Source organism: Chroicocephalus ridibundus, chromosome 3 (assembly GCF_963924245.1).
Source record: "Chroicocephalus ridibundus chromosome 3, bChrRid1.1, whole genome shotgun sequence".
In the NCBI taxonomy this organism is placed as follows: domain Eukaryota; kingdom Metazoa; phylum Chordata; class Aves; order Charadriiformes; family Laridae; genus Chroicocephalus; species Chroicocephalus ridibundus.
This window is the reverse complement of record NC_086286.1, coordinates 70,878,804-71,021,688: the sequence shown is the minus strand read 5'-3', so window position 1 is coordinate 71,021,688 and position 142,885 is coordinate 70,878,804. Positions and strand designations below refer to the sequence as shown.

The 142,885-nt window shown below is 43.2% G+C and overlaps 2 protein-coding genes and 1 non-coding gene across 6 annotated transcripts; 2 read left to right on the top strand and 1 right to left on the bottom strand.

Moving 5' to 3' along the window:
• Nucleotides 1-15,413: 15,413 nt before the first annotated feature.
• HEY2 (hes related family bHLH transcription factor with YRPW motif 2) lies at nt 15,414-26,894 on the top strand. Of its 2 annotated transcripts, XM_063329677.1 has the most exons (5): nt 15,414-15,551; nt 16,748-16,826; nt 16,935-17,018; nt 19,703-19,784; nt 24,716-26,894. In XM_063329677.1, exons 1-5 carry the CDS (start codon nt 15,469-15,471, stop codon nt 25,396-25,398), a joined length of 1,011 nt encoding a protein of 336 aa, XP_063185747.1. In that variant the 5' UTR covers nt 15,414-15,468; the 3' UTR covers nt 25,399-26,894. The 2 variants fall into 2 exon arrangements, with proteins under 2 accessions (XP_063185747.1, XP_063185749.1); XM_063329679.1 differs by lacking the exon at nt 16,935-17,018.
• Nucleotides 26,895-41,437: 14,543 nt separating this feature from the next.
• Nucleotides 41,438-41,509, bottom strand: TRNAE-CUC (transfer RNA glutamic acid (anticodon CUC)). Its single transcript has one exon. It is a non-coding gene; the product is annotated as a tRNA-Glu (tRNA).
• A 471-nt stretch (nt 41,510-41,980) lies between these two features.
• Nucleotides 41,981-141,351, top strand: NCOA7 (nuclear receptor coactivator 7). Of its 3 annotated transcripts, XM_063329675.1 has the most exons (17): nt 41,981-42,313; nt 44,022-44,212; nt 67,542-67,673; nt 92,482-92,735; nt 114,222-114,301; nt 115,155-115,262; nt 116,654-116,755; nt 117,798-117,923; nt 120,114-120,298; nt 121,687-122,753; nt 124,157-124,325; nt 132,042-132,189; nt 136,613-136,738; nt 137,219-137,371; nt 137,919-138,014; nt 138,560-138,633; nt 139,533-141,351. In XM_063329675.1, the coding sequence occupies exons 3-17, from the start codon at nt 67,624-67,626 to the stop codon at nt 139,666-139,668; spliced, it is 2,874 nt and encodes a 957-aa protein (XP_063185745.1). In that variant the 5' UTR covers nt 41,981-42,313; nt 44,022-44,212; nt 67,542-67,623; the 3' UTR covers nt 139,669-141,351. The 3 variants fall into 3 exon arrangements, with proteins under 3 accessions (XP_063185745.1, XP_063185744.1, XP_063185746.1); XM_063329674.1 differs by lacking the exons at nt 41,981-42,313; nt 44,022-44,212 and adding an exon at nt 48,519-48,656; XM_063329676.1 differs by lacking the exons at nt 41,981-42,313; nt 44,022-44,212; nt 67,542-67,673; ... (7 more) ...; nt 124,157-124,325; nt 132,042-132,189 and adding an exon at nt 132,210-133,753.
• Nucleotides 141,352-142,885: the final 1,534 nt, after the last annotated feature.

The window sequence follows — 142,885 nt, the reverse complement described above, 5'->3', positions numbered from 1 at the left end:
TAAACAGATCCCCGCACCACAGGGAGCAAAGATGGGCATCTCTCGTTCTCCATTGTTCTGAAGCAGGAAATGGCTGCAGAAAAGTCTCTTCTCAGCGCGCCCAAGCTGATGACATGGGACTGGTGGGATCCCTTCTGATCAGAACATAACCCTCACTGGAACAATCAGCAATTTGGACATCCGAAAATTATTTTATTAAACAGCAGTTGTTAATCAGTAGGAGGTCTTTTTCCACAGCCATTCTGTAAAGCCCAAACATTTCCATGTTTCCTGTAATACTTGTGCTTAGTCACACATTGACAAATACAAGGAAAAAAACTCAGATCTGTGTGACAGATTTTTGGAACCGCCAAAATAATCTCTTTGAATTTTGCAGTCAGTTAACAGCAGGAGTCCAGGAGGAGAGTGTTGAAAACAAAAACTTGTATTTATTCGCTGGAGTTTTTACCGCATTTCTCTCCCAGAAAAGGATACCTATCGTATTCTGCTAAAAATACATTATCAAATAAACAGACCACAGACCCCATTAAAGTTTGAAAGTTGCCAAGTCCACTTTTTGCTACCCGGCCTGTAAGTCTGACAGAGAGAGAAGGGATGGTCCTTTGCAGTTCAGCCAGAACTTAACACATTCAGGTATGGAGACCAAAGGCTCTGCCAGAGGACACCTTCTGCATCTTGCAGCTCACACACTCGTATGAGCAAAAAGCCTCCAGCTGAGTCTGGCGTGCTCTGCTGTAATATATCACAAGAAAAGAGATCCCTAGGTCAAAATGCCCACAAATCCAAATACTTGAAAAGTATTAAGTACTATAATTGAGACTTATTAGTATTACTCTCTAAATACATAGAAAAGAACGGTTGTGCTGGTTGGGCACAAGGCCATGTGTCACTCAACCACGAAACTTTCCTCCTCCACATCAGGCTGCCAGGAGGCTGGTAGCGGGTCTTCTTCAGAGTACTGACCATGCAAAGAGCAGGTCTGCGCATTCTTTTTTTTTGATGGTCATCCCAAAAGTCCATGCCTTTGACTGAAGCGAAGGTGAATATCCCCTCTCTCATCCATCAATTGTGAGGCATGGATGGAGCAAGCACTGCATCTCTAAGTAGATTTTGAAAGAAAGAGATAAGCCTGGCTGGTTTTCAAAGGGCTGGCTTAGCACAGAGCTGGGACTGGGCGTAGGCAGCTGAGGAGAGCCATAGCCTGCTGAGGGTAGCAGCCCTGTGGTCTGCTCTGCTGGTGGCACAGGCCTGAGAAACTGGGTTTGCTGCTTGACCTTGCATGACCAGCTCCTGCTGGTGGGATACTCCCTCCTCCTTTCACCAGGCATGCACCCGTGAGCAGGAGCAGCAGGCTGGGTTCTCCCCCAGCTCCCTGCCTCAGATTTGCCCTTTCCTTCTACCCCTTCTCTTTCCAGGGCAAGTCCAGTCTTTCCATCCTTCACCTCAGACCAGGCTGGCTGTGTTGCTGAGAACCTTGAGCATTAGATGCTTCAGGGTCTACCTCCAGGGGAGAGCTTCAGGCTGTGTCCCACAGCAGCCCTGCATCAGTATCAGCGATCCAGAAAGGCCTGGGGCTTGGGCATACCCATAGCATCGGGCTCAGGCATACCCATACCATACTAGCCTGCTAAGCAACATGTAAACATCATTTATGACTGTTTCACATGCCACCACACATCCCAGAGTGTCACTGCTGTTGAGGGGTACTTCACTCTCCCCATGACATGCCTGCATGTCTTTGGGAGCCCAACTCAAAGGCATGGGTTTCGCCAGCCAATGCTGAGAGTCAAAACTTCAGTGTTCTGTTGCAAATCTATTCCTCAGCCCATCCGATGCCCATTTGCATAATATGAATAATATTTTTTACCAGATAAAACATTTCTGCAGCTTGGAGGAGTGCTGTGAATCTAAAGCACATCAAAGTCCATGAGGTGCTTAATTCTTTGGGGTCATTTTGCTATGATGGAGTTAGAGGTGCTATAGGGAAATGAGGACCCCTGCTCGTCACCTTCACAGCATACTCTGAGGTGACCTGACTAAACTTAACGAAAAATAAGACTCTCCAACAAATATGGACTGAGAATTGAGACTTTGTAAAATCACAAATATTCCCTCACAGTAAAGAGAGAATTTATGCTAAAGACTGTGTTTTAAATTAATTTTGGCCAGGTAAACATAGCGCTGGCCATGATGGGGTAAAGCCATGGGGATAAGTCTCCTGGAGAAGCAAATAACGGTAGCCGGATGTGCATCATGGGTGCAGCTGGGCACCACTAAGCCCTCATGGTGACCACAGCAGGATGAGTAAGTAGACCCAGCATTTTCCACGCAGCAGAGAGCTATTTTTCTCACTTTGCAGCTTTCTCCTGAGGCTCCCAAGAGAGCAATTCTTCTTTTATCCAGAATGTTTCCAACTGCCATACAGCTTCACCCCCAATCCCTGTAACTCCTGCCTTTATCAATACCAGAAAGGAAGGAAACATAAAATGTTCAGAGTGACAGGTTCAACTGTTTTTCTTCTTAACTAAAAATGTGGGAAATCTGTGGTGCTGGGAGAAAGAGGTGGAAACACATCAGCACAGAGAGGTGACGTGTCTTTGCAAGCCTCCTGCCTCTTGATCCCTTTCCACAGACACAACCGGCCGTGAACACGGATGCAATAGAAGCGGCTGTCACAGATTCCCCAGTTTGCCCCATTATGCCTTCCAGCAGTTCCTCTCAGCACAGACCCCTTTGATCAGCGATACAGGGAAGATTAGATCTGAGCTGATATAATGGCTCAGAGCGGGCAAGGCTCGTTTCGCTCCTGCCTGTCAGTGCGACGTGCCATGTCCGTGGGGCTCCTGCATCTGCGTAAGAGCGGCCACACCGAGCCCTCATGATGCACAAAACTCATGTGCTGAATTTTGCCTCTTTGCCTCCAGCCGTCCCTGCTCTGCTTCTTGCTAAGTCAATTAATATCTACCATACTAGCAGTAAAGGGCCCTTGGGAAAAAGGAAACCAGGGAGTAGGCTGGTTGTTCCCGATCTAGGCTCGCCCTGTGCCAATACAGCATATTTTCTAGAGTGTTTTTTACAATTCAGTTTAAATGACTCAGCTGAGGGGTTTTGTATAGCTTCTGACCACAGCCTAACAGTTCTCACAGGAGGTAATATTTCCTAGTGTTTGGCATGAGCTTTCCTCCTTTTCATCCTAGCACTTGTGCTCCTTCAGCAATCCTTACCCACGTCTTTCGTTTCCTCGTGCTTACAGCCTACAACTTTGTAAGTGGTTACGGGATCCCTTGGCTTCCACCGAGCCCTTCACCACGCAGCGTAATATATCACATTCATTACTGTTATGCAAGTACCTAGACAGACAGACTTTATCTAGCTGTTTTAATCTTTCCCATAAACCAGGACCTTAAAGTCCAACAGACATTTGAGTTATTTTATGTGAATTCCCTCCAGTTTGCCAACATCAATCGGCAATGCCCTGATCTTCGAACAACTGGATTGTCGCTGTTGTGTTGACAAGGTGTGACCATTTTCTTTTTGATAAGCAACCAACTACTCATTTGTCACATTTTTACTAATTGCACTTAATTCTACCTCTGCTTTTTCCCAGTTCCGTTATACTCTCCGTACTACACTTTTTGTGGTAGGCAGCACCAAACACAATTGGATTTCTTCATCTGTCAACAGCAAAGGTAATCACCATAAATATTTAAAACGCAGCAAACTGTGATATACGAAACAATTAAAACCCTTTTAAAACCATCCTCTCTCTAAACCCATCTCCTGGTAAACGGAATTTAAGCGACTGAATCAAAACATTGCCTTTCATTTCTGCCAATGTGAAATATTCCCCCTCTCTGCTCGATGTTCTTGCTCCTCACAGAGTGAGTAGATATTTGATTAGGTACAGATTTAAACACAAAAAGATTTTCCAGGCCTCGGTTCCAAGTTCCAAGCAATTACCCATTTGCTGGGTGTAACTCACTGCAGGGTCGCCCAACTGGAGAGCAGAACAGAGGAGGCTCTTTACAAAGAACAAGAAAAATATATTCCAAGTGTTTCACCTCACAAGGAATTCTTGAAAAATGTGCTTCCCCCCAGAGCCCTGGAATTGTTTGTCTCGGTCGAGGGCTGAGTATTTTCCTCTCGCTAGCAGACTGGCAAAGAGGTGGAGGGCTCGTGCTGCAGAGTGAGAGAAGAGCTTGTCCCAAGCTGACACCAGATTTGCACAGGAGCTCCTGAGGGCTCCACTTGTGTCACCTAATAGTGCTGTCTGTCACACACTGGACCCTTGCACTTGATCTCGGGTACAGCAAGCAGGATGTATTCGCCTCGTCTGCTCTCCAGCAGCACTGGCGGCAAAACAACTTTGCAATCAGGGCAAAAAGTCTCAGTCGCATGCCTAGGTCTGCCCCTAAAGCAGCTTTGCTACGAGGAAATACAGTTGTTAAGGTCTTGTGGTGACCCTGCAACGCTGTCTCTGAGGAGCTCCCCTGGAGAGAATAAGAGCTAGTATTGGTCCCCCAGGTCTCGGATAATCAAGATTAACTGTGATTTTTCTAATGCTAAAACCAAGTCTAGAACAAGAAGCTAACTAACTAGCTCTGACTAGATGACACCAAGTGGTCACAGCAAAATTTACATTTATTATTACTGGAACAGTTTGCAAAACTTTCACCCTTTGAACTGGAGTTTTGCAGCTTTGCCATTTGAACAATTTTATTTTTTATGTGGGAGCCACTATGTCTGCGTATTTAACAGCTGAAACTGTTAAAAAATACAGGGAAAATATTTCAACATAAATTGCTACCATACTCAAAACCTGACTTATTGTGCATTAACAAGATACAGATTTTTAAGCACTAGTTATTAATCTAATTAATTAATTAATGATTTGTGAAGCAATTAATAACTAGGCTATGCAGTAGTGCTAATATAGGAGTCAATGAAAAAGTTCCTATCACTAAAACATCAGAGGTCTTTGGATAAGGCATTGCATGGACTACACAAACCTACTAAAATATAAAATAGCAGCAGATCAGTTACACCATTATTTCAGAACAAGTGGTTATCTCTCCCTATGCTCCTAGGTTTATAATATCTTTTACAAGAGATAGCTGAACATATCTTTACTGAACGAGGTACTTAAACTGATGTAGGAAAAGAGACGTCAGTGCTTCATGCTCTCATCTGTTACGATTTTGCGTATGTCGTAGAGTTATATGAGCAAATATAAAAACTTATTTTTAAAAGTTAGTCATCTTCTGCAATGTGTCTTGTTAGGATGTTTTCTTTTCTCCCTTAGATGACTCTGAAATACTTCCCCGGTTGTTTTGCCAGCAACCCTGGAACCCCAGCAAAACATCAGAAGTCCAGCCAACCCAAGACTGCAAAACCGGCTACACTGAAAATTAACTCAACAGGTTCCTCCATTGTTTTGAAGGGCTTAAATTCTCCCCCACTAAAGAATGTGAGCCTGTGTGGGCACACATGAAAAAGGAGAGGGGTGGTGGTGGTATGACAGCAAATGCTCTCTACGCCCACAAGAAAGGGAAAGGTGAAGAACAGGTGTGTGGGCAAAGATGTGTGGACACATGGTCTTTGTACTGCCACTGTCCATAGCAATGAAATTCTATTCTCGTTCTACACAGAGTTATCATCCTCCCTAAATACTTCCCGGTTTGGCTCTGATCCTTGTACAAGGCATGTTCTGAAATCAAAAACCTGTGACTTGAAGTAGAAGGCGAGAACAACACAAAACACGCAATGAAAGGCAACCTGTGATGTCTTCTTTCTTCCTGAGCTTTCAGAGCAGGCTAAATGGCCTGCTCCTGTCACTGATGTGACAACGACTGGCTGTACCATGAGCGTTTGCTCCCCGGTACCTGTGCAGGCCTGCCCCACAGGTGCACAGCCATTTGACCAGCTGAGCTACGGTGGCCACTTTATAGACTTGCTATGTTATCAATACTCTGTGCCTTTCCGTTGGCTGGAACACACCCCTGTTTCTCGTGATTCACCCTGTGTTTCTTGAGCTCTCCAGGTTGCTTTCTGTCACACCCATGTCCACAGTGCTATTGCCACGTCTTCTGAATTTTAAATAATCTTACGTGCTTTAGCGTCCCTCCAGTAGCCTGCTAACTTCCCATTTAAGATCAATACAGAAGAAATCAATGGACCAAACAACAATCCCCTCAGGCACTTCTCTCTAGACCAAAACGCATTGCTGGCATTTCCTCTTTGCATGTGGTCCATTAGCTGTCTTTCTCTTTTTATAGCAGTGGGTTTATCTGAGATTATTTCAATTAGCAGAAAGTTAAGATTTCTGGAGAAACTCTACTTGGAAGAGTGGTCCGGAAAATCTAAATACATATTACTTGTGCAATTTTGTGTTTTGCTTTATGGAACAAATGAAATACTGGTTCATTAGAAACACAAGTGATGGACTTCAGCTGAACCCATGGACTTATGGACCACAAGGACTCTGGCCTTTTTGAAACCACAGTAAAAGCCTCACCCTAGGTGAAACTGTGCCCCGAGGGTACCTGCAGGGTACCTGGCTTCGGAAACAGGGCATACGAGTGACAGGTACCCATTGCGTGGGTACTAACCTACTTCAGGTAGGCAGGTACTTAGCAGCTGCCTGCAGCGGGGCACTTGCTCTGCGTGACAGTCCCCTCTCCATACCCAGCACGAGCGAGAAGATTTTCCCTTGTCCTTCCTTACTGTCAGACTCCCTCTCAGAGCAGGAAGGTGTGCCTGGCGGGACTCTGTCTGAGGAAATGTCCTACTGTCACAGAGGAAATGTCCTACCTCCCTTTGCCCTCCCCAGCCCCACGTGCCCGCCCAGACCCCCCTCCCCACCAGCAGCTGAGGACGGGCAGCAGCAGGAAGGTTTCTGGAGCTCATCCCTCTCGCCTCCCTCCTCCCTGACAGAGCCAGCGGGCGGCAGCTCCGGCTTGGAATTCCCCTATCAGGGAAGAAAAATCCCCCCTGATTGTGGGAACCTAAATGTCCCATGGAGGTGAATGGGTGATGGAGTCCAAGAGCCACTGCTCTGATATGTCACATCACAGAAAAAATCGCGAGCATCGAAGTACCTTGGTGTGGGGCTCCCAGCCAGCAGGAGGGGTGGGGAACATCTTGGCTGCTTAGGGACATGGACATATCTAGTAGCACGGGAGGCACCCAGGGTTTACATTGCTTATACGTAGTCTCAGAAACAATATAAATGTAATACAGAAGATATACTCGCAGAGGCACAGTAATATAATAGAGCTGGAACCTAATGGAGCTAGTCTGCTCTGGGGAACATCTGCTGAGGCTGGAAAATCAGTATGGTGAGTCTGAGCAGATGACATAGATGACTGTCACAGCCCTGCACAACCACCACTAGCCCTGAGCACATCTGGAAAATCCATCAAAATGCTTCAGAAACCCTTTATGTGCACAAGGATGGGGAAGGCAGGTAAGTCTGGCTTGACCACGCTAGTGGAAGAAGGGATGAGAGAATATGGTAAGAGAAAAGGTGAGGGCAGGTTGGGGAAGGGCCAAGCTAGTGAAGGCAGGGTATTTCAGGCAGAGTAGGAATGAGCAAGCCAGAGGGAGTGACAGGAGTGATGTGGCCAGAGCTATTAACCAGAAGGATGAACTGAACAGCTTTTCTAACAGTCCAGAAGCAGACAGAGGAGATGTGCTTGGGAAGCCAGACAGAAGCCTGAACCACGTTTAGTCTATCTAGCAGAAAAGTCAGATTAGTGTCTGCTTTTGTAGGAAGACCTGATAGCTGCACTTGGAGACAACCTTCATATCTAAGCAAACAAGAGGGCAGAGGAGGCACCAGCATTATAAACCATTCTCACCAATACTGGAAGAACTGATGCCCTCTGCCATGTCCAAGGAAGCAGAGGAGACAAGAGCTTTAGGAAGGAAGAAGAGAAGTTCTGCGCTGGCTGAGTAAAGGCCAAAGATAGGAGAAGGGCGTAGGAAGAGGGAGAGCCTATCAAAAACAGACGCAATGTAAAAACCACCTCGGTGGTTGGGTAGAAGTTGCTGCCAGACATCAAAGCACTGTGAGCTGCGGTCCCTAAGACATCCGCAGGCTGTTCCCAGACATGGATTTGGGAAAAGGAAGGGAGCAAAAGTGGGCACCTGAGCATTCTTCATGAAAAGCAGTTAGAAAATAAAGGGACAACCGGAAGCAAGCAAAGAAGCTAAGGAGCAGAGCTTGCAGAAGGCCAGGGAGGGCAGCTTTCCAAGCAGGAGTGATGGCCTGAAAGAATTGGACAGAAGAGAACATTTCAGAGACCTGAGACTTGGCTCAGAAAGGGAAGCTAAAATCTTCAATTAAAAAAACATTGCATGGAGAAAAACAACGCAACAGCAACCAAGGCGGGGGCTGACGGGAAGAAATCATTAAATAAGTGTCTGTTTTATACTTAACACCAGCAGAAAAACACCCGGGGACCTCATGGTGTTCTGACAGTGGGAGTTCGCTTGCTGCGGCCCCAGAAAGGTCGCAGACCCAAGGAATTGGTGCCGGATGCCTCAGGATCTGTTATGGAGCCCAAAACAGGAACAGCATGGGTCCAAAAAATGAAACCTCTGCTCCTTGCAAAGGTGAGCACCAACATCCACGCAGAACCAGCAAGCACCAAAAGCAAAGTGCTCTCTCACAGCAATTGTAAACGCTCTTTGGTTAACATCTGCCATAAAAAATAAAACACAAGAAAACAACTTACCAAGCAAAATAAAGCATTTTGGAAAGCCTTCAGCCTGCACAGACTTTTTCATGTCTTGCACCACAAAGAACAGTGAACGCTTTTTAAGTCACTGACAATTAGTCTGACAGAGCGTCAGAGCTTTCCTCTCAAAGAGAAAGTCTTATCCCTTTTTCCTGTAACATGACATATTTATTTTCAATCGTGTATAAACAAAAAAGATACACAGAATAAAACTAAAATACTACCAAAGTAATATAATATTTTGAAGGAGAGAAAAATATTTATCACCATAAATCAAAAATACCTTGACAGTATCCTTTTCTTTTAGAAGTGAGAAGAAAACTGGAATTAGGCCCAGCTCTTACAGAGAGCACTTCAATTTCTTTATTGAAGCAAAAGCCATATTCAGTCAACACAGGTTTTCCTGATTAAGCTCAGCAGGATCAAATGCGATATTAACTAAAGAATCACAAAAGTACTTGTTTAAGCACAGGCAGCCTTAAGACACACGACTGAGCACAAGCAAGGCAGAGGCAATTTCTCTCCCTCAGAAAATGAGAGTGGTTGACAAAAGGGAACTTTCTGCAATTTAGAAAAACTATTCTCTTCCCGGACACACATTCAAGGCAGTATTTAAAACTTTCCATTTGGGGAAAACCGGTTCACCTCCTCAGCTAAGATTGTGATCCAGACTCTTCTGTGGTGGAAGACTCTGGCTCTTGACTGGATTTATGCCTGTTTAATTTGGGTACAGATTTTGCCAGTTGAGTATTCATTTTGACCCTACATGTTTTATTGCAGAGATTTGAAAGATTTTTTCATTAATAATTTTCTTTTTCCAGAGATCATAACTTCTTCTTCTGGCGAATAGATGTTTAGTGTGTCCTTTTATTTAGCTACCTCTGCAGGATCTGTAGTTCCACAGTCACTTCCAGGTGGCAACAATGACTACTGTTACCAAGCAAGTTCATTAAAATATGGATCTAGCCAGAATATATGGGGTTGCTTATTTTTATTCTGTTTATTAGTCTATATACAGGAGTATTTTTAGAGCATTAGGTGATGTGCTTTATTATTAACAACCAAGTTTGAAGACTGAGGATGATACAATCTCATAAAGAAAACTCAGCGAAGGCCACTGCTGCCTCCTTAGCACTCCCTCAGAATTGTCTCCTTCCTAAGTCTCTGGAAAGCATCTTCATTTTTATTTTAAAAGAACAACCAACAACAAGATTCAAATAATGACAATTCTCCAGTTTCTGGCAACCAAAAAGCATAAAAGAAGTCCCATTTGGAGAGAAAACATTCAAGAAAGAAAGGAAAATGCTGAAGAAAGCTGACTAGGAAGAAGGAACTAACAAAGACGAAATTCCTTTGGTCCAAAACCCACCAAGTTTTGATAAAAATATTTCAAGAAGGTCCCCATTTTTGACACGACATGTGTTTATCTAGCCTTGCCACAGTTACTAGCAGCACGAGCTAGTGAAACCATGCTTCAGCACTGTGAAAATTTATTTAAACAGAAATAAGTTTCAATGAGAAAGCTGTGCTTATGTGCTCATTTTTACAAGCACGTAGGATAATTTTATTCTTGTTACAGCTCTATGGATTTTAAAAGAGCTACCTATAAAATAGATTAAAGTTCATAATTTGTGTTGTGCAGAACACCGTGAGACTAGGTTCTGTATATTTTTGTGAGGTAATTAAGTGGCCTGATTTCCACTAATAAAGAAAGTGCCCTAGTTCCCATTAACACCATTGAAGCCGTTCATTAAGATGACCAAAGTTAGAGAGTTCTTAAATCTTGGCCCTTAGTCTTTGAAGAAAACACAGAGCCAAAGCCAAGGAGATGTTCAGTGAAAGTCTAAAATGCACAATGAGACCCTAATTCTCCACCGCTGCGTGTCTCCTGTGGCCATGTACAGCTGGGTACCGTCCTCACAAAACACTACCAGGCAAGAATTTTGCACATGTGTAGAAAATCAAGACCTGGCTTTTGCAGAACATATACGCTGAGTATCAGGCAAAATGCTGCAATTACCAAGACCCTCCGACACAAAGACTTTAGAATGTTAGCAGGCAATTACTATTTCCATTTTACTGATAGGGGACTAAAATAGAGAGACAAAGCAAGCTAGACTAGATGGAAATGACCAGGAAAACCAATAGAGTTAATTTTTAAAGTGGATTAGTTAAACCACAAACAATTCTATGTAGACATCCATTCAAAACTAAAGCTGCTTTTATTCTATTCAGTGTTATTTTATTCTGAAAGAGAATTAATTTAAATCAAATTGCAGTCAGTTCTGTTGTGAATAAGAGCGTGCAAATTGAGGTTCAATACAGTTCACAGGCACTTTTAATTTACACCTTTTGTTAATTTAATTAATTGTCCTGAGTTCCTGAGCTCACATAGGAAGCATGCCAAGGTGCAAAGAGTTAAGGATGAGGCTCTTCAGCTGCAGGGTTTGTCCTCTCCAGCAGCCCATCTTCCTTGGAGTGCTGCTCGACCACCCTCATTATCACCAGATGGCACAGCCCTGGGTCCTTGATCCTGTGGGAGCCAGAGGAGGTATTCCTGTCTTTCCCTGTCACCTACTAAGTAGTGACAGCTCTCAGGGAGAGCATTTCATGCATTTAATGGGAGGACCGGACAAACACGCAGCACCTATTGACCAGGGGCCAGGAAGAAGCACTCGACCCAGGAGAGTGCATTCATTGACCTCTGTAGGCACCAAAAGCAGGGAAGTAGTGTGACACATCACAGGGAACATGGAGTTATGTTTTCATGGTCAGCCTAAAAACATGATAGTCAGCTCCATGACTTCACGAAGATCAGATTTGAGAGGTGTAACTCAATGATAAACATTAAAAGATGTCACTGAGAAAGATCTATAAATACCCACTGCATCTTCCTTCCTTGCTTTTTTTTATTTGTTATTATATTCAGCTTGAAATTGCAGTTTCTTACAGCAAGCCTCTGTGCAATTTTTATAATTCCCAAAAACTGAAGTAAACTGAAGTAATCTACTGGACAGATCACATAGCGCAACGCAGGGCAGCACAATTCTATCACTATCTACACAGTCATTGTAATACCGCAGCAACCACCTATGGATCAGCCCCTACTTTGAGCCATTGGCAAGAGTCCTACAGTCCTACAGCCAAATACTCCCCCACGATGCAAAGATGCGTGGAATGCCGCACATCCACTTCCACCCGTGTGCAGCCACTGTCTAGGCAAAGCCACACGTTTTAAGGCCTCCCCACCTTTTTTAAGCATAATTTCCTTCAGCATCATAACACATGGTTTCCCAATTCTCTGCTCTTTCTTCAGTCTGTCCATCCTATCTCGGAATGAATTTAGACTGAAATCATCTCAACATTTTAGTTACAATTGCATAAGAGAAAAAAAAAATCCAGATGAGCTTTTCTCTCCGCTTTCAGCTTTTCCTGGCAGTTAATGATGAGTCCATCAAGAAAAAAACACAGCGTCATTGTCCATAGTCCATGAATGTGAATTGTCTTTCTCCACTGTTGTTAGAGCTGCCTAATAGAAGAAAGTAACTTAAAACTAAATGAACAGTTATCCCTAAGAGGTTGCCCACGGGGTGAAGGAAACGGGATGAAAACGTTTGTTTAGGAAGGAGAGAGCAAAGCATAAAAAAAACCAGTTCTAAGACTAGAAGTTTGAGTGCCTTCCGTGTCCAGTAAAGAAACTGGGGCCAGTCTTGAGTCTCCTTGAAGAGAGCTGCTGGGTAAAACTGCGGCTCCTTCGGGAGGCCACGCTCGTTTTTAAAAGGTTCTTTAAAACTCCTACAAACGCCTCCCAGGAGCAATCCTGAAATCTCGGGGAAACGGCAGATTTATTTTCGGGGACCGGGGTGGGGAGTGGGGGGGGGGGGGGGGGGGGGGTTGACGAGCGCCGCTTCCCTCCGGGAGCCGCCTCTATAGATGTAGCGAGGGATTATAAATGTAGCGAGAAATATCCCGCTTTCCTTCTTTCGCAAGCCAATTCTCGAAACACCCCCGCCGTCCAGCCACTGGCAGGGGCGGGGGGGGGGACGACGGGGGGGGGGGGCGACCGGCTCCACCGGCCCCGCAGCCCCGACGGCGGTGGGCGAGGGCGGGGACTGCCCCGGGAGCCCCCCACGGCTTTCGGGCGGGTCGGTCCGCGTTTTTTTTCCCCCCTTCGGAGGGAAGGGAGAAAGACGCATCTCTCCGGGCTCGAAACGCGTGCCTGTCAGCGCCGCTCGCTGCCGGCGGAGCGGGTAATCCCTCTGCGGCAGCCGCGTCGTACGGGGCCACGGGAGAAAGGGACACGCGAGGCACAGGACACATTTCCACCTAAGCAAAGCGGGAGGCCTGGCCCCGCCACGGCGGCTGCCCGGGCCGCCCCAGCCCCTGCCCGGTCCGTGGGTCGCGGTGTTGGCCTTGCCCGCGGGTGGCCGTGGGGTCCCCACGGAGATCCCCCCCCACAACTGTCGCAGCGCACCTGCCGCGGCCGGCAAGGGCCTGAGTCCCGGGAAAGCCCGTAATTCCTCCCCCAAGGAGCAGGTAGACCTAAAAAGAAAGAAAAAAAAAAAAAAAAGAAAAAGAAAAAAAGAAAGAAATTAATCTGGGCAAACTGCAAACAGTAATTGCCTGCTAACATTAGGCGCTTCCCAGAGGAGGGACTTCAGCAAAGCTGCCAGGAGGATTTAGTAGCCGGATCCACGACAAACACCGCTGACATAAGCCTTACTCGGGGAGGTAAACATAGGACAGCTCAGGTTTCTGTTGGAGAAAAGCAGGGGAGACTTGTGCCCCAAGAAAAAAAAAAAAAACAACAAAAACAAACAAAAAAAACCCCAAAAAACCAAACCAAAACAAAACAAAAAATCGTAAGGCAGCAGGAACTATTCCCAGAGTGAGCAGAAATTACAAATCCAGCGGCACCGACGCGTGGCATTAAAGATTTCCGTGCAAAACCCCGAGACAGCTCGGAAACACACCGATATCCCCAGGTTATTGAAGTATTTTAGCGGGGGTTCAAAAAAAACTAATCCACCCTTGAGCCTGTTGCCCCGTTTGGGAAGCGTTTGCCGGCGCATCCCCAGCAGCTGCAGCCCAGGCGAGGTAACACGGATTTACCAAATCTCAGACCTACCAAATCTCCCTCCGAAAGGCGATTCCCGCGGCGGGGCATCGTTTCCGCGTTGCTCCCGGGGCTTCCCGGCTCTCGAAGATCCCCCCGACTTCTGTGCGACAACGAAGGGAAGTTGGGGTGTTTTTTGGGGTTTTTTTTGTGTTTTTTTTTTTTTTTAATCTAGAAACGCAGTCAAACTGCTGACTCTGCTCCCAGGTTTCTAAAGGGCTTGTTGCTTCAAATTGAAGTCAGGCGCCGCAGGCTGCTCCTGTTATTCCATTTCTCCCGAAAGGTCCCGGAGAAAACACATACTTTTTTGTGTTTGGTTTGGTTTTTTTTGTTTTTTGGGTTTGTCTTTTTTTTCTTTTTTTTGGTTAGAACCCATCGAAGGGGCCACTGTGAGGAATGCGGTCCCCGGAGCACCGGGCGGGGAGGCGATGGGGATGCCCGACCGAGGCATCCCCATCGCCTCCCCGCCCGGCTGCAAATCCTCCGGGGTGCTGTTCCCAGGAAGGTGACAAAGGGGATGGAGGGGGAGGGGGGGGAACAGACAGAGGGAGACAGTCACCGAAAGCGAATGATGATTCAGTTGCTGCGGAGAACATACCACGGCGAATGTATTTTATTAGGCATCCGGAATTAGAAAACACAAAACAAACAAACGAGGGGGGGTGGGATCCCAAACAAAAGCAAAATAAAACCCGCCTGTTACAGATCCGCCGGTAACCCAGCCGCTAAATTTCCTCCAAGTCCTTTCCAGCCGGGATTATCGCCGTACTTGGCTCCTGTCCCTGCAAGCGCCCGCTACCCCTCGGCGCGCCCGTGGGAGCCCTGCGGGACGGGACGGACGGGGCCGCACCCCCCGGCCGCGCCGGGATATAAATCCTTCCCGGGATTTGTACCTTTCCCAGGATTTATACCTCTCCCGTGATTTATACAACCCCCAAACCTGCGCTCCTGTGCCCTACCAGACACCCCGCGGCATCCCCGGAGCGGCGGCCTCCGAGTAGCGGCCAGGAGGGGGTTTTGCAGGAGAGGGCGGGGGGGGCTAATCCGTCTCGGGGCTTTACAGGCCGGGGGCAGCGAAGCCCCCCCCCCAAATGCCAGATGGGATAGCGGGGCTGCACCCCCCCAACTTCCAGCCGGATGGGAGAGCTGGGAGCCAGATCCCGCTTCTTCCCTCGGCGGGCGAACCCCGAGGATGCCCCGGAGCCCCGCGCCCCTCCCCACCCCAGCCCAGCCTCTTGCCGGGGGCATCTGTCCCGTCCCGCTCCGCTCCGCTCCCCGCCTGCCGCGGGCCGAGGGCGGTCGGGCTCCCCGCCGCGTGGCCGCCCGCTCCTCCGCGCCGCTCCGCGCCCTTGCGGTGGGCGGCCCCCCCCCCCCGCCTCCCATGTCCCCCCTCCCCCCCCGGCGGGGCGGTCCTTGCCGGGGGCGGGCTGTCGGGCTTGAGGCTGTGCCGCGGCGTGGGAAAGCGCCTCAGAGAGGGTTTGCTCTGCTGGCGGTGCGGAGCCGAGCCGTGCTGTGCCGGAGACACCCCGCACCCCCCCCACCCCCCCCCCCGGATTTATTTATCTCTTCCCCCACCCCGGCTGTTAAGCTGCGCCGCGTCCTGTGCCCACCATGAAGCGACCTTGCGAGGAAACTACCTCAGACAGCGACATGGACGAGACGATAGACGTGGGGAGCGAGAACAACTACTCGGGGTAAGTGGGACACCCCCCCCCTGTGTGTCGTGTGTGTCCGCCCCCCCTCCGCCCCGGGGCCGCCGTCTCCGCGGGCAGCGGTGTGGGCCGGGATGCGCCCCGGGATGGGGCAGAGCGAGGGCGAAACCCGGCCGCCCCGTCGTGGGGGTGGGGGGCGGGTTTGTCCCTTTCCATGCCAACTGGCAGCTTGTCGGTAGCCCCCTCAAGAAGTTGCCCCGCGGTCCAGCAGCCCGAGCCTCGAAATAAGGCGCAGCGCTCAAGTAGCTGGTGAGGCAGCGGGCTGCAGCTCATTAGCTCCGCTTAATTTGCCGGTTTCAAATCAGACCTTTTCCAAGCTATCCCCTGAGCAGGCCGAGCGACCTAAGGGAGGCGGCGGCGGTGGTGGGAAATGAGCTGAGACAAGTGAGGAGGGGCCCGCAGTAGCGGAATGGCGACCCCGGTGCGGCGGGTGAGCGGCGGTGGGTGCCCAAGGAGGGACGGGCCCGGGATCCCCGCCGGTACCGCGGTGGGGGGCGAAGGTGGTCGTGGCAACAGAGAGGCACATGGACTGGGGCCCCGTCCCGTCCGCACCAGTGGCTAAACGACTAGCAAAAGCTACTGGATTATTTTTTTTTTTCCCCCTCGCTCATGATGAAATAAAAGCCTTTTCGCACTCGTGGGTAGTGTAGTTTTAAAAGGGGATTTTGAATTCCACTCCTGATGTGGGACAATGCAAACAGACCCTGGCTGGGCAACTGGCTTTGTACTAGAGCATCTATTGACTTTTGTAGCCCTGGTCAGGAATGCCAAAACCTGGCGGGCCAGGCAGAGCCTGTGCCATCGGATACATGTACTTAACCACTGCTGTTAGCCTATAGAGATGGTTCAGGTGGTTTTGGTCTGTGTTCTTCAGCCTGTATTTGGTAGGCAGGGTTTTATATGCAATGAAAACAAAACCCACTGAGCTGGACAGTGAACTCTCTCCAGAAAGGGACTTTATTTCCGAAAGAGTGTCCTGTCAATTCAAAATATATGCTGGGGCAACAAAAAATGAAACGTCTCTCGCTCTCTAAAAATACTGTGCCGTGCAAACCGCATCTTATAAGCATTGAAAACATCCTGAGAGGGACTATGCATACTTAACATGGTGACCTAAAGTGTCTTCAAAGAGCAGTGTCAAGTTGTGCAACACCTGACATACTTTTATTGTTTCACAGGCAAAGTAATAGCTCTGTCATTCGATCAAATTCCCCAACAACAACATCTCAGATTATGGCCAGAAAGAAAAGAAGAGGGGTATGTTGCGTTTAATTCTTTTCCCGTGTGACGGTTTGCATGTATGCTGTGATTTTACCCTTCAACATTTTTTTGTAAACTTAACGTGTTTTGTTTTTCTGGGAATAGATTATAGAGAAAAGGCGCCGTGACCGTATAAATAACAGTTTATCAGAGCTGAGGCGGCTTGTGCCAACTGCTTTTGAAAAACAAGTAAGCCCTTTTTTTTTTTTTTTTTTTTTTTAAAATTCTGTATCTCATCTGGCAATGTTAATTCTCTCGTAAAACTCATTAAAATAATATTGTATGTGTCCTGATCTGGCACAAAACAGGCATTTCAATAAAATGCTTTCTTGTGGCGAAACTATTAGAAACATAATTCATTATAAGGCTGAAAAACATTTCCATTCTTTGGCTTGTTTTTCCCTTAAGGGTGACTGTGTTCATGTTGCCTCTGTTCTTTCGATGAATTCCAGTAGTGGTTTTGTTAAAAATGTGCTTTACTCCGTATTTTAAAAAAAAAGCCAACCCAACACAACTCCCCCAAACCTGTATGTCAGTAAGCTTCTGTCTAAATCTTTAAATATAATCTCACTCGCCCCTACTTTAAGAAACATATATTTTGTAATCTATAATTTCAGTTGCAAGTTAATCAATCCAGTTTCCTGAAAAGGCAACAGACAGTCTGGATTATTCATGTTTTAAAATGACCCTTTAGAACCAAGGCATTAGGACAGGGAACAGGCCCATGTCATGTCAGCTAGTGAAGTCAGTGATACATTCAAAGAATTTCAGCGAGAAAGTATTCAATGGGAAGGCTGGGAGGATCCAGCTAACTTTAGTTCAGCTCCTTGGTTATGAAATTACAGACCAAAAGAATACCGTCTGTCCTGTAAAAAAGGGCATTTTGTTTATGCCATTCAAGTTAAATTATTTATTTGCTTTTCCATATCTTGATTTTTATTTTTGGGGCTTTGATTCAATATTTAGCCATGTTCCTGTTTTACTGGAGGTACCTGAAGATATATGGCTATGTGCAATTGACACTACATCTCAATAAAAAGGAACCAACTGAAAATAAAGAACCTGACTTCCTCGTAACAGTCAAATGAAAACCAGAAAGTAAAATTTGAGAGCAGGATTGCAAAGTGCTGAATGTCAGTGGTAACTGCGTGGCACGCACCGCACCGTGTTAGGCCTGTTACATCCCTGGTCTGAACAAAAGCTAAGAAGAAATTTTAAATATTGTCATCATGGCGAGAGCATGACTTGTGTCACCTGCAATATGTTTTTAATAACCAGTAGTTGTAACTGTGCCCTTGCGTAGGTTCTGGCAAAGCAGAGTGACGGGGTATTTTCAGCTAGATAAACAGGGGCAAGAGACAACAGTTGTTTGTCCCATTTTATTGTTTACTTCTGGAAAACCACAAACATTATAAAACAAGTCCTACAGAGCCTTTGGAAATTACCCAGCGCCATGCAGTTTTTAGCTATTAGTCACTCCCACTGAGATGGCTTGTACTGTGTCTATGGAAAAGATGAAGTCTGAGAAAAGTACAGGATGTAGTCGCATGTAAAATGGGGAATTCTGACCAAAAATTAACATGCACACCACCGTTTGTACAAGGAAAGCGCCGAAAGCAATAAGCGGATTGAAAAAAAAAATAAAATGAGTTGGCATAAAAATGAGCACGCGCTGTATTTTGTTCAGAAAGCCCCACCATTTTTCTGCAATATGCCAAGGACAAAGTCATCGGTCCTCTTCCAGCTCCTTGACATTCAGCTCACTGAAGTTTCCAAGTTGGAGGTTTAGTTTCGCTTCCGCCTCCCTTCCCTCCCTCCCTCCCTTCCTCCTTTCCCAAATCACAGCTCTGCTCTCCAGAGTCCCTGGCAGAGATTGGGGCGGGCGAAGCAGGGCTGCGGAGGAGGGCGAGAGCCTTACCTAACTTACACGCGGGCAACCTGGGCGAAGCTGGCTGGGGCTGCGGGACAGCTGGCGGCAGTGAGGCGGCCCTGAATGATAACTAGGAGAAAAATTTGGCTTGCGGGATGCCGTCCGCCGGTGGCTGAAGCTTGTGCAGTCCTGTCTTTAGCTGGTGCCAAGGGATGAACTCTCGCACTGGCGTAACATTTGCATGGTCAACTCCGTCGTCTGGGTGTGTTCCAGATATTGGAGGGAACGCTACCATGCAAAATAGTTTTATTTATAGATTAATATATTAATACTACCTTTTGAGTTGTATTTTATACTTTTCCAGTACTTCTTCATAGTTCTGTGGGCCCACCCTCAGTAGCAGAAAAGATTTTTACTGACAGAGGAGCTAACCTCTCTTTTTTCACAGTCCCTGCAACCTAGGCCTCTCGCTAACTTAAAAGACTGTGCAGTTGTTTTTTCAGTCGAGAATGAGAATAGAATATTCAGCAGCCAAATGACATGACGAAAATTAATTGGCGATTAAGAAAGAGGGATACTTCTGGGTGTGTGTCCACAGGGACACCTACTGGTAAAAGCAGAGGAGAAATGTTGCAGCAGGGTCTTCATCGATCACCGTGCAGACCTGTCCTGCCAGTTGTGTTCGTTGTTAAAAAGGAAGTCCATAAAGTTACGTATTTCTCTCATGTCATGAAGATGTTGTCTCTACACTGTCTTCAAGGCCAGAGCTGTGCTGAGCCTTAATAAAGCAAAATTGTGCTGCTGCTGCTTGTATCGCTAGAGAGGAGACGGCATTAGTCCTTAGACAAAGTCTGGGAGGCAGATGCTCACGAAAGAATCAAGCCGAGAATGTCCTAATGATAGGGGAAATTGAAACCATAACGCTGAGCTCAGTAGAAAGTATATAAAATTAAAGTTTCTAGTACTTGTAAGCCTTTATTTATACGAGTCTCTTATCTCAAAGGGATCTGCCAAATTAGAAAAAGCGGAAATACTGCAAATGACAGTGGATCATCTGAAGATGCTGCAGGCGACAGGAGGTAAAGGTAAGGAGCCGACAGTTTCTTTTCTGATATTTGGGGAAATCTCAGGAAAAAAAAAAAAAAAGTGCTTTGAGGAGCTGTGATAGGCGTTTCCAGATTAAAGGAGTGGAAATCAATGCTAATGGCAGGATTGAACTCGTGGGAAAGAACTACTGGGACAAAAGAAGCACTTGACCCTGGGCTTGTGTTTGCTTTCATAACACTGTGGCAGTAAAGGCTTCATTCACAGGCAGCCCAGTCAGAGATTTGTTTGGGGTTTCCAAAGAGCACTGAAATCTGCACAGGGAGACAAAACAAATACACAAACACCAAACATAAACAGGAGGTTTGTGGCAACAATTGTGTAGCCCAAAACCGATGCTAAACCTCATTACCCAGCAGCTATACCGAAGGAAGCGGATGGAGAGAAACATTCATTGTTGCGTTCCGCGTATTTTCTTTGTTCTGGAAAGACTTTTAAATGCCAGGTTAGACCGTCTCATTCACCAGAATAAAACCCGGTCTTGCTCTGTGCAGCTCCAGGTATCTGATAAAGCAGAGAGGCAGCCGTGCTTGCTCTCTGCGCTCATGTTCCTATGCTATATTTGTGTGTCAGAGGTCTGCGTGGCTCCCTGTCAGTGGGTGCCGGCGTGACGCAGGGGCTGCCCTGGCTGACCCACTGGCTCAGCCGGCTGCCGAGCATACCTCACTTGTGCAAGCTGACCCTCCCCAGGCCAGAGGCCAAATGATTTCAGCCACCCACGAGGTATTTCTGTGTAGTCATGATTTTGGAACTTATTTGGAGTGAAAAACTTGCTGGCTTCCTGTAAAGCACAGTCCCACGTCCCATGCCATTGACTGTGATTATGGTTCAAATTGTTGCAAGGGGAAGCAGCCGATTTTTTCATTGACCCATACTGCAATATAGACAGTAAAGGCTAGAAAAGAGGTGGCTGCTGCTCGCTCTTTTCCTACTTTGATTAAACTCAACATTTTTCAGCCCATGACTGAATTACTGCTTCTCCCTGTACCTTGCAGTGATTACAGAATTCAACTTACAATCAGTGCGTGCTTAACAACAGATGGCATGTCAAAGGCTGGTGTTCTGTTATTTGTGAAAATTAACACCAAGCTGACATAGGTATTTTCTAGGTGTGAAGAGGCTTTTGCTAGGAGTTCATTTCAGCTTAAAATTTATGGGTAGCTTGTTCTAGAAGAGGTGAACGGGATTTTGTTGTCCTTCATATAACAGACACACCTCTGGATTCCTCAGAAAATGTGCAGAATTAAATCTAAAAAAAAAAAAAAGTTAATTTTATATCTAAGACTGTCCTTTAAAAAGCCCTATTTTGCTGGTAAAGGTAGGCTCTTGAAAGTTACGAAATGCCAGAATTGATCATGCTTGTGCAAGTTGAATTCAGATCCTCTGTGTGTGTGTGTGTATGTGATGGTGCCGTCTGTAATCGCGTGGCTGCGTGCCGGCGTTCCACGAGCTCTGTCTCACTTGGGGCGACAGACGCTCAGCTGCTGGGGGAAGCCGCCGTCGTTCCGCTTCGTCCTCCCCACGCGATGTGCAGCTCGGCTGTCCCGACCTGACCTCCGCTTCATGCCGCGCATCGTTCCTCCGAAAAGCTGCAGCAGCAGCTCCCACCCCTCTGATGTTTGCCTTTTATAATTGGGCCAGGTTGGGTGGCCCAGTGAGTGGGGCAGAGGACAAAGATCCTGGGACGGGAGCTGCCGGGCAGGGAGAGGTGTCGGCAGAGCCCCAGCCTCTGGCTGCAACCAGACGAGCTGGATTTTGTTAGCAGTCCCAGGTCCTGTGGTCTCTTCTTTGGCCTGCCACTGCTGCCGTGCCTCTCCCTGCCCCGGCTGGCACCGGCGTTCCTCTGGCTGCTGGAGGATGGTGCGGGAACAGATGAAGTGTCGGGGTGCGGGGAGAGGCGATGCCAGCTTATACCCACAGCTGCCTTCCCCACCATGGTCCTTAGTGGGTGGCACATCGACATAATACCTGGTCGCTTCTCAGATACTACAACTTTATCTTCGCCTTCTGACCCGGAGATAAGAGTAATCTCACTGCACGGATTAAGAAACTTTAAGAAAAAGAGGTTTGCGAGTTAGTGCCGGGCAAAGTTTAAGCCTGCGTTTCCTGCTTGCTTAATGTTTTATTTTGCAACCCAAGTAACAGCTTTAAATATAATTTCTTAGGGTGTTTTTAAGGCAGATATTTGTTTTATTTGCAATTGTAGTTGTTCCCACTTCGTAACATCTTCCGAGCCAGAAACTTTTTTGGATCAGCGAAAAAATGAGTTCCATCACTTTTCCTGTGGACAAAAGCTATTACAGCAGCAGGGAGAAATAGGTCCTGATACCCTTATGCTCCCTTGCACTGGGGGCTAGGGAGGGATCGTCCTCTTCCTCCTCACGCAGAAATGGAGGACACCCACGATGGGGAATGCCCGGGGCTCGGAACACCGGGATGGAGGCAGACGCTGCTCAGCATGCTGAGCCCGAGGTGGGCACAGCAGAAGAAAATCCGAGGTGGCTCCTGTCCCTTCTCTGCTTTTCAGAGCTGCCCGGGCAGGCAGCCTGCCGCCTCTGAGGTCCCGCGCAGACTCCGCGTTTCCACCGCCCTGACGCAGGTGCGGGCAATGGTCTCCTCTTCACTTTGAGTTATTGTTTTGGCCTGGGGCCAGGGCTTTTCGCTGACCATGCAAGAGCAAGCACAGGGGAGGAGTAATTTGTCAGCAGCGAGTAGCTTGCTGGGACCTCAGTGTTGTTTTCTTGCAGCTTCACTGCAAATTTAGCTTGGGTGACTGACACCTGGGTCAGCAACATGGGTTAATATAGCTCAAATGACTTAGCCGGTGTCCTGTGTGCAGAGCAAGTGGGTTACCAGGATAGCTGAAGGAAAGCCAAGACTTCCCATTCCCTACGAAATGCTGGCGTGTATGCGTGTGGGTGGTGGAGGATGTTCTTGGGTTTTGGAAAGAAATGAGAAACAACAATTTTAAGTCTCTCTCAGAAGGGGGAAGCCAGCAGAGGGGAAACCTGGAAAAGATAACCATCACAATCAAAACATAATGGAGCCTGGGAGTCCCAGCTCTCATCTCCCCTCTGTTTTCATGTCTCGGCCACCATAGGAGACTGAGAGGGAGCCAGGATCACCAGGGCTTTGGGATGGCTCATCACAGAGCCAGCAGCTCAGACTCAGGGGAAGCTGGTGACAACCACATCCCCCACGTCTCCTCCGGTCCGGAGGGAGGGAGGGAGGGAGGCTGGGAAGCCCTGGCTTGAGCTGCGCGCTCTCAGGACTCCCAGGCTGGCTGACTCGTGGCCAGAGCTGGGAGGTGGCTTTGGCTGAGCGTCAGCCCCTCTGAAGCCGCCGGAGGTCCTGGAGCCTCCGGTGCGGAGGCTGTCCCCACGCCAGGCTGGCTGGCACCCGAGCAGGTACCCTGCTAGCTCCCCACCGCGGGCATGCCTGGCGTTTTGTTTCTTGGGAGTTCACTCCAGCCGCGGCATTTCCACAGATCCCTTGGTCACAGTGGACCTGGCAGGAAAAAAGCCGCGAGGAGTCAGGCCTTGCTGAGACCAGTCCTCGACCCTTCGTGCCCACCCATCCACTGGCTGAGCCGGAGTTTCTCTTGGGTTTTGTACAGCCTCAGATGAACAAGGCAGCCTGCAACAGAAGTGCCGTCGTAATTTGGGAAGAAGGGATGTATAGCAGGCAGGGGCTTTGTGGCGACATCTATAAATGTGCCCAAGTTAATTCTATAATGTGGGCGTGCAGCAGCAGAAAGGCTCCTTTCTAGCTTGAAAGCTGACAAAAGTGAAACCAGCCATCTAAGGTGGTAGGATTTTTCAGAAAGATTTTCATGCGAGAGAGTGCAATCCTAATGGAGGTACTGCTGCCAGAATCCTCCATAATAAGGGCACTTGATTGTACCTCTATACTAACACGCATCATAGTCATGCATACCTAAAAATTCTCACTGAAAGAAAGAGGAAAAAACACCATGCCAGTTTGGGAGTGGATAGGATGTTATTCACCCAAGGAGACTACATTTAAACTAAAACAGGAAAATCTGAAAAACTGGAATAGGTTTTTGTAGCTGACGAGCTGCAACTGAGGCACTAGATGTGATGCTAGACCCTTTTAGAAAGGGAATATCTTTTCATGTGCATTTAATAAGATTTTTTTTTTTTTTCAAATGCTTTTTTATCCCAGGCCTGTGGAGCTCCAGTTGCTGTTTGTTGAAATACCTCATGGGCCATATGACTGTCAGTCTTCCATCTCCAAATTAGCAATGGCATTGCATAAAACGTTTTCTCAGTAAAGCTTTTTATTGTGTGTGTGCAGAGTCATGACAAGATGTTTTTAGTTTGTAGTTAAATAACACCGTATGTCATATTGTCTTAATGACTCTGTGAAGTAGATGGGACCCCGGCAGCAGTTACAACAACTATCTCACAATGTCGAGAAATAGTTTGAGGGCGTTACCAGGAATGCCAGCGTAGGGAAGAAAAGGCAGGGCAGTACATGCAAGCTCTCTGATCTCCAGCCTCTTTCTTTGTGTGGATAAACGTCTGGTTCACACACATACACACACACACACGCGCATGCACACGTGTGCGTGTGCGTACAGGGTCAATGCCGCACCACGGCAGCTTGCTGAGGACTTCCAGGAGAGGCATCGTGTATCTTTTTTTTAAGTATCACGAGTACCCAACGGACTTAATTCGTTTCATTTGTATATTGTCTGCAAAACCAATGGCAGCCTGTTGCATTACAGGGATGGTCACACAAATCGGTTACAGATCAGACAACAAACTTCTCGCGTTGCAAATCTTAACTCGTAGCTGGGAGGTCCGGTGGCTGAGCAGGGACCGGGTCAGACATGTCACCTGGGAAGCCGGCGCGAGACTCAACCCATCTTTTTGTCCTCCCCTTGCAGGTTATTTTGACGCTCATTCCTTGGCCATGGATTTCATGAGCATTGGCTTCCGGGAGTGCTTGACAGAAGTGGCGAGGTATCTGACTTCGGTGGAAGGCCTCGACACGTCCGACCCCCTGCGCGTTAGGCTCGTGTCCCACCTGAGCACCTGCGCCTCTCAGAGGGAAGCCGCCGCCATGACCTCCTCCATGGCCCACCACCACCACCCCTTGCACCCTCACCACTGGGCAGCTGCCTTTCACCACCTCCCGGCCGCTTTGCTGCAGCCGAACGGACTACACGCCTCCGACGCCGCCCCGTGCAGACTCTCCTCGGACATGCCCCCCCACCACGGCTCTGCCCTGCTCACCGCCACCTTCGCCCACGCCGACGCCGCCCTCCGAGTCCCCTCCGCCGGCAGCGTCGCTCCCTGCGTTCCCCCCCTCTCCACCTCCCTCTTGTCCCTCTCGGCCACTGTTCACGCCGCGGCGGCGGCAGCCACAGCCGCTGCCCAGAGCTTCCCCCTCTCCTTCACCGGCGCTTTCCCCATGCTTCCCCCCAGCGCGGCCGCTGCCGCCGTGGCTGCGGCGACGGCCATCACCCCTCCCTTGGCTGTGTCGGCCACCGCCAGCCCTCAGCAGGCTGGCAGCGGGGGCAGCACTAAACCCTACCGACCCTGGGGGACTGAAGTTGGAGCTTTTTAAGTCTCCCCCTTCCCCCTTCCCGGGCCGGCTCCCTCCTCCCCCTCAGCACAGCCGCCCCCCCCACACCCCCCAACGCACACCCACATCCACACCGCGGCCAAGGGGCTGCCTTCGCCCAAAGGGCAAAAAGAGAGGTGCCGGCAAGCCCACTGAGGAACGGCACGGCTGTCCTCCTCCTTTCAGGCGTCGGAGAGGACACGGGGCAATACCACCTTTTTCTTCTTCTTCTTCTTCTTTCTGGGTTTGTTTCGCTGGAGGCACCTTGAGAGAGCGGCAGTGGCTTGCAGAAACAGCGCGGCCGTATCAGCGTGTAGAGGTGTCCTGGGAAATGCGTAGACACTAGAACTAATAATTCTCCAGCTATGCATCCTTGTTTAGCAGAGAGGCGAGGGATCGCACCTACCGGGTCTCCCCAGGCTAGAAAAAATGAGCTTGAGTTTCATAAGTGCCTGACATTGAAAAAAAATAATAATAAAAAAGTTATATATATGTGTCTTCTGCTAAAACAAATAACATTGCACAGGTATGGAAATGGTATGGGAGAGAGGGGAAATCCTGCGTTCAGCTTCAGGACTTGGGTATCTTTCCAGGGAAGAGCGTGCTCTTGGAGGGGAGAGATTTTTTTAGCCAAAAGATTGCCGAGGAAGAATGTTCAATTTGACAGCCTAGTTCTCACTTCCTTAGTTCACTTTCTTTGTACAGACTTGCCAAATTGTGACATCTAGCATAGCATTGGTAAAAGCAATTATCTTAACAGTGCTGGGATTAATGAACGTTTCAGCCCTGCCTGTGAGCCTTGAGGCACCCTGTTTTTATGGCTTAAATATGGTGCTAGCTTGTATCTGCACAAACAGTGCATTTGTCATGCACCCAGAAGCAACCACCTATTTAAGGTGTGCTGCACACTTGGATACGGCTGATTCATGCCAATACAAGAGACTCGGGGTTGTGAGAGTTCAAATTAATTTATTTAGCTGTATTTGGACATTTACTTTTATCCGATTCTGTGCAAGATCCCTCTTCTTTTCACTATCAACTACAGGGAGAACGATCACTCTGGGTATGAATGAAGTTACGGTAGGAACAATTTTTAAATTGGCTATTAACACGCCAACATTGTAATGTGGGTTTGATTCCAAACCAAAATGAATGTATTAAAGGGTATGTCAGTAAATTATTTTGTCAATACCCAGACAACTAGTGCTGCATAAAATGGTTTGCTTTCATTTTTTTTATTACAGTGACTTAAAATAACCTAAGTATTTTAATACATCCAGTCAAGAACTAGAGATTTTATGTAAAAAAAAAATAAAAAATAAAAATAAAACACAGCATGTATTATTATGCACTTGATTTCTCTGCTGTGTGGAGAAAGCAATAAGCATTGAGAATGTTAAACATTATGCAAAATATACTTTAAAATATTTGTTTTAAAAATACTGTACCTAGTCGGTCTTTTATGCATTACTTTGTTAACCTTTTTTCTATGCAAAAGTCTTTACATATCACTAATTAAACGAAGTCCTTTTTGACTGCGTTTTATGGATGATTTGTCCAGTTTTTCTTCGCTCTCAAGGAATAACTCGTGGTTGCAAAGTTAGTTTCTGACACTAGTAAGGACTGCTTTGTCCTCTTCTGCTCCCCTTGCTCAGCCAGGGGGCCCGTCTCATACGGCGTGCTCTGAAATAGGCAGAAAAAAGCAGTCAGTAAAGCAGTATTTGTTTTCAGGCTTGTAAACTGATTCTGCGTTGATGGTACCTTAATGATACAAACCCATCTGTCCACCCTGGAGAGCCCCAAAAGTCCTTGGGATTTCTACGTTCAGTTTTCCTTCAGATCCTGTGTTCAGAAGGGGAAAATTTTAACCCAATGACATCATTAAATATCTGTATTGAGAGAGGGTAGTTTTTACCTCCAGTTCTGGCTGCCTAATTTAGCAGTTCTCACAGAGGCAAGGGTTTGTTATGGTTTCAGCTGAGACCAGCAAAGCCCGTCTGTAGAAGGCGGGTAAAGCTCTGTCCGTAACGACAAGCACAAAGTCTTCCATGTCCGAAAGACACCAGAAGATTGTTATGCCCGAGTAACAGCTGACAAGACTGGGGCATGGAAACGGGGTGACCACCCTTCAACCAGGCAGAGACTTCATCCGTTGCCGAAATGCAGCCTCAGCTCAGTGGCTTGCTCTCCGTCATCCCTTTCTCCCAAATGTTACACACGTAACCCACCCCCGCCTGCCTCGGCCCGTCTCCAGCCCCTCCCCAGCAAGGAGGGATTGTGGTTTGCGTGAACAGTGTGCTGTCCCATGGAGAAAATGGACAAAAGCAGGGGAAGAAGGCTCTCTACCCCTGTGCTGTAAATCATGCTCAATCTTCTTTCAAGTTTTGTTGTTTGGAGGGGGCGGAATTAGACATTTTTTGTTTCAAGACCTAAATGCTGCACTGCTGTACTGGCATGTTTAGCAGCACCCGGTTCAGGTACCGTTCACTTTCCCTATGAGCAGTTTCAAGAATAAAGATGACATTAGTGAACTGGCAAGTAGATAAAAAGTGGACTTTATTTACATGAAAAAGAGCAGGTTGTAACCCTACTTGACTTAAAGCTGTTAACTATTAACCTGCCCTCTAAGAGCCTAGTAGGAGGTCTCCCATACATCTTATCATGTTAAAAATGGGCAGCCACTAACTTGGTTCCACCTAAGGGCTTCAATGTAATTGATGTGCCCCAAAACATTACCATTTGTTGCCCCAAATGCAACATTTTGCCTCATTCTAAAAAAACAGGGAGTTTGAAAAAATATTTCTAAAAGACTGATTAGATGAACGGAAGTTATTTTAGCATCCTGAAACACGGCACCATGGATGGATTTGTGCAGCCTGTGTGTTTGGGTTTATGCCATTTTCACTCTCGCGAAACAGGCCAAATTCACGGGTGCTGAGTTGCTGATGTCTCCTCCCCTTTCTTGTTTTTTGCTTTATTTTGTTGTGTTTTGTTTTGTTTTGTTTTTTAATCTGGATCACCTGAAGGGACCAGCACTTGAGGCAGGAGCTAAACCTTCATGCCTGTTTAATCCTGAGCTTCTGTTGGGAACGTTACCTCTGTGATAGTGGATGAAGATTTCCCAAGTGAGAAAGTAATGGAGAAGCAGCATATTTCACATGCGCTGTTGGAAAGACATCAGAGGGTAATAGCTTCTGATGGCTTTGGTTGTATCTGTGCTAACAGGTCAGAGCTGAAGGAGGCTATGCAATTTCTAAAACAGAGCAAGGGAAAGCTCTTTCCTTGGCATAACTGCGAGCCGAAAGGTAGGACTCATGCACGCAACCTTACTTCAGCCCTCTTCTGTCTTTATCTGAATTCAATGATGAATGGACCTGGAGGAAGACAAAAGTTTGTAATTGATAGAATTTAGGACTAGTGCATAGTCCTAAGAAAGTGCAAGAAAGCAAATTGGGCTGTTTGCTCAACAGTAAGCAGTTGGCTTTGACTAACTTTTCAATGGGTGGGTTTGCAACCTTAAATTACAGTTATCAAGAGGATCAAAAGAGGTTATGCAATTTCCTAGCATGTTTTTCTTAAGAGGAAAAAGCTAAAAACCAATTCTGTCAGTCAGCATTAGCAGGCTCGAAACCTTAGCCCTCAGCAGTGCAAATAAAAAACACTTAGGCTGCGGGACTAACTGTGCCACGCAGCACCAAGAGAAGATTATTACCCTCGAGAGGAGACGGGCAACTGAGAGGCGGCACTGCTGGTCCTCCCTTTGCTCTGATTGCAAGTGGACGAAATCCAGCATGAGGTATTGCCCCAGAAGAAAAACCGGCTACTGTGGCTGAGGGCTGAATGCATATATTCGAAACAGAATAAACGTATGCTGTGACTACATCTGCCTGAACAGCTGCCAGGAGGTGCCAGTTCATGCTGCTGCCTCCTCAGTGTGAGCCTTCAAAGTGTTTGTTTGCAGCTATTCTGAAAGATGATACTTCAATCAGGATGTCATAAGTAAAGGGCATTTACCCAAGCCTGGGATGTGGATGTTGGCAAATTCTTAGGGCTATTGTAAATGAGAAACTTCTCCATAATAGAAAAGGTCACAAGCGTCTTTTCATCACAAGATACTACATGAGAAAATACTACTGAAGTGTGGACTGTTACCAGCTCTGTAGCCACCAAGCTCATTAGTCATCTGCTTCTATAGGCACAGATAGCCTGAGGGCACAAAATGAGGTCCAACCTCGAGAAAAAATGAAGAAATTGGTATAGCTTTTTTTGCAAGCTTCACGTGCCCAGCCTCATTTGTGCGAGGGTACTGCCTGAACCTCAGTGTAATTTTACTTGATGCTGAAATTTTTACTTGTGCTCTGTTCCTCTGCTTCACCGTTTTACACAGCCAAGGCTTGTGCGTTGGAAGATAACGCGTAAAGGTGTCGAAAGGGATGACCACAGCAACACATCTGACCATCCTCAGAAATGATAAGCAGGGGAGCACAAGGCAGGTGCTAGAAATGCTGGGATCTCAACTTGAGGGTAAACCCAAGCTTTCCTGATTTACAAATGCAACAAAATTTTGACAGGTAATTACCTGAAAAGAGGTGTTTTGTTTGGGGATTTGTTTGTTGCGGGTTTTTTTTGCCTCTAGTAATTGCTATTGGAAGTTGTAATGTGTTATTAATGTGTAAATACAATCACTTAGTCGGCATTCAGTTGCCTAAATATTTGCCTTGTTCTAAGATGAGGTCCAGCTATCACTCTGGAAGGTGCAGGTCTCCCCTGTGTCCTGTGTCACCTCTGCCAGCCCTGTGCAAACACCTGGGAGACCCAAGGTTACTTAAGTGGCACTAAATGCGTATGGCCAGGCAACGGAATTTCTCCTCTATCTTGCATCATCTGTGGAGAGACAGGATTTGAAGCTCAAGAATCTTTTCACATGTGATTTAATTTTTTCAAAGAATCAGTCTCTGTCTCACCTGAAGAAACCACAGACCATTATCAGAATCATTTGATGATAATGTGTTATCATCCATTGATCTTGTAAAACTAAGGCCAGTCAACAGCTCATTCAATACTAAGTTCAGAATTTCTCTTAATGGTCTGGCTGCAGCAGTGATCGTGATTATAAAATGACATCAATATAATTTCTTTTTAGGGATTTTTTTCTGTATTCAAGGTTGGAGTGCAAAGCTGGGACACATGAATTAGTGTTGTACCCTAGAAATTCAAAAATCAGAAGCAAAAGGAAATTAATATTGGAAATAAAAGGAAATGTGTCTCTCAATTACTTTCATGGTCTGGAGAGGCAGACTACTCTTTTTACAGCTACAGCTGCTGATACTGCATTCAGGCAAAGCTAAATGTTTTAGATGATGCTTATCTGAACGCTGCTATTACTTATTTTACAGGAAAGTCCTTCTAAGGTGTTGACTTAATTTTGCTTTCTACACAGTCCATATTCAGCATTTTTCTCTTCTACAATGGAAAGTCTTCAGGATGAAAAAATACCTTGATGCAACAATGAAATTGTGATTGCAATCTCCTAACAGTTGGGAAATTTTTAACTCTGCCCATGTCTTCATATATGTTAGACTGTAAGACCTCCTCCTATGGAATCAGCACACTGCTCCTGCAAATAGTATATTACTGGAAGACATAAACAAAAGTGTTTTACCTGTAAAGAATACCCAAAAAGAGTATTCTGTATTACTGTGTGGTAGGTAACAATCTAATAAATTACTACAAGGTAATCCATAAACCTAACGAGACAAAATTATGATTACTTAAAGGCCTACGCTATTTTTCACCCTTAGTTTTGATTTAACTCCGAGTGCTGTATTGTTTTTTCATGTACCAGAGAGCCAAGTAACCTTATTTTTCTTTAGGACAAGGCAAGGACTCTCCTTTGGGGAGTTTAAAACAAAGTGTTATGCATTTAAGGTACACTTTTGCAACTAGATTAACAAGATGAGGTCTGTTGTGTGTGGATCGCTCAAATAATTTTTAATGACGCTTCCCAGCACAACACTTGGGTTTAATATACAAGCCTTAAAATAAAATAACATTGTTTCTCTCCCCATCCCCTCTCCCTCTGCTGCTTTCTAGATGTGTTTTGGTGGAGAAGGGAGTTTATTTTGTTTGGGTTTTCTAGGGTTTGTTTTTCTGAAGAGGCACCGGGGTGGCAAGGGGGAGCGGTGCGGGGGGGCACACTGGCTCCTTGGGGGCGAGGAGCATCTCTTTTCCTCTGGACAGGCGAAGACGCTTCCTCGCCTTTTCCCTCCCCTGCCCTCTTTTTGGGCAGCCGTCCCACCAGGCAGCCCCCTCCCCGCTTTCCCGACAGAAAGGAAAGGGAAACGGGTTGCAACCACAGCAAGACTGTGGTTTCACCAGGCTCTCCCTGTCTCTTTCTCTGTGTTCTTTTCTTTTTGTCAATCACAAAGGCCGAAGTGTGTGGTTTTTGATAATTACCTCAGGTCTTCTGTTGTGATCTGCCATCCCATCAGCGGTGTCTGTCTGCTTCCTTCCCTCCCTCCCCTGTTATCACAGGTCTGACGCCTGCCCAGCTACGACTTTGTCCTTCCAATTTATTATTGCAGTTAGTGGATAAAAATGCTGCAAACAGGAATCTCAAAACAAAACAAAAACGTTTCTCGATACTGCTGAAAACTGACCTTCATGTGCCGCCCCGTCCTCCTTCAAGGCCTGCTAAACCCATAAGAAAGATTCCCATTAGTAAATCACTATTGGATCATTAAACCTTTTTAAGGCAGTATGTGCCTTACCAAGAGAATGAGGATTACGACACAGCAGTGGCTGCTGCCCACTGACAATCATGGGAACCGACCTCAGTAATAAATCCATGAATTATCTTGCTCACTTTGACCGGTTCTCACGCCAGAGCAGCTCCTTTGATGTGACCGTCAAAACCCAAGGATGCCCTATAGCAGTAGCCACCAACAAAACAATAGAGAAGTAATAATTCAATATAAATATGTAAAACCTGCTTGCCTGTATGCCCAGCTTTTGCAGTGGGGTATTTCTGGGCCTGTGGCTGAAATTGGAGGCAAAAAAGAGAAATAAAGACTTTTTTTTTTCCTGTGCATTACCCTTTAAGGGAAGAAATGCTGCACATGTTAGAGAGATATTTTTTGGCTACCATTGATGTGCATGACTTTTTCAGCTATGGGAGGGCTCCCTGTTGCTTTTCAAAAGCAGTCTGATAGTTCAGGAACAATATGCGCTTAAGGACTGCCCTGCAGAGGGACTAAGGATGTCAGGCATAGTCAGAGGAACTATTTCACGTCAGTGGGACTATTCATAAAAATGAAGTTATTCGTGCTTTCAAGCACCTGCAGGACCAAAACTTCAGAGGATGCATTCTCATCTGCCTGATTCGTAAAAATATTAAGTGTCAAGCTCCTTTTGAACATCAGAAACACAACTGTTCACTACTGTGCTTCTTGGCTACCCACCTGTAAAGTGGGAATAGGGTTATTTAGCTTCTTGATCTTGATCTTGTCTAATTAGACCTCAAATTCCAGTGTAAAGATTGTCTCCAAACTCATGTTCATCTTGTGAGCATCCCTAACTAGAGATCCCTAACCACAAGCCTCCAATTAACAGAAGATCGTAGTTGTCCTGGAGCCCAGATGCTAGTGAGGGAGGCAAATTTCTGATGGCATAAGGGGTGGCATAAGAAAAACCCCCTTCAAGTTGTATGACCAGAGGAGAAGCAGAATTTATTAAATTACTTTTAACCACTCATTTTTTTTACTCTTAAAGCAAGATCAGCAAACTGATAGACAGTAGGTCCAAAAAATTTAAGATAATACCTGATTTTCAAAAGGGCTGGAGTACCTGTAAGTAGACCAACATGATGGGAATGAATAAGCAGAGGACGCTACTTCTGGATTTTGCTGTGCTGAGCTGTCACAGGGGAACCGCTGCTGTGCTTGGGGTGAGGTGACTCTTGCTCGTGTGTTTCACACTCAGCTTCAGCCTGTTTGCTTAAGGGGAGATGAGTGCGGTATGGCTGGAGGGATGAAAGCCACCCAGCAGGCTACAGCAAGATGCTCCATGTCAATTGCCCCAAGGCCATAGTCCAAACAAATCTGACGCTGAGACTTTCTACCCAGCTTAGGGTAGAGAACGAACAAACTGAAGAGTATACGCCACAAAACTTCATCCTGATAGAATTATACAGGTGGTCTCTTATCTGAAGAGAGGGGAAGACCATTCCTGTTTCTTTCATTTATTTTCTTACATCTCTTGAGCCGAACTGCGTGTACACAATACCAATTATGCCATTTATGGAATACAGAGTTGTCATTTATGTCAAAATAATGCCTTGCAAAGGATGCGGGGCCAGTTTGAGCGTGTAGCCGCTCGGCAGCAGAGCTGCAGAAGGCTCCCTGCCGTGGCCACGCTCCATCAGCCGCCTTGGTCTCGCCTGGGTCACTGCTATTCCCTGTTACACGCAGCGGGCAGCACCACCAGCCCGAGCATGTGTTGTAATATCAATTTATAGCCTGTTATTATTTTCCTGCTTTTGGGGGAAACTGGCACCTCCCAGCTCCATTTTCCTGCCAGCAAGATTAGGCACAGCATAATAACGTTGTCAATATAGTTTACTAAAATGTGATTAATCAAAAGAGTACATGGGAAACAAAGCATGGAAAAGCAGAAGGTAATGATTGACTGTAGCCACAAGGCAGTAATAAAAGGGGTCTAGAAAACAGATTTTCAGCGTGTAAGTGAAAAAGTTCAGGCATTTAAAAGGATCAGAGCTTTCATAATTTCATGATCAGAGCACTCCTTAATAAGACATGGCAATTGCTGCTGTAAAAGGACTCTTTAGAAAATGGTCCTTGGATAGTTTTATCTAGATCTGTGTGTGGTAATTAAATCTGCATTGGACTTTCATTATCATCACCTTAAATAAAATGTCTTGGTTTGGATAAAACAATTTCTCTTTAAACATGATTCAGAGTAAATTTTCCAACTGTAGTTCTGAAGGCACAGTCCTAGCAGGATTTGAAATGAGGCTGTTACATTTTTTTAGTTTATCTTACTGTCCAGGAGGTGTTCCATATTGAATCTGTACCTAGGAAAAAGATCTACAGTTATCTTTTAAGACAGCAGTGCTTTACAGAAAGGACCTCGGGGAGAGATAATAGGAGGGGGAGGGGAAAGTCTGGAGATGGATTGTGTGCCTGAAAGCATCTTTTTTTTTTTCCTTCCATCTCCAGCAGTTTAATAAACACTTTGCCTTGTTTGTGTCCTTTGACTGCCATGGTGACAACAGCACTAATGTCACAGCACAGACTGCTCCCATGCTCCACCAGCATTGTGAATAAGTGCAGAAAGGAACAAAACCAGACCCTTCCTGTCTCCCCAGCCAGCTGATCATGGTGCCCTGGGATCCTGACCCAGGATGGAGAAATTCCAGTTCCCTCCTTTGCCTTGGCACAGACTTTCTGCTTGATCTTCAGTTCAAAATCTACAGGTGAAAAGCAGAGATGCTGCTGCTCCCCAACAAAGCGTCCGTGAGGATGAACACGTCCAGGGCCACGTGGTTCTTCGTCACTCTGGTAATGGCATGTATCGTCAGTGTATAAATGCCACAGATAGACCGAGGTGTTAAAGAATCCGAGTCATACTCCTGATTATCCTGTGCAACTTCTCTTCCTAAATGCTACATTAAGGCTGTTTCAATGACAGCTTGTAAAATTTCCATGTGCAGCCTTAGACTCAAAGAAACACGTTGCATATGATTTGGCTTAATAACAGCTTCACCTGTACATGAAGTTGGCTTTATCAGCAAATACAAAGCCTTCATTGCTCTATAGCTCATTGGAATTAAACGGGCACAACGTTAACCCATGGAATTAAACCTGAAACCCTCTAAGCAGGGACCATACTGGGAGGCTTGGGCGTGTGGTGGCAGACACGGGACCGGGCTGCCACCTTGTGGCATGTTCAAGTGATGTTTTTATCAGTAAGCAGAGGCTCGTTGCCCTGATAGCATGAAGTCGTACCTGTTTATGTCCACAATAAAAAAAAAAAAAAAAAGTGTAAGTGGCCACCAGAACGTCCTGATAACAGAATGAGTCCAATGACAGCATGACTGCATGTCCTTCAGATAGAAGTGAAATATGAGGGCAAGTAGAAAATATGCTTTTAGAAAAAAACTTAACATCTTTGTCAGCGACATGGACAGTGGCATAGAGCGCACCCTCAGCAAGTTTGCTGACGACACCAAGCTGTGTGGGGCGGCTGACATGCTGGAGGGAAGGGATGCCATCCAGAGGGACCTTGACAGGCTGGAGAGGTGGGCCCATGCCAACCTCATGAAGTTCAACAAGACCAAGTGCAAGGTCCTCCATCTGGGTCGGGGCAATCCCAAGCACCGATATAGGCTGGGCAGTGACTGGCTTGAGAGCAGCCCTGAAGAAAAGGACTTGGGGGTGCTGGTGGATGAGAGGCTCAACATGAGCCGTCAGTGTGCACTAGCGGCCCAGAAAGCCAATCGTATCCTGGGCTGCATCAGGAAAAGCGTGGCCAGCAGGTCGAGGGAGGTTATTCTCCCCCTCTACTCCACTCTCGTGAGACCCCGCCTGGAGTACTGTGTCTGATTCTGGAACCCCTACTACAAGAAAGATATGGACTTGCTGGAACGTGTCCAGAGAAGGGCCACGAGGATGATCAGAGGGCTGGAGCACCTCTCCTATGAAGACAGGCTGAGAGAGTTGGGGGGTTGTCAGTCTGGAGAAAAGAAGGCTCCGAAGAGACCTTATAGTGGCCTACCAGTATCTTAAGGGGGCCTACAAGAAAGCTGGTGAGGGACTTTCTAGGATGTCAGGTAATGGTAGGACTAGAGGAATGGATTAAAACTAGAGATGGGTCGATTCAGACTGGACGTTAGGAAGAAGTTCTTCACCATGAGGGTGGTGAGACACTGGAATATGTTGCCCAGAGAGGTGGCGGATGCCCCATCCCTGGAAGTGTTCAAGGCCAGGCTGGATGGGGCTCTGAGCAACCTGATCTAGTGGGAGATGTCCCTGCCCATGGCAGTGGCGGTTGGAACTAGATGATCTTTAAGGTCCCTTCCAATCCTAACAATTCTATGATTCTATGATAAGATTGGAAAAAACTTAAAAAGTGGAATTAATGTAGGGCTGTAACTTATAGGAGGTAGCCAGAAAGAAAAGTTAATGCCAGAGATAAAAGATCAAGTTTGGATGTGAAAGCTCCTGTTCCCAAATTTTCCAATAAAGTATAAAAAGTAAGAGTTAACATTCTTATGCAGAAACTCAGCTGCTGGTTTAAATGGATCTATAGTTAAGCTGTTGTCTTCCTCACTGTCCTTATTTCTACTGCAGTGCACTCCCATCAACCTTTGCTGTGAGATGGAAGACAATTGGTCAAGCTGTTGAGGAAGAACAGAAATGAAAGTAAAAATACTTGCGATCCAGTATCTCAGAATATATCACATTTAGAAGCAAATTCAGCTATGCAAATGATACAAACAGTAATAATAACAACAATCATCACCATCACCACTATCATCTTGATCTTATATTTGTTTGAAATACATCTGTTCTAGCCTACACAGCCAAGTGTCGGAAGGCTTTTGTAATGATTTTGATTGTACTGCCAGTCCTCTGCGAAATAGCTCACCTTTCTGGGGCTTCAGCACGCCAGTGTCATGAGTTACCTATTATTTAAAGCAAAAATATCAACAAAGATTCTAGGAAAGATGCTTCTTCCACCTGTTATAAACAAGTAACCTGTTCCTTCCCTCTATCATGTTAATCTAAGGCCCAGGAAACAGGGAGCCAGAAACTGCTGTAACTCTTCTACCCACACTGAAGATGAACACTTATCCTGGAGTCTTTTCACCCCAAACCAGGACACCTTTAATCACAGTGGGACCTGAAGTGATAGGACACCAGCAAGAGGACGGGTTCCCACTCCTTGCCAGGTGGGTGTTTTTCCTCTGCATGAGGGCAAGTTTCAGGCCTGGCATTGGACTGAGAAGGGATTGGGAAGGCCATTAGGTAGCCTCTTCAGAGACTATGCTTCCATTCCTAGCAAAATACTGGAAAGTACTCTTTCTTTGTGTGCAAGAGCTATTACAGTGACTTTTTCCAGGTTTCTAAAATCTAACATATGTTTATCCTTTCTCAGATGACTCTAGAGCTGGACTCATGGTGCTAAGAACGTACATACTACTACAAAATGAATTAAAAACAAAGGAAACGCTTCTTTTGTTCCTGTTCTGTAAAACCATACCTATTCCTTTTCTGGGAAACTAGTCAACACCTGAAATTCATTTTATCTGCTTCTAAAATGACCCGTCATTTCCTGATGTGGAAAACAACAACTTTTTCCACCACCGTGGTAAGGCATTTCCCTGAGACCAAAAAGAGAGGGGGGAATCTGAGAACCCTACACGGCTATCCCAGTGCAACTCATGTAAACTGGTAATTACAGGGAAAGTCCAAGACAAATTAATAAAATTAGGATTTCGAGGACCTTAGGAGACCCACTGAGCTACTCCCTTGGTGCAGTGTGAGACTCTTGATGAGATGCTTGCCCAGCTTGCTCTTAACAACCCCCAGCCACAGGAATTAAATAATTTCTTAGGTTACATCCTTTGGTCTTTGTATTTAACTATTATTGGGCACCTTTTCTTAACATCTAAAAGGTGACGACAGCCCTTTTAACAGTTTGCTTTCTGCCCTAAAGCAAAGGTGATCCCATCCCTTTGCACCCGCTTGCACCTTCTTTGTCATAAAAAATATAGTGGATGGACCTTGGGATTTCTCATGAGACATTGCTATCTGCGTTGGCGGGCAGCCCAGACTGCAGTATGCCTCTGGCACACCCTGGGAAAAGCAGCCAAAACCATTATTTCCAGCAGTGCTTTCACATCAGGGCAAAGTACTCCTGATAAAGCATGGCCTGCCAATATTAAGGAGCTACACGGGTGATGCAAGGGCTGTGGCTTGCTCCTGGCAGCAAGGAGGATCCCTGCTAAAGCGTAACCCACCAGGTATACTAGCCTCTGTTTTGCAGTCTGTCTAAGCTAAGTGTTATAGTTATTTATTATCAGTATTTCTTGTTTAACCTGCAGCAGTGTACTGGGTCTGGCTGGGATGGAGTTAAGTGTCCCCGCAGCAGCCCTCATAGTGCTGTGCTTTGTACTTGTAGCTAGAAGGGTGTTGATAACACACCAGTGTTTTGGCTACTGCTGAGCAGTGCTCCCACAGCATCAAGGCTCTCTCCCCGACACTCCCCTCTCCCAAGGCCAGTAGGCTTGGGGCAGGGCAGGGGTGTGTGCGCGGAGGGGAGAGTTTGGGAGGGGACCCATCCAGGAGAGCAGACCCAAACTGACCAAAGGGGATATTCCCTATGATATTCTCTATGACATGCTGTGCTCAGCAATAAAAGCTAAGAGAAGGGTGGGGGGAGGGATTAATTTTTAGGGCATTTGTCTTCCAAAGCAACTGCTACCTGTACTGGGGCTCTGTTTCCCAGAAAGTCAATGGGCATCACCTGCTGATGCAAAGTAGAGAATAAATCTTTTTTTTTTGCTTTGCTTCCACACGAGGCCTTTGCTTTCTTTCATTAAACTGCCTTGGGTTAAACCCATGAGTTTTTCATCTTATTTCCTCCCCCTGTCCTGCTGAGGCAGAGTGGTGAGAGAACGACTGGGGAGGCAACTGGTGGCCAGCCAAAGTCATCCCACCACATGCAGGCACTGCTGCAACACGAAAGAGGTCCTCCCACTGCCCTCTCTCTGACCCCACAAATCATGGGCAGGGGTGGGAGGTGGGAGAGCTACAGGCAAAGAAGAGCAGCTCTTGATGGAGGCCCACATGCGAGTTTGGATGCACAGCTGATGTGCTCTGCTACAGGACAGAGCTGGGAGGGTCTGGGACAGCAGGCACCCTGCTGCCACAGGACTGGAAGAGACTTCACCCCATTCTCCTCACCTCTCTCCTCCCCTCCTGCCAGGGCACATGCACCATTTTCAGGAACTGAGAAGGTGTGGTGAGGGCTTCATTGCAGGAGGGAGCAAGACAGATGCTAATGACAGGGAGGTATTAAAAATCCCTTTGACCTCTCCATTTATTTCTTTCCACCTCCTGAAGAATATCTGGTCTCTCTCTTGCCCCACTAACCATATAACCAAGAACCCTACATAGAATCACAGAATGGTTCGGGTTAGAAGGGACCTTAAAGATCATCTAGTTCCAACCTCCCTGCCCTGGGCAGGGACACCTCCCACTAGACCAGGCTGCTCAAAGCCCCATCCAGCCTGGCCTTGAACACTTCCAGGGATGGGGCATCCACAATTTCTCTGGGCAACCTCTTCCAGTGCCTCACCACCCTCAGAGTGAAAAATTTCTTCCTGATATCTAATCTAAATCTCCCCTCTTCCAGTTTAAAACCGTTACCCCTTGTCCTTGTACGGTGCTGCACCTGGGGAGGAATAACCCCATGCACCAGTACAGGTTGGGGGCTGACCTGCTGGAGGGCAGCTCAGCTGAAAGAGACCTGGGAGTCCTGGTGGACAACAGGATGACCATGAGCCAGCAATGTGCCCTTGTGGCCAAGAAGGCCAATGGCATCCTGGGGTGCATCAAGAAGAGTGTGGCCAGCAGGTCGAGGGAGGTCATCCTCCCCTTCTACTCTGCCCTGGTGAGGCCGCACCTGGAGTACTGTGTCCAGTTCTGGGCTCCCCGGTTCAAGAAGGGCAGGGAACTGCTGGAGAGGGTGCAGCAAAGGGCAACCAAGATGATTAGGGGACTGGAACACCTCTCTTATGAAGAAAGACTGAGGGATTTGGGTCTCTTCAGTCTGGAAAAAAGACGGCTGAGGGGGAATCTTATCAACACTTATAAATACTTAAAGGGTGGGTGTCAGGAGGATGGGGCCAGGATCTTTTCAGTGGTGCCCAGCAACAGGACAAGAGGCAATGGGCACAAACTTGAGCATAGGAAGTTCCACCTAAACATGAGGAGGAACTTCTTTACCCTGAGGGTGTCAGAGCACTGGAACAGGCTGCCCAGAGAGGTGGTGGAGTCTCCGTCCCTGGAGACATTCAAAACCCACCTGGACGTGTTCCTGTGCAACCTGCTCTAGGTGACCCTGCTCTGGCAGGGGGGTTGGACTAGATGATCTCCAGAGGTCCCTTCCAACCCTATGATTCTATGATTCTATCGCTACCCTCCCTGATAAAGCGTCCCTCCCTGTCTTTCCTGTAGGCCCCCTTTAGGTACTGGAAGGCTGCTATAAGGTCCCCTTCTCTTCTCCAGGCTGAACAGCCCTAACTCTCTCAGCCTGTCTTCTCAGCATGGTGGGGCCTGTGCAAATACACTGTAAAGAGACAGTCTGTTTGTTCCTTAGGTGAGGAAACACCATGGAGAATTGCAGTCCCCCGCATCCCTTCCTGCCAGGACAAGGGCGCAGGGGACAAACCCTTCCCACCTTCTCTGGGGGGAAACCACACTTGGGCAGAGAGGCACACGGACACCAGTGACAGCTGAGGGGGTCCCCACAATGGCACCAAACCTCCTACCTGTGGAGGGAGATGTGTGGGAACACCCTTTTCTGTCAGAACAGCCAAAAAAAAAAGGAATATATGGCATTTCTAAGGGCTGGCCAACAGCCTTGCCTGTGGCCCTCTAGGCAGACATTGCTCAGCTGTCTCCTAGAAACCCTATGGGTTGGTATGGGGTGTCCATAGGCAGTTTTCTGAAGGCAAGGCTTCTAGACAGGTGCTACACCTGGGCAGGCTTCCCCTGCCTGCCTGCCCCTGTACAGGGCGCTGAGACTTTGCACACTCCCTTCATGGATGACTCCACGCTGCCAAACGCGCCATAAAACTCGCTGCTGGGCAGCAACGCCGACGCCTCGGGCTCGCACAGCAGCTGGCCGGATGCTCCCTGAATTGAAAGAGCAGCAGAAGGCAAGCCAGAGAGCATCTAACAGGCAAAAGAGGAAGAAGCGAGAAAAGAAAGGGGGGGGGGGGGGGAAAAGCAACTTCCCTGACCGGGAATCGAACCCGGGCCGCGGCGGTGAGAGCGCCGAATCCTAACCACTAGACCACCAGGGATCTGTGTAACCGTGCTGTAAGTCCTTCCTGAAGAGCTAAATCGCACAACCACATCCCCTAACCTTAATAGTCTTTCCCTTATCTGGCCACTGCCAAGTCCCGGAGGCAGCTGTGTGTAGGGAGGGACGTTCCATTCCACCGCACGCAACGGGGGGGAGTCGCCGGCGGCGGGGCAGAGAGGAGGGGGCGCCCCTCAGGAGAGGAGAGGGGGGCGCCTCCTGGGCGGGAGGCGGGATGGCGGTGGGAGGCCGGGCGGACAGAGCCTCGGGCCCTGCCCTCAGCCCGGAGGTGCAGGAGCGGGAGCAGCTGCGCCCCACACACCGCGACAGGCAAGAGCTGCGCGGCCGCGACAGAGGGCGGGTCGTTAGGAGGACGGCGACAGAGCGCGGGTTGGGTTGAGCTTCGCCCCTCCCGCCGCCCCCGGCCGCTGGGCGGGTGGCGGCCGCCAGCGGGAGAGGGGTTATTTTTCCTCATTTCGTGCGGGCCGTTCGCTCTGTGTCGTACAGGACAGTCTTTCCGCGGGGTGTTGCTGTGGGGGCTCCGGGCAGGGCCTCCTCAGCCGAGCGCCCTGCGCCGTGCCTCCCGGCCGGCGGCTCCCGGCAGAAGCCTCTGCCGCGTCTCCATCGCGCTTCGGGCGGGCTGTGGAGAGAAAAATACCGCAGCTTCTCCGGTTTTCGGTGTTTGGCCTGCAGGGGAGAGCCGATCCGAGGGCCTACCTCAAGTGGAAGCCCGTGGCTCCACAGAGGGAAGCCAGATTGGTGGTTCGCTTGCCTTGTGCTGCCATGGCCTGCTTACACGATGCGTGTGAGTCCGTGACTTTGCTTTTTTTGGGGAGGTTTCTATAAGAGGAGTGAAAACTCTGCCATCGATGTGGATTACATCTGCATAAGCACTTTTTCCTCTGATGTGTCGATTTCATGAGCCAAGTAGATCTGTGAGCTGTGCTAGCTAAAGTGATTTTCCCTTGTTTAAGCAGCGTAATATAAGAGGGTTTGTTCTACGCAAGCAAACTTCTCTAGTTCTCAAACTCTCTGCCTCTAGAAATGCATCATATAAGAAACCTTTTCCACGTTAAGATAGATAAGCTTCAGACTATATGCTTGCAGGCTTTGCAAATATACACGAGCTTATCTTTAAAAGTTTTAGAGTCTGAAAACAAACTTACAGACACCACTTTCGTCAGGGACATACTCAGGAGGTTGGGGGCTTTGGTTTCTGTCTCACTGGAGTTGCTATTCAGCCAATGGTTTGTTTCATCCCAAACCCTTCACAGTAGCAGGTTTCAACAAAATGTGTGTCTTGGTTGACATGGAACTTTCTTTTGTCCAAACTGAGCCATTTTACTGTGTAGTGAGGTAGATAACATAAAATGTGAGGTTACAATCAGGCCCTATTAGATACAGTCTGATGTCTTATATACTGCAAGAACTGCATTTCACGTGTATATCAATAGCAGCTTCTTTGGCAAGACCAAGGCATTTCAGGCCTTGAGGAGACAAAGCTGTGGAGCACTGGAGGCAGAGCACAGCTCAAACTGAGGCACCACCACGGCCTGAGGCCACCGCAAAGAAGGGGATGTGGTTAGGTGAGAGAGGTCACTTCGTCCCAGAAGATAATCTGTGCCCCTTGTTGAAGAGGAAAGCAAAGTGGGGCCTGCAACTCCTGCAACTTAGAACCTGCAAGAAACACCGAGCAAATATTAAGGTGGTTTTATACTGCAGAAACTGAGCTAGCTTTAAATGAATTTGTATGCTTCACCAGGTTCACAGTTGTGGATAAAAGCGTAGGCTTTCCCACCGTGGGTGCTTCTCAGGTGGGTTTTGGAGGTGTACTTTTTTCTGTGCTTCCATGGCTGTGGTGGTAGCAGCACTTGAGACGCCTAGGTTAAAACTAGGGTAGGTCCACATCAGCTGCATTTGCAGTGTCGAAGACGTGTTACAGAAGGGTTGTTGCCACTGTTTGTTCTTAGAGTGCCTCTGTTGTGCAACATCTCAGAGGAAGGCAGGGGTGAGCCCCCTGATTTTTAAGCTGCCTGAGTGATAGAGACAAAATATTCCCCACGACAATCTCAGAAAAGTAGCTGAACCTATGAAAGATGGGTTCTCATGGATGATGGTAGAGCAGGCAAACGTGTTTTGTCCGTGCTTTAGGAAACTGTTAGATGTAGAAACAAATAATTCTTGCTGTTACACTTGATAATTAGCAAGTTATTTTCAATATGTGTATTATATCATACTAAATTCTGTTGAGCAGTGAAAGGTTTGTTGATTACAGCCGTAACAGTACTGAAAACTCTAATGTATGCACTAGAGAAATTTTACTGAAATACAAAATCTTGTCCTGGATGTGGACCCAGGCTGTGGGGGGCAGGGGGCTGACCACCAGACCACCAGGAAAGTAGCATTGACAGTCATATGCTGGCTAGTTATTTTTAGAAGTAGCTTTCTTTTCTGTACAAGTCATGTGCACTGACAAAAATTACGCCTCTTTTCTGGCTTCCTATATCCGATAGAGAAACGCATCAGTGAAACTGTCAGCGATTCAGCCTCCTGCCAGCGCAGAAGCAGCCAGTGCCTGTGCCTGCATCCCTGCGATGCTAGCTGGAGAAGAATGATCTTCCCAAAAGCGCCAGGGAAGGAATGTCGGAGGCCGATGTTTCTTTTCACTTAGCACAACGGAACAGCGCTGTGTCAGTAAAACCAAGTGAGTAGCGTTCAATGTTAGAGGTACCGTACCCCAACTTTTAGAGTTTGGTATGCAAAGCTGAATTTTGGAACCTGAAAAATCAGAGCAATTACTTTAAATGCAAGCTGTAAAGCATCATGCAATTAACTTGTCTGTTCCGTATGAATACATTACATATTATTATTACTTTAATTTGCCATGTTAATTGATGTGGGGCAGCAGGCTTACTATGTAAAAATGAGTAAGAATAACATCAAAGTAATGTGCTAATTCACTGAAAGTATATTATTTGGGTATGTTTACACTATATAATGGTAAGTACAAATTGTCTTTGTGCCTGGAGTACATGCTTCAGTAGTAGTGAAAATGCTTGATTTGCATGGAAGCTGTAAATGATATTTATAACTATATGTGTATTTATCACTCCTCTCTTTCCTCAACCGTGTATTTGATCTGGGAAGTATTGACATCAGCTTTTCTTCTTTAAGGTAGTAGTCTGATTTAAAATGTACATCATCCCAGTTTCAGGGAGGTGGAGAGGAAGGGGAGGGAAAAAAAGATGATGAACAGTCTTTTGCTATTTTATGTTTAATTTCCGTGTACGGTCGGAATGGTTGCTGAACTGTAAGATTATAATGATTTTCTGGGGGAAAAAATACTGTTGTAGTTTATATTTCTTATATTTATCTTCACCATAATAGTGTTTTTATGGAAATAATCTAAGGAAAATCTCAAAAGGCGTTGCCCAAATGTTACAGCAGTTCTGATACTCTTAGCTCCAAGATCATCTTCCAAGCTGTACAGTGACTTGCTCTATCTTCTTGTAGTTTAATTTAAATAGAGCTAGGGGGCAGTCTGTGAGAATTTGCAGTGTCATGTCTTAATTCTGTGCAGACTAGTCATTTATTATTTACACAAAATATTTTAAAGATCCTGAAGAAAAATGGAGGAGTAACTCGGTATTTTTATAAATACCTTTTAAAGTTCTTGTATTGTTTTAATTGGTCTTCTGTTCTTCCCCTGACACCGTATTTGATCCAGGAAAACCTGTGTCAGCTTTTTTTCTCTTAGCCTGTGTTAAAATGCACGTGATTATGGTGTTCAGGATAAGATGTGGTGGCAGGGTGCTTCATCCAGTGTCCAGTGAGCTCAAAAAAATAGCTTAGTTGAAACAAATATAACTTTTCCCATCATCTCCTCATGTATCTCAGCTAATTCCTTTTTTTTTTATATAGTCTTTCTTCTGCAAAGCACTTTGGAAGCAACTTCTGGTTTGCTGTACTAGACAGTAGAAATGGGTGCACAGAATCAGTTGTTAGGGGAGAACTTCTTATAGAAGTTTCAAGCTCTGGTTTCTTTCTCATTTTTGTGAAACTTATAGAAATTTTCAATACCTCTGTCAAATTGAGTTACATGCAGACAATCAGTTCAAAGTTACAGGGTTAGTTGGGGACACTCAAAAAATTCATCATTACATAAACCGAAGAAACCAGGCTAAAAATAGCAATGTATTGTTACAGAAGTCAACCCCCAGTGCATGGCAGGATCAAGCAGAGCCTCAATTATGCATAAAAGTCTGCCTGTATGAAACCTATTTTGCGACTACTTCATGGTGAATAATTGTAAGAGTAATTGGGGAAAAGAGGATGACTGAAAATGGAAAAAAAAAAAGATTGGTGTCACCTTTATTTTTATACCTTTTAAAAACTGGACTCTTAGGGTGTCCAAGCTCATGAGTGTAATTCCTTATAGCAGGTTATCTGTCTTAAATGAGCTGTAAGCTAACAGTTGCGGATGTTAAAAAAAAATTACATGAACCACACATGAGCAATATGGTATTTTTTTCTAACATCAGCGTAAGCTGATCTGAGTGCAGGCCATAAACATACTGTACCTGTGACAATTTTTTTTCTCTATAATGTAGTGAGCAGCTCTATTAACATACATTGAAGTGTGTATTGTGGAAGATCAAAACCCATCCAAACATTGTACTTTATCCCATGTCTGTTCTGCCTTCCGTGTGTTATTTTGCATGGGAGTTTGTTTGAGAAATCTTTTTCTCGAGTGAAAATTCACAATTTGGAAGTGATCAAAATAGCAAATTTGCATTTTACCTCCATCAAAATAGTGCAATTGGTGATAAAACAAATTTGCCCAATTCTGAAATGAATGAGCGACATGAATTTTAAGATTTTCTCAGGTAAAGATATTCTAACCATTGATATCACAAAAGCAATGAGTTGAACTATGTTAGATCATTTGTATTTAAATGAATTGCCATGTGAAGGAGCAAACCATTCAGACTGTCTTCTATCCTCTATGCTGTAGAGAGACCAAAACTAAATTTTATTTCAAAGGTTTTATTTCAAAGGTGATGTGTGTGTGTGCGTCTATCCGTCTGTCTATTCATCTATCTCATGTTCATCACTGTAACAGATGGTCAGGCATTACCTCTTAGTTCCAGGCTCAGTAAAATAAAATGGTATATTACATCCCACTCATGCAGTTTCTGACAACGGCATAAACTCTGTGGGCTGAGCTCCAGGCGATAACCCACAGTGCCGTAACCAGAACTTGTATGATGCTCCTGTTCCAAGTCCTAGCCTGCTTACTCTGCTGCTCTGACAGGAGTTTGAGTGATTTCTTCCCTATGCCAGTAGGCTAGGATATGTATTTGAAATGTTTGGGGCAATGTAAGTACTGTAGAAACGTGTAGTTTCTTTGCTGCATGGAATCTATGCATTGTCCTCATAGAGCTTTCTACACGATACAATAGAGGTGATCATTCTTGGAATGATGATAGACAGTGAACTGGTACCTTAGGACAGGGATAACTTTTCCTGGAGCTAAATAAAGTGTTAGTCAGTGTCATTCTTGTGCAAGTTCAGCTAAGACATAAGTAGGGTTTACATCGCTTTGATGGACAGGGCTGCATATCTTATGCAATTAGGCAAAAGAAATCAAGTAAATGGTACTATTTGAGGTCTGCAGTTTTCTTTCTCTTTTTCCCCCAATTTTATTATCTAAGCAGTGCCAGAGGAGTAACTGAGAGCAGAGGCCCGTTCTTCTGTGCCATGCTAGAGAACCCTTGTGCCGGTGAGGTCTTTGAGATTTTAACCAATGTAACTTTGGGTTTGCCCAACTTGTACCTGGGTAATAATATAGATACAAGATGTAGTAACTGCAGTATGCTATCAAAACATAACAAAGCAGGAGACTTGTGTCTTGTGAAATAAACTGTTTGGGAAAAAATAAATCAGATGCAGACTTCAGTTTTAGCTGGAAATACAGCAGCAAATTTAGTGAAGGAGTCAGGAAAGTCATTGTCCTGGAACTGACACTGAGTGGTAGAAAGCAAATGCCACGAGCAGGGTGAGGGTAGTGGTGGGAGCTGCGTGTCCACATTGGAGTTGCATTCGGTCCTGAAATTGACACATATGATTTTGAAATGGATCTTTAAGCAGCTGTTAGGTTAAAAAATAGGCCTCTGACAAGTACCTCTCTTACTTGAAATTAAAACTTGTTGGATTTGTTATATTATGAATATTAAAAAATAATTATTTTTATCTTGGGACATCTGTGCACCACTTGCTATTTTATTTCGCACAGTCTCTTAGCATCTGTACGTATATGTGCATGTATACACTTTGTGTTACTTTTAAGTTTTTATTTATGTGGGTATCTGTCTATCTTCAGGCTTTTGCCTTGCAGAATTTGGGATTTAAGGATGTTACAATACCGTAGTCTGTCAGAGCTGGAAACTGACTGAAGGAGGGAATAGGAAGCCAGATCTCGCTTAGACTAGCCACAAACGGCTGCAACGGTTACCTGGAGTTATCTCGGGTAAGGCAATGGCCTTTCTGGTAACTGTAGTGGGTTTAGGGGCATTGGGTGAAGAAGCCGGCAATGTGGAAACGGCAGATAAAGTTTGCAGGCTGATCGGTTTCCCATGGATCTAAAGGCTTTGGTTAACCTCAGTTTGCAAAACTGGTTGGTTTTGTACAGCCTGGTGAAATCTCCTCTCCAGATGCACAGCCCGGCGCTTGGGTTTTATGAAGAAATACGCCATACCTGGCTTCTTTTTGCCCCTCCAGACAGACAGACCGACCGACCCCTTTCCCCAGGACGGGGCTCGCCGGCACCGCGGCGGGGGGTGCCGGGCCCCGTGAAGCGGCTGAGGCGAAGCACGCCCTGCGCTCCCCTCCCTACCCGGCGCTCCGCTACGGGCTCATCCCGGAGCCGTGAGCCCACCGCAGCCCCCAGGGCCGGGCGGGGCAGAGCGGGGAGGCGGGATCGCCGGGGCGGAGCGGCGAGCTGGGCTGGGCCGGGCCCGGCCCGGGGGAGGGGGGAGAAGCGGCGGGGCTGGGGCTGCTCCAGCCGAGCGGGGAGCGCTGCAGCAGGCGCTCCCGCAGCCACTGCCCGGCCGCGGGGCCGCCATGCCGCCCTCTCGCCCGCCCTGCAGGTGCGCGCCGTCGGGAAGGGGTGGGGGGACCGGGTCGTTTTCCTGTTTACGCTCTGCCGAGGGGCGGTGGGCGAGCAGGCCGGCCCGGGCGGGGGGCGGCGGGGCCGGGCCGGGAGCTGAGCCCCGGCGGTGTGGGGTTGCCGGAGGAGCCGTTTGCCTGCCCGCTTGTTGTCAGAGCCAGCCGGGAGGTGAGGGGCGGCCCCGTCGCTGTCGTGATGTGTCTCTCCCGTCGCCGGGAGGCGCGGGGCGGCCGCCGGGACCCGGCCGCCGGCGGCTCGGCTGGGCGCGGGGCGGGCCCGGTGCCTGCTAGCCCCAGCTTTTGCCTCCGCGGTGGCGTTTAACCAGCCGTTACAGCCGAACGGGTTGCTTTGTTGGCTTTCACGGCTTCAAGCCTCATTTATTTCCTCCCTCCCCAGATCTTGGGTGATTTACTGGAACGTTCCAGGCGCTCTATAGATTAATTTACAGTCTCAGGTTATTATGATTGAGAAGTACTGCCGAGTGCCAAATGTGCGTTAGTAACTAATTTTTGTCTCTTCATCTGTGCAATGGACTTTCCTCTCTGTACCTCATCGTACACTACTTCAAAGTTGTTTTTTTGGCTGGAGGCGGTAAGCTGTGTGTTGACGATGCGTTTGCAATATTATGGTGCTAAAGGATGCAGTAACTGTTTGTCCTCTAGGTGATGAAATAAGATGATGAACGCCTAGACTCAATAACAGGCTTTTACCGTGTGTTTACTTTACACACCACAATTATTGTTCTCCCATTAAGTAGTGGTACATTTCTTGTATTAACGCATAACGATGGACTTCTGAGATGGGTAGGTGCCCATTAATCGATTATGGTTTGCCTCGAATGCTATCACCCAGACTAAGGGCCTGTGTTTGGATGATACTTAAAATGCATATTGATGAACCCTGCCAGCATATTGTATCAGCATGTATTTACATAGCGTGGAAATTGTATTTTGCTAATATAGTTTTTGAATGTGAATGTAAACACATGCAGACTTCACAAGATTAATGGAGAAGGCATTAGAAAATACCAAGAAAAGTATGTGTGCACATATACTTTCTGAATGAAAATTACTTTATCAGGAATATATGTCTTTAAGTCATGATTAAGAATATATAAGTCCTTGTGCATTTTACACCGCTTTCTCTTTCTGTCTTTCATCTTTTTACCTGGTAAATGTTCATAAATATACACAAAATATTTTAAGGGTCTAAACAAGCAAGTAATGTTGGTCCTGTGAAGAGTTTGTTGAAGCTGATGGGACTGTTTGTGGACAAAATGCTATGTGATGCACCCCCCCCCCTTTTTTTTTTTTTTTTTTAAATAATGGATCAGAATCTTGGGCTTGGAAGGGAATTCTGTACTTCAGTTAAATTCCTTACCTTTTTATCTTGTTGTGTATTATGTTATGAAAAAGGAATACTTTTAGAAAAACTGATTTGTCTAAGTCAGTTGTGAGGCACAATGTCTGACTCTCACTCCTTGCCTTTGCCCAGTGTCCTGTTTTCACTGCACCAGTGGCCACACTTCTCTGGATTTGTTAGGTCTACTGCCAAAATGATAAGTGATTCCTCACGGAGTTGAAGTGACTTAGAATTGATTGGAACAGTCCTTGTCTTCTTGTATAGGAATACACCTTTGTTGCTTTCTGTATCCAGGATTTTCAAAGAGAAGAGTAAAATTGGTTGGGATTGTTTGTAGTAAATATTTGGCTAGCTTATGGTCCTGACTTCAGTGGACAGCTTGCAAATTCCTTACAGTATTAGGGAGTAAGTCCCTCTATTCAAATAGAGGTGAATTCATTAGAGAGTGATGTGGGTTGGAGAAACATTTCTTCAAAAAGGTTATTAACAAAATTGTGAGAATCCCATAGATGGGTACTGCAGCCAGAGAGGCTCCCTGCAGTCACCCATCTGGGCAAGTGTTTCAAAGGTGGGATCTTAGCGTGAGCTTCTGCAGCATGATGTGACACAAGAAATTGCTGATCCAGGCAGCTAGAGATGTTCACAAACTATAATTATGACGGAAACGAGGGATGAAGGGACTTAATTTCCCTTTGCTTTCCAGTATGCAGTGAAGGAAAGCTGGAACATAACCCATGTTGCGAAAAGTGGTAAAACTCCCTGTCTGGCCCATGGCTTGTGCCCTCTTGTATCTCAGCAGGTGCCTGATGCAGCAGCAGGTGGTCGTGGTCCTCACCTCTGCTGGCGAGGTGAATCTAGCGTCATCGCCCAAGAAGCAGCAGACTGACAAATCTCTTCCTCCTCGTGATCAATAAGCGAAAAAAGTCTATAAGGCTTTACGGGCACAGCTCTTGTTTTAGTGAGGTATCCACTCAACTGGTATAGCTATTGGCGGTGGGGATGGCTGCCTGCCATGGAGTTGGTGGTTTCTCGCTCCCTGCTGCAAGGGAGCTGGGCCTCGGGATCTGCGCCCTCGTGGAGGAAAATGCACGAGTCATGCTGCTGCAGCTGCTGTGGGTTTGTCCTGTGGGTTAAGATTGCTTTCCCAAAAAGAGGAAACTTAACGCTACAGTTGAGGCGTGAAGTCAGCACTAAGAGCACTCAATTAGGCGGCATCCTTTGACTAGGAAGAAAAGCAGGGTAGGGGAAACAGATTTTCAGATCTCTCCCTCCTGTGTGTGTTTTTTTGTTTTAAATCTGACTGGTTTCCTTATTCCCGTGTCATTTGTCCCTGGCCTGATTTGTGAAACAGCGAGGCAGTGACAAAATTCACAGCAAGCTAGAGGATTTATATTCCACATCACCCTCCCCCCCCCCCCAACATAATGTTTCATATTGATACATTAAACACATACACGGGAGAATCCTTTTTTTTCCCCTTTTCCTTGCAAACCCTTCTGATTGAAGGCGGAAAGCTATACTTGATCAAAATGTCAGGCGGGCATGAGTGGCTATGCTGCTGCTGGAAGGTGTCTGTTATGAACTGTTTCTTTGGTTTTGGGGTGTGCAGCACACTGCGGGGGGCTGTGGTTGTGTCTGTCCTCTGTTTGCCTGCAAGGACAGGGTGCAGGCAGGCTTCATGGGGTCTCTGGGTACTTCCCGATGGGTTGCAATGCAGAAGGTAATAGTAAGTGCTAAGAAGGATGAGGTACTCCAGGTGCGATGCTTTGTTCTTACGCCTGTGCTGCTCCCAGTCTCTGGCCAAGCTTGAAGAAACAGTACCAGTATTTCAGCTCGGTACTGTATAGCACCGTAATGACATGCCTGCACTTACTTAGGCTTAATGACTTGTCATGGAACCACAGTTTATGCTTTAGGAAGACTTCTGGCTTATATTTGGAGCTTTCAATATATACAGTACTCGTCATAATCCTAATAAGCCTTCTGATTGTTATTTACCTTGTTTTAAAGGTGTGAGCTGTGCTTTCAGTTGCATGCCTCAAATTCCATGTGTTGTGCGGTCCCATGGCCTTGACAGCTAGATGAAACTGTTCCCTGCTCTCAGTGATTCTGTTCCCTGTAATTCTCATGTGTTGTAGTTAATCATTAGGCCCCCTCTTTGGTATTCTACATGTAGATCCCACTGAGGTGCCACTGTTTTTCTTCTGTTGCCTTTGTTATGACTAGTATGTATGTTTTACAGGTTGGGTTTTGTTTTTTTCAACATCCTTTTTGAAATGCAGACTCTATGACTACCCGTCATACCGAAGTAATGACAATATCAACCTCGTTTACAAGAACAGAAAACAGTCAAGCCGATCAGGGAAGTTATACTTGTTTATACAGGCAAGATTTGCATTTACCTTTTGGTTACAGTGTCAGATTAGGATTGTTTATGTTTCATTCTGTGTTCACTTAGTAGGATTTAAAAGTCTATTAACAGCTATCAATTTCTAGAAAGGAAATTTTCTTAGAGTAGTCTCACCCGTTAGTGACTGATTTTGGGATCTTCCCATAGTGTTTCTGTAGATATCTGAGAGTCGTTTTCCCCAAAATCCAAGATTCCGTCCAGACAAATAGCTGTCCCAGTACACCAGTTAGAGGAAATCACAGATTTGTTTTACAGAAGTTCAGTCAGAGCTACTGCTTCCTTGAACTCAGCCTTATCTTAAGAAAAGGTAATTTATTCACTGACTCATTTTTCAAGTAAATTTAACCTTTTCTAGCAGTGCTCTCTCTATCTGCTGCTACTCCTGTCTGTTTTTTTTTTTTTTTTGCTTTCTGTCCCACATGCCATCTGTCTTATTTTCTGGTTTGTTTTCTTTTTAAATACTCGTAGCTAAGGCAGCAGATAGAAAAGAAGTATGAATATTTATTAACCATCACTGCCACCTTCGTTTTAAGCAGAAGAGGTGTGTATGGCTTCCTGCCAGGTCAGGTGATGCTGCGATTGCAGAAACTAACTGGCATCTGCCTAGGTTGTTATCTGGGGGGGACGCTACAAGGAACAACTTGATACTGTCAGTGGCTCAGCAGTGCTTTCATGCAGCATCAGTAGTCACTGTGCACAAATAACATAGTAGGTAGTGCTAGTCTGTTGTTAACTGTCTTGTGGTCAAGTAATGCCCCAGTGTGGTGGCAACGGCATTATTTTACTGTCAACTTGCACAGCATTTCTATAATGCTTTTTAAGTAGTTATACGGAACCCAAAAACCTGGACATTTCTGATAAAACTGGATATAATATTGTATGCAGGTTTTGGTAGCTGTTACAAGCCTGGCAAAGCTTTGTAGGCCGGAGAGTGGCTTGAGTTCTTCCTTCATACTTTCTCACAAAGGTTTAGGTAATTCAGAGAAGCATTGAAGAGTATAAAAAAAGTAATTTTACCCATTAATATTATTTGTATGATATTTAAAATAGATATTAAGAAGAAATTCTTCACTTGTAATACATAAGTAATGTTAGACTTTCTGTACTCCCTTTTTTTTCCATACTGGTTGCTGATCAAACCTTTTGCAGTGAAGCTGCTGAAGACTGATGGCAAAAGGTGGCAGCTGTGATAACTCATGACATAAAACCCAGGCAGTGCCATCTGTCCCAGCTCCGAAAGCTTCTAAAATGCAGTTGTTGTCTGGTAGATGCGTGGTATGAGTGGTGACATCCTGGTGACAATGAGTGGAGAATCAAGGAGATAAAACTTTGATTCGTACTTTGCTACGGAACAGACTGCTGAAATGTGTCCAGGTGTGTGGTGAAAGATTGAATTTGCCTGCTGTAAGCCAGTCACTTGTGTAGATATGGGCCAAATGATTGACAGCTATGCATCAGCTGATGAACATGAAAGCCCCCTTGCCACCCAGATGTGCTGGGTCAAGTGGCAAGCAGTCTGAGTAGTCATCAGAGCAGTTAGGAGATGAATTGAGAACCACAAAGGAATGACAAGGGTGGCTTTCTGCCAACGCGGTGAGTTGTTCTCCAGCCCTTATGCTTAGCTGGAGAAATTTAATTTAATAAATTTAATAAAGCAATTTGGGGTTTTCTGGTTTTTGGGGTTGTTTGTTTGTTTGTTTTCCTTTCTGTGTATGATGCTGAGCTGTGTTGGTTAGATACGCCTTCTTATTAGGGGTCAGTAGATGGTGGGAGGTGGCTGGCATCATCATATCACTGTACAGAGGCTAGGCAGGAACTTGTGGTGACATCTACATTTGTGTCCTGCTACAGTCATTCTTAGAGGATGAAAAGTAAAATCTCCTGTGTTGAGCTAGTGCCCATGTAATTACTCACTGGGACGCATTTGTCTCCTTATGTACGGGAATTCTGCATTTCTTAAAATTGAGCCCTGCAGCTAACTGATTGCTCATTGGATAAATTTTCAAGTGCGTTATTTGTTTTGAAAATTGGATTTCCTGTTGTAATGTGTGATTTATGTTGGTACAAGTAACACATTGGTTGTCATCAAAAGAGATTAAGGAGCTGGAAATTAGTTTTCTTTTCTCCTGTTCTGTTGACACTGTGCACTTGATGCTATTGTGTGAGTAGTAAGTTTCAGTGTTTTGTCAACTAGTTGTGTCCTTTCCTGAGCCCTGCTCTGGTAGTTTCCAGTCCCAGGCTGAGCCTGGCAGGTAACAGACAGGTTTTATGGGAAGGGGACAAGAGACTGATCTTGAGACCAAAATTATACAGCAAGTACAATAAATCCAGAATCTTCTACAGGCAGGGTGGGAAGAGCAAGTAACATGAACCCCAGGAAAAAAACAGACCTTATGCAGTTGCGCGTGTTGGTGACTTCTGGGCTCCATGAACGTCAAGATGTGGAAAGTGGTTCCTAGCCTTTCTGCTCAGTTCTGCTCACGCTTTGGATTAAGGTGGTGAGAAGAGCAAGGAAGGTGCGTTCCCTTCCTTGTTTTCCTCCTGGGAAGGAAATGGGCACGCTGCTTCTCTCAGAAATGGGGCCCTGCTCCACTATGAGCAAGCCACGATTGCAGAATGCCGTGGGCAGTCTGCGCAAATGCCAGTGGAAAACCGAGGAGGTTTGCAAAAGGAAAGCTGACTGAGCTGAAGGGGCCACCTGTAGCACCAAACCCAATTTTAAGGTGCTTCTGAGGAAACGTGTATTTCTTTGTATTTGGTAACTGTAATGTCTTTACTTTGTCATGTGGGCAAAATTATTGTCATCCCTCAGTAAATGGTAACAAGCTTTTAAAAGCCTCTCTTCTGGTTGTGTTTTTTCATTTTGGTTGTGTTTTGTTTTTTGTTTGGTTTTTTTTTTTTTAAGTATCTGGTAACTTTGTAAACAATCAAACTTCCCATGGATGTCACTGAAATCATGACTTTATGGCAGTACTGAGTACAGTTTTCAACTCTTAATTGCTTTGCAGTCAGCATTATATTGCATTTAAAATAAAAGTTTTACTTGGTACTGTGTTTTGTAATTGTTGTTTAAGTCTTGACTTCTTCATCCCACGTAGTATTTGTCCCACGTAGTATTTGTTGTGAATTCTGTGATGAAAGAGCTGTGGATGTTTAATTTCTCACTGAAAGGCTCTAGGATGACAGCGTACTGTGTTATAAATCGGGATTTACTTTATCTGGTTGTATCTTTCTTTCTGCTTCTCTTCACTTTTTTTTTTTTTTTTAACTTCACCGAGTCCAGCAAGCAGATAGTACAGAAAACCAATTTTGACCTGTGGAAGCTAGTGCCAGGTATTACCTGTTCATTAGGTTAGCTCAGCCATGTGTTACAGGTTGGAAGTGTGCATTTTAATCCTAGGTCTTGTAATAGTTATTGATAAGAACATGAACCTAGCTCTAGTAATATACTTCCTACAGGTAATGCATCAGTCCTACAAATCACTGATGTACCCAGATGGGGTAGATGTAAGCTGCTTTTCCTATTCTTTTCAAAGATGTAGGTCTCTACCTAGTTTGGACAGCTTTTCAGAGCAACTGTGAAAAGGTCTGAATTATTGCCTGCCAAATTTTAACACCAAAAGTGGAAGCACTACGGCCCCTCAAAAAAAGAGGCTTTAACATGGACCTAAAAAACCCTTGAAACTCTTTAATATATTAACTATTCTGTCTGGCTTTAACTTGAGGAAGGGCAAGCAATTACTTCGATGTAGCTGTAAACAAGTGAAGACAAGGTGTTGTTTGAAACATGTTGGGCAGTCTGAAACACTCCCCACTACCAGCTATGTCAGGCAGAACTTGTGGGAAAGTTAGCAGATTTCATCTTAGGGCCCCAACTCTGCAAATGTGTGCTTAGGTATTACAAGCATAACTCATGTAAGTGAGTGGTCCCTCTCAATGCACTTGGTAGGTGAGTAGAGAGCTCAGCAACGTCGCGGTGCCTGGTGATGGGGCTGAGATGGCTTCTATGAAAACGCAGCAGTGGAGGAATTGAAGCTATTTGTAAAATTAGGTCAAATTTTGTGAAGTGGTTCTTCCCCCTCTCCCCCCGGCCCCGCCCCAGCAAAAAGAAATACCTATCTTCAGAAATGCTGAGTTTCTTTGTCGATACTGTCAGTGTAAGATGTTTGAATTTTAATTTCAAAATCAGCCTGTTTTGTTCAACAAGAGCACCTCAGTTCAATAATAATATTTAAAACACTTGAGTAATCTGAAAGTAAAGTACATACTGCTATTGTTTTACCAGAAAATGTCTACACTTCTGGTTTTTTATGCAACAGTACTCTAACTTAATTCAAGCATATTTTAAACTTTTTGTTGGTTTTGGGTTTTTGTTTTGTTGTGTTGTTTTTTTTTTTTTAACTAAGCCCTGAACCGTCTCAGACTGAACCTATCCAGAGTTAAGCAAATAAAGTCCAGATTAAGTACGGTGAAAAAAAGAATAGCGTATAGCTGTTTTGTATGGACCATTCTGTTCTGTCTTTTCTGTGCACATAGAAATAGGCTGCTACCTTGATTTACCAGAATAATTTCGAGCAGGCACTTAGCCACGCACAAATGGTTAGAACACAGAAAAGTAGAGAAAACTTATTTTTCTGTTTCTGGGAAGAAGCAAGCAACTACTCAGAGAGACTCTCTAATTAGGTAGGTAAATGTAACTGCGCTATGACATATAGCAAGGGGAATTCAGTTTGAGAGGGGAGTTTTTGCTTTGTATATAGCGCAAGGTGACTCTCAGTACAAGACCAGAAACTGTGTGTAATGTTGTACAGGAATCCGGAGATAGAGGAAGGAAAAATGGTAATAAAGGTTTTAAGGATGTTTCAGAAGAGCAAGAAAACTAAATCATTCTCACTTCCACAATACCTAACGGAATTTTGCAAAGAGAGCGGAAATAATTCATTGCTGCTTTTAAAACTGCCTTCAGGCTATGCACTGGGTAGAGGGTACGATTTACTGTTGATCACTGTAATTTTAAGGCACCTAACGCTGCCAGTATCTGAACACCTGCAAAGCTGGTGTAATATAAGGTCACACTCAACAGACTGTAACACAATAAATGTTGCAGATTAAGGAATTGAAAAATAAACAATAAAGGTTTCCAGTGTTAATTTTGTACATTACAAATGTACAGGATTTTCTGTTACAATTAAACTGTTCAATATGTTACTTAATGTAGAGTGTATGCAGTGTGACACAGTTAAGGTTGCTATGGAAACCTGGCATTTTGGTTCTGTTAACGGTGTTTCAGATAGGAAAACATTTGCATTGCATTACTGTGAGACTCCTTTCTACCCCCACTCCTAAGCTCCTTTGCTTTTCAGTTGGGAGGTAGGTGACAGAAAAAGCCATGGCCTGGAATTTGCATGAGTCAGGGTCGATTGAAAAAAGGGATGTTGAGCTGAAATTTGAAATTACCTTCAAGTAGCTCTTGTGTCTTGAGTTGCTTTTTGAAGTGAGGAAGTGTTCAAATGTCAGTCTTTCACAGCGTAGTGTCAGTGGGCTGTTAATTTGAGGGTCTTTTTCTAAAAACTTGAAAATGATGGGTACTTTTCTAAAGAAAAGTTTCCAGTAATTTTCATAGTGTGATTATGGATATTGTTGGAAAGGTACTTGACCTAAAAAGCAGTGACCATCTCTCATACTTCCTGTTAAATTGATGGGTTTATTCATATTTTAACACTTTCTTGTTGCATGGCCTTATTCTGTAAAGCATTGAGAACATGTTAACCAAGTTTCTTTGAGTACAAAGGTAATATTTACAAATATAAACCTAACTTTATGCTTAAGCATTTTGGGACCTAAACTAATTGTAAGTAGAAGACGATTTGTGGTACCTAGGATTTATGGTACGAGTATTTGTGCCAAGCATCAAGCCGCATCGTTGAGTTTTAAGTGACTCTTCAGATACCTGTCTCTTTCTGCTCTGTCTCTACTTTATTTACCGTTGGTATAAATGCCTTTATTGGGTTTGTGAGAAAAGAGCTGAGAAGCAAGAGAGCAAGTTTGCCATGAAGCTGAGAACGTGCATTTGTCTTCTGTAGTCTGTTTCTCATCTCATGAATGCTGGCCTTAGGTCTCAGCAGTACTCATCCTTCAAAGCATGCGGTTGCTGAGACCCACGGAATGAGGTGGCTGCTCAAGGAGTTAGGTCCGTGGTTTTCTGCCTTCTGTGGCAGTAGTAAGGATGTGCTTGCAGTTCAGCTGTGTGCAGCAAAGCCTGCTGGAAGTGGGTGTAAGCCAGCATGGGAACTGCAGGTATGGAGCTACTTCTGCTGATTGCCGCAGGTAATTTATGCGATAATTTTGGGTGGAGGAGTGGTAGCAAACAGCTGAAGTAGGTGAATGGGAGGAAGGCGAAGGGCAGTAATACTTCAAACTGGCAGCTGCTTGCTGCCTGGATGTATTTTAACAGCCTGAGAGGCATGCGTGAAAGCCCAGTTTCTTTCACTTGGCACTTTGGCTGGCCAAGGTCCCCTTGACCACCAAAGGACGTTTGCTGCGCATCTCTCTGTAGTGATGCTGCTGTTTTGGCAGTGCAAATCTCCCTCAAGCCCTGTGTAAGCTAATTCGTAGAAGCAACTCTGATGTATGGCCAAGCCTATGATACGTGACGCTGTGGATCCAATGGCCCTTAACAGCGTTCTGTGTATGGAACATAGAACAGTTATTCTGGTTGCTCACCTGGCATGAAGGTGGCACCAGACAGTTGGCTGATTACGTTTGCTACCTGACTTGCTCTCGTAACACACTGCTGCATAGAAGTGGTGAGGATGGAGTGACTTTCTGTTTGCTGCTTCTGTCCCTTTGCTTGGTTCAGAGAGGGGAATCTAAGAAGTACTTGGTCATGTCCCGTAAAAACCTAGTAAGAGATCCATAACTCATTGGCTCTGGGAGTGATGTGGTTATCTGTATGCATATGTTTTGACTTTGTCAAAACAGATGTACAGGCTTTCTTTGAAATGTTTCTAAACAGGTCATGAAACTAGCAGTTATTATGAGTGAGGAAACTGCTGCTGTCAGCTGCCAAAACAGCAAGGTGATGTGAAGGGGATTGCTTTAATGCTAGTTGATGTGTTGAATGTTCATCAATTTTTATTTTTTAAAAATTGCAAGTACTTGGTGTTTTAGTTGAATGCTGCTGAGCATATACATAGAAGTCTTTTGTGTGTATGCCTACGTGCTCCAGGGAGAGGTAAGGAAACAGTGACATCTGTCTTATTCTCTCTGGATATGGTAAACTGCATCCTCCTTGTGTTCTGTAGTAGTGGTGCTCTGATGGTGTACGTCAGTTTAGGATCTGACTCAGAAACACAACATAAGCTGTGACAGAAATGCCTTAGTATGTGGTGTAAGCACAGACTTTATTTAATTCAGCAGGTGTCCCAGGAAAGAAAGACACAGGGGTAAGCCGTTTGCTTGCAGTTACAAGATCTGTGGTTTCGTAGTAACTTTCCAGAGTGACCACAAGGTCCTTCTGGATCTCAGTCTCTCACCTGTAAAATGAAAGCAATATTCTTGACGAGGAATGTTTGAAAGGCTTAGCTTTTTAAATAAAAGTAGCTAAAATTAACTGTAATCTCAATTAACTGGAACCAGCACCCTGCAAATTCTTGGGTGTTTCTGTTGTTTACAAGTATGAGGTTTTCTGTATTTCAGTGGCTACAGAATTCATTCTGTTTATCCAAATGCTGATGTTTTTCTGCTGCCTTATACCTTTTGTTACAGTATTTGGTAGGCAGTGACAGTCCATGAAGATGCAGGATTTGGCATTTAAACTCTGCATACTGTGTATACCTGTACAATGTGAGCGTGAAAGGCTGTGGGATTCAGAAGGCTTCAGCTTGATGCTTACTTGATCCAGGGTGGGTTGAAACAGGGGATACAAGAAAATGAAGGTGTTAATTATTTTTAAACTCCTGCGGCAGTGTTCTTGTTCACTTAAAAATGAAAATCTTCCCAAGTGGCCTGGTTTCAAACAGCATTGCACTTCTATATTTGGTATGGCGTAACGCTCTACCTGTTAATAGTTTACACTGTGTTTTGTAACCAGTTTCTGTCTAGCAACTGCAGCCGATTTACACAGTAAAATACGTTGTTCCTTATAGAAAACACATCTGGTATGTTCATCTGCCAATGAGGGAAGATTAAATCTGGATGTTTTTCTTTCTTGACAACCCTTACTGGTGATGTGGAATTTCTGATAGCTCTTTTGCTTCCCCTTACGTGTGAAACATGACAGCCTGAGTTAGTGGGTAAAAGCCTCCTCCCAAGCCAGGTAGGAATAATTCGCCTGGGGAATCCATTGGAATTGAATCGCGTTTTGTTGTTATTGTTTGGTTTCTGAATCAGAAATGTTTCGATTACATTGATTCTCATTTATTTTATTTGAACTTTGTTCATGTGGACAGGCTGTTGGAGATCCAGTTGGTGAGTTGAAGGTGATTAAGCTTAGCCTGTTCTTACTGTATTAGTAGGAAATGGAAAATACTTGGACTATTAGCTTAATATACCTCTGTAGTGGGGATAGCAATCTCCTAAATATTGCACCCAGTTCCTGTGGGTTTGTTCCCTTTGCCTGTCTTATCTCCCGATCTTATTTTCTCTGTCCTTGACATTCCATAAGGTACAGTAGCCGCATTGAATCTCTCTCTCCATTTGGAGATAGAGAACTTGTGATACGTGTCTGTGTTTAATCTGAACAAGAAGTCCAGAAATCACTTCTGCATACCAATTTATTTTCAGTCTCTTAATTTTTGCATTTCAATTATTTGGGGATTTTAAGAGTGCACCCTTGTTACAAGAAACATGACAGACTTAATACTTTAAAGGTCAGTGGAGTTGTGTGCATAAATAAGGGTTATTCACCTAAGTAAGAGTTGAGTCATTAGCCCCAGCTTCACTGAGGTGGAGAACCTCTCTTAGGTTAGTTTAGCACGCTTCAGTTATGTATAATGGACTTCTTTATAGAGCTTATTAATATTTTAGAAATAACATTACACTTTACATGGTAATTATAATGTGACTGTATAATTATATTAAGGTAATTCCATATATATCTTAAGATAGCTCTAGAATAAACAATTTTTTGTCCATTCTACTTAATATAACTTACTGTAATTAGTCTGTGCTGTGTTTTCTTGGCTTGTGCTAGTGCTTTCTTCAAAGCTTCTAATCTCACTTTTAGCTAGGTCATTCTGCCTGAAGAAAAGACTAAAAAAGTTGTAGCTTACTCTCCTCTTTGCTGGCTGTGCATTTCTGTTGCCTTTCATCTTGAGATGCTGTAGTGTTTATTCTGAAACTTTTATCTTTACTATTACATCGAATGAAATTCACTAGCAGAATATAAAAGCAGTAAAACTCAACCCAGTTAGTCCAGTCATTGAGGCACTAATGAAATACTACGAAGTTCAGCATTTCTCAGTAGAAAACTTTAACATCTCCTGTTCTGTTGCCTTATGCTTAAAGGTGTTGTGCGTGACCCTATCCTGCAACCTTGTTGCTGTGTGTTTGTGTCTATTTGCATTTGCACAACGCCCTGGAAACTGCTTTGGGCTCTCCAGAGGCACAGATAGCAACTCCCGAGGGTCTGATACACTGAAAATGCTTCCCTTCTGTCTGTGATTTGTTCTATAATTTCTTATTCTGCTAGCTTGATAGACGTTTTTAATATTGCTCTTGAAGTACCACGTACATATCTTTCCTTTTTTTGGTCTTAATATTGACTGGTTGGTGTAATCCTTGTCATCTCTCATGGTGCGTTTTTTTTAGTGGTCAGAATTGGCCGCTAAAGTGTACCCAGAACACTTCTTGTTCGTAAGAAGACACTCTGCTGCAGATCTAAGCAGAATCGTTAGTAATGTTTCATGTCTGAAAATGACTGGTGGTAACATTTGAATGTTCGTATTACAGCAGATGAGAGTAAGGAAGCATGCAGTGGTGTGAGCAGACGTGTGCAGTGTTTGTCTGTAGTCTCAGGGGCAGAGTTAAAATAGAGAAGCAAAAATAAAAAACTAATGTTGTAACCACACGAGAGAGCAGGTGAGAACTACATGGTGTGTCTGGGCAGCATCCTGTTCCCTCGGCACCGTGGGGTCTCCCTGTGACATCCTTGGCATGACCATGTCCGCTTGGCTGTCTCACTGGGAGTCTTCTGCCTTAATCTGTTCCGTTGCTTAGACCTCTCACCTTCCCTGCTTGTTTTTCACAGTATGATTGCTGCCACCGTTGCTTGCCTTGTGGGGACCCTGCTAAGGTACAGGATACTACCCTTGACTTGATTTCCTTAAAGCTTTTTTACATATTTCCTGAAGGAGCCGACAGCGCCATTTAAACCTAGATCCTCAGAGGAGTTAGGCTTCTTATTTCCTTTTGTGGATCTCAACTTCAATTTCTATGCATGTTCCCGCAAAGCCAAATAAAGGTAAGACTGTGCTATCGGTCTCCAAAGTTTGTCAGTTTAAATTTTACACAGAAAATAATGACTGGCTCCTTGTCAAGGTAGTCTCCTTCCTTGTTCTCATTGTTGCTGGTTATTGAGGCTGGTTAGATTAAAGCTAGTGGGGCGATACTTGCACACATTGCTCTTCTCTCGTGTGTGTGGAGGTACTTCATGTAGTTCAGTTCCCCATTTGCAAAGTAGGGAATTACAGCATTTTCCTACCTCATGAAAGGTTGAGAGATACTGACTCTACAGAGTCATGAAAATATATCTAGCGAATTGTGTTATTTTGAACATTTATTTTTTATCTGTATGTCATTCCAGGACTTGCAGTGGGCACAGATGGCCAGAGACAAGCTATCGAGTCCATTGAATGTTCTAAAAATAATCAGACATTTCATTGGTTTCTTCATTGCTAGTGCTGTTGGATATGCTGTTGTTCCATGTGCACAGTTTTGGAAAGTAATGCTCACAATTGGAGGACTGATCGTTGATGCTTTAGAGCCAGTGAACAGGATTTCTGGGTGCTTACCCCTGAGTGCAGCAAGCAGGTCCTTCTGTTGTCTCATGAAAATGTTAACTACTTAAACTGCAAGTAGAAAGGTTTATTATTATTCATGCCTGAGAAGGGAGGGAAAAGAGAGGAAAAATAATTGAATTTGATAAATGTATAAAAGTCTTTAGAGGAATTAGGATGCTCTGTTCACATATTTTTTTTTTTAATTTTCCTCTCAAAAATACCGTTCCTTTCCCCTTTGCTTATTCTCACACTCAGAGCATGTTCCTCTTCTGCTGCTTTTAATGTACCGTGACAGGAGGCTGCTGTCCTGCAGTGCCAGGTAGCAGAGCGGGAAGCAGGAGCTGGAAGCAGCATTTCTGGCCATCTTGGGAGAGTGGTGGAAGTTGCAGAGGTGTGGGTATCCAGAATCAGGAGTTCAGTCTGTTCCTGTGGTTCTTTTTTTTTTTTTTCTTTTAAACTTTTTTTTTTGTAGCCTTGCTGGAGCATTCCTGCCCTCATTACAAACTCCCAGTGGCATCCCCAAAGCTCCCTGGCAGCAAGCCTAAACAGACAAAGCAATTATGCAAAAATATGCTAATATAAATGAAAAAAATCAAGAGCAGTAGCACTAACAGCAAAAAGTACTGTATATTTTAATGTATTTTGTTCTTTTTCTCACATAATTATTAGGTGCTGGCGTTGGCTGAATTTGGAGAGTGGCAAATTTTTAACAGGATCGTTACTTAAATGCATTTTTTGTCCATCAGGAATAACTTTCCTCTTGAAATTACCTAATAAAAGAATTAACATTGTTGTAGACACGTAATATAAGCTTTTCACTATTTCTGTTTCAGTGTAGAAAGGATTAAACTGAGCCTGAAACTTCTGTAAAATCAGTTTTGTCATCATTTGAGTTTAGACTGTACTCATGACATGCCAGATGTCTGTCTCTCAGCGTATAAAAATCCCCCAAATATGTACATTTTTAATAGTCTGCCTGATTCAGTCTTTGTCTCTAGCAGGAAACCAAGATTCATTTTAATTATATATCCTTACTAATATTTTAAGCAGTTAATAAAGAATATCTGGGATTTCTTTCTTGGGAGATATTGAAGGACAGGTTGAGGGGAAGTGCGGAGTAGGCTTGCTTTTTTTGATGTAACTTTAAAATGGCAATGACAATTTATTAAGTAAACATGGCTTGTGTACTGTTACTGCTTAAAGAACTAAAAATTGAAAAGGACCTTTCAGAAATACTAGCTTTCAGTAGCAGTTACTGCAGGTTACACTGTGATCATCCTAGCTTTCAGGCCTCTTTTTTCCTTTCCCTTAGAGCCAACTCTTACATGAAAAATCCCCAACAAAAAAATAAACTCAGAGGTGGTGACATCAGACTTCTAATCAGTTTGCTTTTCCTAGTACTAGATTTTCAAAGTATAATTTTCAGCCTTAAATATTCCTTCCAAGAACACCACCTTTATTTCTTCTAAGAAGGTAAGCTAAATCAGTTTTAAGTCGTCAGAGTGAGACCTGATGTTAAATAATTTGGTTGTGAAATTTTTCATTAATTGGTGACTGGATATGAGATCCCTGCATATTTTTATTAGCAAAAGAAAAAAAAAATCACCCAAATGTCTTTGTTACTTCTGGTCTATGGATAACATTCCAATTTTCTGAGTGCCCATCTGTTCTAAATAATTTTTTTAATTGTTTTTTTTTTTTTTTTAAGTTCTTTATTTATTCACCCTCACCGTTTGAAACGACTTGGAGTTGTATTTAGTTGATGTGGGAAGAACAGGCTCCATACCTGCATTGTCATTGCTAACTTTGTTTAGAGTTGATGAAAGCAAACAGCAAACCTTACACTTGGAGAGCTCAGCAATGCCACACTGGTCTGGTGCTGGCACCTCCTGTGGCGTCTGTGGCTAGGTCTAGGCTTAAGTCCTACTTCTTCTCCCTTTGTGCCCCTCTTTGCCAAAGCAGGGGATGGCTGCTCCAGCACTGGGACAGACAGGGCTGTGGGCAGGCGGGGTTTTCTCCTCCTAGCCCTCTGGGAACTGGTGTTCCCTTCATCTGCCTGCAGGGTGCTGGGTGGGGTTGGTAGATCATGGGAGAGGAAGACAATGAATGGAAGGAGCGTGCCACCAACTCTTGAACAAGGTGAGGCCCTGAGGACAGCTCTCACTTCCCTCCATCCGTCCCAGCTGATTATATTTCAGTGAGGTAAGAGGGGCTCTCTCCACTTCCCTCTTCTCATTCCCATGGGTCCCACTGTCCTCGTGAGTTTACTATTATCTTGGTGCTCCATGGTTATTTGGTAGTTCTTGGTGTCGAGGTTAAATGCAGCTCTGGCCCATCAGTGCCCTTGCACATGCATCTCAGAGTGTAGTGAAGGGAAAGCAGGCAAAGAGGAAAGAGTGGTTCCTCTTCCTTTGAACTCTTTGTAGTTTGCTGTAGAGGTTGTAGTTGTATGCTTTGAAAGGTTTACTGTAACTCTAAATGCAGTGCTAACAAAGCCATGGGTTTTGATCTTCTGAAGATCTGAGGACTTGGCCCAACAGGGAAGATAAAGATGCGTTGAAATTCTCAGAAAGTGTGTGTTACAGACTGGACATCAGAGCAGGACAATTTGTTTTGATGCTACTGTTACGCTACTATCACGTAGGTTTCTGTGTCAGGCTGAAGACTGTGACATGCACTAATTTGCGGAGATAAAATAGTGTTCTCTTTATAAAGCCAAAGATGTCATAGTCAAATTTGCCATTTAAAGAGTGACCATTACTGTAAGACTCTACCTGATACATGAAGAACAGAGAGACTAGATTCTTTTTGATGCACTGGATGTATTCAAAATTAATGAGTAAGAAAAAGTGCATTTTGATGGAATGGACTTTAATTGCTGTGGACTGATGCTCCATAAATATGGAGAGAAAATTATGGCAAGTGTTTCTGATAGAATCTAGTGTGATATGTTCTTGGGCTTTTCAAGTAGCTTAGTCTATTTTTGCTACACTATCTCTTGTGTTGACATTTGGCAGTTTGTAGCTTAAGATCCTTTAATGCAGGGGAAAATAGTAGGAACTGATTAGGTCGTCTTTTGCTACGAAACATAATTCATGCGTCTTCCTTTTGTTTGTTATACAGCCCATTAGACTAAAATGTTTAGTAGTAACTTCTGGTTTGAACTTTAATCTGGAATACTGATAAAGGACTCTTAAGTTTACTTATTTTGTACATGTGCACAAGCCATTGAGGTAGATGGTGTGTGTTGGAGAGGGGAAGAGGATGAAACATCTTGGTGGGATTCTTGGAAAGCAATTGTTGTGGCATATTGTTAATTGCAGTAATTGCCAAGCAGTTCTGAAACTGCCAACTTCTGGCTTTTGGGGGCCTCAGTATAGCATTCTGCAAAGAGGTGATGCATTCCATGTCATAAGCCGGTGTTACTGGTCTTCCTTTTTTTTTTTGGTTTTTTTTTTTTGTTTTTTAAGTTTTTAGGAAACCTTCCATAGTCCTGTCTATCTCAAGGTGACTGCAATTCATCTGGCGAGCAGTAGATGCATCGTGTTTCACCCTGTATACTTGTTCAAACTTGTGTGTTGTTCACAACAGTCAAACCTGTGTAAAGAATGTAGATCGCTCTTTTTTTTTCTTTACATTATTTTAAAACTTTCTTATTTCTCACTATTTTATAGAACTTTTATAAAGTGAAAATTATGGCTCTTTCTGGTTACGCTCTTTGTACTGGGTGTTTCCAAAGCTTCTCTTGGTCTTCCTGTCTATAAAACACATGAAACTGGGAAGATGTTTCGGTATAAACTATTTAACAGCTTGCAAAAGATTTTAATCCTCCCAGGGTTTTAAAACTTGCTGCTGCTCTTTGCATTACTTGCTTTGCAGTATGTCTCTTCTCCTGCTGGAGAAACTGGCCTGAGTGCATTTATTGCTTTGTCTCATTGTATACTAAATGCATATCACGTGGCAAGCGTTGACTGGTTAAAATTTTACTTTGCTTTGTCACCGGGTCAATTGCATTTCCACAACTCTGTTGGTTTTTATAGGTGTTGTTGACATGTTGATTTATGAACATCCTGTTTTTAAATGTTATATACAGGAGACTCTGCCTGGATATGAGGTACTGAGGCAAAAAAGAGCATCACGCTTGGCCACTCACCTTGTCCATTTGACTGTACATAATGGAGACCAAGGAAGATAAAAAGGAACGAAGACAAGGCTATTTTGCTCGGTAAGGTTACAGGGTTTATTTCAATATTGATTAAAACGTAGAACTCCTCATTCTGCCTTTTTCACAAGGCTTTAAAATTTTTCAAGTACATATATAAACAAAACGCATGCTGCATTATATATCCAGAAAGTGCTTTCCTTGCTGTGTCTGTGATGTTGGGGTGGTGATTTTTTTTTCTTTTGGATAGTGGAGATAAACTTAAATCAATAATTGTTGTTTGTAACATAAAGCTGTTCTTGGGTACTCAATTGCAAATTGCACTGCATTTGAGCTTCCGCTATCCAGTTCCTGAGGAGTCTTTATAAAAACAAGCACATCTAAGACATAAACATGTCTAAACGTAAAGTTTATCTCATTTCAAATAAAGCACAGACTAAGTTGTGTTATCTCGTAGGATAAGGTCAGCTAAGAAGGGGTAAGCTGCCTAGACTTTATCGTCTTTATAAATAAAAGCAATGGTTTTTTGTTCAATCATTTTTATAGTTTGTAATTCATGATTGGTGAGTTTTAAGAAATAAGTGACGTTGATTTCCTAATAACTTGTCTTTGTTAATTTAGCAAGTCTGTAATCCTCTCTGAGCTCTGATGTACAAGAAGAACCAAACCTCACTTACTCTTGAGGGCATAGGAGGGGGAGGAAATCAGTATGAAAAACATCTTTGACTCAAAGGTACTTTCTGCACCATTGAAGAGGAAAAGTGTATACTCTTTCCACTCTGTACTAAATAACTGTTATTGAAACTGGGCTAAAACACTAGCCTTAGTGCATTATAGCCATCTAGAGACATGCCTGTCGTGCCACTTAGAAGTAGTAGTGTGAGGCAAAGTTGCAGCACTTCTTTATTGCTGTTCAGGCGGTATGTAGTGGTGGCTAAAGACTTTAGGAAGTTTTGTGGTGAAGGACATCTCTTAGGAAAGCAAGTTTCTTGGCACTTTTGGAGAAATGCAATTATGTTGATGTTGACATGAAGGAATGTTGCAGTTTTAGATTTGAGAAGGGGAAATAAACAATGGGAACCTATAGCAGAGGAGGTAGCTAAAGAGATTGGACGAAGGCATAAGTAATTTCTTGTTATGGAAGGCTCAGGCTTTGAGAGATGTCTGAGTTAGATGCTTTAGAATTGAAGAGAATGTCTTGAGTCCTTTCTGAATGCTGTCTGCTAAACAAAATGGAAAATCCACAAGAGGCTTTCAGCAAAGTCCTTGATGTTTTATTTAATCTGGTTTGCGGCTTTCCTGTGTTATCTGTGGCTATTCCCTTTTAAAAATTCACGGGGGCAGTGTGTCTTGTATGGGCACAAGGCATTAGGTGGGGGTCAAAAAGTCCTGAAATCAATTCCCAGTTCTAGCACTTAACTTGCTGTGTAACTCTGGGGACATCATATGTGTCTTTCCCTCCTGGATTGCATCTTTTTTACTTATGTAGGTTGCAGGCCCTTAAATTAAGTTCCCATTCTAAGCAAATCCATGCATGATTTCTACAAGAATGTTCTTGCAGATCCTTAAGTCATGTTTGAATAGAAGCTAAAGTAGGTCAGAAGGTGATATGCCCAATTTACCTTCACGTACGTTGTCTGTGTGCAGTCAGGGACAGAAGCAGAACTGAATTTACATGTCCTTGATTTTAGTCTAGCATCTTAAGTCTAGCGTGCTTCCTCTAGTAGACAGGTGTCCCAGCATCTTGCAAGTGAATGCTTTGAATACTTTACATGATGACCCATGTAAATGTCATCCGAGTACCTGAAAATAATAGGCAGTTTATATTCCCTTTGGTACAAAGGCAGTTCTAACAATGCCCCTACCTGTTTTTTTTTAAACTTTTTAAAATTTGGCTTTTGACTTGATGTAGACAGAAGTTCCCAGCTTAGGTGCCTGATATTGGGACACTGAGATAATTTAATCAGGTGCATGGTTTGATATTGCTGTCATTTTTGGTTGTTTTGTATCTTAGGATCTGTGGATACGTGTTCTGGCCTCAAATTTAAGCACCCAAGTTTAATAGTGTTTTGGCTCTCATACTGTTTTGTGTGCTTATTCAAACACCCTGCTTTTCCTGCCAGCTTGGGCTTCTATTTATTAAGCCGAGAGCAGCCTCAGCTGATCCCCTAACACATGCACCCCTCTGCTTCCATTACTGTTTGTTTTGGTTTTTTCCCCTTACCTCTTACTACTGTTATGTTTTGTGAGTCTAAGATAATAATAGTATTTATAAAATCTAAATTTGTGTATAGTAAACATTCTTATGAAACAAGGACTCTTGCCCCTACCTTTACATGAGTCTTGTTACTTTTGCCTATGGTCAGATGTTCATGGGAGAAGACTCTACTGCTTACCAAGGAAGAGAATGGGGAAACAGCTTAGACTTTTTGCCAGCAAGAGGGAAAGCTGTGCTCTGTGTCAAGAGGGTGGAGAAAAGGGCTCTGCTCCACCCAGGGCTGAGAAGAATTATTCTGCTTATATCCTGGTTAGAAAGGAGAAAACGTATATATTCAATGCTGATGAAATAAAATGTTTTTTTAACTACCTTGCGGACTATATTAATGAAAACACACAAATTTTAATAGAAAACCTCACTCTTTAATGTGAGGTGAAAGGTTATTTTGGTATTAACAAAGACAAAGGCATTAACTGAAAAATGGGACGTGATATCTCTTTCTCTTAAGTTCCTGCTAACAAACCCAAGTTCTCTGTTGGCAGAGTAAGGCAGCGTGTGGATACGAGCAGTGGCCACGCTGCCCTGCCAGCATCCCAAAGTGTGTGACTTCCCATCAGAAGGTGGCTTTTAGCCTTCGGGCTAATGTAGTCTTGGCCCTCCTGGGTAGCTTTTGGTAGAGGTGGCGCTCAGTGTCTGACTGGTTACACTAGCAATCGTTGGAAAGGTTAGCTTGAGAACTTCAAAATATTTGAAGTGGTTAGCATGGTGGTAGTTATGTGCTGCCAAACCAGCTCCTGAACTGCTACAGAGTAAGCAAGATTAACATGAAATAACTGTCTGCATCTCTGTCCCCCAAATTTAGTGTTGTAAATAAGTTGTTTTAAACATTTGTCCTTTAAAATATTTGAAATTTCTCTATAGAAGAGAGCAACCCAGCTCAGCCATCACATCTTTCCACTACAGGTCTTCATGGTCTGAGTGCCTCAGTTTTCTGGGGTCTCTTCCCCTCCCTATGGCAAGCGAAGCTGAAATAAACCCCTCACCATCCATTTTTGCTTCTTAACAAATGCTCCTTTACTCGCTACATTTTTTGGTAAAGGGCTTATTTTTTGACTTGGTTGGCAAGAAATGAAATAATTAACTTTTCAAACAGAATTGAAATCTCTACAAAACTTTTTAAAGACCAATTTAGATTCCTTATGCAGATAAGATGTTACAGCTCGTGGGAGTGTAACAGGCAAGAGGTAAAAGTGAGAGAGTAACATGCAGGCATAAATTTATCTTATGCAATAGGTCCTTATTTAAGACTGCTACTCCTACTTAAAGACTCTTCTGTGTAGTTAAGTTTTCTTGCCTAATTTTTCAAACCTTGCTTTTAGGCTCTTGACTTCTGTGTCATTGGTTCCCAAATGGACCAATATTACTCCAGCTGTTGCAGAGAACTGTCTCCTCTTGCTGTGAAGTCTGTCCTGATATCCAGCAAGTCAAAAAATAAATGGTACAGTGTAATATAGATGTACAATGGCACATCTATGTGTATTAGGTCCTTCATGCTACTGTGACGTTTGGTGCTTTTTATTGTGATTATGTGCCCTTGAACCCTGGTACAACTTCCCATTTCCCTCTGTCTGTTCTTCCTTTATCTTCCCTCTCTCCTCTTGGTTTTCCCCTGCCTATTGCGTAGTGTCAAGTTGAGAGGTATTTCACTCATTAAATGAATAGCTATTAAAATTTTATTTTGGTAATTTATTTTTAAATTAAGTGACGTGTCACATGGAAAGAATTGCCTTGGCTATAAATTGGTTGTCTGGAATGGTGAATGTACAGCTTGAAACTGGAATTACTTTGCACGTGCTATTGGGTGATATTGGATACATTTGGACAAGAAGTTCTAGGAGATGAGAAATCATAAGGAAAGAGTTTGAGTAATTTACTGAAAGAATAACAGAAGGGTCTCTCTTAGTTTCCAAGTTTTCTGTGTCTTTTAACCTTCCTCACTTGGCATTTTCCATGCTTTGTATGATCTATCTATGATCTATGTCAAGTAGCTCTCTACTACTTTCTTAGCTGAGAACAGCAAATAAGTAGTGCTTTATTGGAAAAAATACTACTTTTCAACAAGTTGCCTGAGATGCTTACATTAATTTTATTAATAGTTATGTCTCCAATTTGTGGTGACCTTAATCTGAAGAATGCTGTGTAGAGATGAACTGTAAAACTGATACTTACATTGAATAATTTTTTTAATAGTTTCCCGGGGAATTCCAAGTTTTAGTTCTCAGTCTCTTTTTTTGGTCACCACTGAGAGCCAGATTTCTCAGGTCAAAGGTGAAGTGCTGTATTAGGGGAAAATATTCTCACTGGGATTTTGTGCTTTTGTGTTTATTGAATTTACATTGGTCTTGTCACCATCGTTCTTCTGACAAAACTACATAAATGTCTGGGACATGCTCCAAAGCCCATCTGAGTAGGCAGAGACTCCCTTTAGCTCCAGATTGCTAATACTCTGTCAGAAACTGAAGCCAGTTGTACAAGCTGATGTTCACCTTATGTTACCTTATGATAGGAATATTTAAGGGAAATAAAGGAGTTCACAGCATATTTTAATTTCATTTAGATTCTTGTCTCAGATACCTAAATTTACATTCACACAGAGTAAGATTTGTACATTAAAACCAAGATTTACAAACATACATAAGTGTTTAGTACACTTATCATTTACTAGTTACAAGGCTGTAATTTACAGCTTTTTTTCTTCTCCTAATTATTTTTTAATACCTAAAAATAAATAAACTGTACAACAAATGGTATACAGCATTCCGATTGCATTAGTTGTTTACAACCTAGCCTTAGATTTCCTTGTAAACATTCACAACCCATTACAGTAGGAATCATTAATATATAGTTGCAGAGCTGTAAACAGCTAGTCTCCGGAAAGCTTAGCTGGAGAAGGAGTCGTGTATATACTTGTCGTATTGTTATGGTCTTTCCCTGGTCCGTGCTCATGGCTGCTGTTGGAGGCGGGTTGTTGGCTTGCATGGACCCTTGGTCTGATGCACTATGGTCACTCTTTTGGTCAGTCTTTTGCATATTACAAACTAACAGGTTTATAAGCATCTCATTTGGAATTTTTCTGGTTTTACTCTGTTTTACTGCCATATTCAGTATTTATACGCTTCATATTTTTTTATTTCTGTGGCTATTAAGACATAGGAAGATGATGAAATGAGAAAAATGCAGTGAGCACAGGGGGAATGTGTGGAAAGAGAGGAAGTCAGTGGTGGCTAGGAAGGTGGGAAACCCAGATAAGGAGTATGTGTGCAAACGTACTTTCTTGAGGGCATCTCCCATACGTGAGACTTTGTCATAGGTTTTTGTGTTAAGTGCTTTTCTTGTTGGCCAGACTCCTTGTATCCTGGCAACAGGCTTCAACTGTTGGGTGCTCCTCGGATCACTACTTCTCCAGCAATCGTCTCCTTGCTATTGTTCTTGCTCTGCTGAGCCAAAGTGTTGATGTTTATTCAGGTTTCCTGTAGCACTCATAATTTATTTTTTGCTTTTAGAAGGAAAAGTTTCCACACATTGTTTTTAAAACAAACCATTGCTGAGGTTTATCTTGGGTGTGAAGAATAGTCAAGCCAAGATCCTGGAGATGCTTATATTTTTTTTAAATGACTCTAGGAAATAATACATCATTTCAGCTCATCTGTATAATGGAAGTTTCTAAGTCTGCTTCCAGACATATAAACATTACCTCATAATCCTGTTACTGAAAGTAAAAAACAGCATTGCATTTTACTCGCATTGTTTCTACCAGTAACACGTATTGCCTGAGGCATTTTATTTTCTAAGAAAAAGCTGAAGATATCCTTCTGATTTATGGGGTGCAATGGATATTATTTGCTCTGTTATTTAGGGGTGTATGTGCAGGATAGTTGATTTGCTATGTTAGGTGCTGACAGAAGCCATAAAATATTTTCTGAAACATACAGTATTGAGATTTGCCTTCCAGTTACTTAAAATGGAGAGGTTTCAATGTTTTTAGCAGAGTTTCTGCCTGCTGCTGTGTAGGTTAGTATTTCAGCTGTCCTTTGCAACCGTTGTAGTTTTCAGACATTGAAGAATGTCTAGAATTTTGCAGACAGCAGCATGAAAAGCTTTTGAGTAGAGCTTTAGGAGGGTGGTCGGGTCCTTCAGATGCTTGAGAGACACTTGCTGTTCATTGCTCATAAACTTACTGTTGTATATATAAAAAATATGAAAGTTTTCTTTTATCATAGATGCAAACCTGGAGAATGAGAGTGGGAGGAAAAATGGAACCTGCTTTTTCTGAAGTGTTGCAGTGCAGGGGAAAAGTACGTTGAACAGCTGCTTATCTTGGGCACTGTCTCCTCATCTCACGCTGCTGTTACTTTCTGACTATGAGGTTTTTATATTAGCTGTCTTGTAATTCTGTGATGCAGGATGAGAGTCAGCAGAAGAGCGTGAACTGCTGTCCTCTACTTAGCCTGTGAATAACAGAATTATTCCCAACATGAATTCCTGCCTCTGGAAAGCATAAACAAGGCAGTGGTTTCAGCAGCCTTGGTTCTTTCCAGTGCTTTCATCCTCAAGAGTAGTGAAATCATTTAGGATTGAAGAAGAATTTTGTTATTGGATAACAGACTTAGTGAAAGTAACTAGTGGGGCCCTGAGACTTTCTTTGGAGTTTTTCAAAATTTTCCAGTACCAGAAATGCTATTTATGGAGTTAGAGAGCTTGCATAAGACGGGAAGCATGGTTAATCCTCTCACCCGTTCACTTCCCTCTGCATGTGAAGTGAGACTGGGTAAGAGTGTGGGTTCTGTATAAAGAGGCTTTTTTTAGGAAAGAGAAGAAAGGCAGAGTTTCATGATGTTCTTGATTTCTTTGAGGGCTGTATCACAGAACACACCGAGAAAAGAGTTTCTGTTTATTTAATCTTCAAACATGCTGTCTCACACCAGCAATTTCAGAATTTTCACTAATCACCTTGCAAGATACGTGTAAGCCTGGCTTGTTAGGCAGTAAACATACCATGACCTTATATTTGCTTTTCCCAAAGGGACCTTTGGGTGTCTCTTATCAGCCTTTAAAAAGAAACTGAAAAAAAAAAAAAAAAAAAAAGAAACTGACTTAGCCTCCTTTTTAGAACGTAAATAGTTACACCATAGGCCTTTTGATGTAGGAGTCTGTGCAGTTTTGATAAGAGTTGCCATTAACACAGTTGTAATGTATTTTGTCTTCCTCTCTTTCCCTTCCCCCACGGCATATGCCGAGCACGAGGGGTGTGCTGGAGGCTGCTGGTGGGCCATGCTATTTAGCTTTTCACTCTTGGAGGGATTTAAAAATATTGTATCTTAAAGCTATAAAACTTAGAGGCTTCAAAAGATGGCTTTCTGGATAGACGAGTTACAGACCTTTTACTGTTGTCTGTAGGAAACTGATATAATCACCTTTTTAAATTACGCTGTGTTTTGGTAGTGTCTGCAGGTATGGTCTTGTCCCTTCAGCCTTCAGCCAGACGTATCCTCTCTTCTGCTCTTAGGACCTACTGCATAAAATTCTGCCCAATCCCAGTGAACAGTTTTAAAATTAAGCCAAGCTTGAATGCTGGTGGAAATTTAGCGTTAATACTTGGCAGACGTGTGGTTCCATGGTCAATTTAAAAGCAATGCTGTGTAACGTGCTAGTGAATGAGGTGGTCTCACTCAGCCTTCTGGTTTTGCCACATCTCTTACGGATGGCAGAGCTGCCATCAAAGAGCTGCTATGGCATGAAGGCCCCTTCCAGAAGGAGCCACAGGTTTGTTTAAGTGACATAGAGGCACACACCTAAAGAGATGCCTAATTGTACTGACTCTTTGATGGTGCTGTTAATCATCTCTTGCTCATTCTCTGAGAAATCCCAGCTGTTCTACCACCTTGCGGCAGCAGTCCTGGTCAGATCTCTACTACCATGCAGCTTTGTACTGCATGATAGTAGAGAGTGGGATGTACAGTATTTTGAAAAGAAGGGGAGTCAAATATGTTAGTGTGCGCTGAACTGAAGAGAACCTGGGTTGATAAGAAGCTAGACATACCCCTTCAGGGAAGGTTGCTGTTGTTTCTGTCCCACAGATGAAGTTGTCTGCCTTCTATCTGCTGCTGTGACTCAAGACTTTTGCCTGCTTGTTTCTGGCATGTGCTGTGCTACATTGGATTGTTGGTTTGGCTGGTGGGATGGTCTATTTCTGGTAATGGTGCTGCACGTTTAAAGGGAAAGATAGGAATGATACCTGCAGGAATGTGCTCCTGGAGAGAGGTAGTTTTTTCCCCTCTGTTGGGGGATTGGAAAGCATTATATAGGTAATGAAGGGAATTCTGTCAGTAAAGAAGAAATGCTGTGGATCCTACATGTGGATGCTGGATGACTGTCTGTTTGCCCTGTATTTGAACTATTAGTTGCATGTTGTGCCGTTTCTGCTGTGTGCCTGTGAGCATTGGGCTCCCCACTCTTGCCTCCCCAAGGAAATGAAGCTTTTTCCGTCTTCCCTGGGGCTGTGTGGATATTCCTGATGGCATTAGGTTCCCCGTGGTGCCAGGCTGGTAAACTCTCATACCCTCAGCGTTAATCCAGCTTCCAGCCTGGGTTTGGAAGGGATTTCTCCCCACCCCGTCCTATTCCTGCCAACCTGATTATGGGGAGGTGGGTTGTAAGTGTCGGTTTGTGGTGGGTTTTTTTTTTTTTTTTTTGTCCTACTCTGTAGGCTGGGTAGGGAGCATTTCCTAGGATCATCTGAAATTTAAGCACGTATGTTAGCTATGCTCCAAGGCTCTCCTGCTATTCCACTGAAGTCTGTGGGATTCGTCCTGTTGATTTATGTGAGAAGAAATCCCAAGGAGAGCGGCAGAACTAGTTAGGAATTTGGGGAGGAGGGGGAGAATGGTCCTTATGCTGGAAAACCTTTGTAGTGTAAATGAGCCATAAATCAGTTCTCTGGGTTTCTTAATGCACTGAGTATTTTCCTGTCAGGCAGCAGTCTCTGGCACAGAGAACTTGTCATGTATAGCACTTAATATATTGATAATAACTCCAGGTTTCTACCACTGTTTTTCTGGAGTGGCTGTTTTTATTTCAGTAGGCGTAAACTTAACATCTAGCCAATCGCAGGTAGACTTAGTTCAAATTATATTTTATGGTTTTGACATAACAGCGCGTTTCCGTCGGCTGCTGGATTTTTGCTTTCAGTAATGCTTCTATAAATACATGGCTTCAAGGTGTTAATCACATGCTTCAATCAGTCTTCAAAAATCAAATCTCCTTAAGCAGAAAATTTAGCTGTATGTTCAGAATCTGTGTTAAAAAGATGATGTTCTTCTTTCCACCTGGACAACAGCAGGTGCTGCATGTAGCAGTTCTGCTTGCCTGAGAAGGGTTTTTTGTTATTATAGAAGTGTTTTGTGTTACCAATGCTGTCAAAACCCCCTTAGTTTGTTTTTGGGTTGTTTTTTTTTTTTGTGTGTGCAATCCCACAGCATATGACTCTGGTCTCGTGAACATGATGAATTATACTGTTTGGGCTTAACAGAATGGTGAAAGTTGCTTGTAGGAACGTAGCTGTAGGGAGGGTGGTGGGAGCAGGTCCAGGGCACTGCTGCTGCAGGGTGAAATGCCAGGGCAGCAGAGAGGAGGGGAGGGCAGCAGCTCCCCAGCCACCTGCCTTAGAAAGGGTAGAACTTGGCAAGAAGCTTTCCTTCGCAGACCAGAAAGGAATGGGCAAGGGGGGACAGTGGCAGGCGGCAGGACAGGGTGTTGCAGAACACCTGCCTTATCTGGCTCTGGCCAGCCAGGTTTGCTAGGAGGCCCTTGTCCTTGAACACAGCAGGGGACTGAAGGTAGCTGGCCTGCTTCTCCTTGCCACCCTCCTGCTCTGCTTCTGCAGGGAGGAGGTGGCACTTAACCTCCCGAACGTGCTGCAGTCTGGGTGCGTGTGATTGCTGCCAGGAGCAAGGCCACTTTGTGTTAAGTAGAGGGGCTGCCTTATAAAGATCAAATTTAAGAGCACTGTAAATTTCTGGTTTCCTCAGCTTGTTACTCTAGTTCAGTATCTGCCTGAAGTGCAGTGAGACCTTCAGGATTTGCAGAGTCCAGAGAACATGGAGATGGAGCAGAACCTCTTGTGTCTTCCTGTTGCCCCTTCTTCAATTGTGTTGATAGAGGGCAAGATTTACTTTTTGCCTGTGTTTTTCCTGTGCAGTAATTGTTCTTCCCCTTCCAACTGTAAACATTTTGCTTGCATGTTAAAAGTTTCAGCTGAAGAGTAAATGAAAAAATCCAAACTATTTTTCAGTCAAAAATAAAACCATAAATAATATAATATTTGAATAAAAAACACCGAGAAATTTTAAGACTTGGTAATTAACACACACTTTCTCTCTTACAAGTGGGAACATAACGGAGGACCTAGTACACTAGTATAATGTAGTACAATGGTATGGCTACCGAAAAATACCAGACCATGTCAAATATTCATTTTAGCATAAGGTATATGCATATGAGAACTTGCATTGGTGCATGCCTGGCATGTGACTGTCTCGTCTAGACAAGCCCTATGCTGTCTTGTCATCTTTACACTTACGGTTAATGATCTTTTGACCATAGTATTAGAAAAGTAGTGCCATACTATTTTGTACAGAAGCACTGATGCAAACACCTCCTCTGGTGGAGGGGGGTTATCATTCTTACTTATGAAATACCCATTGTATGAGACAATATTGGTCATTATTCCAAACGCTGAAGCTACAGATTCCTCTCTTTCCTACCCATTATCAGCATTGCTGGGTGTTTTTTAGAACTCTAATCTATGTAACAGGATCTTCGTATGCTTGGGCATTTCCTCTTCTGTGCTGAGTGAGGGTCAGTTAATGGGAACTCTATTCAGGAAGCCCATTAAACTGTCAAACATGCCAAATAGGTTACAAGTTGTTTGGGGACAATGAACGCAAACATGGAACTGAGACATGTGGTGGGTTGGTTGAGATTTGTTTTTAAAAATTACTCTGAAATACTTTAAATAGAACCTTTTTCCACTTTTGTCACCATGCTGCTTGCAGTAAATTTGCTCCTGAACAGATGCATTTGCAACCTGTTTGTAAGTATGTGCACAGCATCTCTTATGCTATGAGCTCCAGCTGTGATTAACAGAATCCCTGAGAAACATATGGTGACGTTTGGATGATTCTGTCATCATTATGAAAGTAGCATTTAGCATTTAAAAAAACCAGATTGGCTTCCTTTTTAGTGCTTTTTTTTTTTTTTTAAATCCTGGTCTTCTCTATTAAGAAAAGAAGAAGTTGTATGGTTTTTTCTGTTTTTTGTTTTAAACAATTTTTGTTTACAGCTGTATTAAATCTCTGGTTTCGTACCATACAGAATGGTGCAATGATGCAGAGAGCCCTGACATTTAAACATTAATTTTCAAAGTAATTTTTGAAATAAAAGCAAAAGCTAATGCAGAGGCAGGTGCTTTACATCTCAGTCTCTTCCCTCTCTAAGATATCCCGTTTAGTGGTCATTTAGATAACGAAATAATTGAATTCTTAACTCATTTTGATCACTGACTTCTTGAGCGTGATTACTTTTGGATCCCCCTGACTTTGCCTGTCAGCAAAGTCAGACAGGTGACTTCACTTACCAAGTTGAGTCAATTTATTCAACATTAAGATCCTCTTTATGAAGAAAACAGCGATTTCTACTCTTCCCTGCTGCTGTTGGAGAAGCAGAGTCACTGTTTCCTTACTTTTTGCAGCAGGGGAAGCTGCCCGTCTCCCAGCCCTCGCAGCACAAACCTTCATGAAAATTTCCCATCGTCAGAGCACCTTTTCTGGATAAATGGGAAGAAGCTGCCACAATTGCTTCAGTGATCCTGTCCAGAGGTCTGTTGCGCATGGCGTGACCTGTGTCTGGTTTGGCTTTCTCTTTTTGCTGATCTCAGCCTAACATTACAGAGAACAAGGAAGGCTGTAGCTTTACAAGCCCTTCAGTCTGGGTAAAGTGCCTTTGAACTGTCACTGCTGCTTGGAGGAGCAGTCTTGTCTCGTCTTTTGGCCTTCTCTTTTGTGTTGATACAAGTGGTAGCACAGCCAAGTGGGATTAAATGAGGGGGTGATCCGATTTTGAAACGTTAATCTCTATATTGGCAGTTTTGCTGGATTATCTTTAGCATAGATAATTTCCCAGATCTGCTCCCTATGAAGTTGCAGCAAGCACTTGTCTGCGGTAATGGGGCCAACTCCTGGGGACAGGATCAATGGTAAGGAGAGAGAGAGGCACGTTCTTTTGCTGACAAAAGTGGCTTAAAATGCTTCTTTGAGCTACAAGCTTTGAGCCGAGTCTCCTTTTCCATGAATAGTACCGTGTTCCTGAATCCTAGGGGTTTGCTGTGCTTTTTGCCCCATTACTGCTTGTCGTGGTTTCAGTTAGGATAGAGTTAACTTTTTTACTAGCAGCTGGTATAGTGCTATGTTTTGGATTTGTGATGAGAAATACTTTTGATGGCGTACTGGTGTTTCCAGTTGTTGCTAGGCAGTCAAGGCCTTTTCTGCTCCTCATATTTCCCAGCCAGTGAGTAGGCTGGGAGGGGACAAGAAGTTGGGAGGCGGGACAGCTGACACCTGCTGACCAAAGGGATGTTCCATGCCATATGACATCATGTTCAGTGTCCCCCCGAAAGATGGGGGAAGAAGAAGGAAGGGGTGGACGTTTGGAGTGATGCTGTTTGTTTTCCCAAGCAACCATTACATGTGACGGAGCCCTGCTTTCCTGGAGATGGCTGAACACCTGCCTGCTGATGGGATGCAGTGAATAATTCCTTGTTTTGCTTTGCTTCTGTGCATGCCTTTTACCCTACCTGTTAAACTATTCCATGATTTTTTTTCTCACTTCTACTGTTTGGTTCTCTCCCCCATCCAAACTGGGGGAGTGAGTGAGCAGCTGCATGGTTCAAGTTGCCGGCTGGGGTTAAACCACAACACTGCTGTGCTCACCATGCTTTATCTCTGATAGGAGCCAGTCAAGGATGCTTAAGAATTGGGGGGGGGAATGAGTGCATGCAGGGATCCTTCACGAGTGTGGCCACAGAGGTGCAGGTTTCTAGCAGTTTGCAGTGTAGGTACCTGCTGAGCAAAAATCAAAAAAGGTCATATCCCTGTGACTGTGTCCTCCATAGGTCCTCATATGCCCTGCCATGTTGAATTTTCATAGTTGCTTTTTGTACCTGTTTACATATTTGGCAAACACAGCATGCGTAAGCTATTTGCTTTTAGCTGCTTTTCACCTTCTCTAAAAGTATTTCTTGAAAGAATTTCATGTGGTGCCCTTGGTACTTCTCATGTAAGAAATACTAAAATACCATTCCCTGAGATCTTTTCCTGGAGGTGGGTTCCAGCTGTGTCATTGCTGCACCAGGTATGGCACATTTCCCGTGGATTTTCGTCTACTGTTTTGTTGCTTCGTTGTAAATATTTATTGTTGTTTGAGTCACTGAGCACTAAACTTCCTTCCAACTGCTTTCAGTTGGTTTGATCGATACTAAAACTGGCTCTTGTAATATCAGGGAAGTTTGGTAGCAGCCTTCCAGTAGCTGAAGGGGGCCTACAGGAAAGATGGGGAGGGACTTTTTATCAGGGAGTGTAGCGACAGGACGAGGGGTAGTGGTTTTAAACTGAAAGAAGGTAGATTTAGATTAGATATTAGGAAGAAATTCTTTACTATGAGGGTGGTGAAACACTGGAACAGGTTGCCCAGGGAGGTTGTGGATGCCCCATTCCTGGGGGCGTTCAAGGCCAGGCTGGATGGGGCTTCGAGCAGCCTGGTCTGGTGGGAGGTGTCCCTCCCATGGCAGGGGCGTTGGAACTAGATGATCTTTAAGTTCCCCTCCAACCCAAATCATTCTGTGATTCTGTGATTACCTGATCTGAGAAAGTGGGTGTGCAGCGATGACTGTATAGAGGAGCACACGTCCACCACAGCTCTCCATGTACCCTGTCTTCTTCATTCTTCTTTTGGGTCTTTATCAATTCTTGCATTTTGTTTCCCTATGCTAATCAATTACTAATTTAAAAGGGCCTTCCTCTTTGTTTCATGGAAGTTGAGTTTTTCAAGAGTGTTCAACTGAGGCAGGGAGGGAGGAGTTTTATCAAAGTTTTGGGGAGAACCTGAGATGTGTTCCAGACAGCCTGGTTACCATGTGCTTATTGTCCTCGTCAAATAATCTTAATAGTTTTAATATGGTGTGACTCTCCTGTGCAGAATCCGTGCAACTTCCCTGCAACTTCCTTCTTTGCCGTGTAACTGCAGTTCCCTTTTTCTTACAGTTTCAGCCAGCTGATGTCAAGGGGAGTGGTGGCTCGGGGACCTGACACTGAGCGTGGGAGAGCAGCTGGAGCCCAGCACCAGCTGGAGATGACACGGCAAGGCTGTTCCTCCCTGTCCAGGGCTTCGATGCAGCGAGAGTGTCTTGCTGAGCCACTTTGGGAAAAATTTGTTGCATGTGTAGGAGCAGTTTGGGATGATTAATGAACACCACAGTAGGAGAAAGTGTCTGGCATTGTTAGTAGAGGAGAAGAGGAGGAGCAGGATGGGAGTGTGGTAAGAGTCCAGCTGGTATTTATGACAAGATAGATCTGTGGTGCGGGTTTAACTGACCAAGCCTGTTAAATGAGCTTCAGGCAAAGTTAAGAGAGTCATCTGAAGGGAGGGATTTCTTCATTTTGCCTTCTGCCTAAAGCTGTTATTTGAGTTACTGCAGTTACCTGTAGTAACTGAGGTTATAAAAGAAGGAATTAAATACATCTCTTAAATCAAACAAAAGAGCTTTCTAAAATCCTTTCCCTATGGGAAAGATTTTATTAAATTGTTGTCATGGTAATGGAGTGTTGAATACATCATAATCTCTTTTGCTAAGTAAACAGAAAAGATGAGGATACTTTTTGCCTTTGAAAATAGGAGGTTTATTAAGCTGTGTGGGAACACTATTCTTAAATTTAAGAAAATAAAAACTATGACAGCTGAAAGCTGTCAAGTTTTACCCTGGGAAATGGTGATTTTTATTTTTTTTTCCCTAAAATAAACATAAGAGAGCTTAAGTGGGATATTTAAAATTCCCTGATATCAATCAGAAGACTGGGGGAAACAATAACATACTTCCATTTAATCAAAAACTTCTTTCTATCAGAAGATTACAATGTCTTTAAAATTCCAGAACCGCTTCACTACAAATCCTTCCCTCCACATCACAGATGATGAAACAGAGATAGTGACTTGTTTTTATAAGCTAATGGTAGTATCAAGAAGTAAACAGACATCCTGATTATCAGTACAGCACTTTACTCTTTGAATCATGCCAATTCTTGAGCGTTGCTGAAGACTGACCATGTGTGAAACCTGGTGCTGGTATTTGTTGTAAATTAGTAACAGGAGTTCCAATAAGAGTAGAAATTTCCAGTCTTGACCTGTGCTACTAATACCAGAGCTTTCTGTAGTTGCTGTTTGTCATTTGAAATGACCAGAGTATGGACACTTTTCAGTGTCTGCAACCACGTTGCTGTCCTTGATAACTATTTCAGAGGTTTTTTTTTCCCCTGCAGTTATTTTTTTAAATCTGTCATAAAAAAAAAATAATCTGTTCCATCCCTTATTTTTGCCTTAATAGTTTGATTTAATAGTAAACATACAGCCTTGTGGCTTGCGCATTTCCAAAACAGGGTTCATACCAGCCTGAGACGGCATGTGTTTCGTGGAGTGTGCTTTCTTGTGGGGTGGATGCCATTTAGTTTTAGGAAGTTTTCTCCCTGAGGATGAACGGTTTTGTATTCATTTCTGTTGCGAAGTGAAAGTAGCCACACTAAGGAAGTCAGGAGTGAAGTCCTACAGTCTGGCAAGCACTCTCACTTCCTTTGGCTTTGCAAACAGTAATGATTTATTTTGTCTGAGATTACTTATTTGCCAGGTTTCATCAAGTGGGGTGAGAGCGCAGCCGTGCCAGGAGTTGGCCGAGTAGTGCTGGCACGGAGCTGGGCAAAGGGGAGATGGATGATCTGTGTGGGCCGGAATAGAATAGCTGGCTAGGATCAGACCAGTGGGTGCCTGGCGGGGATTTTTACTCTAAGGCTTCTGTAAATAGTTTTGGGTTTTTTTTAATGTCATGAATTTGATTTATTTAGCTGTTCTGGATGTATGGGTGGAGAAAGGCATGTAGCGTACAAAGAAATTAGTACATATTGTAGTGAGTGCAGAGACTTAAATTAAGATGAAAATGGTTAATTCTGAATGAAATAATTGGTGTGTGTGTCATTTTGTATACAAAGTAAATTAACAGGGATGGGAACAAAACAGATTAAGGTGTTTGAAGTGTTAATCTTATTGCATATATGCATAAATGGATTTAAAAAAACATCATTTGTAAAACATGATCTGTTTGTACTGTGCAGGATGTTAAGCTGACTGTATGCCAGATATCAAGGCACATTTTAGAGGATGCACATTGTGAAAAATTTCCCCAAAGGAAAACTGTGTCAGCTTCAAGATAAAATGAAGATTTCTTCTCCCTTCCCCCTTCTTTTTTTTTTTATATTTTTGGAGGGACACTTTGTTAGATGCTTTTGTTTCTAAAGCAAGTATGATTCTAAAGCTGTATGATTTTTATTAATCTAATACGTCATAAAAATCATCCCTTATTATCCTATGAACTGTTTAGAACATCCTATGATACAGACCAAGCACTCTGTGATTAATTATTCTGTATCAAATGAGGTCCTATTCAATTGTTTGTTAGGCATTTCTGTTGAATAAGTGTTAACCAAAAACCAAATGGAATTTCTAGAAAAAAGTTAATTGTCAGATTTTCATTTCTTTATTTTCTCAGCGTAAGAGTTGCACAGCTTTACTGGTTGCTTGTAGTCTTCTAGTGAAAGTTGTGCAGATAACATCACTCTTCTTTTCTCTGACCAGTTTTCTTCTTACACTAGACACCTACCTTGTTAGTGTGATGGGAAATTCAGACTTATTCTGAAAATGCAGATTTATTTCGCTTTTGTAGGCAGTCAGATACACTTGGGTCTGGAAGATGAAGTAGGCCATTTCTTGAAATCTTTCCTAGCTCTTTTCCTTGGTCAGTGCCTAAGCTATTAAGCAATCAATTGCAAATTAAATTAAGTAATCACTGCTGACCGTGTATTTTTACCTGCCTGCTCTGAAATTATGTCCATTTCAGATCGTTAGTCTTTATTAAGTGGTAAGAGAATGGTCATTGTGTTGTAGAAAGTTTCTGTTCCCCATTCTCTGTAGGGTAGATGCCCTTCAGATCTCTGCAGCCAGGTCACAGTGCCCATTAAGAGCCAGTTCCTCTGATCCTCATGGAACTCAGTGGAAGAACCCCCATGCCATCTGTTGTGCACAGTAACAGACTGAAATCTTTTACTAGAAAACTCTGTTTTTGGACACACTTGGAAAATGGCTTATCAGTTGTTGCTCAGAAAACATTTTGAGGAGCTGTAAAAGGATGCCTCTGTATAAATTCAGAATAAATGTTTTGCCTGTCAGAACCAATTAGCTTAAAAAACGTTATCTGGCATCTAAATGAAATTACAGATGTGTAAGACACTTTCCTCAGAAACTGGAGTGTTTTTGCAGATAAGCTGTTTGTTTCTCCTGCCCTCCCGTTTTCTCTCTCCCGCTTCCTTCCCCCAGCAACTTTCCTAGTGAAGAGCAACATATCCATTGACTCTGGTACTGAAAAACAAGTGTGTTCTGCAGTAGCACCTTATCCATTCACTGGAAAAGATGCGTAGTGTTTTGTCTGAAAGGCTGATATAGTTGCAAAACCTGACACAGAATCACAGAATCTTAGTGGTTGGAAGGGACCTTTGAGATCGAGTCCAACCACATTAAAAAAAAAAAACAAAAACCCACACAAAAAAAAAAGCACCCACCAACTAAACTCCACACCCACAACCCCACCACAAACCAATAATCTTGGGCACTAGAGCATGCCCTGAAGAGCCATGTCTACACGTTTCTTAAATACCTCCAGGGATGGTGACTCCACCACCTCCCTGGGCAGGTTGTTCCAGTGCCTGACCACTCTTTCAGTAAAGTAATTCTTCCTAATATCTAATCTAAATCTCCCTTGCCGCAGCTTCGTACCATTTCCTCTGGTCCTGTCGTTATTCCCTTGGGAGAAGAGGCCAACCCCTGCCTCTCTACAGTTTCCTTTCAGGTAGTTGTACAGGGCAATGAGGTCTCCCCTCAGCCTCCTCTTCTCCAAACTAAACATGCCCAGTTCCCTCAGCCTCTCCTCATAGGACTTGTTCTCCAGACCCCTCACCAGCTTGGTGGCTCTCCTCTGGACACGCTCCAGCACTTCAATGTCTTTCCTGTAGTGAGGGGCCCAGAACTGAACACAGTACTCGAGGTGAGGCCTCACCAGTGCCGAGTACAGAGGCACGATCACTTCCCTACTCCTGCTGGCCACGCTGTTCCTGATACAAGCCAGGATGCTATTGGCCTTCTTGGCCACCTGGGCACACTGCTGTCTCATGTTAAGCCGGCTGTCCACTAACACTCCCAGGTCCTTTTCTGCTGGGCAGCTTTCCAGCCACTCTTCCCCAAGCCTGTAGCGTTGCTTGGAGTTATTGTGACCAAAATGCAGGACCCGGCACTTGGCCTTATTAAACCTCATCCCATTGGCCTTGGCCCATTGATCCAACCTGTCTAGATCCCTCTGTAAAGCCTTCCGACCCTCAAGCAGATCAACACTCCCACCTAGCTTGGTGTCATCTTTAAACTTACTGAGGGTGCATTCAATCCCCTTGTCTAGATCATCAATAAAGATATTGAACAAGACTGGCCCCAAAACTGAGCCCTGAGGGACACCACTGATGACCGGCCGCCAACCAGATTTTGCTCCATTAATCACAACTCTCTGGGCATGGCCATCTGGCCAGTTTTTATCCAGCAGAGGGTACACTTGTCTATGCCATAATTCTCCAGTTTCTCCAGGAGAATGCTGTGGGGGCGGTGTCGAAGGCCTTACCAAAGTCCAGGTAGACAACATCCACAGCCTTCCCCTCATCGAGAAAGTGGGTCACATGGTCATAGAAAGAGATCAAGTTGGTCAGGCAGGACCTCCCTTTCATAAACCCATGCTGGCTGGCCCTGATCCCTTGGCTGCCCTTCCCTTGCCTTGAGAGCTCACTCAGGATGATCCTCTCCATGATCTTTCCCGGTACTGAGGTCAGGCTGACAGGCCTGTAGTTTCCGGGATCCTCCTTCCGGCCCTTCTTGTAGACGGGTGTCACATTGGCCACCCTCCAGTCATCCGGCACCTCTCCTCTTGACCAGGATTGTTGATAGATAATGGCGAGAGGCTTGGTGAGCTCTCCTGCCAGCTCCCTGAGAACCTTTGGGTGAATCCCATCCGGCCCCATAGACTTATGTGTGTCCAGGTGCATAAGTAAATCATTAACTACTTCCTCCTGGATTACAGGGGGGTTGTTCTGTTCTCCATTCTTATCTTCCAGCCCAAGAAGCTGAACACCCTGGGGATAGCTGGTCTGACTATTAAAGACAGAGGCAAAGAAGGCATTAAGTATCTCAGCCTTCTCGTCGTCCTTGGTTGCAAGGTTTCCCCCTGCATCCAGTAAGGGATGGACATTCTCTGTCACTCTCTTTTTGTTGTTGTATTTATAGAAACTTTTTTTGTTGTCCCTTATATTAATTGCCAGGTTGAGTTCCAGCTGGGCTTTTGCCTTCCTGATTTTTTCTCCGTATGACTTAACACGATCTCTGTACTCCTCCTGAGTTGCCTGTCCCCTCTTCCAAAGGTGGTAAACCTTCCTTTTTTCCTTAAGTCCCATCAAGAGCTCTTTGTTCATCCAGGCCGGCCATTTTCCCCGCCCTTTAATTGTGTGCCTCATGGGGACAGCCTGATCCTGGGCCTTTAGGATTTCCCTCTTGAAGAGCGTCCAGCCTTCCTGGGCTCCTTTGTCTCTCAGGACTACCTCCCACGGGATTCTCCGAACCAGGGTTCTGAACAGGCTAAAGTCTGTCCACCGGAAGTCCAAGATGGAGGTTTTGTTAACCCCCTTCCTTACCTCACTATGAATGGAAAACTTAACCATTTCATGGTCACTAAGCCCAAGATGTCCTCCGACCTCCACGTCCCCCACTAGCCCTTCTTTGTTTGTGAACAGTAGGTCTAGCAAGGCACCTCCCCTGGTAGGCTCACCTACCATTTGTGTCAGGAAGTTATCCTCCATACACTCGAGGAACCTCCTAGCCTGCCTGCTCTCTGCTGGTTATATTTCCAGCAGATGTCTGGTAAGTTGAAGTCCCCAACTAGAACAAGGGCTGGCGTTTGCGAGACTGCAGCCAGCCGCTTATAGAATACCTCATCAACCTGCTCATCCTGGTTGGGTGGTCTATAGCAGACTCCCAGCACAAAATCACCTCTGTTAGCCTTCCCTTTCACCCTTACCCATAAACACTCGACTTCTTCATCACTGGAGTCTATCTCTATAGAGTCAAACAACTCCCTAATGTACAGAGCCACACACCCCCCCCTCCTTCCTTGCCTATTCCTTCTGAAGAGCTTATAGCCACTCATTGCAGCATTCCAGTCATGACCATCATCCCACCACGTTTCCGTGATGGCGACTATGTCGTAGTTGTCCTGCCGCACAATGGCTTCTAGCTCATCCTGTTTGTTGCCCATGCTACGTGCATTAGCGTAGATGCACTTGACCTGGGCTACTGATTTCACCCCCATCTTTGGCCCTTGACACTCAGGTTCATTACCAGCGGGCCTGGTTTTATTCCCTTCCCCCTTAACTTTCGGCTTAAAGCTCTGTCCATGAGCTTTGTTAACTCTTAGCCTAGTACCCTTTTCCCCTTCTAGGAAAGGGTTTTCCCATTGTTCTCTAGCAGTAATTTCTAAACGTCTATCACCTTTCTCTGATGAAATGTCAGAGTGGGAGTCCTCACTAATGTGGTCTCCTTCAAACCGTGGCATGCTTTCCTCAGAGGTTTCATTCATTCATTTATTTATTTGGCCCTTTTGACACTGAGGGGTTTCATTCATTTATTTATTTATTTGTCCCTTTTGCTTTCATAACCATTAGGACAAGACTGAATGTTGGTTTTATTCAGACAAATCCTCTTTAAAACTGAACAAAACAACTCAAAATCTTCCGAAGTAGTTGAAAAAGGAAATAATCTGACAAATGGTGTTCTTAAGTCCATCTTCCGTGGCAAATCTTGGCATGAAAAGTAGCAAATACCTGAGAGCTGGGAGAAGAGCCGATAAAACCTTCAGCCTCCAACTTCTTCAGGAGGTGATGGGTTTGAAATCTGAGCAGGAGAAGGGCTGGCAGCTTGTTTGTGTGCCCAGTCTGCCTTGCTTGGATGTGCAGGTCAGTGTGAAAGGAGGGCAAGTGGAGGCTGAAGGGGGTCTCTCAAGGGTCTGGAATTTTGTTTGAGATGCAGTAAACCCTCCAGCTGTGCCCTTCACAGCCCAATCTCTGCTGCACAAAACCAGTGTGTGTTGATAATGAATTGCCTCGTGTATACAGGACTCTCTATTTGCTTTACTAAGAGGGCGCACATAATGTTAAAAAGCATAGTAGATTTGTGGTTGCTGTTATGGTTTTAAATGCTGTTTAAGGTTTGTTTTGGTTCCTTGGGATATTATAGTTGAGGTTTTTCAAGAGTGAGTAAAGTGGTGGGTTTGGGATAGTTTTGGCCAGACTTTAGAAATTTCTAAAAGTAGCATTTTCCAAGCAGAGATCCCAGGCAGAGTTGCAGTGACTCTGAGTCCTGTTATGAATGTCATGTACTCAGTCCTCATCTGATATTTTCTTCTAGCGCCAAGGTTGCTGCTCTGAGAATTGGATGGTCCTTGCCTTGAAACGGAGCAGCGGGCAGGAGGAGTAGGTTTGGCGCTGTCTGGAAATCTGATGCATGCTACAAGGACGGCATAGAAATTATGAAGTGCCCAGATTCTTTATAACTCTTACCAAAAAGTGCCTGTGGTACTGTTGATTAGCAGCAGCACAGTGTGCTGGGGATGCTGTAGGTTCTCGGTGGGCTGTAGTATATGGGAATCAGGAAAGATTAAATGCTATGGGGAGAAGCGTCAGTCAGTTATGTTGCAGTCAGTCAGTTCAGATGGTTGTTTCTGCTTTCCTCTTTTCTGTCACTAAAGGATCGTTTCTGTTTTAGCTCTTTATTTTTAAAGTTGCCTCGGGCAACTTTGAGACTTTAGTTGAAATGAGCATGTTTTAAGGAAAATACTGACAGAAGCTGTGAGCATTGTGACGAGGACTGTTGACCTCTAGAGAGGTTTTCCTCTTTAATCTTTTTTTTTTCCGCTCCAAAAAGAGGTTCTATGTTTCTATTAGCAGCTTTTTTTTGTTGTGTTGAGATACTGCATTTATACTACAGAAAGGTTACTTAACAGAGTTTGTGATCAAAAAAAATGGACTAGGAATCCGAGGACAGAAGTGTCTGATGCACCATGAGGAGAAACGGGGCTGCCAGTGGATACTTCCCTATTCTTGTCTACTGAAGGAGATGGTTTGGGTACCCTGTGATACACACACGTACAGGAAGACCATTGAGTCACTAGAGTAAAAATTCAGGAATGCATCTCATGTACAAGTTTGGAATCAAGTACAACCATAGTTAAGGGTATGCCATTTCAGTGTAGAAGGCTGCTTTGCAAAGACTTCCACCAGGGCTAAATATAGACATTGTGTATGTAATGTGACTGTAATATTTTGCGGTTGCTACAGCAGCCTTCGATCAGGACTGTGGTTTATTAGTAAAAAATAAGCTTCCTTTGCATATGCAAATTCTCATTAGTCTAAACAAAACACTTGATTTGTTATATAGATGTAGTCACTTTTGTAAATCCCCATGGGTTGTTTTCATATGTAGTCAGGACCTGATCTGTAAAGTTTCACACACAAATCTCTTTTGCTGTGTAGAGCATGAACTACTACTAGCTGTCTTACAAATCAGTTGGTTTGAGTGAATGGGTAACCACAGCATCCTCACTGAGTTGGCTGCAGAATGTGAATCTCCCACTGTCGTATTTTGGGAAGCATTTAAGAAATATGTATACATACGTGTGTGGTAGACACAGCTTTTGCAAAACAATCTTTTGAAATGTTGCACTGGAAAGTGTTGGTCACACGTGGTCTCGGAAACTGACCCTTCTCAGAGGTCTCAAGCTGGATATTCTGGATTTGGGAACGGGTTTTAATGTTTTATTTGGGGGGGTGGGCGGGATGCGTAGGGTGAAATGTCTTACTGTAATTCTCAAATGCTCTGTGTATTTATTTTTGTATTGTAGCCTGATAAAATATATTGATAGCATATAGATATAAAATGTGGAAGGAAGAATCTCTGAAATTCCTGGATTACATTAATAACTTAATGTATTAAGTTTTCCCTTAAGTAAATTACTGCTGTGAGATCACGTAACCTTTTCCCATTTGTAGTGACTCATTGATTGTCTGTGTTTTCTATGCATAATTCTTTCTATGCACGTAACAAAGTTTTTAGCATCAACAAGACTAATATACTACTTCCTCCCTTAGGTACCTTTTAACTAAGAACTTAGTGTACTAGAGAGAAGGATCATTAGATAGATTAGTTTTTCGTTTTGTGTGGTGTTTGTCAGTGATTCTTAACTGAGGACTATTTTAGTGACGCTGACCCTCAGCCTGTAAAGTCAGCCTTTGCTCTCACTAAGCAAAGTCGGTGCTAACGGTGGTGATTTAGCAGAAAATTCTGTGTTAGGATTCCTGAAGCATCTTTCTCACTTGAGCTGTGCTTTAAGGAGTCTTCTAAAAAGAAAATACTCTTGTTGCTATAGTGATAAGTTGGAATATTTATAGGCAGCTCGTTAAGATTTCTCTCAGAAGAGCTACAGCAGCTGGGAAACATTCCCGCACAAGCAGTTCGCGGCCACATCAGTCACACTGGGGAAGGAGCTGCTGGGTGACACTTGGAGTGCCAGGTGGTGTGGGTTGTGCGAGAACAGACCTGGAGTGGCATGTGTGGCCCCTGGGAGATAACCTTGGACAAAATGGAAAGAAATAACAAGTTTATGTCAAAACAAGTAGCTTTATAAAGCAGGAGCAGTTGACTGTGAAACTGTTATGTTAGGTGTTGCATTATAATACATTATGATCTGGGGCTTTATTTTATCCTAAGCTTCATCTTGAAAACATGGTTCAGTATCTTGTTTCTACATTTAGATGTATGATGGTTTAAAAAAAACACAGCTTTTTGATGTTTTTTTGTTTCTTTTTCCCTGTTTCTCCTCCTCAGTAAACAACAGTAAAAATTTTATTACCTTTTTTGTTACTCTGGAGAAGATATCCTTGAGGTGGTGATATGATGATTGAAGAGTATGCTGTAAGATAATCTTAGTTACTAAGTTAATGATGCAAAGTGTGTGGCTTTTACTGAGTTGTAGGAAATTCTTATATTAAATTCATTTTTAAAAAAATAAAGTTAGCAAGTGAGTTAACTTGTCTGTGGAGGTTGGCTGCATCTTAATGTTGTGGGTTTTTTCTTTATGCGTAGTTTGAAAAAGAAAAGGCAAGCCAAACAAAGCACCGAGACTGTCTCTGCCAATTCCCCTGGATCTCCTGTTTCCAAAACACCTTCTGAGAAAGATGATGAAAGTAAAGTTATTTTGGAGCAAATCAGTTCCTCTGAAGACGGCTGTAAATTTGCTGGGGAAAAGGAAACTGCTCCAGACAAAGAAAAGAAAAAGAAAAAATACAATCAACTGAAAGACATCAGACGCACAGAACTTAAAAGATACTATAGTACTGGTGAGTTATGTTGATGCTATAGTATTTTGAAATATGTTTGTTTTGATAGCTTGTTAATGTACTTTTCTCATATTCTGTAGGCCTTTCTTAAGAGGATAATTTGCTTTGGATATCCTTCCCCTAACATCAAACAAAATTATGTAGTTCTGCGTATCATCTGCTTCTAACTTTAACCTTGCAATTCTTAAAAAAAAAAAAAATAAAAAATAAAAAAAATACACATTTCTTGTTTCTCAGTTCTAAAACTCAGTGTCGTTATAGGCAACAGTTAAGTTTATTGCATTTTATTTTAATATGTTTTTAATATTTGTCTTCAGTGTTTTATGGCATTGGGGTTCAGGTTTTTTTTGGTGGGGTTGTTTCATAAATTGTTGTGTATAAGACTTTGGTCTTAATTAATGTGCATTTTGTCTGTTGAAGTATGAACAAGTAAGTAAATTAACTATGTATTTTTAAACAAAGGGCATGTGTGCTGGAACGCTTGTTCCCCCCAACTATATCAGTACCTCAGTTAATCATAAATATCTTTTTTAGATGTATTCTTGCAAGTAATTCAGAAAAAAATCAGTTTGTGCATAAATATGAGATGAGTCATATACACATCTGTTTGCAGTTGTGTATTGTAATTTGTTAGATACTCGTAAGTAATTTTAGATATGATTTATGAAGTACTTCTCCAGTTTTTCTCTTGGTATTTTGTAGGAATGATCTTTTAGATTGAGAGAACTCTTGTTCTATCTTAGAAGGAATCCTCTTTTAAAGAGAAGGCAGGCAGCAAAAGATTGTAGATATCCTAGAAGCAGACTTCTTTGCTGCTCACACAGTGTCATGAATGGCTGGCTCCTAAGAAGGAGTTCCCATTAGAATAAGGAAATGAATCGGCAGTAAAAATGTTAGATGTTGACTGGGGCATACAGACTAGTCCACACCTGGAGCTTCTTTTTTTGGTAAGGCCTGTGTTGCCTCATAAAAGAAGATAAACCTTGGAGTAACATTTCCTGACAAGCTCAAGAGTTTACAGTAATTTATTGACCAGTCTGTAATTTTTGGGAGGCTTAAATCTGATGAGATCAATAATGTGGGAACTAAATGAAAACTTGCAGGTCTTTGACGTTCTCACCACACTGTTCTTGAAATAAAATCCGTAGAATGAAAACTGGAGAATTGTTAATGAATGAACCTGTGAACTCTTTCTGTTTTGTTAGTATGCTAGTTTAAAAAAAAAAAAAAAAAAAAACAACACACCAAAATATAAACTTTTGTTGCATTCCTTGTAAAGTGCATCTGCTAAAAGCAGCAATTTATTGTTGGTTTGTACCTAAAGGAATTGGAAGGGGGGGGGTAGGGTTAGGTAGCTGAATTTTTGTTTCTCTAGTGTTTCAGTAGTTTTGTGAAAAATGCTGCAACAGCTGGGACTTGCGGTGGAAAGATGGGGGACAAGGGGGATCATGGTACCCCTCTCTCTCACTGAAAAGTGCTGCAGGGCTGGTGAAGGAGAACATAAAGCTCTCCAGGTCGTCTTCGACTTGTGATCCAACAGTCAATACAAACTCAGGTTTTACGGGTGTTTGTTTCGTAAGCGTTCCCATGTTTCATGTGGACTGGCATCATTACAGGAGTGACTTGAAATGCTGTCATATGGGTGTGCAAAGCCTCTGTGTTCTGCAGAAACACAGAAGTCCTGTTGAGAAATACAAGAATTTAATGCTGCTGTTGAGCTGAGCACAGACCCAGCTGACGAAATCCCTAGAGAGAGAATTCCCTTTGTTATTTAAATGCCTGCTTTTGTTTGCTCCTAAATAAGGACTTCTGCCCAGCTGGAGCATGAAAATTGTGGAAGTGAAAGTTTGAAGAGAGATGGAAAATAGTTGATTGTGAAACAAGTGCAATAGCTCCACGTTCCTTATGCAACTCTCAAAATTAAGTAATTTTAGTGGAATTGTTAGTTGTTGTAGTATTAGTCTGCATCTCTTACATCTGCCTTCATCCACAGCAGCTATAGCTGGCAGTGGTTACCTGCCTGGCTGTTTGTTACTGCTGCTCTTCTGAAAGCTGCTGCCTTCACGAAGATCCCGAGCAGTTTCCAAGAGCTCTCCCTACACCCATAGCAGCCTGTACAAATGGGACTTGTTTAAATAGTTAGCCTTCACATGCAGTAGAGGACAAAACTATCCATCTTGCTGAGCTGAGTTCTGCCAGAAGATGTGAATTCAGCAGTTCCCTGCTGGAAGACACAGTGGTGGGAAGGTACTGCCAAATCTATAAAGACTTTTATTTTTTAATAGCTGATACACTTTCATATGAAACTGGCTGATGGGGTTTATCCATACGTACACATCTGTTTTCATTATTTAACATTATAGTTGTATGTACCTCTTTTTTTTTTTTTCTTCAATGTGATATTTTTTTTCCCCGCTCTGAGTTGTCCCTTTATTGATGTTTCTGAGGTGCTCTGACTGAAATAGTCTCTCTCTCTCTCTCTTATGGTTTGGGTGTTTTGGTGGTTGGTTTTTTCTGATTACCCAGCTTTGACTTAATGTCTAGAACTTTAAGAAAATCTGATAAAGGAATTACTAATTCTTTTTCTAAATACTTTCTTCACTTTGACAAAATGCTTGGTTTTCCTACTCAAAAGAAAAATGCATTAAATCTAGCAACAGTCTTGCACATTGTCTCATCTGCATGTTGATATGGTGATGCACACAAACTTTATTTTGTGGCTTAATGGAGGTCCTGTCATAAGCTGCTTTGAGCCTGGAAGGGTCATGTCTGTCGGTCTCACAGAATGAAGACCCCTGCCTCTGAATAATCTCCCTTTCATGCTTCACAGGACCATAAATCCTTCTTTATTTATTGTTCTAAGAGAAACGAGGAAGGAACATCACATCTCGCTGTAATTTTTTCCTTGCATACCACGTCCCTTCTTTAGAAGCTTGTGAATGTATTTGCCTTTATGAATTCATAAATGCTGACAGTAACATCCTTAGTCTTTCACTTTGAATGTCATTCCTTTTAATAGATTTATGCAAGGGCTGATAAGTCTTGTCAGAAGGATTTTGTTGACTCAGTAAATCCCTCTTCTCTGGTAGAAAGACTGCCACACAGTTTCTGAAGGCTGTGGAGAACTAGGGGTGGTGGTGCTCCCTGACACACTTTATAGAAAAGAGGGTGGTTAAAAGACTTCTTATTCTTTGAAGAAGATGGAAGCGCAGCGATGGAGTGAGGAGCTCCTCGCCGGGTACCCACCAAGTGCTATGTTGCCTTGATGCCTGTAGCCGGTGGGTGGCATCACCGAGCCGAGGAGGAGGGGTTGCTGCTCCTGCACCCTGTAGAAAGGGATCCTCCAGCATCCCTCTCCCCAGCCGGGATTGCTCCCTACAGCACACCTGCTAGCACTCCGGTGGCACCGTTACAAATAACCTAATGGTATGAGGTATTGATCGTTTATCTTGAGGCACTGCTAAATGGCTGAGCAGCTCCCACTGCCAGAAGGTTTCTCCTGTGTAAGCTCATATTTTCCTTTTCTCTTAGCACTCGTGTGGTTCTTCAATGGCTCTGTAATTCTGGAATATATTTGTACCATCCAATCTCCAAATCTCTAAGACAAGAGCAGATACAGCACTTGTTTTCTTGTCTGAAAACAACAGAGGCTCCAACATTGCTTGTTTTTCTTTCCTGAGGACCAATGGAAGTCACGCTCCTTTCTTCTTATTTTTGCCTCATCTCTTGGCTTATGTGACAATCAGCTTCTTGACTTTGTCGTCTTACCCTTTCTGCTGTTGTTGCTGCAGTAATCTTCTTTCAGACTTCTAAGGATTTGTCTGTCTGGCACAGTGCAGTGGTTGCGTAGGCACCCTGGCTGCTACGCTCAGTGCCCAGGATGCTCTCCCCTTCTTCTTGGGATAACCTAGTTGACCTACTTCTGCAGCTTGGCTGTGAGGTTCAGATGCGCTTTCTGTAGGAAGCCTGTTTTGTGGAAGATGTTGACTTGGTAAGTTTCAAATTCTTTTTTCTCTTATTTTCTTCTTGTTTTCCTTTTTTTCCCCCCACATATCACGGGCTGTAAAACATTTCCACAAACACGAGGCGAGTTGCAGGAACCCAGTGCTGTAACTATAACAGCCTGGAAGCACCAGTTTATTGGCTCTAGGGCAGGATGCACATCTCTGGGACAGACTTGTTAGATGGATTCCTGCAAGACTAGGAAACCAGGATTCCTGCCAGGAATTGCTAACCTGGATGAAGTTTTGACACTGAAGATACAGAAACAGGAAAAAAGGTGACCTTATGAAAGCAGGCAGTCTAACAGTGGTGCGAATTAGAGCTGAGCACAACCCTCTGAATTTTGTCCATATATTTATTCCAGCATGATATAATGTGTCTTTCTTCCAGATGTGCAGAATATTCCCAGATTGCACTGCTTTTGCTTGAGATCATGAGCAGCATGTTAAAAATGCATCTCTGTTAAAAAATGCATCATAAAGAAAAGTTTGGTTTACATGACTTGTCCTACATCACACAATTACTTTTATCAGTAAAATAAAATCCAGTTAACTAGCTTATCATTATTCTCTGTGATCATAAAGCCATCCTTTCTCATTCACTGTACAGTGTTCAGTTTCCACAGCAAGCAAGTGGGAGGTGATTCTAACAAAACCTCCTCTTACTCTAGCTCTGACTTCTGTCCAAAACAAGCAGGAGTCCTAAACACTGAGACAAGAGTCCTGAAAGGGAAAAATGGTATGTGCCCATTTAATGAGACAGTATATTGTACGTTGAACAGGAATTGCCAGAGTATCTCCCCAGTGTCAGAAAACTGATGCCTTTTTGAGTTGTCCTCCCTGCCACCACTCGGGCAGGGGGCGATAGGAGAGCAGCATGGCACCTGTGCAGTTACCAAGCCTCTGAATGTTCTGCGTAGCTGGCCAAGAATAAATGTTAGTAAATAAAACAGAGAGAGCACAGCAATTTTGATCACCCGTAATGCGGTGAGATTTGCCCTGACTGGCACAGAATCAGCAGGGGCAGCTCCCGTAATACCAGCATACTTACTCTGTTTCAAAGTTGAAAGTTGCTTGTAATGCTGTGAAAATTTATAGAGAATTCAAATTTAATAAAAAGGTGGGGCACTTACTGAACACACTTCGCATAATAGTTTCTAATAAGTCATTTGCTAAATAGTCTTAATCTGAAATGGACTTTTCAGTATATGTTGAGTTGAAAATTCTGTTGATGAGTCCTGGTTTTGTCTTTACTACCTGGGACAGTTATTCAAAAGTAGGATGCAGTTGAGTACTTAATTTAAGGTGCTAGTCATAAAAATGTGGACTGCATTTTATAAAATAAGAAAATCCATATAAGTTCTTGCTGGTAATTAGGTAACTAATCAGCCCTAATCTCTGGGGGCTTGATTTGGTCAGCCCTACTCCTGTAGCAAAGTACTTTGTATTCTGAGTAATCCAAGTGATTTACAAACTGAACTACTCAGTGTTATGTTGCTTAATACAACAGTAAGAGGAACAGGATCTGAATTTTGTCTACTGAGTCTGTGCTTTAGCCTTTGTGTTTCAGGTTGGCTTCAGAGAGCAAAAAATTAGAGTAGATGTAAGGCAGGGTGAAAAGGGAAATAATTTTTCTTCCAAAATCAAAACCTCAAATAAAATTAAAGCAGCGTAGGAAGAATTTTATTTGCTTGTAATTGTCTCCATAGAATAACAAGGGGTTTGCAGTAAACTTACATGTAAGTGTAAACTGCATGTAGTTGGCAGTGGCTGGTTGGGAAGCTTCAGGCGCTTGTTACATTAGCATCAGTTGCTGAAACCACATGGAATGAATGACTGAAAGGCATACAGTTTCAGATCACTTGTTTTGGAATAAGAACAAATGATCTCAAATCCCAGCGGATCGGTATCAAGGCCACCAGGTTATATTCGAGCTGAGTTAATTGGTGTTTACTACAAACCGTTGCATGAAGAAGGGATGTCTTGTCCGCAGGCAGGAGAATTTGATCTGAGCAGTAAGTGCCGGAAATAATGCTGCTGGCACTTAACTTCTGAAAATTTGGATGGAAACATCTTGATGCTGTTTGAGCTCTCCATATGTGGAATCCACTTCTCATCTTGATGGATAAGCTCCTGTTTGTAAAACTAAGTAAAAGACACAAATAAGCAAAACTTGGTGTTTTGTATGTAATCCGTAGCTGTTGTCTGTCAATGGACCACGGTCCATTTAGTGCAGCATTTGTTCTCCCACAAAGGCCGCACCTGGATGTCTGGGGAACATTAAGAACACAGTGAATTTTGTAAAATTATTTGCTTTAATGTTCTCTCATCCTATGACAATTCTCAGCTGTTGGGGAACTTCTGAGCTGCTTGTAGGTTGTGGATTTAGGGATTGTTCTTCCATATACTTAGCTTGTCTCTTCCTGGGCCTGTGCAGGTTTCTACAATATTTTTTGGTAAAGATTGCACAGGTTTGCCACCATTTGCATGAAGAGCAGTCTTGCTCCTGCTGGCTTTGTTTGGTGGCCATTGGTCTTGTAGAAGAAACTGAACAGTCAATCCCTACTCACCATCTCAAGCCTCCTATGGTTTTTTTATTATTTTTTTTTATAATCTTCTCTCTGTAAAATATGCCTTTTCCATCAGGGCGAAGAACTTGGCATTCCTTACATTTAAGCTGTTTCATGGCTTTGCTTGTACTTGTTATTCTTCTCTGAACCTCTAGGACCCAGGATGCCGGGACAGGGGATGTTTTTGCTCTTAACTCAAGTTCTCTGACTTGATTTACTGTGAACTCTGTTTAGTGCAGCTCAGGGAGGAGGCAAATTTCGTGGGACTGGAGGGAGTTGTGAGAGACTCCTTCAGTTATAACTGTTCGGGGCGGGGGGAACCAGACCCTTATCCTAAATTACTTGTGAAAGTAATTGAAATATCATAGCACAGAGTTTTGGCAGGCTGAGCAGGCTAGGAGATGGAGAGAAACAAGTGGAAATTAGAAACCAGGGATACCTTTTTAACAGTGGCAGTAATTATTGAGGCAGAAAATTAAGAAGGGTAGAATTTCTGACTCTGGGGAAAAAATACCAGGATTTGATATTTTCTAAAAGTTAAGTTCTGCTATAGCAGTTATTCAAAATAAGATTTAAGATAGTGATGTCTTGTGATCTCTTCCGCAAAGGTCAGGCTAGGGCATGACATGACTGGTGTTCGATCAGTTAAAACTGGTCTCGCTGCTGAAAGAACCAGATGTGGTTCCCAGGGCTGTCTGTTTTCCCAGGGCCTGAATTTTCAGGAGAAGTGAGCGCTTACATTCTTAATTATGTTTAAATGCAGATGCACTTCACATGTCTGAAAAGCGGCCCCTGGAGGAAGGGAGGAAAGCTGTGGAGCAATTGGTCAGATCGCACACAGTGAGGCTGTGGCAGGTGTACGTGTGCAGGAGGGGAAAGGCAAGTGCATTGGGAGAATTAATAGAGAGAGTTGTCGTATTTCTGCCAGGGATAATGAAGTGAAATATGTCCGCATGGTTAGCGAGTCCTTCGCTTACAGAATCTACAGGCTCCTCATGTTTGGGGTAGTCTGAACTTTTCCAGGTCGTGCCAGCTGCCTGTTGGGTCTTGTGCTTGCTGAGCACGTGTGCCCTGTGAAGTTACTCCAAGAGCCTGCAGGGGATGTGCAGCTCGTTGGAGGTGATTTTAGTTGCGTTTCTTGTCCTGGAGGAAAGGGTTGGACTCTCTTACAGCTTCTCCCCTTCAACATTTCCTGGGAGGGCCATCGACCAGGCAGACTGGATCCTTTGCCTCTTTCCCACGCAGGTTTCCAGGACCCGTGCTCGGGGTGCCTGCGGAGCAGTCCTCTGCAGCACCCAGGTTTATCAGTGCCATAATCTCTTTCCCCTGCCCAGTGACTCCCTGTAGCTCTCTGGGGATCTCTGCCCCCAGGGAAGAGGCAGAATATCCTCTTTGTAGTTTCAGACATGAGGTTTACATTTGTAAGATTTTTATCTCTTTAAGGCAGGAATATTCATAGGCGGAATGCATAAGGAGCACGGGATAGCGCATTTGATGAAATCATATTGCAAATCGTTTGATCTCCAAGCAGAGGCATGAGGGAGTCATTCTCAGGGCGTCTGCATAACTCAAGCCTGGTATCCTCAAGGCAGGCTTTTAATTTCTCCAACAAGTTCCCGTGTAGTGCTTGAAATACACTGTTGGAAGCGAACCTAAATGCTCTGAAAGGCAGAACTTTTTTCACCTGCATTTAAATAGTAATAAAAAGTTATGCCAGATCTCTTTCAATTTGTAACACTGTTGCTGACAGCTTTCTACACTGAGGCTTCCTCATGTCTCGTCAGTCTGTCATGGTGTCTGTGATGCGACTCGTCAGGTCGCGCTTGGGATCAGTAGCGTGTATGAACTGAGTTGTTCTTTTCTATGGCTCCTGAGGATCTGTGTGATGAAGTGCTGGCATTCAGAAACACCTCAGATGCCGATGTTGTCTCCATACACAAGAACAGGGCATATGTCCCGTATCTTTAGAGTCTTTGTGATTTTCACCTATATTTTTAACCTGTGACGTCGTAATCACCAACCGATAGACAAGGCAGTGCAGCATGTTGATCTGAAGAGATGTTACATGGCATAGCTTTCCCAGGCAAGCTGCTGTGTGTTCAAGCAGCGAAATGAATGAAGGAAAACAGCACGTGTAGCGTTAAAATGTGCATGTCTTCTTTTGTGACGCCAAAGTGTTCCTTCCCTCAGCCCTGCTCTGTTGACAGGCTGCTTTTTCTCACTCTGTATTGTCTTTGATCCCTGATGCAGTGGATAGTCGGAAATTTTATGGTCGCACTTCATGATAAATTCACAGGCAATGCTGTCTGTCAGTCCACAGAAAGACCAGTGGGCAGCTTCTTGTCCAAAATGCTTCTGAGTTTACTTACGCCCAAAGTGAGTAAAAAAATCACTGAACTTTCTTTTTCTGCATCCCCTCACATCTTGAAGTAATCACGGGCCCTTTTTACCTCCACCTTTGTATAAGAAGCCTGGAACTAGCTCTGGTTGTCACCATATCCCTCCCAGGGTATACCTTCATAAACACGTCAAGCCAATCTAAGATGTCCACGCTGCTGCTAAATGCAGCTGGATGTGCTGCCCATCCTCCTCTTCAGCCCAGATGAGTGGTCCCGGTGCCGGCCTTCAGCCGTCGCCAGCCCAGACAGTCAGGAGCTGCTTTCCTTAGACTGGTATATAGTGACCTTGTCCAGTTCAGGGCTGGTGGCAGGAACACATGGAGGAAGAAGGTCGGTGTATTTGCCTGTTTTGACAACAGCGTCATCGTAGGTTGGTTTAAGCTGCTCGTAGAGCTGTGCTCAAATCCAGGGACTGCTCCAGAGCGACTAATATTGGGTCGGTTTTCAGGGGGAGCTGCACAGTCACATGCATTAAGCCTTTGTCACTGTCAAGGTAAATTTGTTGAAGAAATTAAAGTCAGATGTGTGAAAGTGTTGATTTTTTTTTTTTTTTTAAGCATTGCTTAATATGAAAAGTGTATTTGGTGTTTTTTTCCGGGGGGGTGTGTGTGTGTGTGTGTGTGTGGAAACAAACAAAACCAATGTGCAGTTTAAATTATATGTTGGGGATTTTTAGTGTTTCCTAATGGAAGTCTTTGCTTTTTCTCATTCCCACCATTTTGCTTCTTAACTTCACCTGAATGAACTCCCGTCCAGCAGAGGCCTGACAAAGGTAGTGTGAAAGCTTTGCTTCCGGTACCTGGATTTTCTTTAGTAACTGAAAACAGGATATAGAATTTGCATAAGAATTGTCCTCCTAACCACACAGTTAGATGCCAAATGTCTGAAAAGCTTGTCCGGGCAAGTGACAGAAAATAAGAACGACCTTCTCTGTCTGATCTAAGGAGACGTGTGGCTTTCTTCTTGCAGTTCCCAGTAATGCAGCATATTTCTGTAGTGTGTTCAAAGACTGACGTACTTCAGCTATGTTGTGCTCCGGTTTATGAGTTGATAGCACAAACACCTGCATGGAGTATATATCTGCAGGTGACCAACTTGGCCATAAAAGTTCTTTCACCTGCAGTGGATAAAGGGGGGGAAATGCTATCCAAGGGAGCACTTACCAGATACTTTATTACTTTCTTTATCAAAATGAAAATGTGGAGGGTTTTCCCCCTGATTTTAAAGAAAACCAGGGAAAGTAATTTGTTGTGGTTTTTTTCATTGTAATTCTTCTTGCTGTTTTTTGGTGTGTAGACTACTTCTTAGTCTGTGGTCACTATTGCAATGTGGTAGGACGGCTAAGACCACATCAGCTGATAAAACTGGCAAAGCACAAAATTCATTTTGTCTTGTAGTTCCACCTGTCTTTATCAGTGCACCCAAGAGAGCCTTTCTACCTCCACAAATGTACAAGGAGAGCAGGATATTTTAGAGGTAGACTGTCAAACACTGGGATCTTGGGGTAGGTTGAATGGTCTTGAACTAGAAACTGGAAGGAGTGACAACAGATAGTATGAGCAGCTTCTAATCTTGAGTCTGTGCATTTCTTTTACATAAATAAAGCCGAACCCTGGATGGGGAGGACGTTTCTGTATGCCGAGGCTGTGAATTGTCTTATTCAAGCTGGTATTTCTGAGGAAGGTTGACTTAACATTGTGTATTTGTGTAATGCTGATCATGCTAGTGGGGAGCTAGATCATACTGTTGCCAAACAGTCTGGAGGATATAATAATGCAGTTCTGGCGTTCCTGTTGTGTACTTACTCAGCAAGTTGGTAGCAGCCCATGCTGAAGTTTCTATTGCTGCATCTTTGCTTTGGCTGTTATTCACACTTCTTAGGTTGAAGATAGCATGTGTTACCTGTATGTTGTGTAATTACTTCCGTGATAGCTGTAGACCTCATGGATGGTAGCTGTTTAATCTGCCCTTAGGCAGTAGACATCCATTGCTTGTAGGAATTCTTTTGTGGGGCTGATAAATGTGGTTCATAAACTTTAGCTCTGAAGGAGGATAGAACACTTAACTGAGTATGCAGTATTTGGCTGCTGACAATGGTTTATCTAAGGTGCTGTTGATGTGAAGTAGGACTTTGGTCTGTTTTGTGGATAACCCGGGTGAACAACATGCTGCCAAGTCTATCTTACATAGGCTGCTGGAGATGGTGAAATAGCAGTGGGGAGAAACCGTTACTAGTGGTAAATGGAAAGTAGGTCAGGAAGAGTCCATAGTTTTGATGACACCACAAAGTAGTTATCTAGAGCATGTGAGAACAAGCTCACAGAAATGATGATCATTTCCTATTGTTACAGGTATGTCACTGCGACTATCCAGGGCCAGAATAAATATATGGTTACAAGTACTTCTACAGTAAGTATAGTTAGATCACGTGTGCAAAATGCAGGAAAGCACTTGCAAATATTTTCCCATCTGGAGTTTTCCTAATCTGAAGTGGATTTCCTTTTGAATGTCACGCTTAAAGTTCTGTGTAACAAGACCTCCTTTTGTTTCACCACTGCTTTGTCTATAAGCAGGAGCATGCAGAAGGACACCTGGCTGTGGAAGGGAAGGATAAACCTCACAAATTAATGTCATTCATGGTAAAGAGCACTCTATAAAATGTATGAAAAGGTAATAGGAGCAAGATTAACTCTGTTGTTAGGACATATAACTTGTAATTCCATGATGCTTATATTACCAATTTATTCATGGTACTAGAGGACCTGCTTGTATCTTGGATCTTGTTCTCTGCTATAGCAACAGTCATCTAATTTCTTAGAGATAATAATTGGGTATAATTCCTTATAGAGACTGAACTGCTCAAACTTCATTTGAAAACTCTTGAGGCCTCCCTTCCCTCTTACATGTTACCTCCTCCTTGCTGCTCTCTTGTCAACCATCTTATTTGTTGCTAAAACTTACTGATGTTATCTGAATCTTTCTGGTTGTCCCTCACAATCTTTAATAAATAAGTTTCATATGTCTAAAATGGTTTTCTCTTTAAAATTTCTTCCTTAAAGTGGTCCGGGCTAGATTTAGACTACATCCATACATCTGGTGACTATAGTTTTCCTAGGCACTAGTTTCAAAGTACAGCTGAGTGCTATGAGAGCTTGATGTTCCACAATGTGAATTAAAACCTTGCTGCTGCTGAACGGGGGAGGTCCTGTGCTTCCTCCCCTTGCGCAAAACTACTTTTTTTTTTTTTTTTTTTCCCCCCTCTCTCTCTGTCTCTGAACTGGTACTGGCGTTTATCTGACCACAAAGTAAGATGAGTCAATTCACTAGACCAACAAAGAACAAAAATTGAGATAATTGATTATTTTAATCAGTTGAGTAATCTCTCTGTGGGATCAGATGAGAACCAGAGTCCATGGTGGAAAGAGATGTGAGGAGAGACCAGCTCCTCTCCTCTTAGGAGCTATTAATTTGGCTTTTGAAACCATACCCCTGTGTCTGCCCTGAAGAAGAATTGGGTGTCAGTGTCACTGCTGAATAATATGAGATTGAAGGAATCCAGAGCACAGAAGCTCTACACTTTTTTTGTGGTCTCACTTTATAAATCTTTTGAAACTTCAATCCTGGATATCTTTGTACAATTGTACTGCATTACACAAAATTTTTTTCTGCAATTTTGTACAATTAACAACTATTAGTTTTTTTGCTCAGTCTCAATATGTATTTCACCCTTGTGGTAAGGGGTGTTCAGTTGTGTCTGCAAGAACTTTGCTTACAGAAGCATTCCAGTTGCATCATGGGGAGTTGGTTTAAAAATTGTATGAACGGTTCCCCAAAATGTGACTACTTCTTCTTACCTGTTTTCCTCTTGCGTCTTGAAACATGAACCATCTTCTCCTTTGGGAGAGATGCTCAGGATAATTACATTTCTGTACACTACATTCCCTAGGGATGTACAAAATTATTTCTTGGAATCTAACCAGCTGTTTAAAAACAGTCTCAGTGTGTGTTACGGTTCTGCCTCAAATGCAAATGGGAATGTGATGTTTGTTTTGATCCACAGACAGCTGAAGATGATGTTTGTTCATGCAGCTAGTCTATCTCAGGGAGGCTTAAGACACAAAGCATTTTCCTCATGTAGGACGTTTTCCCCAGCACAAAAGAAAAGCATGTGTAACTAGTTTGCTTAAAGGTAAAGAGAGATAGATAGGATCATTGCAGCTGGGAGCTTTTCTCCTGTCCAGCTGACAGATATCTTAACTTGTTCCTAATGTATATTTAGCAGCAAAGCACGATCCGAAAAGTGCGTTCATGGTCTCAAAGACTTCTCTGATTTTTCCACTTATATTCACTGGTCTATCAGAAACCTGTTACCTCTCACAATAGCCTTGTCTTGCCTGTTTTTGGCTACAAGGACACCCCCACCCCCTGTCTTCATGTTCTCTCCTTCCTTCTTCCCCATGACTCTGAATATTCACATTTCAGGTAGGCTGCTTTGGACCTGGAGAAAGGTGGGAGAGAGCTCCCTGAGAGTAACTCATCTCCCTTTTCCCAGGATAAGTTTCACAGGAGCTGGAGGCAGATGCTGTCCTGTCCATCAGCATCCCTTTTTAGTGGAGGATTGATTGTGCAACCTCCATCAACAAGGCACATGCATCTAGAGTGGCCTTCTTTAAAGGCTTGCTGTGCCTCGGGAAACATCATCGTGACCTATTTCTTAAGTACTGGTCTCTAGCCGCAGAAGTGTGTCTGTTTTCTGTCCGATACAAGGTTATCGGTTGATCTGAATCCTTCCTGTGTCTTCAGACAGCACCCAGAATGAATGCCAGGAACCCCCTGCCTCTGCCTTTACTGGACATCCTGTGCACATCTCCCTGCTCACAACACTTTGCATCCTCTCTTTTAAACTGCCCTTCTGACCATAGCATTAAATATAAAGAGTCTTCTAGTCACCCCTCTTCAGTGTTTCTTTCTGGGTGCCCAACAACATGCTGCTTCAGCAATACTCTAGTTCCAGTACATTTCAGCTGCTGCCATATTGTTTTCTAGCTGAGATTTAGACTTAAAGCACTGGGCTGTTGGCTACATCTCACTATTTCTTTACAATAATGTGTCAAATTTTCCTCTTGACACGTGGAGTGCGTGAACTACCTCCCTCTCAAATTGAGTGGTTGTGGTTTGGTTTGGGTTTTTTTCCCCCCCTTTTCCTAAACCTCAGCAACCTTTTAAGCTAGATCTTTCCTCCTCTCGCTTTTCAAGCAGATCTTCACAAAGGATGCAGCAGCATTTGAATGCAGCAGCACATGTCTTGCCCTCTTAACACGAGAGCTGTGCAGCTGCCTGGAGCTTGGCACTCTTGGTGAGCGCTCATCCCTCCTGCACTGTCCCTGCAGGGCTTGTGTCTCCTGCTCACCTCGTTCAAGAGCCAGCAAAAAAGTGGCAATGATACTGCCCTAGACAATGTCTCCTTGCAAGGCTCCTGGTGGGAGGAACCCTGCTGCAGGGAGGCCCTTTGCCCTTGCTCAGCTGGAGGGCTTTCTGGGTGTGCAGGTCCCTATACGTGTCCCATTGCCCAAAAATGCCCCACTGCCCGAGTGCAGGTGCTGTCTGTCCTCCAGCCCTGCGCACGGCTGGGGGGAAGAATGGCAGTGGGTCCTCTGTTGCTTTGGCTGTGGTGGGAAAGGGTCACTTCACATTTTAGTGCAGCGTATTCAGGTGGTAATAAGCTGTTAAACATGTAACATGTAGCATTGCTTTGTGCCTCTGAAAAGGAGCTAAAGGCATGTTTTGAGGAGGAAGGAGTAAATAAAGAGGGAATTTAAGTTCTCTGAAAATATTTGCGGTTTTTCATGTAGAAGCTGCAGTATATGAATATTGCATAAGTATCAATAGCCAAATTCATATTTAAAAGTGCCTTAAAATACCTTCTCCATTTATAGCAGAAGGAGTTACTACCTTTTTTATATCAGTTCTTTGAACTGCTTGTCATTTTTGTTGGGGCCCTGTGTTTTCTGGTGATCTCTTTATACTTTTGAAAGAGTTGCTTGGAAAATAACCAGTGGAGAGTCACAATTTTTATTGAGAGCAGAGAACAGTTGTTCAAAGCATAGATATTTCAGCATCATGTGCCTGGATTTGTTTTGATGAGGGAATTGCTATTCTTCTGTGGCAGAAGTTTCACTAATGAAGGAGCGCAAATGTGGTCATGATAGGCGACAGCTGCCTTTTTGTTTCAAGTGACTTCAGCAGTAGGGAAGGAGGGAGCCAAGTGATAATATGATTCAGTAGAGGAAAAGTAATGCAGATGTAAAGGTGAGGGCTTGGCAGAAGGCTGTGGGAAAAGTCTGAAGCACAACAGAAAAGCACACCTGAGATGGTGGGATGTTGTGGTGTTCTTTTGTTTGGTTATGTGTTTGGGTTTTTTTTCTTCTCTTTTAACATGGTAGCAGTCCACTGCCCAAATCTGAGCAGGGAATGTTTCTGTCTAACTTGCTGCCTTTTCCTCAGGGAGATAGGTCTGATCAGATGGCCAGAAAACCTTTCTGTGCACCCCAGCTGCTGCAGCTGGCTAAAGGAGAGAATGGGGCTGGAGTAATGTCTCTTCCTTAGAAGGCTGCTGCGGCCTCTGGGAAGTGTTGGAATGTCAGAGTGCGTGGAGGATGTCCCAAAACACAGATCCGGACCCTGTGGTGATGGGGTTCACCCACACTTGACAGGAACTGAAAGAAGGACTTCTTATCTAAAAGTAATAATTTTAATGTGAACGCTGTTCAGTTCGCTTTGAGAGCCATGAGAAGAACCAGAAAGGTGCTTGTGGAGACACAATTAAATCATCCTTACACAACTCTGCACATAACAGTATTGCTGAAAATTATAAAAATGTCAGTCTAGAAAGTAGCAATGGAAAAAATTGTTCAGATAAACTGATTTGTCTTCGCCCTTCCTCCACTACTAGGTGAAGCAGGACTTTCATATTCCTGAGGTCTCCGTGACTGTTTAGAATGGCTTAAGTGATACTTATTGTACTTCATCTCTGTCAAGATAGTTGGTATCAGGCCTCATTCACTGATAAGGGAACTATCCCAGGAAGCCTTGTTTGCCTAATTTCTTATCAGTACTCTGATTAGGTTACTCCAAGTGATAACTGTTCTCCCCTGAATTTATTGCATTTCAGATTCTTGTAAGCTGTCTTCAGGTTTTCACTCCTTGGTCCTTGTGCTTGGCTAGACTGTAATAATACAGGTTGTTGTTTTTTTTTTTTTTTTCTTCTAACAAATCTGTCATAGAGACGTAGGACTGGAATGTTCTAAAACAGCAGTGATGTACTCAGTGATGTGGGAAAATATGACTAGTATCTTACAGTTTTAAGGAAACCCTCTTTATGTCATTGCACAAATTAATGGGATATTTTGCATCTTAGAATCTGCATTTGGTTTTCCTTCCTCCATCTCAAAAAGGATATAGTAGGAGAAGAAAAACTAATGAGGAGGACAGCCTGTGTGATCAGAGAAATAGGAAAGAGTCTGAAGTATACTAGTATTAGTCAACCTGAAAAAGTGAAATAACTCACAGAAGATGTTGGAAATCTGTGACAACATGAATGGTATGCAGAAGGTAAATAATGACTATTTATTTATTCATCCTTAAAATAGCATTAACTAGGATGCTCAGTGGAATTAATGAAGTAAACAGTGCAGGAAAGGAAGCACTACTTTATATGCCCCGTCATGGTACTGTGGGGTTCCTTGGCATAGGACCGGTGTAGAGGTGTTGAAGGGACTGGGCAGTTTAGTGGATGCTGCTCCTCTACCCTGGGAAACACATGATCTCTAGAAGCCAAGGGGGCTAGTCAGGGGAAAGATTTCTGTATTTACTTGCTGCCTAAGTGTTTGGTAAGACAAATTAATTAGTAAAATGGACTTTTGGTCCAAGTGTGCCATTGCCTCTATTCTCTCAGGCTGAGTTTGTTTACCTGGTGTGGGAAGTGGTCAGTCCTTTGGCCCCTTGTTTATATCAGCATTCCTGCCAGCGTTACCAGACGTCAGCCTAACTGATGGCTTGGGAACTGCTGGGCGGGTTCAGCTGCCACTGCCAGCACTGGGAAACCTCGCACTGATTTCCACTGTCAGCAGGTTAGGCTTGTAGCATTAGTGGTGATGGTATCGTCTTGCAGTGGCACATCATATGTCAGTGTGAGCGACCCAGGATTCGGTTAATGCTTCTTGACCTATTCTATCTACTTACACAGCCGTTTACATAGAGGTGCAATTCTCCTATCGTGCGTCAAGGTCTTCTGGATGATAAACTGATTGTCCTCTTTGTCGTACTCCTTCAGTAGTTGCTTTCCAAATTATTCCTAGGTAAGGAATTCCAAATTATTCCTTTTTTTTTAAGGTTTCCCATAGCATTGCAAAATAAAATATGAACAGTGTACTAGGGAAGTGAGGTAGGTATAAATATATCAATAAGGGCAGAAAAATGTCCATTCTAGACTTAACTGTTTTCAATAGGCCTGTATTTTGTTGCCTGTTCTCACTTGGCATTCTTCTCATTGCTCATTAATTTTACTATACTTATGTAATTCTTATTTTACATGTTTCTTGAAATCATAGAGAGGTTCAGTCCACCCACTCTGCCCTTTTCCTAAAAATGCAGTGTGATCAAATTTGCATTAACACCTAGTCAGTTCTCATGGTTGTACAATCCCATCTACAGCGCACATGCAGTGCAGGAAAACTTGGGAGGCAGAACTGTCAGTTGTTTCATCACTAAGCATGTGTCCAAGTTCAAAAAGTAGCCAGGGGCATTTATTTTAAAGCCTGTGGAGAGGTGCAGCTCTTCCATCTAGTTCTGTCTGAAAGATACACGGTTACTGGGGACTCCATCACACCTGCATGTGCTCTTGGGTGCCTTTGGACTACTGCTAGAGCTAGCTGCCTTCAGATCGTGTCAGAAAATGTTTGGCTTCCTGAAATAGAAACAAGAGAGGATAAGGTAACTGGAGAAATGGTATATTGTGATGTTTTCCTTGCTTTGCCAGGTTTTCCACCCCTTCTGCTGTAACCAGTCATGTAGAGCATAATTTGTGACCTTGGCCTCACTTACATGTACAATAAGTGGCCTCAGCAGTACCTGTCAGATTGAATGGATTCATTGGAATTTTTTCCTCTGAAGGTCTGATTTTTTTTAAAATTTATTATTTTAAATCTTTATATGCACAATTAAAAACATAGACTAGTTAAGACTTTCCACTATGCAAAGTGATGCAATGTGGTTTGGAATTGCCAAAGCCTGCCAAGTAATTCGGCTCAGTGTAAGGACGGTGTCCAAAACGCCTTGTTGATAGGATTTTTCTTTTTTTTTTTTTTTTTTTTTTTTAAAAAAAAAGAAAAGGGGGTTGGGGGGGTGATGGAAAAACTATTCAAACAAGAAGTGTCAGATTTTGGTTTCAGAAGACAAGTAAGTTTACAGACTTTGACTGTTTCTTTTAGCCTGTAGGTAAACAGGCTATACAACATTTATTCTTGCATATAGATGTGAAAGAAAAGCAAGCCGTCTAATTGGGCTTATTTAGGATTTATTAACCTTTATTGGCAAGAGAAGGACTATATTATGGTTAGTCTAAATTCAGCTTGTCTTTTTAATTTTTCTCTTTTACTTGTTTTTACAAGTTTGGTGTTTCCACTATGTGTGATTATCTGTCTCACTCTTCTGTGTTGCACCACAGTTGTGTTGAGGGCCCTACTAAACAACCAGACCCATGGTCCTGTCAGCCAAGAACTAGAGCATATTATGTCTCTCCTTACAACACAGTATTTCAGGTTATAACTTTTCACTGGGTAGTGTTTTTTAATCTCCAAACCTTGCAGCCAATGCAAATAGGAGGACCTGAAAAATACTTTACAGGGGGAGAGAGAGGTGGGAGAGAGAGGAACATCCCCTCCCAGGCAGGAAGCTGTAGAGAAGGAAGTTGTCTGTATTGCTAGAGTATTTTGTGGTCTTCATGTGGTCACAGTGGCATAGTGGTTGCTGTCACAGTTGGCTCTCAGTCACCATTTCACATTCCAAAGACAGTGCTTTGGAATGAAAACATTTAGCTAATACCAAACATCTTAAGCTCTGCAGAGAAACTGCTTTTATGGCATATTTCTCCCATCCGCACACAGATGTAAACTTTTTCACATTCAGCGGGCGCAAAATCTCTCTCTCTTTCTCTCCATCTCTCTGGGCTACTTTATTTTTATTCCCCCCACCCCAGGGTCTTACCAATGCATGTCTAGTTAGTATGAAATAATTGTTCTTAACTGTTTCCTGCTTTGTGTGCTGCTTCAGAGCTAAGCAAGTGTTAGTATATCTGGAAACTCATCTACTTTTCCAGCTATACCAAATGATTTACTAGAAGATGAAGTCTACCTATAAACCTTTCTTGTCTCTCTCCAGTGAGAGGTTGCAGGCAGCTTAGGTAGTGTGCCCTGCATGGTGTGTGATACATAGTTCTAGTTATGCTGGAGTAATTGAAGTGGTATCTTCTGAGTAGCACAAAATAGCGTGAACTCACTCATTGTCAGTTGGGGGAGTTTCTTCAGGCAGGATTGTGTCCATATCAGCAGTTGTACATAAATAGTGGATTAAGGAAATATCCACTAGTTGCCACTTCTTTGTCTGTCATATTGGCATTGTGTTTCTGATGGCTTAATGCTGTGCCCTGCTAACGTTGTCATTACCTGTTTTTCCATCCGTCACTATAGACTGCTTTGACTTTGATCAGAGGAACATGGTGTGACAATGGTGAAGGTACAAATGATCAGAAAAAGGCAACAAGAATGCTAATTTTAAGTTTTACTGTAGGTCTCCAGTCTCAGAGATGAAATGTCTGAGATCACTGAGTGACGCTTTGTTCCAAAATGCTATCAGGAAAAAGCCAGCGTCGTCCTCATCTTCCTCTTCCCACCTCTGTCCTTCATGCCTTGTGTGCTACCCACATGGACTTAAATTGTATGTGTTTAGTCCCTGCATGCTTCTTGCCTCTATTACGCTGTGGGAAAAACGTCTTTGCTATCTGTTACCTGGCTAACCTTGGCACTTTTCATGACTGCATCCCCGGCAGGTCATTGTGGGGTACCCCTGCAGGAGTGCTTGGATGTATGTTCAGCTGCCTGCACCAGGCTGGGCTCTTGTGAGTCTCTGTTGACTGGAGGAGACAGTCTCTGACCGTGTAGCCTGCGGAAGACGCTGAGGCAGCCCCTAGCATTAATCTCGCTGTGGAAATGGGCCGTCAGAAGGGTCAGGTGCAGCAATGCTTCTGAGCCCCTCCTTTCTTCCTGTGTACATTACAGTGGGGCAGGTGCCCCGCACCCTTCTTTTTACTGTCTGCCTCTTGCTCTCTGGAAATAGCAAAGGTTGCAGCAAAGCCTGAGTGCAAGCCAGAAGCTCTGCACTGCCATCCCCCATCCTTTCTGCCCTGATCTCCTTCTGGAGCTTCCAGTTTGGACCCTGGGAAGAGTCCCCCCAAGGAGGGCAGCGTCTCCCTGCTCCTGGCCCTGGATGCCGGTTTTGACAGTCCCAGCCCTGCCTTGCCTTCTTGCCTCTCCCTGTCTCGGCCGGGCTGCAGCACCCTGCCGGAGGCAGCAGGACCTTTCTGAGGGGCCGGGGACAAGCAGGCTGGGCAAGCAGAGCAGCCATGCACGGCCTCTCCACACCCCAGCCCCGCTCCTGGAGCTGGGGCTGCGCACCGCCCTCGTACCCCCCAGGTATGCAGGCCTGGGCTCAGGGTGCGGAGGGTGAGCCCTCGGGGCTGCCATCACTTTCAGGGAGCGGGGGTTGGCTGGGCAGCAGGCGTCTTCCCTGATCCTCGGCTTCGCTCACCCTCTGCTGTGGTAAGAATTGGAAATAGCTAACCTGCTCACGTGTGCCTTTTGCATCTTGGAAGGGTTTCTGCAGGTGCGATGAGTTTTGTGTACTGTAGCTGATGCAAAATGTCTTCTGAAAGAGCTTTGTGCTTTCTGATACTTGACTGTATACTGTATGCATGTACGCTTTGCAGGACTCTTAGCATACTCTTACCTTCGCAGTTTAAAATAGTATTTAAATATGATGTACTAGAGGTGCAGTGGTGATTAACCAGTATTTGTTGTGGTTGTACTGATGCAGTTATCAGTGCCTCCATTCATCTACTTCTTTGTTCCTCAGCGTTGATAGCAGCTCATCACAAAAAGTGCTTGTATCCAACAGCTGAATTGTGTAGCAATCACGGAGAAAAACATGGGGGCAGTTCTGTATTGATATGGTATCACATATACGTTATTCTTGCAGAGTTCCTGAATGATTAATAAACTTGCTGTACTTGAAGAAGTTTTGCTTGCCTTGCAATGCAATTTCAGGCTTAATTGATATTTTTGATGTGCCCTCTTGTTCCTGTTCACAGCTGCAATTTGTACATCCTGTAGATGTCTTTCAAAACATGTTGATAAGCAAACATCTTGAAAGTCAATTACTTGAATCATTTTTTTTTCTCTTTAGATGACAATCAAAACAAAACCAATGAAAAGAAAGAGAAAAAAATGGTTTCTCAGAAACCCCACGGTACCATAGAATACACTGTAAGTATTGGTGTGTGCTTTGTTCATGTCTGCGTTTTGAAAGTGGAGTTGTTGAGGTTGAGAGGGAGCCAGTGGCACAAAACTAAAAGCACTAAGTGAATACTGGTTGCAACTTGTACTTATCTCAATAGGGATTGCGCCTGATATCATTATGTGGGAAGAGTGAGGCTCATGTCCTGAACTAGTGTTCAGCCCAGGTCCTCTGCCTCTTCTCACAGCTGCCAGTCCTATTTTTACTTTGGCACCATGACTCTTTAGTAATCGGTTCTGTTATTTTGAAAAATACTTCCATTCCACAGTGTTGCTTAAGTCATCAAGTGTTTGGCCTGTGCTTGCTCTTGAGATGATGTGAGACCTCTTCAAGCTGGAGCAGGGTGGCAGTGCGCTGCTGTGGCAGCTCAGAGAACTGGCTCTGCCCAGAAGGTCTCTGTGTGAGCCGGCCAGGTCCCTGAACCCTGCCCTCCATCGCACAGAGCAACTGTGGGAGGCGAGTGTCCCAGCTGGGAACAGCACAAATGCCTGACGTGCCGCAACTGCTGACTGCGTAACAAACTTTCCAGTGCGTGTGCTTTCGCCACTTGCCAGACCAGTTGTAAATAAGGTGGTGCTGCTTTGAAGTTTTATGAGAAAAGGAGAGGGACATCTATAACACCTCTCCGTTTTATCTACTTTATAGTACGAGAGAATAGTTTTTTCTTTTTATTAATACTGGCTTATCATGTAAGCTATTAAACAGAAGGTGTGTTGAGATCTTCAAATCTATTCCCTGCAAACAGTTTGTTAGATGGCTTTAGTTCAGCTGGTGTGCTGAATGTGTTTACTATGGTATCTTAAGCTTCAACTTTTTCTTCAGGCTGGAAACCAGGACACCATAAACAGCATAGCATTAAAGTTTAACATCACCCCAAACAAGCTTGTGGAGCTCAATAAGCTTTTCACGCAGACGATTGTGCCAGGCCAGGTAAATCTTTTATGTTTTTTTTTTATACCCGAAACCTGATTATTTGCTATGTATTTAAAAGCTTTTTACTACTTTCATGTGTCTTTTAAGTATTTGTATACAAGGATAATGGACAGTAGTTTAAATCCCTCAAAGGGGAACTCGCTAGATTGTTACCTGGAGTTGTGGGGTGAGCTTTGTAATTGCCGTATCTGACTTCTGTTATTTATTTGCTGTCATTAAAGCCTAAAGATAACTCTGAAGCTCAAGAGGGTAATGTAGCTGTTGCAAGAGAGTAGAATTCTTGGGAAGCCTAGATAAATGCTATATATAATACATTAAAGAATTAGAGAGTTAGATACAGTAATTGGAATGGCTCTTTGCCATTACATTGGGGATGAATCAGTCTCCTGTAAGATGAGAAATAAATGGAGATAGACTGTTTTTGGGAGAGTCATGTAATGGAAATGCAAATGTGAAGGCTAACACCTGGTTCATGAAGAGCAGATCTCTACTTCTGCTTCACAGACATGAACAGATTGAAGTGTCATGATTTGCAGATGGGGCAACTGAGGCAGAAAGAGGTGGCAAGACTTGCATAAGGATACCCAGCAGACAACAGCTGGGATAAGCAAAAGGCTTTTATTTTTCTGAACGTTTTTAGTTTAAAACTATACTGTGAACATTTTTTTTTAACTTTAGAAGTATCTTTGCTCTGACACTTGTGACAAATGGCTCTCTGTTTTTATTTGGGGTGGAGGTCCAAAGCTGTACTGCAGTTTTAGTACTGCTGTACTAAAAATCTGGGATGTTCACTGTGAGTGAATGTGAAAATTCAAACAAAGCGTTATATTTTTATATACGTGTGTATTAGCGTATTACACTTTTAAATGTAGTACATGATGGTACAATGCTGGTTCACGTAAGGAATATTCTCTTAAATTTCTAGATGCAAGTATGTTTTTGGAAACAGACAACCTCTAGCAAACTTCTACCACTAAAAATCCCCCATCTTCAACACTGGCCTTCTCTTCGGACCAGAGGTTGCTGTTACGAGTTAATGACTGTTAATAGTCATTTTACAGTTACTTTGTAGTTGTGATAGTTGCAAGGCAACCTGGGATTGTAACTTTGGGGGAAAAAAAGAGGAGGTCCTCATTCTGTGGGAAATGTTTTATTTTCTTGCCTGTGCTGCAAAACAAAATGTAGAGCTAGATCCTGTAATTCATTAGACCTGCATGTGCTCCGCCATCACCACCTATGAAGAAGGACTCCAGAATAAGTTGTTAAGGAGTGCATTGCAATTGCAAGTGATCAATATTGGGTTGTCTTTCTAGTAGAATGTAGTGTTTATAGTGAGTAACTTTCTAAAGCTTGTGTCTTACCGTTTTGATGTATGTGTTTGTATTTAGATTCTCTTTGTGCCAGAAGCAAGTGCTGCAAAACTGTCTTCTTTCAGTCCCGGTGCTCCCGTTTCTCCTTCATCGTCAGATGCTGAATATGATAAACTCCCTGTAAGTCAAACGTTGGTTGACTGGTCTTTTGCTCACAAGATTTCTGACTCTGAAGCTGAGATTCAGGGCTATGTAAATAGCAGGTTTTTGAGGTTACAGTTCAGACCATATGTGTGGTGTTGTTAATATTGAGTAACATCAGTCTTAATTTGCTATACTGCAAAATTTACCATCTCTTTAAAATAGGCCAAATGAAGGGAATTCAGTCTGAGTGTAGAAACCCAGTGCAAGTTCAGTTGGGCCCACAGTCTATCAAAGCAATGGAAAATGGTGTAGTCTATAGTTTTTAAAGAATAGAAAGTTAAATATGAAGAATTATTTAGTGTTTCACTCTGGAGATTTCTGTGCTGCTCTGCAGTCCAGAGCCTTGATCCTGCATTGGGATGCTGGAACATGGAGGCTGTTAGCTTAGTCTGAGCAGTCAGTTTCTTTCTAGTTAAGTGTGTTACGGTGGTACCCATATATAGACTTGCCTTATATACACAAGACTGCTGGATTTAATCTTTGTGAAAGGCCTTGGCATAGCTGATACTTCATTTTCCTTAGAAAGGTGATTGACCATGATGATTTTAGATAGTAGTTTTAGGAGTTTGGCTGTTCATCTGCTGATGTTAAAACAATTAGACATTTCAAATCCATAACTGTCAAAAAGTGGAGAGAATGCTGGAGTGAATAACTGTTTAACCTTGGTCTTACACCTCTGTGCCACGTGCCTGGGGAATCACACTAGTGCACTGTGTGCAGAGGTCTTTGGTGTGGATGAGGTGGTAGGACTGGCCCTCTCTTAATGAGAATATCTCATTGAAATTCCATTAGCTGACTTGCCTTGGCATTTTTTAATTTCTTGCCTGGTATTTGTATTGAGGTTTTTCTTCCATCGAGGATACTGTCTAAAGCATACATACATACATACGTGACCACCACTTTTTATTCCTTAAGCAAAAGGAAAATAGTTGGTTGAAGCTGGTCTTACAGTTCCCCAAAATCTAAAAGTATACGATTCTGGTCCTGCTGCTCTGCACTGAACTTTTCTTTTTTTAAGGATGCTGATTTGGCAAGAAAGGCCTTCAAACCAGTTGAGAGAATCCTGTCCTCTACTTCAGAAGAGGATGAGCCTGTGGTTGTCAAATTTTTAAAAATGAATTGTCGTTACTTCACAGATGGTAAGGTAGGTGAAACCTCACTTTTGGGCATTATATGGGATTCTTTACAAGCAAAATCTCTTTGGATAAGTGAGAGGTGAATACTGGGAGAGTCAAACGTGCTCTGTGTTTGTAAAGAATGTAATTGTTATGGTAACTTTATCTATAGCTGCTGTGTGCATTGGTACCGTGGTAATATGCTGTATCATTTTGTTCTTTTAATTATTTCATCTGTTATGATAATTACTTTATGAAAGAATAGCTCTTCTATCCTACCCATCTTCATTCCCTTACCACGTCTTCCCAGAATTATCTGTTTAAGAGTATATTGCTAGATACACAGAGAAAATTGCACTTCAGAGTTATGACGTGTCAGGATTAGTTGTCCAGTTCCATCAAATTGTGCAACAGCTTTATAAAACGAGCACATGCCTACCTGTTTCATTTATGACTTTAAGCTAAATTTTAACTTTAGTGTTTCCAAATACGTCCACGTTGCGTGCACTTGCTAATGAATGTTATGAAAACCCTAATGAAAAGATAAATATTGCATGATACAACCTTTCTTTCCTTTCTTTTTCTAGCAAGCATTCTTGTAACATATGTGTTCCCACTGGGACTGCAACCCTAAATTTTACAGCATCTGTTTTAGAAGCAAATGCACAAAGCTTGGGCAGTATTTTAAGCCTCTCTTCTTCTCAAGCTTGCAGGACACTGTTGTCTTGAACTGTCTACTTTGATATATCTTGTTGACTCTGGTTTCAGTTAGATGTCTGCATTTTGGGGTTTTCAAGTTCTCTGGAATTTATAACACTGAGATGCTAACCATTGTAGTTTAAACCTATTTTTCCCGTAGTCCTGACTTTTGTAAGATGGATGTGTTTACACCTGCAGTTCTTGTCTGCTTTTCGCATTGAGTGGATGTAGACTGTATTTAACTGCTCTGCAATTTTTTAGTCTGCTATTGTGTAGAAAGTAACAGAGGGCTACTTGATGTCTTGAATGTAAATTAGAGCAATCCTGTTGCTTTGTTATGTGATGCTTGCTAGGTGCAGAGGATAGGGATTGCCAATTTTATGGCTGTAGGACTGAAAAATTTGCAGTCAGAAAATCAAAAGTGGGACGGCTTTTTTGCCAGTGTAGCTAAAAATCCCTTGTTGCCTTGCTTCCTGCAGTGGCTGGGTAGGAAGTACAGCCTACTGATGTATTGCTCTTCTGGCTAAATAGAGTTACATACCTTTGGGAGAAGCCTCTGCACTTGGTTTTGATTCTTTCATCCAAACACAAACCAGGCATGCGTATGTGAGTCATACGAGAGAAGCAAATGGGAAATACATACGGACTTTGCTTTACAAAGGAGCAGGCGCACATGTACTAACTTGCCACTGCCAAGCCATCAGCTTGGCATCTCCCAGTTTAAAAAACAAAACAAAACAAAAACAACAAACCAAGCTTGTGGTCCTTTACCTGCCATTTGTTTAGCCTTCCTTGGCTTGCCTTGCAGATGACCTTGGCTAATTAATAGTATCTACAGTGTAGATCATTCCTGTTGATCTGTGGCCCCTATTTGTCAGATGTCATGATTTACACACAGCTTCTGAGTTGGTCTGTTGAATTTTGTAGCTCATCTGGAAGAGAGGGTATAAGAGCACGACATGGGAAATCTGCTTTGTAAACCTTGAAGAGTGGTGGGTTGCTTCTAGACTGGGGAGAAGCTGTTTCATATCAGGTCCCTATATATACAAGTTTTCTGCATGTATCTCTGTGAGAGTAGATTAAGGAAATTTATAATGTAGCTTAGCATAGTAACCTTGACATTTCCATGAGCAAGACTTCCTTCACGTGTAATGGTTGCATATGAATTCATGTATCAAGTGAAGGTGCCTGTATCTAGAATAAATCCACTAATCTATTTTGTCTGAGATTGTTTAACAATCTGCAGTTTCAGCTTGTAGCAGCTAGCACTGAAAGCTGAATAGTTCAGATGTTCTTTCTTATCAGCCAGGAACTTGGGTGTTACCAAGTAGTTTTTTCTTTGCTCGCCTTACAATGTCATGACTTGATGTGATGGAAAACAAAATGTTTTGTTAGCAGACATTGCATGACAGGGTATAAAGATGCAGGAGAGGTTTTTCTTTTTAGGATTGTAGCCTAAAATTCAATACCAAATAAGTGAATTACATGTGATGTGCTAACTCTTATTTCTCCTCTTTTAGGGTGTAGTTGGAGGAGTCATGATAGTAACTCCAAACAATATCATGTTTGACCCACATAAATCTGATCCTCTGGTAATTGAGAATGGCTGTGAAGAGTATGGGCTCATCTGCCCCATGGAGGAGGTTGTCTCAATAGCTCTCTACAATGACATCTCTCACATGAAGATTAAAGACGCGTTGCCATCGTAAGGAGTGTTCTTCCCTGAAATTATGTTTACAGATTTTCAGTAAGGGTCATGAAGAAGGTGGGGAAGGTGGAATGGAGGGAAGGAGCTTTAATTCAGCAGAATAAAACAAACCAGGGGAGGAAAGTGCCAGCAAAGGAATGATTCGCATGTGTTGTTCTTCTGCTTTCCTTTTAGAACACTTCAGTGGCACTAAAGAGAAATGGGTCATAAATATGAGAACGAAAGTGCAAAGGAGTAATTAAAAGCACTGGTGGCATGCCATGGTTGGGATCTTGCACTAACTTGTCTGTAGAGTTATTTCTGTGAAGAGGGTTAGATTTGGAACGTTTTTTGTGTTACCAGGATTGTTCTAAGAGGAGTACTTAAAATTTTGGAAGATAACAGCACCTTAGCTGCCATCTTCACAACTTACAGAAATACCAGTCTGTGCAATACTTCCACTTCAGAACCAGAAATGCTTGATAGTTATCATATATAATACATAATAGACTTTGTGAGGTGGAATACTTTGGGGTAGTCTAGGCACCACTTATATATTTGTTCTAAGCAAGGTTTTGCCCTGATAGGTAACACCTGTTTGATAAGTGAAATTTGTCTACTTCCCTCCATTTTCTCATTTCAAGAAAAACTTCCCAGATACTTGTTATGCTCATTATTAGAGCATTTAGTAACTTCTAAGTGATGAGAATCTTGTATTCTCATTTACCTCAGACTTCTTAGCAGCAATTAAGAGCTCAAGTTGTATGCTGTTAAGTTTTTAAGAATTTCCTATTTTGAAATATTTTATGGTTGTCCTGCTTTAAAAAGAAATCTTTGGGGAAGTCTGCATTCAAACAGTACATTTAATTAATGGAGAAAAAAAATAAAAGGAAAAAGAAAGCTCTGTCGCCTGTTACTGTTGTGCAGTAAACATGTTCAAACAGGATATGGCTTATCTCTGACTTGCATTCTTCTCAAAAATACATCTGTACTGACTAAAGAAGAATGGATGGTGTTAGAGGTTGACTCATTGTCAGGTGTGGGAAATAACAATACTAATATGGTATGAATGAAATTCCAACAGCTAAATACATGTCCTGTGGTTTTTTGGTTACAGAACCTCTGATGACTTGCGCATTGTTATTACGTGTGTACCATTTCTTCACCCATGTGGCATATTCTGCCAGGTGGTTTACTCATTTTATTTCGGTATTATCCTTTCCACATTTTTCTCCATTTTCTTTAAAGTCACTTAGTTCCACTGATATATGTTTATTTTGGAGAAGGTAATTTTTCATTGAGTTTCAGAACTTAAGTTGGTATATGATTTATTTTTTCTTTCCATTTTTTTTCTGTTTCCATTTTGCTTTTAACATCCTATATACATCCATCATTTTCCCTGACAGTGACATACCAAAGGATCTTTGTCCTCTGTACAGGCCAGGAGAATGGGAAGACCTATCCTCTGAGAAAGATATCAATCCTTTCAGCAAATTCAAATCCCTTAGCAAGGAAAAGAGGCAGCAGAATGGGGATCCCTCCATAGCTCTGGATGCCAAACAGATAAAGCCTTCAGATAAGGAAAAGTCTGCTGATTTTGAAGTTCTTCAGTCGTCTGAGAGTACAGGCTCAATCAAGCCAAAGTCACTGGAGTTTCCCAACAACATCACTGCCACTGAATGTTTGGAAAAGTCTTCTGTGGATCCATGTGCAAAGGAGCCTTCTGGGGAAAAAAATGCTTCAGACATTAAAACCAAAGAAAAATCCCTTTTGGGAGAAGGAGAGGATGACTTCATTGAACTGGAAAAGACGTCATCTCGTATGGATAAAGGGTTGGACAGGAAAATCTCAGTAATGGAAGGCTTGCTGGCTCACCCCAGGGAGTTGGGGAGAACTAAGCAGCAGGTAACCAAACCCACTACAGAAGTCCAGGAGCACTTGACAGTTGATTCCTTGGAAAAAAAGGACAGTGTTGAACCTAAAGCTGACTTAGACTTAGAGCTGTGTGAAAAGCAAGATGTTATTCCAGAAGTAAACAAATGTATCAGTTCCCCGACAGGTAAGGTGGAGACTGCATTGGACACTAAGAAAGAGCTAGAGAAAGATAAACTTATTGAATTTTACCTCAATAAAGATGGGAATGGGTCTCAGTCATCTGAAGACTTACACAAGGCTGAAATCCAGAAAGGTGAAAACAATAAAGCAATTGGTATAGACCTTACACTTAGCTGTTCAAAGTCCCAAGCTAATGAAGTCCATACAGTTAAAAGTATGGAGCTTGATTCCTGCTGTGTTGAAAGGAAAGCACCTTCATTAGAAATCAGCTCAGCAGCAGCAGAGGAAAAGGATCTGAAAGAGTCTGTGGACTCTTCATTAGTACCAGCTGTAGACAAGACCTGTCAAGAAACGCAGTTAGACAATCAATCAGAAATCAGACTGTGGCTGCTGCAGAAAATTCAAGTGCCAATTGAAGGTAGGTCTCTGGTTATCCTTGTTGCCTCTGAGACTCGGACAGCGTTATGACGGTAACCTTTGAATTGACAGACGCCTGCTCTAAATTTCCTCTTTCTATAATACCTAGTCTTTTCTTTTTTAACTCTCCAATATTATATTTTCATATTATCTGCTATTTAGAAGAAAAAAAAAACCTTCAAATTCACTAAGGTTCTAGTTTGATAATGTAGCTTTTGTGCTCTTTCCGTGTTCAGTGATCACTGTTTATATAATCTTCACCTCTGTTTACTGGCTTTAAGAAGGTTAGTTGCAGTATTGACAGGGACACCTCATGGCCTAGGAATTGTCACTCTGTATTGGTAACTTCTGTTGCTTCAGTGAAGTCTGTCAGTGTATTTCTGATAGTACGCAAAGTAGTAGTGCATTGCGGTAGAGGGGGTACCAAAGTATTCTTGGCACTACTTGCATCTGTGTAGTGTCTTTCATACTATGGAAACCCTTAAAGAAGTGATAAAGAGGAGTATAGGTAGAGTCTTATTGACCGATCATTTTGTCCTGATTGGTCATTGGGTTATCATAAATAAAATTCAGGCTGTTGCTGGAAAGCGTGTACAAAATGAAATCTCAGTTTAAATAGCATGTACACGTATTACTACTTCTACTACAGCCCAGTGCCTCTAAGCACTCGTCCATCCTGAAGCACTCCTTTCTTGGTAGTTTAATGAACCAGTGGACATACCCGTGATTGGTATTGGGTGGTGGGGGATGATTAGAGTGGAAGTCTTGATTTTAAAAATTGTTTTCTTAAAATGACTTTTCCTTCTTTTGGAAGGGTTTATATCTCACTAGTTGTATTTACTGATCGTTCTTACTGGGAGAGAAAAAAAGTAAATGGCTGTATGTGTACTAAAATGAATAAAGCAACTTCAGTGTGATTAAGGCTATAGTTTAATACATAATATTTTTTTTTGTCGCACTAGCATTGACTGTCTTGTGCAGGCAAGAGGTGTTTGTATGGCTGTCTGACTATCAGAGTTGAGGAACTGATTGGGTTGTGTGTGTGTGCGCACGTGCGCAGATCGGTTTCCTGGACCCACTCAAATGCAGCCCCCTTTACTTGCCTGCTTCATGTTGCAGTTTGCACCCAGCCTGATCACCTTACTGATTTGCTTTACAGGGTTATGCTGTACAGCTGAGGGGGAATACAGGCTGTGATGAAATGGGAATAAATAGCCACAGTTTAGGATGAAATAAGGATTTATTAAACCAGTTTTGTTATTGAATGACATGTCAGGTTTAATTCTGTGTAGGTGCCTCTGAGTATTCCTTTGCACAAGGTTATTAATCTTTGTGACAATGTTTTACCAGCTGCAGTATTTGTACTTTCCTGTAAGCAGCCCTTTTCTTTTGTCTCTCATTCAGATATGCTTCCTTCAAAAGAGGAGAAGAGCAAGACTCCTCCAATGTTTCTGTGCATTAAAGTAGGCAAGCCCATGAGAAAGTCCTTTGCATCTCAGAGCACCACCATGTCTCAACAGTACAGTAAAAAGATAAAGCAACCAGAGTACTGGTTTGCTGTTCCTCGGGAAAGGTAAGATGCAGTGCATAGTACAAAAAAAATTTTTTTTTCTTAATGTGTGGTGCTTTCTAGAGTTGAATCTGACTTTCCCTACGTGGTCCAAGGTGTGAAATGCAGCAAGGATGCTGAGATGAGAGGAGTACCCTCGTTTCATTGTATGCCAGAGAGATAAAGCAGTGCTTGTTGCTGTCTCATATGGCTCCCAGTGGGAAGGAAAAAGGAATCACATGCTACTTGGAAGATAAAAAAAGGGATAACATACAATAAAAGCACTGGGGGCTGACGTGGGTTTTGACCATAGCCTAGGAAGTGAGGGAAAGGGGAGCACTGTCAGGAGAGGCAAGGAACCCACTAAGGTGCCAGTGCTAAAAAAAACAGGGTTTCACAGGAGCAAAGGGCACGATGTGGGAAAGGGAGAGACTCCAAACTGAACGGGTGTGGCTGTCAGCCTTCAGGCCCATAAAAAAACCTTCGTGATAAAACCTGTTAAAAGTTTTATGTGCCTATAGATGTGTATGTATGCATAAATAGTACTACAGCAAAAAGAAAAAAAAAAAAGTGAAGGCCTGTAATTTTCCACATAAATCACCCGAGAATTTTCACTGGCTGTGAGGAATCAAATCCCTGGTCCTTCTTTTGCTAGACGGCAGCTAGAGCAACTCTCCAGTCTTTTGATGAACCAAAATAGGGAAATCAGTGATCACACTTCCGGTGAATTAGATACCAGGAGTGAAGACTCTGAACTGGTGATTAATCTCAGAGATTGCTCTTTAAGATGCAGTCAGGTTTTTTTCTTTTTTAAAATAATTTTTCAGTATGTTTTATTTTCAAATTTGTAGCATGTGTGTTCATTTAAGTGCTTATTTCTTGTATTTTAGAAATGAGTGTTTTGAGAAGACCAGTAGTGTGGGAGTTGCTGACCCAGGGGAGGAGGGGGAGAGGTTTAATCCAGCTGGAATGTGGCCATCGGGAGTGTAGCTGGAGATAGCAAGTAAACCAAAAGCTATCTGCTGAACCAAGTCCTTGGCTCTTCAGGGATTGCAAAAGGGCAGGTTCAGAAAATTCTAGGTTGAAGTGTGAGTAAATACTTCAAGGAGTTGGGGTGATGCTGTAATATAACACAAGGTCAGTTTTGGGGATAGCGTATCTAATGTTGAATAAAGCTGCTGAGCTGAAGTGAGGTCACCTCTGATCATTGCTTTGTGCAACAGGTAAATCTATTAAGCTTCTTACTACAAACTTGCAAAACAGCTTCTCTATTTGTCATTTTCTCAATCGTGAGGGGACCTAACCCATATATAAACTGAAGTGTTGACACCTGGTTTATACTTCAGTTTTTAGAATGAGGAAAAAGTAATTTCTGCAGTGAGCTGTTGCCACAGCACCTGGCTGTGCTGGCTGACAGGCCAGATCTTTGCTGTCAGGGCTGCTGTTCAGATCTTGATCAAATTAGTGGTGAACGTAGTATAAGATTGGGTCGTTTTGGCGCTATTCACGCATACCTGTTTTAACACTGCAGGGGTGCATAAAAGATCATGTAGAACTTGGGGCAAAAATTAGATGTGAGACCCACTCCTTTGTATTGGTGCAAGACATGTCTTTTCCTAAAAAGTCACTGTTTTCTCTAAACTCTCAGATGCCTTTCCAAAGCAAATTGCATTGCTTCCTACCTGCTGGTGATATTCTTGCACCAGTGTTGTATAGTAAGTATATAATTATCAGTGTTGGATCTTGGAAGTGCCATGGACAGTAGGTCACTTGGGATATCTTTGCAATGTATTTTTGTTACAACGTATCAAAATAATTTACTAAATTTAAAAACATTTGGAATGCAATTTATATTCAGGTATGAAAATATCAAGAATACCACTCTTATCTCATTGGCCAAAAAAGCAGCATAAATAAAACACTTTTCTGTTCAGTGCAGTCACAGTAGCCTGTGCAGCATCTTAATGTTTCGTAGTAATTAAAAAAACCAAAACACAAACCCAACACTAAGCCAAACAAACTAAACCTGGATTGAGATTGTGAAGAAATTGGCATGCATGTTTATAATCACTGTGTAAGTTAAATCTTCGTCTCATTTGCATTTAATTACACTTTCCCGTGATCTCTTAATGTTTTCTGTTACAGCAGCTTCTGACATCAGTTGTGAAAATGGCTCCATTTTCAGCCTGGGCCCTGTAGCCCTCCGCTCTTCCATCAGTGCAGACTGCTGCTGCTTTCCTGCCCTTGGCAGGCTGCGGGAAAACCACACTAAGGGGGAGACATACTTACCTTTTAAAATTTTAGTGGTGGTTTGTTTTTTTTTTTTTTAATGGAAGCCTCTGGAAACATTATTAATACAGAGAGAAGACCGTTAGGCTGATATTCTTTATAAAGGCTGTCAAGAAGTTTTATGTGTCATTTGCCTTTTGCAGCCGTTGTGGGTTTTCTCTCTTCCTACGTGGCTTTGTGGGTGCTCAGAGGGTCTCGGCGTGAGTTGCCCCATAACACACACAGCACGGCTGAGTTAATCAATGACTATAGGGCTGCATTGCACAGCCTGCTTGATCACAGTGGTGCTCGCCTTGACACGTAAGAGGGGAGATGGACATCTCAAGTTGCCTTATATACAGATTACTAGAGATTACTCAGTCTAGGGCAGCTTCTTGTTGGGTTCAGCTGAGCAGAGAGGCGCCCGTGGGTTTGGACACCAATAGAGAGATTGATTTATTTTTTTTTGCTGAGAAGTCTTGCAATGGGTATAGTTTACAGTATTAGAGGGTAAGTCTGTGTGTGCTCTACATGGATTTATGTTTAAAAGGTATGTAGATTTTCCACCCTAATGAATTTTGAGTAGTAGTAGGTCAGTAATTATGTCACAGATTTCCTCAAGATTTTGCAGAGGAAAATGCTTTGCACTGGGACAGAGATAGTAACACAGAATTGCTTTGTTTATGTGTCCTAACAAATAATTTCCTCATTTTAGCATTGACTAGTTCTTCAGTCAAGAAGTAAATCTGACTGATTATCTATAATATAAATTTGGCAGACAGGTTTGGTTTGTGAATGTGTAATTTGCATTGATGTTGATGGAAAAGGCGTTGCACTGAGATCATGCTGCTGAGAGGGCATCTCTTTTTTGGAAGTTCCTTTTTTGAGAGCAGGCAGATTTTCAAGGAGGAAAAGTAACAGGGGTTGAGCCTTGCTTCTCTTTTTCAGTCTTAGCTTCCTGTCCCATTGATTTTTTTGTTTTGTTTGGTTTGGGGAGTTGGGTGAGTTCTAGTTTGGTTTTTGTTACTGTTTCTATGGGATTTCCTTTTGTGGAGCAAGATGTTGCTTGGTCGTGACTCATGTTAGTATCTGTTAGTATCTAGAGCATAATACCCTGTAGTTAATGTGGCTGAAGCTGAGATCTGGAAGAACTTGCAACACAACTGGCTGGAGTCAATACCTATGTGATGCTTCCGTGCCCTTACACAGGGCTTGCATAAAGGGGTGATGATTAGGATGGTCCTGATGCTGAAGGATCACTCTCCCATGCTTCTGTTAATGGATTGGATTTGTGTCATGGCTGACTTGTGCCCAGTTTACTAAGCAATGTGGTAGCGTAAATACTCCACAAAGCTTTTGTCCTTACACTGGTTTTATCTCTTTGGTGTCATGATCTTTGTGTTATGTTTTATACTCTCCAAAATTAGTTTTCTACTGAATTTATATCCTTTACTATAAACTTTTCTTTTTACATTTGTGCCCTCTGTGTGTGTCTTACTGTGAACACATTTGTAAGCATATTCACTTTCCTTTTAATCTGGCTACAGCTGGGGGGGAGTCCCCTCTTTAATCAGTATTTAATCTTTCATTTTTGATTTGTGTCTCCTAGATTTATTAAAAAAAAGAAGTTTCCTGTTATCATGTTTTCCTTTTGAACTATTTCTTTCTGGAGTGATTAACTTCAGGTTTCTGAAGTCATTCCTTTCCAAGTATTTTATGTTGTATTGATATTTCCGTGTTAGTGCATGACATGCTCATAAGCATGTGATCACCAAAACAGCTATTGAGTTCTAGGACAAATTTCCTCACAGCTGTCAAGTTGGCTGTAAAAGTGTTCCTCAAACAGTGTTTTTTCAATTTAAAAATGGTCTCCAGTTTTTTCAGTTTGGTAGCTTGGAAATAACCACCAATAATTTTATTAACAGAGGAGCGATGCTCTGCATCCCCTTTCAGAATGACCTCATTTCTGCAGTCATCTGTTTCTCGTTTTATGCTGCTGCTTCTTAAATTTGGCGTGTCTGGATTTATTTAGCATCTGTCCATGGTAGAGGAAAACTTAGTTATGGACTACTTAAATAAACTGAGCATATACAGGTCTGTGGGGCCTGACAGGAAATATTCTGAGTGTACTGAGGAAGTTGGTTGATGTTATTGCAAGGCTGCTTTCTATCATCCTTTGAAAGGTTATGATCACTTGGAGAGGTCCTTAATAATTGGAAAAACAAGTACTGCAGCCATCTCTAGAAAAATCGAGGAGGATCTGTGGGAGCACTGGGCAGTCAGCTTCACCTCAGTCCCTGGAAAAAATTAGGAAGCGCATCCTTACAGATGCTGTTCCCAAGCACATGGAGGGCAAGAAGTGATCAGGAACAGCTATCTTAGATTTACCAAGGGCAAATTGGTTTTCTACCAACCATCTCTGAGATGGCTAGCTCTGCGAACAAGGGGAGAGCAAAGGATTGTTGTTTTACCGTGACCTTAGTAAGGCTTCCAACACAATTTCCCATAGTATCCTCATAGCCAAACTGTAGAGAGGTGACCTGGACAGCTAGACTACCAGGTGGGTGAAAAGAAAAACTGACTGGACCATTGGGCTCAAAGGGTTCACAGATAGTCTGAGTGGCAGCCAGGTGCAAGTGGTGTTCCTTGGGGATTGATACTGTTTAATGCCTTCATCAGCGACATTGGGACAGAATACAACTTTGTTGTTTCGGGGCACGATGCCAAATCTGGGGAGTGTTCATACATTGGTGGGGAGGCCTGCTGTTCAGAGGGACCTCAACACAGAGGAATGGGCTGACAGAAACATCAGGAAGGTCAGAAAAGGCAAAGGAAAAGTTGTGCACCTGGGGTGGAACAGTACCTGCAGTGGTACAGTCTGGGGATAGGTGGCCTGGGGAGCAGCCCTGCAGAAAAGGAGATGGAGAAGTTGAGACCAAACTCAACATAAGTCAGCAGTGTGTCTTTGCAATAATGAAGGCTTCATGTCTTGTTGGCCCACATAAGGAAGAGCATAGCTAACAGCTTGGGTGGTGGTTACTCCCCTCTTCCTTTTGGACACGTGGTGAAAAAAAGGATGTCAGGCAAGAAAAAAGTAGGATGGCACCTTCTCGGATCACATGCTCTTGCACTGGAGGAAATTGTGATTAGGTAGAAGGAAAAAAAAATTGAACTGGTTATGCATGGAACAGGTTGCTTGGAGAGATTGTGGAATCTCTGTTGGAGATTTTCACAACTGCAAATGGACAAGACTCTGCAGCCTTCTCTGTCTTGGACGTTGACTCTACTGTAAACAGAAGTTGGCCTAGATGATCTCCAGAGGTGCCTTACAACCTAAATATGTTCTGTGATTCAGAGACGAGAGTATGCTGCTCTCATCCACTCACCTGCATGAATGTGCTTTCAAACCGATCTTAGCCAGACAGCAGCGACCGTGAGTTTTATTATTCTTTAATAGGGATTTGTAGGAATTTAGTTAGCTTTCCAGACTAGTACTACTGTACATGAAATACGCAGTGCTCAATTTAAATGTCTCTTTCAGTTAAAACTCACATTAGTTAGTAAAGAGATGATCATACTGCTCTTTCCGAAGCCTCTATGAGCAAGTCAAAAGAGGAATGGGGCATGCTGAGTGGGACCTATTGATGTTGGAAAACTTCTGCAGTTAGAAGAAAAAGGTCTTGACTAAAATGAGATGATAAGGCTTTTAGAAGTGCCTTCCATAGGTCACTGTGTTTAGATCTATGCAAACTTGCAAGCAATCATGTGGCTTCTCACAAAGAAGGGGAGAACCCATGGCAATAGGAGCGTGACCCTCTTTTAGTCTCTTCCAGGCAATTATTGGCAAGAACTGTCCCAAAGACTGATTGTTTGCACAGTACTACCTTGATCTCTCGTGTGTCTGTTGCTGCAGAGGAATGAACAGCAGCTAAAATTTTTACTTTGATATCAACGTTAGCTACCTTAGTTGTTCTTGATGAAGTGGTGCTGCTGAGGCCTCAGGAACTAATGTTGGGTGTTCACAAATTTAGGACAATTGTACTAAAACCGTATTTGGTTGTATATGTTAAAAATGTTTCACAGGGATAGTTCTTACTTGATAACAAAAATTTAAGCTCTGCTAGAACATCTGTTAGCCATGCACCACAGAAGCATTTGTGAATGTGCAAAGGAGAAGGTAAAAAATCTGATGGCAATGCTAATTTATTCCTTTTTCATGGTTAAGAGGACATTTCCATGATGAAGCAAAGTCAATCCTTTATTTTTTTCTGAGGGTAGTGGAAATTGGATGTAAATTTCTTGAGGCCAAAGTGAGTCAAGCCCTTTCACTTTGACTGTGAATTAGTGTAGCTGTCATGAGCGGGAAACAATTTCAGGGCTGTCAGTTTATGCAGTTAGAATTGACATCAGACTCTGGCCCTCACTGGTAGGAGTGTAGAACAGAAAATGTAGACTTGATTGGTAAGATCGCTGGAATTATACTAGTGGCCCTAAACAGAATCCAACAGTGCTGAAATGGTGTTTTAAGACTATTTGTGCATATATATAGATCCAAGTAACTGGAAATAATACAGGGAAATGTTCATAATTTCTCTACAATTTTTCTTGGTTAGTAGGGATCGAGGAATTGCCAGGCAAAACTTTCTGGTAAATAGCTGGAGAAAGATCCTGTGTCATAAGTACTTACTATCTTGCTATCTGCCCTCTTTAATTAGGGTTTGATTTTCTTTTTGCTGGCAGTTCAGCTTCTTGTACAGTAGATCCACTATCGTATTCCTGTTTGAAATTGCATGTGTTCATTTTAATTTTAATACACTACATAAATTCCTTCTTTAGAAATGGCTTCACTGTTTGTTATGGTTGTTGCCAAAGAACAACTCTTTAAAGACAGTGATTGAGAGCTGACTACATTTATGGAAGCTCATACACTGCTGGTACTATATCATTAGCGAAGCTGTCTGTAACTGCTTGTTTTCATTATTCTAACAGAATGAAAAATTGTTTTGTTGTTGGCCTCTATAACTTTTAGAGGGCAGCTAGAAATGTGGTGCAGACTTTACTGATGGTATCTTACGGCTTGGTTTATGCAGGAGGTCAAACTAAATAATTAAAGTGAGGTTTTCTTATGGACTTAATTTTTGTGAGCATGCTCTAATACCAAACAATTTGTCCTCTTAATACGAATTGTGTGGGAGTGGGTGAGCAACTTAGTTTTTCCATGATGCTTTGGCTGCAGGTATAGCAAAGGGAGAAAAAAAAAAACATGGTGGGGATGGGAAGCAGAGAGACCTTGAAATGCTTCAGGCTGCCAGGTGGAAGGAGCTGTTACCTTGTGTGGTACAGGAGGGTGGAAGTACACGGGTATCCTACTTGCATCCCTTCTTTGTCATTGGGCAGAACCTCAGCACTACATGGCAGTGCTGTGTTCATGGACCACTGCACAACCGTTGTCTCTTCCTCTTCTGTTTACAGGGTGGATCACTTGTACACATTTTTTGTTCAGTGGTCACCAGAAATATATGGGAAAGATGCCAAAGAGCAAGGTTTTGTTGTGGTAGAAAAAGAGGAGCTTGACATGATAGACAACTTCTTCAGTGAGCCCACTACTAAAAGCTGGGAGGTGAGTGCTTTCTGTCATTGTATGAAGCATGTGCATAGCAAGTGTGCATCCCCTGTTAAGAATCTCAGCAGCTACTCTTTTGATGGTTTTTATGGTATTTCTTTATAATGCTTTCTGCTTCATAGAGAAGTCTCCTCAAGGCTTGTATCTGTCTTCACGAATGTACTCGTATTTCTTCTGTGCTCCTTTCGTCCCTACCTAGAAAGAGCAGGCTGGGAGGTCTGTGGTGTGCAACCAGCAGAAGTTGTGTAAATGTTTTGATTATGTGATGTTAGCCTTTTGCAAAACTCTACAGGTGTATGTAGTCAGCATTGCTAAATTTGTATTGTATTTATATGCTACGAATAAAACCTCCAAAATGCATGTAGACACATGAACACCAACAGAGACTCCTGTGTGCTGGTTGAAATGGATTGGTATGTGATGTTGTGCCATACCTTTGTTTCTCAGGTGCACACAGCAATACTGTTTGAATATTGGATAGGTTTTAGACTGGGACTTTAACTTTTTCAATGCGCAGGCTTTTGGAATCTGTTTTAACTTCCTGGCATGCCTGTGTTTGTTATCTGCCTGTCTCTTGTGTATACAAAGACTATTTTCTAAGGGAAATAAGCTCTCACACATTTTCTGATGATATTTCTGAATGCTGAAGGACTTGCTGTGCTAAGGATATGGGTTAAATTAAAAAACAGAGAAATCCCTAAGTCGGAAATAATCTTGATGGTGATTTAAAAAGTGATCTGATTCTTTGTCTTAAACATAAACTTATCTTTAAAGTTCTACTGCCCTCTTTTTTTTTTTTTTTTTTTAACCATTTCTATCTTCAAAGTATGTTGTTCTATTCAAAAGCAGAGCTCAGGGGTGGCGCTTGTCATTTGAAATGTAGCAACATCACCTCTAATCCCACATAGATTTTGTTTCTACGGTTTTGTAGTTTCTTAACGTTGGTACTTTGTGAACTGCAAGTGGGGGGGGGAAAAAGCGTCTTCATTCCCTGTTTCGCTCAGAGCTGGGTGCAGTCATATATTGCACTAGATTTCACTGTTCAGTTGTTATTTGCATGCCATTTTCATAAAACCAAAATGAAGGAGGAGGGCCAGTGATCTGAAAAACAGAGGTGGGAGAGACATCTGGCCACACCAGAAGCTTTGTATCTCATTGTTTTATTTAAATATGTATTGAGAGAAGAATTAGCTGGAATCAGCTTCTTAAAGGTATGTCTCTTTTATTTGTAATATATTCAAGCTTTACAAATTTAAAGTAGGTCTGCCAGGAAATCTCAATTGAAAGTCCAAATTTGGGCATGATTACTGTGAAAGTTTCACTCTCCCTTGTGGGGAAACAGAAAGTATGATTGTAGGGAAGTACATAAGCAATTTTATCACAGCGTGCCATGGTCAGTAGCCATCTGTCCTGTTTTTGGGCGAGAGCTCTTGCCACTAGAGCAGGGAATTGTAGTGGATACTGCAGAATAAACTCATAGATGATGAAAGGGAAACAAATGCCTTTGAATATTCGAATTCTTTACTACGCCAGATCTGACCAGGAGGAACCTTTTGTGGAGGTATGTTGAACTGTGTCCCTGTTTGAACAGCGTGGATCTGATACAGCACTTCTGTCCTAGTAAAACATGCGCTCCAAACTCAGATAAATTTTAACAGGGTATTTCCATCACAGGCGGCTTGCTTTCTCGGTAAAAAAATCTTAAAAAGATTTTGTATATCCACTTTCTGTAGTCGTTGATTCTTTTCATCTGTTTCTGCCTTTGTGTGGTCTGTAAATACCTGATCTTTGTGTGGTCTGTAAATACCTTTTTTGCAAGTATTGACTCAGAACTTCATTCAAATGTGCACTTCAGTTACCGACTGAATAGATACCTATGCAGTGAAGAGGGAGGCTTGTCTGTCTTTGCAGTCGATTTGCAATTTACAGCTGTGTTAATAGCTTTTCTGTGGTTGCCTGTGTCTGAGTTTTTTGTCTGTGTTGCATTTTGCTACAAATACCTGTTGCCGGTTGATTTACTGTGATACCTTGCCTCCCGCTCCTGGGAGGAGACTAGTCCTAGAAAACAGCCTTTGAAAGAGGAATTGGATACTTTTAATAGAAGATGAAAAAGGTGTTCATTTAAAAAAAAAAAAAAAAAAAAAAGGTAAAATAAAATTATGACCTGGGAGATGCGGAGGGAAGGAAAACCATTCAGGAGGTGGAAAAGGAACAAGGATAAAAGCAGGACTATTCTCCTTTAGAGTTTGTTGGGTTTTTTTAAATTGATCTTAACTTTGCAGTGCAAACTTTCCCTGAAATTGGCCATATCAAAAAATTTCCAGCACAGGATTCCCTCCAGTCTCAGAAGACCCAGGACTAGACCCCACTGAGCCTGGGCTGGAGGGGCAGGGTGCAGCTGTACGGCTCTTCCACTATCATCAGCAGAAATACCTGTATTGTCTGGGTGCGCGGGGGTACGTGACGAGCTTCATTCTGCAGGCTGGATTTTGCCTTGTGGTGGTCCTTCCAGCCTTTTCCTCACCCCGCTGTGTGTGTTGGGGCACCAGTGCCCGGGTGCCCTGCTTAGGGTGGCTCAGCTCCAGGCGGCTGCAGGTGAGTGCGTGCAGCGGATGTTGTTGTTCACTTCCCAGGGGAGATGCTAGGTGTGACTGACATTGTTAGGGCTTTGTCTTGCCCACAGTGAACTCCTCACCAGTTCTGGTCTTCATGAAAAGCTGCTTCTGTGCTTTGTGGTGTGGTTAAATCCGCACCTGGAGTCAGTCCAGAGTATTTGCGTTCTCGCCTGTAGGGCAGGTGTGTGTAGGACCTCCAGGCACTTCTTGGCTATTGTCTTGACTGTTGACAGCTTCTGCAAGTTCAAGCAGTGATCCTGAAGGCGCAGAGGAGTTATGCAAAACTTTATCCATGTGTAACGTGAAAGTTGTTTGGAAGCCATATTTGCAGGGAGATGTGTGGCAGCGGTGCAGCATGCCCTGCAGCCACATCTTTAAGGTTCCTACTCCTAAGACCTCTGTGGTGGCATGCTCATGGAAGGAAGGCGGTTTAAGATTTCCTGGTTGTTTTGTAGCTCGGCCTCCTTGCTTCCCCTTTTCTTTCTCATCAGTCTGAGCTCTTGCTGCTGCTTTCTGTTGGCTATTGTGGCACCCAGCCCCAGCTAAATCCCTGCTGCCGGGCATGCTGTGCTCCATCTCACCTCCTGCTGCTGTGCAGAGCCAAGGCTCCTGTTGCTTGCTAAGCACCCTGAGCCATACTGAAGGATTAGCAGCTTTCCAGCTATGCTAGATGATGTTCTCTGCCAGCCAGGAGGCCGAGCACCCCAGCAGCAGCTCAGTGGGAGTCAGGACACCCAGGCCACTACCACCGAGGGGTGAGGCAGTGTCCCCCTCTGTGGTGAGCTCCGGGCACCGTGGGTGCTGCCAGCCTGGAAGCTCCTGCCCTGCGCCACGTTTGGGCTCCTCTTTGCTGCCTGTGCCACGTGGGGTTCAGAATTTGTCCCCTGTCTCTCTCAGCACCTTGTGGGCTGCTGAGTCCTTTTATAGATAAGTATTAAGTGTATGGGCTTGAATTCTCATTTGTTTCCAGCTTTATGGGAAAAGGTAGTGTGGCTTATCTGTAGTTTCATAAGTATTTAAATTCAAACCTGATGTTAGTAATACTTATATGGACTCACCTTTTAAAATATTACAATGTGCTCTCTTTATAAAGTCTTAAGCAAAGGAATATATAGAAGTTTCCAAACAGCTGTTTGATCGTTTTCAACTACGAATGTATTTTATAAAGACCTTGACTCTTAGAATTAGTATTTTCAAGAACTTACGTAAACTGTATGGTCAAAACCTTACTTGGTACATTCCCTACAAGACAGAACTTTGACGTATCTGTCAAGTTGATTTACATTTTTATGTCTTTGCTTTATTCATTCTGTTTCAGTTTGTACACATAAAACCATGTCTGTCAGTAAAGAAAACCAGGGGAAAGCTGCTGTTTTATTAAAAGGAGAAGTGAAATTTTAAACGTCTTCATATTCTTATGCATTAGCACCTGAGAAAATAATTCATGTACTCAACTAGCTGCATAAGAGAAAACAAAGAAGCTTCTGTGTCCTCCTCATTTAGACTCCCACAGGACATCTAGTTCAGATGCGTGTAGTGTGCTTTCTGCCTTGGGACCAAGTATGCCTGAGACCGACCACATTATGTCACCTGGTTACCTCAATGTTTCAAAAGACACCTTGCCGGTTAAGATTTTCTCCATTTGGTTAAGGCTGCCTGTGCTTGATAGAACCATCCCATACAGTGGTTTTGCTCTGTGCAGTGTGACAGATGAGGAGTATGTTGTTTTAAATTAATTTGCTTCAACAGAGGATTGTCAGTGTAAGAGCTATGCTTCAGGTTGAACACTTGTTCTCTTGCCTCAGATCATTACTGTAGAAGAAGCAAAACGACGAAAGAGCATTTGCAGTTACTGTGAAGAAGACGATGATGATACTTTGCCTGTGTTAAAGCATCACAGCGCTCTCCTGGAAAACATGCACATAGAGCAGGTACAGCTAGAAAAACCTCAAGTCTCCTTGTTAGCTGTGGTGCTGTTTTTGCCAAGTGTGGGACATTCTGCCTTCTGGAGGCAATACCAATGCTTTTGAAAAGTTTGGAAAGTAGTTAGTATGTTAGAGTGTCCTTGTGCAAGGTCCTCTTTGCTGCATCACTGGCTCACCTGGAAAGCTTATTGTTGTGTTTTGCAACTCTGGAGTTTGATTTGTGATATTGAGGGCTGGCAACTCTTTCAGTGCTTGGAGAGGAGGTGCCAGTTTTGAAATATCTTTCACAGGTGATGTGAACGCAGACAGTTGGGCTCAGTACAAGGCCACATGCATGTAGCGGAAATGTTAAGCTGCTGGCATCAGCTGCTCCTTTGAAAGTCACTTTTTGGCTCAGAAGTCCCTGCCACAAGGGAATAATCTGGGGCACTACCTGTGACCCAGCCTGTTGAATGTGTAACCATTTCCCCTCTGTCTGTTGCCCAGCTTGCCCGGCACTTGCCTGCACGGGTGCAGGGATATCCATGGCGGCTCGCATACAGCACACTGGAGCATGGGACTAGCCTGAAGACTCTGTACCGTAAATCAGCATCTCTTGACAGTCCGGTTCTCCTTGTTATCAAGGATATGGACAACCAGGTAAGGAGTGCTTGTTCTGTAGGGGTTAGACTGAAAGGGCAACATTATAAAAAGTGATGACTATGAAGTGGTAGTCATACTGTGAAGTGACATCATACCGAAATAAGATATTAGTGTTTTCTTTTATATTTTCTACTGCTTAAAATAAACTTACAGGCAGGGAAGTACATCAACACTAATAGAAATACCCCTCCCAAGCTTCCTAATTGCAATGAGTGCTCCTTTTAATAGTGCCCATGGAAGTATCTTCCTTAAGTTTCTCAGTTAACAAGCTGTCACAAATAATGCTTCTGTAGAGGTCTAGTACTTCAGTAGCTCTTGGAGTCAGCATTCTTGTTGCCATTGTTGTCATCTGGCTTTTAACTTGCAGGATACAAAAGATTTGCAGGAGTCCTTGCTCATCTGATGTCCTTTACTGGTTGGTTCTTCTAATGTGAAACACCAGTTCAGTTGTTCTTTAGAAAGTATTTTGAAATGTTTGTGGGTTTGTTTTTTTTTCTTGAATTTTGTTGTCCTCAAAAGTCGTTTAATCATTTTATTCTGACAGATATTTGGAGCGTATGCTACACATCCCTTCAGGTTTAGTGACCATTACTATGGTACTGGAGAAACATTCCTCTACACGTTCAGTCCAAATTTCAAGGTAAGCAGGTGTTCACTTTCTCAAATAAGGGATTCCACTCCTGAAACATTTATCAGATTTTTATGAAGACAGCATATTTGTGTTTAGAAGATGTGCTGCCCGTTGATGAATGCAGTTAATCACTTATTGCTTTGGTGCAATGTTTTTAGCAGAAGTGGCTGTAATTATCTGAAGTGCTGAGAGGACGGTCTGTAAGGGTGAGAAGAGAGTTTTAAGTGGTTTGAAGGGGGAAGCAGGGAGGAGTAAGAATATCCCTTAATGTTCATGGCTTATGCATTTTTCAGTATTGAACTCATTGTTCCTTTTTAACAGAATGCCTGTTGATTTAGAGATGCAAGCAGAATTTTTAAAAGGATTGAGGTGCCTTGTTCATAATTTTAAATATGTATTGTTCCTTTACTTTCTACCTATTTCCTCTGCCTCTTCCCCCTTCAAGAAAAAAATAAAATAAAATACGACCACACCAAAAAGTACCTGCCTAAGAGTCAGTCTCCAGTAGTTATACGAGAATCGTCACAGTCCAAATATATTTGGTTACCCCCCAGGTATTCAAATGGAGTGGAGAGAACACCTACTTCATCAACGGAGACACCAGCTCTCTGGAGCTCGGAGGTGGAGGGTGAGTGACTGGTTTTCAAATCATGTAGCTAACTTTTTTTTTTTTTAGTGAGAATAGGGACGATAGTAGTTGCAAGAAAAACTAATCAGTAAAATGGCTGAACTTTTAGTAAACTGTTTAGGGCAGATAGCACAGCAATCTGATTTCTGTTATAGACTCAGAGCAATTTCCATTGCTTAAAGAGAGTGAATGATGTTGGGCAAGTAAGTATTTTTTTTTTTTTTTTGAGATCGGAAAAAACCCAGATATTTTGAGTAGATACATGTCTCATTGCTGAATAGGTTTGTCACTGGAAGATAATCTCTAGTGGCAGTTCTGCCATTAGCTTCTAAGGTTTCTCATGTGATCCTTATTAAATTGTCATTATTCTGATGCTACACAGAGCAAGGATACAGACAGTGCTTAATCAGGTCCTAAATTTCAGAGGTCAGTGGGTATGAAATCAAGGGCTAAGGTGATACGACTAACTAAAGCTGACTGTAGGCTGCACCACAGGATGTCTGGGCATGGTTTGCATCGGGAGTGTACAAACACTGCTCCTCTTCCTCCCACACCACAAGGGGCCATGTCCACACCTGAACAGCCAGGGAAGGGACCCTGACATCCACACCCCGGTGTCAGCCACAGCCGCTGGTGCAAACCGCTGAATGGCACGGGGGCATGCAGGTGTGTGCTCAGTCCTGCGCTCTGCCCTGCTTGCTAGTGTGAACAAAAGCAAGGGAACTGCTCTGTGAGATTCTTGGCAAGCGCTTTGCCTGGGTCAAGCTTGTCACTATTCAGTCTACGAGGTCCTCAGAATTACCTAGATTCCTCCGTATCGCTTCTCTGGTTGTTTCTGCAGCTTCTGGTATTTTTACTATCCTATATAACCTGAAATTTGTCATGTATTTCCTTTTCAGTGGCCGGTTTGGCTTATGGTTAGATGCAGATTTGTATCATGGGCGAAGCAACTCCTGCAGCACCTTCAATAATGACATCTTATCTAAGAAAGAAGATTTCATAATACAAGATGTAGAAGTATGGACATTTGAATGAAATATTGACTGCCTTAAGGACTGGATCCATTAGGCACTTAAAAGCTAACTAGAAGGTGCAGGCTGCCTCACAGTGTTACACGCTTCCTCCTCAAGTTTGTACCAGAGCATGACTACGCAAAAAAAAACCCCCAACCAACTCAAGAAAAAACAGAGCTGGTTTTGAGAGGCAGTAAGAGACAGAACAGTAAGAGATCGGGCTGAAGTGTTTTTTACTTCCTCCTCCCAACACTCTTCCATCGAAGATACAATGCTTATGGAAACATTCATGGTGTGTAAGTTGAAAACTCTATCTGTAACTGTGAAAAAGATCCTGTGGGAAAACTAGTAACTGTCTAGTACATTCCATGTGTATTTATGTTCAACGTACAAATGCTAACCAAAAATAAAAGGTTACTTTACCAAAATCTACAGCATATTGTTTGCCATGGAAAAGAATCACAAATAGGTGTACACAGCACTTAAGGGAACGTGTTTTTAAAATCTTTTTATTTATTATTATTGTATAGCAGATTTCTTTTTTGTAAATGTATTAGCTATGAGTTTTTTCTTTTAATGTTTCAAATCTCAATTTGATAAATAATTACTATTCAGGTAGGTTTCTTATGCATTGGCATTTATTCTGAATCAATTGATTTGATTTCTGAAGTTAATTTTTATATTTTTATTTTGTAAATGAGATTTGGTTTTCATTTTACCCTAATTAGAGGGTTTGTTTTCTGGCAGAAACATTTGAGTGCATAATTCTGTTTTGTTTTGCTTTTTTTCTGAGATGAGGGAGAAGGTGGATAGTGCTTCTTATTAACTCTGCTGCCACATTCCTGTTAACAGATTATTATTTTGGCAGTGTATGGAGAGATTGGGCAAACTGCCACGTGGTGTAGACCGTATCAGCTCTGTTGCAGCCAACAGAATTGGGACAGCATGCTCTGAGCATCTGCCCTAGTATTATTTGACTGTTTACGAAGGACATTTCTGAGAGGATTGTTTTTTCTGTATCATCACCAAATGATTCAAAATAAGCCACCCACTGTGCTTTTACAAGCACTTCTCTACAAATTGAAAAATAACTGCTTTGTTAAGGAGAAAATATAATTGAGATTTAGAGAAGAATGCTATTTCCCTAACAGGCCAGGTCATGTCAGTGACTTGTTTGCTTAGTAATTACATATATATATATATGATTTCCTTCCCGAAAAGGACTTGAAGCAACAGGCTGGCTTAGGATTTGACAGGCAACTAAATATTCTTCTTTGTGTTTCATTAAATATTCAGATACGTTTTGCCCTCCGCCCTCAATGCTGAACAGAAAAGACTATGTTACAAAACGAAAATTTCAGTAAATAGGGAGAGTGTGGCAGAGGACTGGCACCCTCCACTGTTTGCTAAAGAATTCTGCTTTCGCATGAAGCTGTGGTTTTGTTTACACAATTCAGACCCAAATAACGTTAGGACGCTGTTCTGCCCTTAGATTTGAATGTGTCATGGTCCTGAGAAAGGCAGATTTTAGAAACGGTAGTGTGCTTCCATGCATTAAACAGTACAGTTTAGTATACAGTTTAGTATTGGAATATTATTAACTGAGTAATACAACTGAATTTAGTTACTGTTCTTCCCTTTTTGAATCGATTTTAAAAAAAAAAAAAGGCAGCCAAGTGTTTTGTTTTTTTTTTTTTTTCAAAAACATTACTAAATCGTAATCCTGCACAGAAATTTCACAGTCTAAAAACCAATGCTATAAAAGTAAGCCTGTAACACGCTGCACGTGAGCTTTTCACACTTCCCTTCTACGTGGTCTGCTACAGCCATAAGTAAAGTTCTTATTGGTAATGCTGTAAAATATTTTGGAAGTTGCTAACAGAATAATGCTTTGAAAATACCGGGAATATCTAATAGTGTTTGCTCTTTTAAATGGTGGCAGACCACTTAAAAAAAAAAAAAAAAAAAAAAAAACACAACAAAAAAAATCCACACCAACCAAGTTCAACATTTCACTATTGCTACCTACAACTTACTCCATTATATTATCCTTGTCAGAGCATATCTAAATGCTGTGGTCTATATTCAAAACAGTGTTGTTCAACCAAAATTCTGTGACCCTTGAAACCATGAATATTGAATATATGTAATGCAGTGCTATCACAATATTTTCAATAAAGGAATTTATGCATTCAGAAACTTTTTACAGATCTTTTCTCTTTTATTCACAGATTTTACTACATTTTAAGGATGAAAAGATGCAGCTTAAGTTACAGGTTATGCTGACAAATACCTACGCCTCCCCTTCAAAAGAGAATTCCAGCACTATCATATTTTAGAAACATGGCTAAGGAGATGGGAGCTTTTGGTTGGGTTCACAGAATCACAGAATGGTAGGGGTTGGAAGGGACTTTCGGAGATCAACTAGTCCAACCCCCCTGCCAGAGCAGGGTCACCTAGAGCAGGTTGCACAGGAACGCGTCCAGGTGGGTTTTGAATGTCTCCAGAGACGGAGACTCCACCACCTCTCTGGGCAGCCTGTTCCAGTGCTCTGCCACCCTCAGGGTAAAGAAGTTCCTCCTCATGTTTAGGTGGAACTTCCTATGCTCCAGTTTGTGCCCATTGCCTCTTGTCCTGTTGCTGGGCACCACTGAAAAGATCCTGGCCCCATCCTCCTGACACCCACCCTTTAAGTATTTATAAGTGTTGATAAGATTCCCCCTCAGCCGTCTTTTTTCCAGACTGAAGAGACCCAAATCCCTCAGTCTTTGTTCATAAGAGAGGTGTTCCAGTCCCCTAATCATCTTGGTAGCCCTTTGCTGCACCCTCTCCAGCAGTTCCCTGCCCTTCTTGAACCGGGGAGCCCAGAACTGGACACAGTACTCCAGGTGCGGCCTCACCAGGGCAGAGTAGAGGGGGAGGATGACCTCCCTCGACCTGCTGGCCACACTCTTCTTGATGCACCCCAGGATGCCATTGGCCTTCTTGGCCACAAGGGCACATTGCTGGCTCATGGTCATCCTGTTGTCCACCAGGACTCCCAGGTCTCTTTCAGCTGAGCTGCTCTCCAGCAGGTCAGCCCCCAACCTGTACTGGTGCATGGGGTTATTCCTCCCCAGGTGCAGCACCCTACACTTGCTCTTGTTGAATTTCATAAGGTTACTCTCTGCCCAACTCTCCAGCCTGTCCAGGTCTCTCTGTATGGCGGCACAGCCTTCCGGTGTGTCAGCCACCCCTCC

Bases quoted from the DNA above. Each gene is read 5' to 3' on its own strand.
- HEY2 (XM_063329677.1), top strand. From the start codon at position 15,469: ATGAAGCGACCTTGCGAGGAAACTACCTCAGACAGCGACATGGACGAG. The intron at 16,827-16,934 runs GTATGTTGCGTT...TTCTGGGAATAG, and splicing joins CCAGAAAGAAAAGAAGAGGG to ATTATAGAGAAAAGGCGCCG. The intron at 19,785-24,715 runs GTAAGGAGCCGA...CTCCCCTTGCAG, and splicing joins GCAGGCGACAGGAGGTAAAG to GTTATTTTGACGCTCATTCC.
- NCOA7 (XM_063329675.1), top strand. From the start codon at position 67,624: ATGGAGACCAAGGAAGATAAAAAGGAACGAAGACAAGGCTATTTTGCT. The intron at 122,754-124,156 runs GTAGGTCTCTGG...TCTCTCATTCAG, and splicing joins AATTCAAGTGCCAATTGAAG to ATATGCTTCCTTCAAAAGAG. The intron at 138,634-139,532 runs GTGAGTGACTGG...TTTCCTTTTCAG, and splicing joins CTGGAGCTCGGAGGTGGAGG to TGGCCGGTTTGGCTTATGGT.